The following is a 131569-nucleotide window of genomic DNA, read 5'->3' as shown; positions in this document are numbered from 1 at the left end:
CAACTGTTTTTCGCCCTCTTTTTCAGCCCCTCTATTTCAGCCCGTCTGATTCAGCCACTCTGTTTCTCGCCCTCTGTTTCAGCCCCTCTGGTTCTCACCCTCTGATTCAGCCCCTCTGTTTCTCGCCCTCTGTTTCAGCCCCTCTGTTTCTCGCCCTCTGTTTCAGCCCCTCTGTTTCAGCCCCTCTGATTCTCGCCCTCTGTTTCAGCCCCTCTGATTCAGCCCCTCTGTTTCTCGCCCTCTGTTTCAGCCCCTCTGTTTCTCGCCCTCTGTTTCAGCCCCTCTGTTTCAGCCCCTCTGTTTCTCGCACTCTGTTTCAGCCCCTCTGTTTCAGCCCCTCTGTTTCAGCCCCTCTGTTTCAGCCACTCTGTTTCTCGCCCTCTGTTTCAGCCCCTCTGTTTCAGCCCCTCTGTTTCAGCCCCTCTGTTTCTCGCCCTCTGTTTCAGCCCCTCTGTTTCTCGCCCTCTGTTTCACCCCCTCTGTTTCAGCCCCTCTGTTTCTCGCCCTCTGTTTCAGCCCCTCTGTTTCTCGCCTTCTGTTTCAGTCCCTCTGATTCAGCCCCTCTGTTTCAGCCCCTCTGTTTCAGCCCCTCTGTTTCATCCCCTCTGTTTCTCGCTCTCTGTTTCTCACCCGCTGTTTCTCGCCCTCTGTTTCAGCCCCTCTGTTTTTTGCCCTCTGTTTCAGCCCCTCTGTTTCAGCCCCTCTGTTTCTCGCCCTCTGTTTCTGCCCCACTGTTTCTGGCCCTCTGTTTCAGCCCCTCTGTTTCTCGCCCTCTGTTTCAGCCCCTCTGATTCAGCCCCTCTGTTTCTCGCCCTCTGTTTCTCCCCCTCTGTTCCAGCCCCCCTGTTTCAGCCCCTCTGTTTCAGCCACTCTGTGTCAGCCCCTCTGTTTCAGCCCCTCTGTTTCAGCCCCTCTGTTTCTCGCCCTTTGTTTCAGCCCCTCTGTTTCATGCCCTCTGTTTCAGCCCCACTGTTTCAGCCCCTCTGTTTCAGCCACTCTGTTTCAGCCCCTCTGTTTCTCGCCCTATGTTTCTCACCCTCTGTTTCTCGCCCTCTGTTTCAGCCCCTCTGTTTCTCGCCCTCTGTTTCTGCCCCTCTGTCTGTCGCCCTCTGTTTCAGCCCCTCTGTTTCTCGCACTCCGTTTCAGCCCCTCTGTTTCAGCCCCTCTGTTTCTCGCCCTCTGTTTCTGCCCCTCTGTTTCTCGCCCTCTGTTTCAGCCCCTCTGTTTCTCGCCTTCTATTTCAGCCCCTCTGATTCAGCCCCTCTGTTTCAGCCCCTCTGATTCAGCCCCTCTGTTTCAGCCCCTCTGTTTCAGCCCCTCTGTTTCAGCCCCTCTGTTTCTCGCCCTCTGTTTCTCACCCTCTGTTTCTCGCCCTCTGTTTCAGCCCCTCTGTTTCTCATCCTCTGTTTCAGCCCCTCTGTTTCCGCCACTCTGTTTCTCGCCCTCTGTTTCTGCCCCTCTGTTTCTCGCAATCTGTTTCAGCCCCTCTGTTTCTCGCCCTCTGTTTCAGCCGCGCTGATTCAGCACCTCTGTTTCAGCCCCTCTGAATCAGCCCCTCTGATTCAGCCCCTCTGTTTCAGCCCCTCTGTTTCAGCCGCTCTGTTTCTCGCCCTCTGTTTCAGTCCCACTGTTTCAGCCCCTCTGTTTCAGCCACTCTGTTTCAGCCCCTCTGTTTCTCGCCCTGTGTTTCAGCCACTCTGTTTCTCGCCCTCTGTTTCAGCCCCTCTGATTCAGCCCCTCTGTTTCAGCCCCTCTGATTCAGCCCCTCTGATTCAGCCCCTCTGATTCAGCCCCTCTGTTTCTCGCCCTCTGTTTCAGCCCCTCTGTTTCAGCACCACTGTTTCAGCCCCTCTGTTTCGGACCCTCTGATTCAGCCCCTCTGATTCAGCCCCTCTGTTTCTCGCCCTCTGTTTCAGCCCCTCTGTTTCTCGCCCTCTGTTTCAGCCCCTCTGTTTCTCGCCCTATGTTTCAGCCCCACTGTTTCAGCCCCTCTGTTTCAGCCCCTCTGTTTCAGCCCAACTGTTTCTAGCCCTCTGTTTCAGCCCCTCTGTTTCTCGCCCTCTGTTTCAGCCCCTCTGTTTCAGCCCCTCTGTTTGCGCCCGCTGTTTCTGCGCCTCTGTTTCTCGCCCTCTGTTTCAGCCCCTCAGTTTCTCGCCCTCTGTTTCAGCCCCTCTGATTCAGCCCCTCTGTTTCAGCCCCTCTGATTCAGCCCCTCTGTTTCAGCCCCTCTGTTTCTCGCCCTCTGTTTCAGCCCCTCAGTTTCTCGCCCTCTGTTTCAGCCCTGCTGATTCAGCCCGTCTGTTTCAGCCCCTCTGAATCAGCCCCTCTGATTCAGCCCCTCTGTTTCAGCCCCTCTGTTTCAGCCCCTCTGTTTCAGCCCCTCTGTTTCTCGCCCTCTGTTTCAGCCCCTCTGTTTCAGCACCTCTGTTTCAGCCCCTCTGTTTCTCGCCCTCTGTTTCAGCCCCTCTGATTCAGACCCTCTGATTCAGCCCCACTCATTCAGCCCGTCTGATTCAGCCCCTCTGTTTCCCGCCCCTCAGTTTCAGCCCCTCTGTTTCAGCCCCTCTGTGTCAGCCCCTCTGTTTCTCGCCCTCTGTTTCAGCCCCTCTGTTTCTCGCCCTCGGTTTCAGCCCCTCTGTTTCTCGCCCTCTGTTTCAGCCCCTCTGTTTCAGCCCCTCTGATTCAGCCCCTCTGTTTCAGCCCCTCTGTTTCAGCCACTCTGTTTCTCTCCCTCTGTTTCAGCCCTTCTGTTTCTCGCCATCTGTTTCAGCCCCTCTGATTCAGCCCCTCTGTTTCAGCCCCTCTGTTTCTCCCCCTCTGTTCCAGCCCCTCTGTTTCATCCCCTCTGTTTCAGCCACTCTGTTTCAGCCCCTCTGTTTCAGCTCCTCTGTTTCAGCCCCTCTGTTTCTCGCCCTCTGTTTCAGCCCATCTGTTTTTCGCCCTCTGTTTCAGCCCCTCTGTTTCTCGCCCTCTGTTTCAGCCCCACTGTTTCAGCCCCTCTGTTTCAGCCACTCTGTTTCAGCCCTCTGTTTCTCGCCCTCTGTTTCAGCTCCTCTGTTTCTCGCCCTCTGTTTCAGCCCCTCTGTTTCAGCCCCTCTGTTTCTCGCCCTCTGTTTCTGCCCCTCTGTCTCTCGACCTCTGTTTCAGCCCCTCTGTTTCTCGCCCTCCGTTTCAGCCCCTCTGTTTCAGCCCCTCTGTTTCTCGCCCTCTGTTTCTGCCCCTCTGTTTCTCGCCCTCTGTTTCAGCCCCTCTGTTTCTCGCCTTCTATTTAAGCCCCTCTGATTCAGCCCCTCTGTTTCAGCCCCTCTGAATCAGCCCCTCTGTTTCAGCCCCTCTGTTTCAGCCCCTCTGTTTCAGCCCCTCTGTTTCTCGCCCTCTGTTTCTCACCCTCTGTTTCTCGCCCTCTATTTCAGCCCCTCTGTTTCTCTTCCTCTGTTTCAGCCCCTCTGTTTCCGCCACTCTGTTTCTCGCCCTCTGTTTCTGCCCCTCTGTTTCTCGCCCTCTGTTTCAGCCCCTCTGTTTCTCGCCCTGTTTCAGCCGCGCTGATTCAGCCCCTCTGTTTCAGCCCTTCTGAATCAGCCCCTCTGTTTCAGCCCCTCTGTTTCTCGCCCTCTGTTTCAGCCCCACTGTTTCAGCCCCTCTGTTTCAGCCACTCTGTTTCAGCCCCTCTGTTTCTCGCCCTGTGTTTCAGCCACTCTGTTTCTCGCCCTCTGTTTCAGCCCCTCTGATTCAGCCCCTCTGTTTCAGCCCCTCTGATTCAGCCCCTCTGATTCAGCCCCTCTGATTCAGCCCCTCTGTTTCTCGCCCTCTGTTTCAGCCCCTCTGTTTCAGCCCCACTGTTTCAGCCCCACTGTTTCTCGCCCTCTGTTTCAGCCACTCTGATTCAGCCCCTCTGATTCAGCCCCGCTGATTCAGCCCCTCTGTTTCTCGCCCTCTGTTTCAGCCCCTCTGTTTCTCGCCCTCTGTTTCAGCCCCTCTGTTTCTCGCCCTATGTTTCAGCCCCACTGTTGCAGCCCCTCTGTTTCAGCCCCTCTGTTTCAGCCCCTCTGTTTCTCGCCCTCTGTTTCAGCCGCTCAGTTTCAGCCCCTCTGTTTCTCGCACGCTGTTTCTGCGCCTCTGTTTCTCGCCCTCTGTTTCAGCCCCTCAGTTTCTCGCCCTCTGTTTCAGCCCCTCTGATTCAGCCCCTCTGTTTCAGCCCCTCTGATTCAGCCCCTCTGTTTCAGCCCCTCTGTTTCTCGCCCTCTGTTTCAGCCCCTCAGTTTCTCGCCCTCTGTTTCAGCCCCGCTGATTCAGCCCGTCTGTTTCAGCCCCTCTGCATCAGCCCCTCTGATTCAGCCCCTCTGTTTCAGCCCCTCTGTTTCAGCCCCTCTGTTTCAGCCCCTCTGTTTCTCGCCCTCTGCTTCAGCCCCTCTGTTTCAGCACCTCTGTTTCAGCCCCTCTGTTTCTCGCCCTCTGTTTCAGCCCCTCTGATTCAGACCCTCTGATTCAGCCCCACTCATTCAGCCCGTCTGATTCAGCCCCTCTGTTTCCCGCCACTCTGTTTCAGCCCCTCTGTTTCTCGCCCTCTGTTTCATCCCCTCAGTTTCAGCCCCTCTGTTTCAGCCCCTCTGTGTCAACCCCTCTGTTTCTCGCCCTCTGTTTCAGCCCCTCTGTTTCTCGCCCTCGGTTTCAGCCCCTCTGTTTCTCGCCCTCTGTTTCAGCCCCTCTGTTTCAGCCCCTTGATTCAGCCCCTCTGTTTCAGCCCCTCTGTTTCAGCCACTCTGTTTCTCTCCCTCTGTTTCAGCCCTTCTGTTTCTCGCCATCTGTTTCAGCCCCTCTGATTCAGCCCCTCTGTTTCAGCCCCTCTGTTTCTCCCCCTCTGTTCCAGCACCTCTGTTTCAGCCCCTCTGTTTCAGCCACTCTGTTTCAGCCCCTCTGTTTCAGCCCCTCTGTTTCAGCCCCTCTGTTTCTCGCCCTCTGTTTCAGCCCATCTGTTTTTCGCCCTCTTTTTCAGCCCCTCTGTTTCAGCCCCTCTGTTTCAGCCACTCTGTTTCAGCCCCTCTGTTTCAGCCCCTCTGTTTCAGCCCCTCTGTTTCTCGCCCTCTGTTTCAGCCCATCTGTTTTTCGCCCTCTTTTTCAGCCCCTCTATTTCAGCCCATCTGATTCAGCCACTCTGTTTCTCGCCCTCTGTTTCAGCCCCTCTGTTTCTCACCCTCTGTTTCAGCCCCTCTGATTCAGCCCCTCTGTTTCTCGCCCTCTGTTTCAGCCCCTCTGTTTCTCGCCCTCGGTTTCTGCCCCTCTGTTTCAGCCCCTCTGTTTCTCGCCCTCTGTTTCAGCCCCTCTGATTCAGCCCCTCTGTTTCTCGCCCTCTGTTTCAGCCCCTCTGTTTCTCGCCCTCTGTTTCAGCCCCTCTGTTTCAGCCCCTCTGTTTCTCGCCCTCTGTTCCAGCCCCTCTGTTTCTCGCCCTCTGTTTCAGACCCTCTGTCTCTCGCCCTCTGTTTCAGCCCCTCTGTTTCTCGCCCTCTGTTTCAGCCCCGTTGATTCAGCCCCTCTGTTTCAGCCCCTCTGAATCAGCCCCTCTGATTCAGCCCCTCTGTTTCTCGCCCTCTGTTTCAGCCCCTCTGTTTCTCGCCCTCTGTTTCAGCCAGCTCTGTTTCTCGCCCTCTGTTTAAGCCCCGCTGATTCAGCCCCTCTGTTTCAGCCCCTCCTTTTCAGCCCCTCTGTTTCAGCCCCTCTGTTTCTCGCCCTCTGTTTCAGCCCCTCTGTTTCTCGCCCTCTGTTTCAGCCCCTCTGATTCAGCCCCTCTGTTTCAGCCCCTCTGATTCAGCCCCTCTGATTTAGCCCAACTGATTCAGCCCCTCTGATTCTCGCCCTCTCTTTCAGCCCATTCTTTTCATCCCCTCTGTTTCAGCACCTCTGCTTCTCCCCCACTGTTTCAGCCCCTCTGATTCAGCCCCTCTGATTCAGCCCCAATCATTCAGGTCCTCTGTTTCAGCCCCTCTGTTTTTCGGCCTCTGTTTCAGCCCCTCTGTTTCTCGCCCTCTGTTTCAGCCCCTCTGTTTCATTCCCTCTGTTTCAGTCCCTCTGTTTCTCGCACTCTGTTTCTCGCCCTCTGTTTCAGCCCCACTGTTTCTCGCCCTCTGTTTCAGCCCCAATGTTTCTCGCCCTCTGTTTCAGCGCCTCTGTTTCAGCCCCTCTTTTTCTCGCCCTCTGTTTCAGCCCTTCTGTTTCTCGCCCTCTGTTTCAGCCCCTCTGTTTCTCGCCCTCTGTTTCAGCCCCTCTGTTTCAGTCCCTCTGTTTCTCGCCCTCTGTTTCTCGCCCTCTGTTTCAGCCCCTCTGTTTCAGCCCCTCTGTTTCAGCCCCTCTGTTTCTCTCCCTCTGTTTATGCCCCTCTGTTTCTCGCCCTCTGTTTCCGCCCCTCTGTTTCTCACCCTCTGTTTCAGCCCCGCTGATTCAGCCCCTCTGTTTCAGCCCCTCTGAATCAGCCCCTCTGATTCAGCCCCTCTGTTTCAGATCCTCTGTTTCAGCCCATCTGTTTCTGGCCCTCTGTTTCAGCCCCTCTGTTTCTCGCCCTCTGTTTCAGCCCCTCTGGTTCTCGCCCTCTGTTTCAGCCCCTCTGATTCAGCCCCTCTGTTTCAGCCCCTCTGATTCAGCCCCTCTGATTCAGACCCTCTGTTTCAGCCCCTCTGTTTCAGCCCCTCTGTTTCCGCCCTCTGTTTCAGAACCTATGTTTCTCGCCCTCTGTTTCAGCCCCTCTGATTCAGCCTCTCTGTTTCAGCCCCTCTGATTCAGCCCCTCTGATTTAGCCCCTCTGATTCAGCCCCTCTGTTTCTCGCCCTCTGTTTCAGCCCATCTGTTTCAGCCCCTCTGTTTCAGCCCCTCTGATTCAGCCCCACTCATTCAGCTCCTCTGTTTCAGCCCCTCTGTTTCTCGGCCTCTGTTTCAGCCCCTCTGTTTCTCGCCCTCTGTTTCAGCCCCTCTGTTTCAGTCCCTCTGTTTCAGTCCCTCTGTTTCTCGCCCTCTGTTTCTCGCCCTCTGTTTCAGCCCCTCTGTTTCTCGCCCTCTGTTTCAGCCCCAATGTTTCTCGCCCTCTGTTTCAGCCCCTCTGTTCCAGCCCCTCTGTTTCTCGCCCTCTGTTTCAGACCCTCTGTTTCTCGCCCTCTGTTTCAGCCCCTCTGTTTCTCGCCCTCTGTTTCAGCCTCTCTGTTTCTCGCCCTCTGTTTCAGCCCCTCTGTTTCAGTCCCTCTGTTTCAGTCCCTCTGTTTCTCGCACTCTGTTTCTCGCCCTCTGTTTCAGCCCCTCTGTTTCAGCCCCTCTGTTTCAGCACCTCTGATTCTCGCCCTCTGTTTCAGCCTCTCTGTTTCTCGTACTCTGTTTCAGCCCCTCTGTTTCAGTCCCTCTGTTTCAGTCCCTCTGTTTCTCGCCCTCTGTTTCTCGCCCTCTGTTTCAGCCCCTCTGTTTCAGCCCCTCTGTTTCTCGCCCTCTGTTTCTGCCCCTCTGTTTCTCGCCCTCTGTTTCCGCCCCTCTGTTTCTCGCCCTCTGTTTCAGCCCCGCTGATTCAGCCCCTCTGTTTCAGCCCCTCTGAATCAGCCCCTCTGATTCAGCCCCTCTGTTTCAGATCCTCTGTTTCAGCCCATCTGTTTCTCACCCTCTGTTTCAGCCCCTATGTTTCTCGCCCTCTGTTTCAGCCCCTCTGATTCAGCCCCTCTGTTTCAGCCCCTCTGATTCAGCCCCTCTGACTTAGCCCCTCTGATTCAGCTCCTCTGTTTCTCGCCCTCTGTTTCAGCCCATCTGTTTCAGCCCCTCTGTGTCAGCCCCTCTGATTCAGCCCCACTCATTCAGCTCCTCTGTTCAGCCCCTCTGTTTCTCGGCCTCTGTTTCAGCCCCTCTGTTTCTCGCCCTCTGTTTCAGCCCCTCTGTTTCAGTCCCTCTGTTTCAGTCCCTCTGTTTCTCGCCCTCTGTTTCTCGCCCTCTGTTTCAGCCCCTCTGTTTCTCGCCCTCTGTTTCAGCCCCAATGTTGCTCGCCCTCTGTTTCAGTCCCTCTGTTTCTCGCCCTCTGTTTCTCGCCCTCTGTTTCAGCCCCTCTGTTTCTCGCCCTCTCTTTCAGCCCCAATGTTTCTCGCCCTCTGTTTCAGCGCCTCTGTTTCAGCCCCTCTGTTTCTCGCCCTCTGTTTCAGCCCCTCTGTTTCTCGCCCTCTGTTTCAGCCCCTCTGTTTCTCGCCTTCTGTTTCAGCCCCTATGTTTCTCGCCCTCTGTTTCACCCCCTCTGATTCAGCCCCTCTGTTTCAGCCCCTCTGATTCAGCCGCTCTGATTTAGCCCCTCTGATTCAGCTCCTCTGTTTCTCGCCCTCTGTTTCAGCCCATCTGTTTCAGCCCCTCTGTTTCAGCCCCTCTGATTCAGCCCCACTCATTCAGCTCCTCTGTTCAGCCTCTCTGTTTCTCGGCCTCTGTTCAGCCCCTCTGTTTCTCGCCCTCTGTTTCAGCCCCTCTGTTTCAGTCCCTCTGTTTCTCGCCCTCTGTTTATCGCCCTCTATTGCAGCCCCTCTGTTTCTCGCCCTCTGTTACAGCCCCAATGCTCCTCGCCCTCTGTTTCAGTCCCTCTGTTTCTCGCCCTCTGTTTCTCGCCCTCTCTTTCAGCCCCTTTGTTTCTCGCCCTCTGTTTCAGCCCCAATGTTTCTCGCCCTCTGTTTCAGCGCCTCTGTTTCAGCCCCTCTGTTTCTCGCCCTCTGTTTCAGCCCCTCTGTTTCTCGCCTTCTGTTTCAGCCTCTCTGTTTCTTGCCCTCTGTTTCAGCCCCTCTGTTTCAGTCCCTCTGTTTCAGTCCCTCTGTTTCTCGCCCTCTGTTTCTCGCCCTCTGTTTCAGCCCCTCTGTTTCAGCCCCTCTGTTTCAGCCCCTCTGTTTCAGCCACTCTGTTTCTCTCCCTCTGTTTCAGCCCTTCTGTTTCTCGCCATCTGTTTCAGCCCCTCTGATTCAGCCCCTCTGTTTCAGCCCCTCTGTTTCTCCCCCTCTGTTCCAGCACCTCTGTTTCAGCCCCTCTGTTTCAGCCACTCTGTTTCAGCCCCTCTGTTTCAGCCCCTCTGTTTCAGCCCCTCTGTTTCTCGCCCTCTGTTTCAGCCCATCTGTTTTTCGCCCTCTTTTTCAGCCCCTCTGTTTCAGCCCCTCTGTTTCAGCCACTCTGTTTCAGCCCCTCTGTTTCAGCCCCTCTGTTTCAGCCCCTCTGTTTCTCGCCCTCTGTTTCAGCCCATCTGTTTTTCGCCCTCTTTTTCAGCCCCTCTATTTCAGCCCATCTGATTCAGCCACTCTGTTTCTCGCCCTCTGTTTCAGCCCCTCTGTTTCTCACCCTCTGTTTCAGCCCCTCTGATTCAGCCCCTCTGTTTCTCGCCCTCTGTTTCAGCCCCTCTGTTTCTCGCCCTCGGTTTCTGCCCCTCTGTTTCAGCCCCTCTGTTTCTCGCCCTCTGTTTCAGCCCCTCTGATTCAGCCCCTCTGTTTCTCGCCCTCTGTTTCAGCCCCTCTGTTTCTCGCCCTCTGTTTCAGCCCCTCTGTTTCAGCCCCTCTGTTTCTCGCCCTCTGTTCCAGCCCCTCTGTTTCTCGCCCTCTGTTTCAGACCCTCTGTCTCTCGCCCTCTGTTTCAGCCCCTCTGTTTCTCGCCCTCTGTTTCAGCCCCGTTGATTCAGCCCCTCTGTTTCAGCCCCTCTGAATCAGCCCCTCTGATTCAGCCCCTCTGTTTCTCGCCCTCTGTTTCAGCCCCTCTGTTTCTCGCCCTCTGTTTCAGCCAGCTCTGTTTCTCGCCCTCTGTTTAAGCCCCGCTGATTCAGCCCCTCTGTTTCAGCCCCTCCTTTTCAGCCCCTCTGTTTCAGCCCCTCTGTTTCTCGCCCTCTGTTTCAGCCCCTCTGTTTCTCGCCCTCTGTTTCAGCCCCTCTGATTCAGCCCCTCTGTTTCAGCCCCTCTGATTCAGCCCCTCTGATTTAGCCCAACTGATTCAGCCCCTCTGATTCTCGCCCTCTCTTTCAGCCCATTCTTTTCATCCCCTCTGTTTCAGCACCTCTGCTTCTCCCCCACTGTTTCAGCCCCTCTGATTCAGCCCCTCTGATTCAGCCCCAATCATTCAGGTCCTCTGTTTCAGCCCCTCTGTTTTTCGGCCTCTGTTTCAGCCCCTCTGTTTCTCGCCCTCTGTTTCAGCCCCTCTGTTTCATTCCCTCTGTTTCAGTCCCTCTGTTTCTCGCACTCTGTTTCTCGCCCTCTGTTTCAGCCCCACTGTTTCTCGCCCTCTGTTTCAGCCCCAATGTTTCTCGCCCTCTGTTTCAGCGCCTCTGTTTCAGCCCCTCTTTTTCTCGCCCTCTGTTTCAGCCCTTCTGTTTCTCGCCCTCTGTTTCAGCCCCTCTGTTTCTCGCCCTCTGTTTCAGCCCCTCTGTTTCAGTCCCTCTGTTTCTCGCCCTCTGTTTCTCGCCCTCTGTTTCAGCCCCTCTGTTTCAGCCCCTCTGTTTCAGCCCCTCTGTTTCTCTCCCTCTGTTTATGCCCCTCTGTTTCTCGCCCTCTGTTTCCGCCCCTCTGTTTCTCACCCTCTGTTTCAGCCCCGCTGATTCAGCCCCTCTGTTTCAGCCCCTCTGAATCAGCCCCTCTGATTCAGCCCCTCTGTTTCAGATCCTCTGTTTCAGCCCATCTGTTTCTGGCCCTCTGTTTCAGCCCCTCTGTTTCTCGCCCTCTGTTTCAGCCCCTCTGGTTCTCGCCCTCTGTTTCAGCCCCTCTGATTCAGCCCCTCTGTTTCAGCCCCTCTGATTCAGCCCCTCTGATTCAGACCCTCTGTTTTAGCCCCTCTGTTTCAGCCCCTCTGTTTCCGCCCTCTGTTTCAGAACCTATGTTTCTCGCCCTCTGTTTCAGCCCCTCTGATTCAGCCTCTCTGTTTCAGCCCCTCTGATTCAGCCCCTCTGATTTAGCCCCTCTGATTCAGCCCCTCTGTTTCTCGCCCTCTGTTTCAGCCCATCTGTTTCAGCCCCTCTGTTTCAGCCCCTCTGATTCAGCCCCACTCATTCAGCTCCTCTGTTTCAGCCCCTCTGTTTCTCGGCCTCTGTTTCAGCCCCTCTGTTTCTCGCCCTCTGTTTCAGCCCCTCTGTTTCAGTCCCTCTGTTTCAGTCCCTCTGTTTCTCGCCCTCTGTTTCTCGCCCTCTGTTTCAGCCCCTCTGTTTCTCGCCCTCTGTTTCAGCCCCAATGTTTCTCGCCCTCTGTTTCAGCCCCTCTGTTCCAGCCCCTCTGTTTCTCGCCCTCTGTTTCAGACCCTCTGTTTCTCGCCCTCTGTTTCAGCCCCTCTGTTTCTCGCCCTCTGTTTCAGCCTCTCTGTTTCTCGCCCTCTGTTTCAGCCCCTCTGTTTCAGTCCCTCTGTTTCAGTCCCTCTGTTTCTCGCACTCTGTTTCTCGCCCTCTGTTTCAGCCCCTCTGTTTCAGCCCCTCTGTTTCAGCACCTCTGATTCTCGCCCTCTGTTTCAGCCTCTCTGTTTCTCGTACTCTGTTTCAGCCCCTCTGTTTCAGTCCCTCTGTTTCAGTCCCTCTGTTTCTCGCCCTCTGTTTCTCGCCCTCTGTTTCAGCCCCTCTGTTTCAGCCCCTCTGTTTCTCGCCCTCTGTTTCTGCCCCTCTGTTTCTCGCCCTCTGTTTCCGCCCCTCTGTTTCTCGCCCTCTGTTTCAGCCCATCTGTTTCTCACCCTCTGTTTCAGCCCCTATGTTTCTCGCCCTCTGTTTCAGCCCCTCTGATTCAGCCCCTCTGTTTCAGCCCCTCTGATTCAGCCCCTCTGACTTAGCCCCTCTGATTCAGCTCCTCTGTTTCTCGCCCTCTGTTTCAGCCCATCTGTTTCAGCCCCTCTGTGTCAGCCCCTCTGATTCAGCCCCACTCATTCAGCTCCTCTGTTCAGCCCCTCTGTTTCTCGGCCTCTGTTTCAGCCCCTCTGTTTCTCGCCCTCTGTTTCAGCCCCTCTGATTCAGTCCCTCTGTTTCAGTCCCTCTGTTTCTCGCCCTCTGTTTCTCGCCCTCTGTTTCAGCCCCTCTGTTTCTCGCCCTCTGTTTCAGCCCCAATGTTGCTCGCCCTCTGTTTCAGTCCCTCTGTTTCTCGCCCTCTGTTTCTCGCCCTCTGTTTCAGCCCCTCTGTTTCTCGCCCTCTCTTTCAGCCCCAATGTTTCTCGCCCTCTGTTTCAGCGCCTCTGTTTCAGCCCCTCTGTTTCTCGCCCTCTGTTTCAGCCCCTCTGTTTCTCGCCCTCTGTTTCAGCCCCTCTGTTTCTCGCCTTCTGTTTCAGCCCCTATGTTTCTCGCCCTCTGTTTCACCCCCTCTGATTCAGCCCCTCTGTTTCAGCCCCTCTGATTCAGCCGCTCTGATTTAGCCCCTCTGATTCAGCTCCTCTGTTTCTCGCCCTCTGTTTCAGCCCATCTGTTTCAGCCCCTCTGTTTCAGCCCCTCTGATTCAGCCCCACTCATTCAGCTCCTCTGTTCAGCCTCTCTGTTTCTCGGCCTCTGTTCAGCCCCTCTGTTTCTCGCCCTCTGTTTCAGCCCCTCTGTTTCAGTCCCTCTGTTTCTCGCCCTCTGTTTATCGCCCTCTATTGCAGCCCCTCTGTTTCTCGCCCTCTGTTACAGCCCCAATGCTCCTCGCCCTCTGTTTCAGTCCCTCTGTTTCTCGCCCTCTGTTTCTCGCCCTCTCTTTCAGCCCCTTTGTTTCTCGCCCTCTGTTTCAGCCCCAATGTTTCTCGCCCTCTGTTTCAGCGCCTCTGTTTCAGCCCCTCTGTTTCTCGCCCTCTGTTTCAGCCCCTCTGTTTCTCGCCTTCTGTTTCAGCCTCTCTGTTTCTTGCCCTCTGTTTCAGCCCCTCTGTTTCAGTCCCTCTGTTTCAGTCCCTCTGTTTCTCGCCCTCTGTTTCTCGCCCTCTGTTTCAGCCCCTCTGTTTCAGCCCCTCTGTTTCAGCCCCTCTGTTTCAGCCACTCTGTTTCTCTCCCTCTGTTTCAGCCCTTCTGTTTCTCGCCATCTGTTTCAGCCCCTCTGATTCAGCCCCTCTGTTTCAGCCCCTCTGTTTCTCCCCCTCTGTTCCAGCACCTCTGTTTCAGCCCCTCTGTTTCAGCCACTCTGTTTCAGCCCCTCTGTTTCAGCCCCTCTGTTTCAGCCCCTCTGTTTCTCGCCCTCTGTTTCAGCCCATCTGTTTTTCGCCCTCTTTTTCAGCCCCTCTGTTTCAGCCCCTCTGTTTCAGCCACTCTGTTTCAGCCCCTCTGTTTCAGCCCCTCTGTTTCAGCCCCTCTGTTTCTCGCCCTCTGTTTCAGCCCATCTGTTTTTCGCCCTCTTTTTCAGCCCCTCTATTTCAGCCCATCTGATTCAGCCACTCTGTTTCTCGCCCTCTGTTTCAGCCCCTCTGTTTCTCACCCTCTGTTTCAGCCCCTCTGATTCAGCCCCTCTGTTTCTCGCCCTCTGTTTCAGCCCCTCTGTTTCTCGCCCTCGGTTTCTGCCCCTCTGTTTCAGCCCCTCTGTTTCTCGCCCTCTGTTTCAGCCCCTCTGATTCAGCCCCTCTGTTTCTCGCCCTCTGTTTCAGCCCCTCTGTTTCTCGCCCTCTGTTTCAGCCCCTCTGTTTCAGCCCCTCTGTTTCTCGCCCTCTGTTCCAGCCCCTCTGTTTCTCGCCCTCTGTTTCAGACCCTCTGTCTCTCGCCCTCTGTTTCAGCCCCTCTGTTTCTCGCCCTCTGTTTCAGCCCCGTTGATTCAGCCCCTCTGTTTCAGCCCCTCTGAATCAGCCCCTCTGATTCAGCCCCTCTGTTTCTCGCCCTCTGTTTCAGCCCCTCTGTTTCTCGCCCTCTGTTTCAGCCAGCTCTGTTTCTCGCCCTCTGTTTAAGCCCCGCTGATTCAGCCCCTCTGTTTCAGCCCCTCCTTTTCAGCCCCTCTGTTTCAGCCCCTCTGTTTCTCGCCCTCTGTTTCAGCCCCTCTGTTTCTCGCCCTCTGTTTCAGCCCCTCTGATTCAGCCCCTCTGTTTCAGCCCCTCTGATTCAGCCCCTCTGATTTAGCCCAACTGATTCAGCCCCTCTGATTCTCGCCCTCTCTTTCAGCCCATTCTTTTCATCCCCTCTGTTTCAGCACCTCTGCTTCTCCCCCACTGTTTCAGCCCCTCTGATTCAGCCCCTCTGATTCAGCCCCAATCATTCAGGTCCTCTGTTTCAGCCCCTCTGTTTTTCGGCCTCTGTTTCAGCCCCTCTGTTTCTCGCCCTCTGTTTCAGCCCCTCTGTTTCATTCCCTCTGTTTCAGTCCCTCTGTTTCTCGCACTCTGTTTCTCGCCCTCTGTTTCAGCCCCACTGTTTCTCGCCCTCTGTTTCAGCCCCAATGTTTCTCGCCCTCTGTTTCAGCGCCTCTGTTTCAGCCCCTCTTTTTCTCGCCCTCTGTTTCAGCCCTTCTGTTTCTCGCCCTCTGTTTCAGCCCCTCTGTTTCTCGCCCTCTGTTTCAGCCCCTCTGTTTCAGTCCCTCTGTTTCTCGCCCTCTGTTTCTCGCCCTCTGTTTCAGCCCCTCTGTTTCAGCCCCTCTGTTTCAGCCCCTCTGTTTCTCTCCCTCTGTTTATGCCCCTCTGTTTCTCGCCCTCTGTTTCCGCCCCTCTGTTTCTCACCCTCTGTTTCAGCCCCGCTGATTCAGCCCCTCTGTTTCAGCCCCTCTGAATCAGCCCCTCTGATTCAGCCCCTCTGTTTCAGATCCTCTGTTTCAGCCCATCTGTTTCTGGCCCTCTGTTTCAGCCCCTCTGTTTCTCGCCCTCTGTTTCAGCCCCTCTGGTTCTCGCCCTCTGTTTCAGCCCCTCTGATTCAGCCCCTCTGTTTCAGCCCCTCTGATTCAGCCCCTCTGATTCAGACCCTCTGTTTCAGCCCCTCTGTTTCAGCCCCTCTGTTTCCGCCCTCTGTTTCAGAACCTATGTTTCTCGCCCTCTGTTTCAGCCCCTCTGATTCAGCCTCTCTGTTTCAGCCCCTCTGATTCAGCCCCTCTGATTTAGCCCCTCTGATTCAGCCCCTCTGTTTCTCGCCCTCTGTTTCAGCCCATCTGTTTCAGCCCCTCTGTTTCAGCCCCTCTGATTCAGCCCCACTCATTCAGCTCCTCTGTTTCAGCCCCTCTGTTTCTCGGCCTCTGTTTCAGCCCCTCTGTTTCTCGCCCTCTGTTTCAGCCCCTCTGTTTCAGTCCCTCTGTTTCAGTCCCTCTGTTTCTCGCCCTCTGTTTCTCGCCCTCTGTTTCAGCCCCTCTGTTTCTCGCCCTCTGTTTCAGCCCCAATGTTTCTCGCCCTCTGTTTCAGCCCCTCTGTTCCAGCCCCTCTGTTTCTCGCCCTCTGTTTCAGACCCTCTGTTTCTCGCCCTCTGTTTCAGCCCCTCTGTTTCTCGCCCTCTGTTTCAGCCTCTCTGTTTCTCGCCCTCTGTTTCAGCCCCTCTGTTTCAGTCCCTCTGTTTCAGTCCCTCTGTTTCTCGCACTCTGTTTCTCGCCCTCTGTTTCAGCCCCTCTGTTTCAGCCCCTCTGTTTCAGCACCTCTGATTCTCGCCCTCTGTTTCAGCCTCTCTGTTTCTCGTACTCTGTTTCAGCCCCTCTGTTTCAGTCCCTCTGTTTCAGTCCCTCTGTTTCTCGCCCTCTGTTTCTCGCCCTCTGTTTCAGCCCCTCTGTTTCAGCCCCTCTGTTTCTCGCCCTCTGTTTCTGCCCCTCTGTTTCTCGCCCTCTGTTTCCGCCCCTCTGTTTCTCGCCCTCTGTTTCAGCCCATCTGTTTCTCACCCTCTGTTTCAGCCCCTATGTTTCTCGCCCTCTGTTTCAGCCCCTCTGATTCAGCCCCTCTGTTTCAGCCCCTCTGATTCAGCCCCTCTGACTTAGCCCCTCTGATTCAGCTCCTCTGTTTCTCGCCCTCTGTTTCAGCCCATCTGTTTCAGCCCCTCTGTGTCAGCCCCTCTGATTCAGCCCCACTCATTCAGCTCCTCTGTTCAGCCCCTCTGTTTCTCGGCCTCTGTTTCAGCCCCTCTGTTTCTCGCCCTCTGTTTCAGCCCCTCTGATTCAGTCCCTCTGTTTCAGTCCCTCTGTTTCTCGCCCTCTGTTTCTCGCCCTCTGTTTCAGCCCCTCTGTTTCTCGCCCTCTGTTTCAGCCCCAATGTTGCTCGCCCTCTGTTTCAGTCCCTCTGTTTCTCGCCCTCTGTTTCTCGCCCTCTGTTTCAGCCCCTCTGTTTCTCGCCCTCTCTTTCAGCCCCAATGTTTCTCGCCCTCTGTTTCAGCGCCTCTGTTTCAGCCCCTCTGTTTCTCGCCCTCTGTTTCAGCCCCTCTGTTTCTCGCCCTCTGTTTCAGCCCCTCTGTTTCTCGCCTTCTGTTTCAGCCCCTATGTTTCTCGCCCTCTGTTTCACCCCCTCTGATTCAGCCCCTCTGTTTCAGCCCCTCTGATTCAGCCGCTCTGATTTAGCCCCTCTGATTCAGCTCCTCTGTTTCTCGCCCTCTGTTTCAGCCCATCTGTTTCAGCCCCTCTGTTTCAGCCCCTCTGATTCAGCCCCACTCATTCAGCTCCTCTGTTCAGCCTCTCTGTTTCTCGGCCTCTGTTCAGCCCCTCTGTTTCTCGCCCTCTGTTTCAGCCCCTCTGTTTCAGTCCCTCTGTTTCTCGCCCTCTGTTTATCGCCCTCTATTGCAGCCCCTCTGTTTCTCGCCCTCTGTTACAGCCCCAATGCTCCTCGCCCTCTGTTTCAGTCCCTCTGTTTCTCGCCCTCTGCTTCTCGCCCTCTGTTTCAGCCCCTTTGTTTCTCGCCCTCTGTTTCAGCCCCAATGTTTCTCGCCCTCTGTTTCAGCGCCTCTGTTTCAGCCCCTCTGTTTCTCGCCCTCTGTTTCAGCCCCTCTGTTTCTCGCCTTCTGTTTCAGCCTCTCTGTTTCTTGCCCTCTGTTTCAGCCCCTCTGTTTCAGTCCCTCTGTTTCAGTCCCTCTGTTTCTCGCCCTCTGTTTCTCGCCCTCTGTTTCAGCCCCTCTGTTTCAGCCCCTCTGTTTCAGCACCTCTGATTCTCACCCTCTATTTCAGCCTCTCTGTTTCTCGTCCTCTGTTTCAGCCCCTCTGTTTCAGTCCCTCTGTTTCAGTCCCTCTGTTTCTCGCCCTCTGTTTCTCGCCCTCTGTTTCAGCCACTCTGTTTCAGCCCCTCTGTTTCTCGCCCTCTGTTTCTGCCCCTCTGTTTCTCGCCCTCTGTTTCCGCCCCTCTGTTTCTCGCCCTCTGTTTCAGCCCCGCTGATTCAGCCCCTCTGTTTCAGCCCCTCTGAATCAGCCCCTCTGATTCAGCCCCTCTGTTTCAGATCCTCTGTTTCAGCCCATCTGTTTCTCGCCCTCTGTTTCAGCCCCTCTGTTTCAGCCCCTCTGATTCAGCCCCTCTGTTTCAGCCCCTCTGATTCAGCCCCTCTGATTTAGACCCTCTGATTCAGCTCCTCTGTTTCTCGCCCTCTGTTTCAGCCCATCTGTTTCAGCCCCTCTGTTTCAGCCCCTCTGATTCAGCCCCACTCATTCAGCTCCTCTGTTCAGCCCCTCTGTTTCTCGGCCTCTGTTTCAGCTCCTCTGTTTCTCGGCCTCTGTTTCAGCCCCTCTGTTTCAGTCCCTCTGTTTCAGTCCCTCTGTTTCTCGCCCTCTGTTTATCGCCCTCTGTTTCAGCCCCTCTGTTTCTCGCCCTCTGTTTCAGCCCCAATGTTGCTCGCCCTCTGTTTCAGTCCCTCTGTTTTTCGCCCTCTGTTTCACGCCCTCTGTTTCAGCCCCTCTGTTTCTCGCCCTCTGTTTCAGCCCCTCTGTTTCAGCCCCTCTGTTTCAGCACCTCTGATTCTCACCCTCTGTTTCAGCCTCTCTGTTTCTCGTCCTCTGTTTCAGCCCCTCTGTTTCAGTCCCTCTGTTTCAGTCCCTCTGTTTCTCGCCCTCTGTTTCTCGCCCTCTGTTTCAGCCACTCTGTTTCAGCCCCTCTGTTTCTCGCCCTCTGTTTCTGCCCCTCTGTTTCTCGCCCTCTGTTTCCGCCCCTCTGTTTCTCGCCCTCTGTTTCAGCCCCGCTGATTCAGCCCCTCTGTTTCAGCCCCTCTGAATCAGCCCCTCTGATTCAGCCCCTCTGTTTCAGATCCTCTGTTTCAGCCCATCTGTTTCTCGCCCTCTGTTTCAGCCCCTCTGTTTCAGCCCCTCTGATTCAGCCCCTCTGTTTCAGCCCCTCTGATTCAGCCCCTCTGATTTAGACCCTCTGATTCAGCTCCTCTGTTTCTCGCCCTCTGTTTCAGCCCATCTGTTTCAGCCCCTCTGTTTCAGCCCCTCTGATTCAGCCCCACTCATTCAGCTCCTCTTTTCAGCCCCTCTGTTTCTCGGCCTCTGTTTCAGCTCCTCTGTTTCTCGGCCTCTGTTTCAGCTCCTCTGTTTCTCGCCCTCTGTTTCAGCCCCTCTGTTTCAGCCCCTCTGATTCAGCCCCTCTGTTTCAGCCCCTCTGATTCAGCCCCTCTGATTTAGACCCTCTGATTCAGCTCCTCTGTTTCTCGCCCTCTGTTTCAGCCCATCTGTTTCAGCCCCTCTGTTTCAGCCCCTCTGATTCAGCCCCACTCATTCAGCTCCTCTGTTCAGCCCCTCTGTTTCTCCCCCTCTGTTTCAGCCCCGCTGATTCAGCCCCTCTGTTTCGGCCGCTCTGAATCAGCCCCTCTGATTCAGCCCCTCTGTTTCAGCCCCTATGTTTCAGCCCATCTGTTTCTCGCCCTCTGTTTCAGCCCCTATGTTTCTCGCCCTCTGTTTCAGCCCCTCTGTTTCTCTCCCTCTGTTTCAGCCCCTCGGATTCAGCCCCTCTGTTTCAGCCCCTCTGATTCAGCCCCTCTGATTCAGCCCCTCTGATTCAGCCCCTCTGTTTCTCGCCCTCTGTTTCAGCCCCTCTGTTGCAGCCCCTCTGTTTCAGCTCCTCTGTTTCGCACCCTCTGATTCAGCCGCTCTGATTCAGCCCCTCTGATTCAGCCCCTCTGATTCAGCCCCTCTGTTTCCGGCCCCTCTGTTTCAGCCCCTCTGTTTCTCGCTCTCTGTTTCAGCCCCTCTGTTTCTCGCCCTCTGTTTCAGCCCCTCTGTTTCTCGCCCTATGTTTCAGCCCCAGTGTTTCAGCCCCTCTGTTTCAGCCCCTCTGTTTCAGCCATTCTATTTCTAGCCCTCTGTTTCTGCCCCTCTGATTCTCGCCCTAAGTTTCAGCCCCTCAGTTTCTCGCCCTCTGTTTCAGCCCCTCTGATTCAGCCCCTCTGTTTCAGCCCCTCTGATTCAGCCCCTCTGTTTCAGCCCCTCTGTTTCTCGCTCTCTGTTTCAGCCCCTCATTTCTGCCCTCTGTTTCTGCCCCGCTGATTCAGCCCCTCTGTTTCAGCCCCTCTGAATCAGCCCCTCTGATTCAGCCCCTCTGTTTCAGCCCCTATGTTTCAGCCCCTCTATTTCAGCCCCTCTGTTTCTCACCCTCTGTTTCAGCCCCTCTGTTTCTCGCCCTTTGTTTCAGCCCCTCTGTTTCTCGCCCTGTGTTTCAGCCCCTCTGATTCAGCCCCTCTGTTTCAGACCCTCTGAATCAGCCCCTCTGATTTTGCCCCTCTGATTCAGCCCCTCTGTTTCTCGCCCTCTGTTTCAGCCCCTCTGTTTCAGCACCTCTGTTTCAGCCCCTCTGTTTCTCACCCTCTGTTTCAGCCCCTCTGATTCAGCCCCTCTGATTCAGCCACACTCATTCAGCCCCTCTGATTCAGCCCCTCTGTTTCCCGCCACTCTGTTTCAGCCCCTCTGTTTCTCGCCCTCTGTTTCAGCCCCTCTGTTTCAGCCCCTCTGTTTCAGCCCCTCTGTGTCAGCCCCTCTGTTTCTCGCCCTCTGTTTCAGCCCCTCTGTTTCTCGCCCTCTGTTTCAGCCCCTCTGATTCAGCCCCTCTGATTCAGCCCCTCTGTTTGAGCCCCTCTGTTTCAGCCCCTCTGTTTCTCGCCCTCTGTTTCAGCCCCTCTGTTTCTCGCCCTCTGTTTCAGCCCCTCTCATTCAGCCCCTCTGTTTCAGCCCCTCTGTTTCTCCCCCACTGTTCCAGCCCCTCTGTTTCAGCCACTCTGTTTCAGCCCCTCTGTTTCAGCCCCTCTGTTTCAGCCCCTCTGATTCAGCCCCTGTGATTCAGCCCCTCTGATTCAGCCACTCTGTTTCTCGCCCTCTATTTCAGCCCCTCTGTTTCAGCCCCCCTGTTTCAGCCCCTCTGTTTCGCACACTCTGATTCAGCCGCTCTGATTCAGCCCCTCTGATTCAGCCCCTCTGATTCAGCCCCTTTGTTTCCCACCCCTCTGTTTCAGTCCCACTGTTTCTCGCCCTCTGTTTCAGCCCCTCTGTTTCTCGCCCTCTGTTTCAGCCCCTCGTTTTCTCGCCCTATATTTCAGCCCCACTGTTTCAGCCCCTCTGTTTCAGCCCCTCTGTTTCAGCCCATCTGTTTCTAGACCTCTGTTTCAGCACCTCTGTTTCTCGCCCTCTGTTTCAGCCCCTCTGTTTCAGCCCCTCTGTTTCTCGCCCTCTGTTTCTGCCCCTCTATTTCTCGCCCTATGTTTCAGCCCCTCAGTTTCTCGCCCTCTGTTTCAGCCCCTCTGATTCAGCCCCTCTGTTTCAGCACCTCTGATTCAGCCCCTCTGTTTCAGCCCTTCTGTTTCTCGCCCTCTGTTTCAGCCCCTCAGTTTCTCGCCCTCTGATTCAGCCCCGCTGATTCAGCCCCACTGTTTCAGCCCCTCTGAATAAGCCTCTCTGATTCAGCCCCTCTGTTTCAGCCCCTCTGTTTCAGCCCCTCTGTTTCAGCCCCCTGTTTCTCGCCCTCTGTTTCAACCCCTCTGTTTCTCGCCCTTTGTTTCAGCCCCTCTGTGTCTCGCCCTCTGTTTCAGCCCCTCTGATTCAGCCCCTCTGTTTCAGCCCCTCTGATTCAGCCCCTCTGATTTTGCCCCTCTGATTCAGCCCCTCTGTTTCTTGCCCTCTGTTTCAGCCCCTCTGTTTCAGCACCTCTGTTTCAGCCCCTCTGTTTCTCACCCTCTGTTTCAGCCCCTCTGATTCAGTCCGTCTCATTCAGCCCCTCTGATTCAGCCACTCTGTTTCCCGCCCCTCTGTTTCAGCCCCTCTGTTTCTCGCCCTCTGTTTCAGCCCCTCTGTTTCAGCCCCTCTGTTTCAGCCCCTCTGTGTCAGCCCCTCTGTTTCTCGCCCTCTGTTTCAGCCCCTATGTTTCTCGCCCTCTGTTTCAGCCCCTCTGATTCATCCCCTCTGATTCAGCCCCTCTGTTTCTCACCCTCTGTTTCAGCCCCTCTGTTTCTCGCCCTCTGTTTCAGCCCCTCTGTTTCTCGCCCTCTGTTTCAGCCCCTCCGATTCAGCCCCTCAGTTTCAGCCCCTCTGTTTCTCCTCCTCTGTTACAGCCCCTCTGTTTCAGCCCCTCTGCTTCAGCCACTCTGTTTCAGCCCCTCTGTTTAAGCCCCTCTGTTTCAGCCCCTCTGTTTCTCGCCCTCTGTTTCAGCCCCTCTGTTTTTCGCCCTCTTTTTCAGCCCCTCTGTTTCAGCCCGTCTGTTTCAGCCACTCTGTTTCTCGCCCTCTGTTTCAGCCCCTCTGTTTCTCGCCCTCTGTTTCAGCCCCTCTGTTTCTCGCCCACTGTTTCAGCCCCACTGTTTCAGCCCCTCTGTTTCAGCCCCTCTGTTTCAGCCCCTCTGTTTCTCGCCCTCTGTTTCAGCCCCACTGTTTCAGCCCCTCTGTTTCAGCCCCTCTGTTTCAGCCCCTCTGATTCAGCACCTCTGTTTCTCGCCCTCTGTTTCAGCCCCTCTGTTTCTCGCCCTCTGTTTCAGCCCCTCTGTTTCTCGCCCTCTGTTTCAGCCCCACTGTTTCAGCCCCTCTGTTTCAGCCCCTCTGTTTCAGGCCCTCTGTTTCTCGCCCTCTGTTTCAGCCCCTCTGTTTCTCGCCCTCTGTTTCAGCCCCTCATTTTCAACCCCTCTGTTTCTCGCCCTCTGTTTCTGCCCCTCTGTCTCTCGCTCTCTGTTTCAGCCCCTCTGTTTCTCGCCCTCTGTTTCAGCCCCGCTGATTCAGCCCCTCTGTTTCAGCCCCTCTGAATCAGCCCCTCTGATTCAGCCCCTCTGTTTCAAGCCCTCTGTTTCTGGCCCTCTCTATCTCGCCCTCTGTTTCAGCCCCTCTGTTTCTCGCCCTCTGTTTCAGCCCCGCTGATTCAGCCCCTCTGTTTCAGCCCCTCTGTTCCAGCCCCTCTGTTTCTCGGCCTCTGTTTCAGCCCCTCTGTTTCTCGCCCTCTGTTTCAGCCCCTCTGATTCAGCCCCTCTGTTTCAGCCCCTCTGATTCAGCCCCTCAGATTTAGGCCCTCTGATTCAGCCCCTCTGTTTCTCGCCCTCTGTTTCAGCCCATCTGTTTCAGCCCCTCACTTTCAGCCCCTCTGTTTCTCCCCCACTGTTTCAGCCCCTCTGATTCAGCCCCTCTGATTCAGCCCCACTCATTCAGCTCCTCTGTTTCAGCCCCTCTGTTTCTCGGCCTCTGTTTCAGCCCCTCTGTTTCTCGCCCTCTGTTTCAGCCCCTCTGTTTCAGTCCCTCTGTTTCAGTCGCTCTGTTTCTCGTCCTCTGTTTCTCGCCCACTGTTTCAGCCCCTCTATTTCTCGCCCTCTGTTTCAGCCCCAATGTTTCTCGCCCTCTGTTTCAGCCCCTTTGTTTCAGCCCCTCTGTTTCTCGCCCTCTGTTTCAGCCCCTCTGTTTCTCGCCCTATGTTTCAGCCTCTCTGTTTCTCGCCCTCTGTTTCAACCCCTCTGTTTCAGCTCCTCCGTTTCAGCCCCTCTGTTTCAGCCCCTCTGTTTCTCGCCCTCTGTTTCAGCCCCTCTGTTTCTCGCCCACTGTTTCAGCTCCTCTGTTTCACGCCCTCTGTATCAGCCCCTCTGTTTCAGCTCCTCTGTTTCAGCCCGTTTGTTTCAGACCCTCTGTTTCTCGCCCTCTGTTTCTCGCCCTCTGTTTCAGCCCCTCTGTTTCTCGCCCTCTGTTTCAGCCCCTCTGTTTCAGCCCCTCTGATTCAGCCCCTCTGATTCAGCCCCTCTGTTTCTCGCACTCTGTTTCAGCCCCTCTGTTTCAGCCCCTCTGTTTCTCGCCCTCTGTTTCAGCCCCTCTGTTTCTCGCCCTCTGTTTCAGCCCCTCTGTTTCAGTCCCTCTGTTTCAGTCCCTCTGTTTCTCGCCCTCTGTTTCTCGCCCTCTGTTTCAGCCCCTCTGTTTCTCGCCCTCTGTTTCAGCCCCTCTTTTTATCGCCCTCTGTTTCAGCCCCTCTGTTTCAGCCCCTCTGTTTCTCGCCCTCTGTTTCAGCCCCTCTGTTTCTCGCCCTCTGTTTCAGCCCCTCTGATTCAGCCCCTCTGTTTCTCGCCCTCTGTTTCAGCCGCTCTGTTTCTCGCCCTCTGTTTCAGCCCCTCTGTTTCAGCCCCTCTGTTTCTGCCCCTCTATTTCTCGCCCGCTGTTTCTGCCCCTCTGTTTCTCGCCCTCTGTTGCAGCCCCACTGTTTCTCGCCCTCTGTTTCAGACCCTCTGATTCAGCCCCTCTGTTTCAGCCCCTCTGTTTCTCCCCCTCTGTTCCAGGCCCTCTCTTTCAGGCCCTCTGTTTCAGCCACACTGTGTCAACCGCTCTGTTTCATCCCCTCTGTTTCAGCCCCTCTGTTTCAGCCCCTCTGTTTCTCGGCCTCTGTTTCAGCGCCTCTGTTTTTCGCCCTCTTTTTCAGCCCCTCTGTTTCAGCCCGTCTGTTTCAGCCACTATGTTTCTCGCCCTGTGTTTCAGCCCCTCTGTTTCTCACCCTCTGTTTCAGCCCCTCTGATTCAGCCCCACTGTTTCTCGTCCTCTGTTTCAGCCCCTCTGTTTCTCGCCCTCTGTTTCAGCCCCTCTGTTTCTCGCCCTTTGTTTCAGCCCCACTCTTTCAGCCCCTCTGTTTCAGACCCTCTGTTTCAGCCCTTCTGTTTCATCCCCTCTGTTTCTCGCACTCTGTTTCTCACCCTCTGTTTCTCACCCTCTATTTCAGCCCCTCTGTTTCTTGCCCTCTGTTTCAGCCCCTCTGTTTCAGCCCCTCTGTTTCTCGCCCTCTGTTTCTGCCCCTCTGTTTCTCGCCCTCTGTTTCAGCCCCTCTGTTTCTCGCCCTCTGTTTCAGCCCCTCTGATTCAGCCCCTCAGATTCAGCCCCTCTGATTCAGCCCCTCTGTTGCAGCTGCTCTGTTTCAGCCCCTCTGTTTCAGCCCCCTTGTTTCTCGCCCTCTGTTTCAGCCCCTCTGTTTCTCGCCCTCTGTTTCAGCCCCTCTGATTCAGCCCCTCTGTTTCAGCCCCTCTGTTTCTCCCCCTCTGTTCCAGCCCCTCTGTTTCAGCCCCTCTGTTTCAGCCACTCTGTTTCAGCCCCTCTCTTTCAGCCCCTCTGTTTCAGCCCCTCTGATTCTCGCCCTTTGTTTCAGCCCCTCTGTTTTTCGCCCTCTTTTTCAGCCACTCTGTTTCAGCCCGTCTGTTTCAGCCACTCTGTTTCTCGCCCTCTGTTTCAGCCCCTCTGATTCTCACCCTCTGTTTCAGCCCCTCTGATTCAGCCGCTCTGTTTCTCGCCCTCTGTTTCAGCCCCTCTGTTTCTCTCCCTCTGTTTCAGCCCCTCTGTTTCAGCCCCTCTGATTCAGCCCCTCTGATTCAGCCCCTCTGTTTCTCGCCCTCTGTTTCAGCCCCTCTGTTTCAGCCCTTCTGTTTTAGCCCCTCTGTTTCAGCCCCTCTGTTTCTCGCCCTCTGTTTCAGCCCCTCTGTTTCTCGCCCTCTGTTTCAGCCCCTCTGTTTCAGCCCCTCTGTTTCAGCCCCACCGTTTCAGCCCCTCTGTTTCTCGCCCTCTGTTTCAGCCCCTCTGTTTCACGCCCTCTGTTTCTGCCCCTCTGATTTAGCCCCTCTGTTTCAGCCCCTCTGTTTCAGCCCCTCTGTTTCTCGCCCTCTGTTTCAGCCCCTCTGTTTCAGCCCCACTGTTTCAGCCCCTCTGTTTCAGCCCCTCTGTTTCTCGCCCTCTGTTTCTGCCCCTCTGTTTCTCGCCCTCTGTTCCAGCCCCTCTGTTTCGCGCCCTCTGTTTCAGACCCTCTGATTCAGCCCCTCTGTTTCTGCCCCTCTGTTTCTCCCCCTCTGTTCCAGGCCCTCTCTTTCAGCCCCTCTGTTTCAGCCACACTGTGTCAGCCCCTCTGTTTCAGCACCTCTGTTTCTCGGCCTCTGTTTCAGCCCACTGTTTTTCGCCCTCTTTTTCTGCCCCTCTGTTTCAGCCCGTCTGTTTCAGCGACTTTGTTTCTCACCCTCTGTTTCAGCCCCTCTGTTTCTCACCCTCTGTTTCAGCCCCTCTGATTCAGCCCCTCTGTTTCTCGCCCTCTGTTTCAGCCCCTCTGTTTCTCGCCCTCTGTTTTAGCCCCTCTGTTTCTCGCCCTCTGTTTCAGCCCCACTGTTTCAGCCCCTCTGTTTCAGCCCCTCTGTTTCAGCCCCTCTGTTTCAGCCCCTCTGTTTCAGCCCCTCTGTTTCATCCCCTCTGTTTCTTGCCCTCTGTTTCTCACCCTGTTTCTCGCCCTCTCTTTCAGCCCCTCTGTTTCTCGCCCTCTGTTTCACCCCCTCTGTTTCAGCCCCTCTGTTACTCGCCCTCTGTTTCTGCCCCTCTGTTTCTCGCCCTCTGTTTCAGCACCTCTGTTTCTCGCCCTCTGTTTCAGCCCCGCTGATTCAGCCCCTCTGTTTCTGCCCCTCTGTTTATCACCCTCTGTTTCAGCCCCTCTGATTCAGCCCCTCAGATTCAGCCCCTCTGATTCAGCCCCTCTGTTGCAGCCGCTCTGTTTCAGCCCCTCTGTTTCAGCCCCCCTGTTTCTCGCCCTCTGTTTCAGCCCCTCTGTTTCTCGCCCTCTGTTTCAGCCCCTCTGATTCAGCCCCTCTGTTTCAGCCCCTCTGTTTCCGTCACTCTGTTTCTCGCCCTCTGTTTCTGCCCCTCTGTTTCTCGCCCTCTGTTTCAGCCCCTCTGTTTCTCGCCCTCTGTTTCAGCCCCTCTGATTCAGCCCCTCTGTTTCAGCCCCTCTGTTTCTCCCCCTCTGTTCCAGCCCCTCTGTTTCAGCCCCTCTGTTACAGCCACTCTGTTTCAGCCCCTCTGTTTCAGCCCCTCTGTTTCAGCCCCTCTGTTTCTCGCCCTCTGTTTCAGCCCCTCTGTTTTTCGCCCTCTTTTTCAGCCCCACTGTTTCAGCCCGTCTGTTTCAGCCCCTCTGTTTCTCGCACTCTGTTTCAGCCCCTCTGTTTCTCGCCCTCTGTTTCTGCCCCTCTGTTTCTCGCCCTCTGTTTCAGCCCCTCTGTTTCTCCCCCTCTGTTTCAGCCCCGCTGATTCAGCCCCTCTGTTTCAGCCGCTCTGAATCAGCCCCTCGGATTCAGCCCCTCTGTTTCAGCCCCTCTGTTTCAGCCCATCTGTTTCTCGCCCTCTGTTTCAGCCCCTCTGTTTCTCGCCCTCTGTTTCAGCCCCTCTTTTTCTCTCCCTCTGTTTCAGCCCCTCGGATTCAGCCGCTCTGTTTCAGCCCCTCTGATTCAGCCCCTCTGTTTCTCGCCCTCTGTTTCAGCCCCTCTGTTTCAGCCCCTCTGTTTCAGCTCCTCTGTTTCGCACCCTCTGATTCAGCCGCTCTGATTCAGCCCCTCTGATTCAGCCCCTCTGATTCAGCCCCTCTGTTTCCCACCCCTCTGTTTCAGCCCCTCTGTTTCTCGCTCTCTGTTTCAGCCCCTCTGTTTCTCGCCCTCTGTTTCAGCCCCTCTGTTTCTCGCCCTCTGTTTCAGCCCCTCTGTTTCAGCCATTCTGTTTCTAGCCCTCTGTTTCAGCCCCTCTGTTTCTCGCCCTCTGTTTCAGCCCTTCTGTTTCAGCCCCTCTGTTTCTCGCCCTCTGTTTCTGCCCCTCTGTTTCTCGCCCTAAGTTTCAGCCCCTCAGTTTCTCGCCCTCTGTTTCAGCCCCTCTGATTCAGCCCCTCTGTTTCAGCCCCTCTGATTCAGCCCCTCTGTTTCTCGCTCTCTGTTTCAGCCCCTCATTTCTCGCCCTCTGTTTCTGCCCCGCTGATTCAGCCCCTCTGTTTCAGCCCCTCTGAATCAGCCCCTCTGATTCAGCCCCTCTGTTTCAGCCCCTATGTTTCAGCCCCTCTGTTTCAGCCCCTCTGTTTCTCGCCCTTTGTTTCAGCCCCTCTGATTCAGCCCCTCTGTTTCTCGCCCTCTGTTTCAGCCCCTCTGATTCAGCCCCTCAGATTCAGCCCCTCTGATTCAGCCCCTCTGTTGCAGCTGCTCTGTTTCAGCCCCTCTGTTTCAGCCCCCTTGTTTCTCGCCCTCTGTTTCAGCCCCTCTGTTTCTCGCCCTCTGTTTCAGCCCCTCTGATTCAGCCCCTCTGTTTCAGCCCCTCTGTTTCTCCCCCTCTGTTCCAGCCCCTCTGTTTCAGCCCCTCTGTTTCAGCCACTCTGTTTCAGCCCCTCTCTTTCAGCCCCTCTGTTTCAGCCCCTCTGATTCTCGCCCTTTGTTTCAGTCCCTCTGTTTTTCGCCCTCTTTTTCAGCCACTCTGTTTCAGCCCGTCTGTTTCAGCCACTCTGTTTCTCGCCCTCTGTTTCAGCCCCTCTGATTCTCACCCTCTGTTTCAGCCCCTCTGATTCAGCCGCTCTGTTTCTCGCCCTCTGTTTCAGCCCCTCTGTTTCTCTCCCTCTGTTTCAGCCCCTCTGTTTCAGCCCCTCTGATTCAGCCCCTCTGATTCAGCCCCTCTGTTTCTCGCCCTCTGTTTCAGCCCCTCTGTTTCAGCCCTTCTGTTTTAGCCCCTCTGTTTCAGCCCCTCTGTTTCTCGCCCTCTGTTTCAGCCCCTCTGTTTCTCGCCCTCTGTTTCAGCCCCTCTGTTTCAGCCCCTCTGTTTCAGCCCCACCGTTTCAGCCCCTCTGTTTCTCGCCCTCTGTTTCAGCCCCTCTGTTTCACGCCCTCTGTTTCTGCCCCTCTGATTTAGCCCCTCTGTTTCAGCCCCTCTGTTTCAGCCCCTCTGTTTCTCGCCCTCTGTTTCAGCCCCTCTGTTTCAGCCCCACTGTTTCAGCCCCTCTGTTTCAGCCCCTCTGTTTCTCGCCCTCTGTTTCTGCCCCTCTGTTTCTCGCCCTCTGTTCCAGCCCCTCTGTTTCGCGCCCTCTGTTTCAGACCCTCTGATTCAGCCCCTCTGTTTCTGCCCCTCTGTTTCTCCCCCTCTGTTCCAGGCCCTCTCTTTCAGCCCCTCTGTTTCAGCCACACTGTGTCAGCCCCTCTGTTTCAGCACCTCTGTTTCTCGGCCTCTGTTTCAGCCCACTGTTTTTCGCCCTCTTTTTCTGCCCCTCTGTTTCAGCCCGTCTGTTTCAGCGACTTTGTTTCTCACCCTCTGTTTCAGCCCCTCTGTTTCTCACCCTCTGTTTCAGCCCCTCTGATTCAGCCCCTCTGTTTCTCGCCCAATGTTTCAGCCCCTCTGTTTCAGACCCTCTGTTTCAGCCCCTCTGTTTCATCCCCTCTGTTTCTCGCACTCTGTTTCTCACCCTCTGTTTCTCACCCTCTCTTTCAGCCCCTCTGTTTCTTGCGCTCTGTTTCAGCCCCTCTGTTTCAGCCCCTCTGTTTCTCGCCCTCTGTTTCTGCCCCTCTGTTTCTCGCCCTCTGTTTCAGCCCCTCTGTTTCTCGCCCTCTGTTTCAGCCCCGCTGATTCAGTCCATCTGTTTCAGCCCCTCTGTTTCTCGCCCTCTGTTTCAGCCCCTCTGATTCAGCCCCTCAGATTCAGCCCCTCTGATTCAGCCCCTCTGTTGCAGCTGCTCTGTTTCAGCCCCTCTGTTTCAGCCCCCTTGTTTCTCGCCCTCTGTTTCAGCCCCTCTGTTTCTCGCCCTCTGTTTCAGCCCCTCCGATTCAGCCCCTCTGTTTCAGCCCCTCTGTTTCTCCTCCTCTGTTACAGCCCCTCTGTTTCAGCCCCTCTGCTTCAGCCACTCTGTTTCAGCCCCTCTGTTTCAGCCCCTCTGTTTCAGCCCCTCTGTTTCTCGCCCTCTGTTTCAGCCCCTCTGTTTGTCGCCCTCTTTTTCAGCCCCTCTGTTTCAGCCCGTCTGTTTCAGCCACTCTGTTTCTCGCCCTCTGTTTCAGCCCCTCTGTTTCTCACCCTCTGTTTCAGCCCCTCTGATTCAGCACCTCTGTTTCTCGCCCTCTGTTTCAGCCCCTCTGTTTCTCGCCCTCTGTTTCAGCCCCTCTGTTTCTCGCCCTCTGTTTCAGCCCAAATGTTTCAGCCCCTCTGTTTCAGACCCTCTGTTTCAGCCCCTCTGTTTCATCCCCTCTGTTTCTCGCACTCTGTTTCTCACCCTCTGTTTCTCACCCTCTCTTTCAGCCCCTCTGTTTCTTGCGCTCTGTTTCAGCCCCTCTGTTTCAGCCCCTCTGTTTCTCGCCCTCTGTTTCTGCCCCTCTGTTTCTCGCCCTCTGTTTCAGCCCCTCTGTTTCTCGCCCTCTGTTTCAGCCCCGCTGATTCAGTCCATCTGTTTCAGCCCCTCTGTTTCTCGCCCTCTGTTTCAGCCCCTCTGATTCAGCCCCTCAGATTCAGCCCCTCTGATTCAGCCCCTCTGTTGCAGCTGCTCTGTTTCAGCCCCTCTGTTTCAGCCCCCTTGTTTCTCGCCCTCTGTTTCAGCCCCTCTGTTTCTCGCCCTCTGTTTCAGCCCCTCTGATTCAGCCCCTCTGTTTCAGCCCCTCTGTTTCTCCCCCTCTGTTCCAGCCCCTCTGTTTCAGCCCCTCTGTTTCAGCCACTCTGTTTCAGCCACTCTGTTTCAGCCCCTCTGTTTCAGCCCCTCTGATTCTCGCCCTCTGTTTCAGCCCCTCTGTTTATCGCCCTCTTTTTCAGCCACTCTGTTTCAGCCCGTCTGTTTCAGCCACTCTGTTTCTCGCGCTCTGTTTCAGCCCCTCTGGTTCTCACCCTCTGTTTCAGCCCCTCTGATTCAGCCCCTCTGTTTCTCGCCCTCAGTTTCAGCCCCTCTGTTTCTCTCCCTCTGTTTCTGCCCCTCTGTTTCAGCCCCTCTGATTCAGCCCCTCTGTTTCTCGCCCTCTGTTTCAGCCCCTCTGTTTCAGCCCTTCTGTTTCAGCCCCTCTGTTTCAGCCCCTCTGTTTCTCGCCCTCTGTTTCAGCCCCTCTGTTTCTCGCCCTCTGTTTCAGCCCCTCTGTTTCAGCCCCTCTGTTTCAGCCCCACCGTTTCAGCCCCTCTGTTTCTCGCCCTCTGTTTCAGTCCCTCTGTTTCTCGCCCTCTGTTTCTGCCCCTCTGATTTAGCCCCTCTGTTTCAGCCCCTCTGTTTCAGCCCCTCTGTTTCTCGCCCTCTGTTTCAGCCCCTCTGTTTCAGCCCCACTGTTTCAGCCCCTCTGTTTCAGCCCCTCTGTTTCTGCCCCTCTGTTTCTCGCCCTCTGTTTCAGCCCCTCTGTTTCTCGCCCTCTGTTTCAGCCCCTCTGTTTCAGCCCCTCTGTTTCAGCCCCACCGTTTCAGCCCCTCTGTTTCTCGCCCTCTGTTTCAGTCCCTCTGTTTCTCGCCCTCTGTTTCTGCCCCTCTGATTTAGCCCCTCTGTTTCAGCCCCTCTGTTTCGGCCCCTATGTTTCTCGCCCTCTGTTTCAGCCCCTCTGTTTCAGCCCCACTGTTTCAGCCCCTCTGTTTCAGCCCCTCTGTTTCTCGCCCTCTGTTTCAGCCCCTCTGTTTCAGCCCCACTGTTTCAGCCCCTCTGTTTCAGCCCCTCTGTTTCTGCCCCTCTGTTTCTCGCCCTCTGTTTCAGCCCCTCTGTTTCTCGCCCTCTGTTTCAGACCCTCTGATTCAGCCCCTCTGTTTCAGCCCCTCTGTTTCTCCCCCTCTGTTCCAGGCCCTCTCTTTCAGCCCCTCTGTTTCAGCCACACTGTGTCAGCCCCTCTGTTTCAGCCCCTCTGTTTCTCGGCCTCTGTTTCAATCCGCTGTTTTTCGCCCTCTTTTTCAGCCGCTCTGTTTCTCGCCCTCTGTTTCAGCCCCTCTGTTTCTCTCCCTCTGTTTCAGCCCCTCTGTTTCAGCCCCTCTGATTCAGCCCCTCTGATTCAGCCCCTCTGTTTCTCGCCCTCTGTTTCAGCCCCTCTGTTTCAGCCCTTCTGTTTTAGCCCCTCTGTTTCAGCCCCTCTGTTTCTCGCCCTCTGTTTCAGCCCCTCTGTTTCTCGCCCTCTGTTTCAGCCCCTCTGTTTCAGCCCCTCTGTTTCAGCCCCACCGTTTCAGCCCCTCTGTTTCTCGCCCTCTGTTTCAGCCCCTCTGTTTCACGCCCTCTGTTTCTGCCCCTCTGATTTAGCCCCTCTGTTTCAGCCCCTCTGTTTCAGCCCCTCTGTTTCTCGCCCTCTGTTTCAGCCCCTCTGTTTCAGCCCCACTGTTTCAGCCCCTCTGTTTCAGCCCCTCTGTTTCTCGCCCTCTGTTTCTGCCCCTCTGTTTCTCGCCCTCTGTTCCAGCCCCTCTGTTTCGCGCCCTCTGTTTCAGACCCTCTGATTCAGCCCCTCTGTTTCTGCCCCTCTGTTTCTCCCCCTCTGTTCCAGGCCCTCTCTTTCAGCCCCTCTGTTTCAGCCACACTGTGTCAGCCCCTCTGTTTCAGCACCTCTGTTTCTCGGCCTCTGTTTCAGCCCACTGTTTTTCGCCCTCTTTTTCTGCCCCTCTGTTTCAGCCCGTCTGTTTCAGCGACTTTGTTTCTCACCCTCTGTTTCAGCCCCTCTGTTTCTCACCCTCTGTTTCAGCCCCTCTGATTCAGCCCCTCTGTTTCTCGCCCAATGTTTCAGCCCCTCTGTTTCAGACCCTCTGTTTCAGCCCCTCTGTTTCATCCCCTCTGTTTCTCGCACTCTGTTTCTCACCCTCTGTTTCTCACCCTCTCTTTCAGCCCCTCTGTTTCTTGCGCTCTGTTTCAGCCCCTCTGTTTCAGCCCCTCTGTTTCTCGCCCTCTGTTTCTGCCCCTCTGTTTCTCGCCCTCTGTTTCAGCCCCTCTGTTTCTCGCCCTCTGTTTCAGCCCCGCTGATTCAGTCCATCTGTTTCAGCCCCTCTGTTTCTCGCCCTCTGTTTCAGCCCCTCTGATTCAGCCCCTCAGATTCAGCCCCTCTGATTCAGCCCCTCTGTTGCAGCTGCTCTGTTTCAGCCCCTCTGTTTCAGCCCCCTTGTTTCTCGCCCTCTGTTTCAGCCCCTCCGATTCAGCCCCTCTGTTTCAGCCCCTCTGTTTCTCCTCCTCTGTTACAGCCCCTCTGTTTCAGCCCCTCTGCTTCAGCCACTCTGTTTCAGCCCCTCTGTTTCAGCCCCTCTGTTTCAGCCCCTCTGTTTCTCGCCCTCTGTTTCAGCCCCTCTGTTTGTCGCCCTCTTTTTCAGCCCCTCTGTTTCAGCCCGTCTGTTTCAGCCACTCTGTTTCTCGCCCTCTGTTTCAGCCCCTCTGTTTCTCACCCTCTGTTTCAGCCCCTCTGATTCAGCACCTCTGTTTCTCGCCCTCTGTTTCAGCCCCTCTGTTTCTCGCCCTCTGTTTCAGCCCCTCTGTTTCTCGCCCTCTGTTTCAGCCCAAATGTTTCAGCCCCTCTGTTTCAGACCCTCTGTTTCAGCCCCTCTGTTTCATCCCCTCTGTTTCTCGCACTCTGTTTCTCACCCTCTGTTTCTCACCCTCTCTTTCAGCCCCTCTGTTTCTTGCGCTCTGTTTCAGCCCCTCTGTTTCAGCCCCTCTGTTTCTCGCCCTCTGTTTCTGCCCCTCTGTTTCTCGCCCTCTGTTTCAGCCCCTCTGTTTCTCGCCCTCTGTTTCAGCCCCGCTGATTCAGTCCATCTGTTTCAGCCCCTCTGTTTCTCGCCCTCTGTTTCAGCCCCTCTGATTCAGCCCCTCAGATTCAGCCCCTCTGATTCAGCCCCTCTGTTGCAGCTGCTCTGTTTCAGCCCCTCTGTTTCAGCCCCCTTGTTTCTCGCCCTCTGTTTCAGCCCCTCTGTTTCTCGCCCTCTGTTTCAGCCCCTCTGATTCAGCCCCTCTGTTTCAGCCCCTCTGTTTCTCCCCCTCTGTTCCAGCCCCTCTGTTTCAGCCCCTCTGTTTCAGCCACTCTGTTTCAGCCACTCTGTTTCAGCCCCTCTGTTTCAGCCCCTCTGATTCTCGCCCTCTGTTTCAGCCCCTCTGTTTATCGCCCTCTTTTTCAGCCACTCTGTTTCAGCCCGTCTGTTTCAGCCACTCTGTTTCTCGCGCTCTGTTTCAGCCCCTCTGGTTCTCACCCTCTGTTTCAGCCCCTCTGATTCAGCCCCTCTGTTTCTCGCCCTCTGTTTCAGCCCCTCTGTTTCTCTCCCTCTGTTTCTGCCCCTCTGTTTCAGCCCCTCTGATTCAGCCCCTCTGTTTCTCGCCCTCTGTTTCAGCCCCTCTGTTTCAGCCCTTCTGTTTCAGCCCCTCTGTTTCAGCCCCTCTGTTTCTCGCCCTCTGTTTCAGCCCCTCTGTTTCTCGCCCTCTGTTTCAGCCCCTCTGTTTCAGCCCCTCTGTTTCAGCCCCACCGTTTCAGCCCCTCTGTTTCTCGCCCTCTGTTTCAGTCCCTCTGTTTCTCGCCCTCTGTTTCTGCCCCTCTGATTTAGCCCCTCTGTTTCAGCCCCTCTGTTTCAGCCCCTCTGTTTCTCGCCCTCTGTTTCAGCCCCTCTGTTTCAGCCCCACTGTTTCAGCCCCTCTGTTTCAGCCCCTCTGTTTCTGCCCCTCTGTTTCTCGCCCTCTGTTTCAGCCCCTCTGTTTCTCGCCCTCTGTTTCAGCCCCTCTGTTTCAGCCCCTCTGTTTCAGCCCCACCGTTTCAGCCCCTCTGTTTCTCGCCCTCTGTTTCAGTCCCTCTGTTTCTCGCCCTCTGTTTCTGCCCCTCTGATTTAGCCCCTCTGTTTCAGCCCCTCTGTTTCAGCCCCTATGTTTCTCGCCCTCTGTTTCAGCCCCTCTGTTTCAGCCCCACTGTTTCAGCCCCTCTGTTTCAGCCCCTCTGTTTCTCGCCCTCTGTTTCAGCCCCTCTGTTTCAGCCCCACTGTTTCAGCCCCTCTGTTTCAGCCCCTCTGTTTCTGCCCCTCTGTTTCTCGCCCTCTGTTTCAGCCCCTCTGTTTCTCGCCCTCTGTTTCAGACCCTCTGATTCAGCCCCTCTGTTTCAGCCCCTCTGTTTCTCCCCCTCTGTTCCAGGCCCTCTCTTTCAGCCCCTCTGTTTCAGCCACACTGTGTCAGCCCCTCTGTTTCAGCCCCTCTGTTTCTCGGCCTCTGTTTCAATCCGCTGTTTTTCGCCCTCTTTTTCAGCCCCTCTGTTTCAGCCCGTCTGTTTCAGCGACTCTGTTTCTCACCCTCTGTTTCAGCCCCTCTGTTTCTCACCCTCTGTTTCAGCCCTTCTGATTCTGCCCCTCTGTTTCTCGCCCTCTGTTTCAGCCCCTCTGTTTCTCGCCCTCTGTTTTAGCCCCTCTGTTTCTCGCCCTCTGTTTCAGCCCCACTGTTTCAGCCCCTCTGTTTCAGCCCCTCTGTTTCAGCCCCGCTGTTTCAGCCCCTCTGTTTCTCGCCCTCTGTTTCAGCCCCTCTGTTTCAGCCCCTCTGTTTCTCGCCCTCTGCTTCAGCCTCTCCGTTTCAGCCCCTCTGTTTCTCGCCCTCTGTTTCAGCCCCTCTGTCTCTCGCCTTCTGTTTCAGCCCCTCTGATTCAGCCCCTCTGTTTCAGCCCCTCTGATTCAGACCCTCTGTTTCAGCCCCTCTGTTTCAGCCCTTCTGTTTCAGCCCCTCTGTTTCATCTCCTCTGTTTCTCGCCCGCTGTTTCTCACCCTCTGTTTCTCGCCCTCTCTTTCTGCCCCTCTGTTTCTCGCCCTCTGTTTCAGCCCCTCTGTTTCAGCCCCTCTGTTTCTCACCCTCTGTTTCAGCCTCTCTGATTCAGCCCCTCTGTTTCTCGCCCACTGTTTCAGCCCCTCTGTTTCTCGCCCTGTGTTTCAGCCCCACTGTATCAGCCCCTCTGTTTCAGCCCCTCTGTTTCAGCCCCGCTGTTTCAGCCCCGCTGTTTCTCGCACTCTGTTTCAGCGCCTCTGTCTCTCGACCTCTGTTTCAGCCCCTCTGTTTCTCGCCCTCTGTTTCTGCCCCTCTGTTTCAGCCCCTCTGTTTCTCGCCCTCTGTTTCAGCCCCTCTGTTTCTCGCCTTCTGTTTCAGCCCCTCTGTTTCAGCCCCTCTGTTTCTCGCCCTCTGTTTCAGCCCCTCTGTTTCAGCCCCTGTTTCTCGCCCTCTGATTCAGCCCCGCTGATTCAGCCCCTGTGTTTCAGCCCCTCTGATTCAGCCCCTCTGATTCAGGCCCTCTGTTTCAGCCCCTCTGGTACAGCCCCTCTGTTTCAGCCCCTCTGTTTCCCGCCCCTCTGTTTCAGCCCCTCTGTTTCTCGCCCTCTGTTTCAGCCCCTCTGTTTCTCGCCCTCTGTTTCAGCCACTCTGATTCAGCCCCTCTGTTTAAGTCCCTCTGATTCAGCCACTCTGATTTAGCCCCTCTGATTCAGCCCCTCTGTTTCTCGCCCTCTGTTTCAGCCCATCTGTTTCAGCCCCTCTGTTTCAGCCCATCTGTTTCTCACCCTCTGTTTCAGCCCCTCTGATTCAGCCCCTCTGATTCAGCCCCACTCATTGAGCCCCTCTGTTTCAGCCCCTCTGTTTCTCGCCCTCTGTTACACCCCTCTGTTTCTCGCCCTCTGTTTCAGCCCCTCTGGTTCAGCCCCTCTGTTTCTCGCCCTCTGATTCAGCCCCTCTGTTTCTCGCCCTCTGTTTCAGCCCCTCTGTTTCTCGCCCTCTGTTTCAGCATCTCTGTTTCTCGCCCTCTGTTTCAGCCCCTCTGTTTCAGCCCCTCTGTTTCAGCCCCTCTGTTTCAGCCCCTCTGTTTCTCGCCCTCTGTTTCAGCCCCTCTGTTTCTCGCCCTCTGTTTCAGCCCCTCTGTTTATCGCCCTCTGTTTCAGCCCCTCTGTTTCTCGCCCTCTGTTTCAGCCCCTCTGTTTCAGCCCCTCTGATTCAGCCCCTCTGATTCAGCCCCTCTGTTTCAGCCCCTCTGTTTCAGCCCCTCCGTTTCATCCCCTCTGTTTCTCGCCCTCTATTTCTCACCCTCTGATCTCGCCCTCTCTTTCAGCCCCTCTGTTTCTCGCCCTCTGTTTCTCGCCCTCTGTTTCAGCCCCTCTGTTTCTCGCCCTCTGTTTCAGCCCCGCTGATTCAGCCCCTCTGTTTCTGCCCCTCTGTTTATCGTCCTCTGTTTCAGCCCCTCTGATTCAGCCCCTCAGATTCAGCCCCTCTGATTCAGCCCCTCTGTTGCAGCCGCTCTGTTTCAGCCCCTCTGTTTCAGCCCCCCTGTTTCTCGCCCTCTGTTTCAGCCCCTCTGTTTCTCGCCCTCTGTTTCAGCCCCTCTGATTCAGCCCCTCTCTTTCAGCCCCTCTGTTTCTCCCCTCTGTTCCAGCCCCTCTGTTTCAGCCCCTCTGTTTCAGCCACTCTGTTTCAGCCCCTCTGTTTCTCGCCCTCTGTTTCAGCCCCTCTGTTTTTCGCCCTTTTTTTCAGCCCCTCTGTTTCAGCCTGTCTGTTTCAGCCTCTGTTTCTCGCCCTCTGTTTCAGCCTCTCTGTTTCTCGCCCTCTGTTTCAGCCCCGCTGATTCAGCCCCTCTGTTTCAGCCCCTCTGTTTCTCGCCCTCTGTTTCAGCCCCTCTGTTTCTCGCCCTCTGTTTCAGCCCCAATGTTTCAGCCCCTCTGTTTCAGCCCCTCTGTTTCAGCCCCTCTGTTTCTCGCCCTCTGTTTCAGACCCTCTGTTTCTCGCCCTCTGTTTCAGACCCTCATTTTCAGCCCCTCTGTTTCTCGCCCTCTGTTTCTGCCCCTCTGTCTCTCGCCCTCAGTTTCAGCCCCTGTATCTCGCCCTCTGTTTCAGCCCCGCTGATTCAGCCCCTGTGTTTCAGCCCCTCTGATTCAGCCCCTCTGATTCAGGCCCTCTGTTTCAGCCCCTCTGGTACAGCCCCTCTGTTTCAGCCCATCTGTTTCTCTACTTCTGTTTCAGCCCCTCTGTTTCTCGCCCTCTGTTTCAGCCCCTCTGTTTCTCGCCCTCTGTTTCAGCCACTCTGATTCAGCCCCTCTGTTTAAGCCCCTCTGATTCAGCCCCTCTGATTTAGCCCCTCTGATTCAGCCCCTCTGTTTCTCGCCCTCTGTTTCAGCCCAACTGTTTCAGCCCCTCTGTTTCAGCCCCTCTGTTTCTCACCCTCTGTTTCAGCCCGTCTGATTCAGCCCCTCTGATTCAGCCCCACTCATTCAGCCCCTCTGTTTAAGCCCCTCTGTTTCTCGCCCTCTGTTTCACCCCTCTGTTTCTCGCCCTCTGTTTCAGCCCCTCTGTTTCAGCCCCTCTGTTTCTCTCCCTCTCTTTCAGCCCCTCTGTTTCTCGCCCTCTGTTTCAGCCCCTCTGTTTCTCGCCCTCTGTTTCAGCCTCTCTGTTTCTCGACCTCTGTTTCAGCCCCTCTGTTTCAGCCCCTCTGTTTCAGCCCCTCTGTTTCAGCCCCTCTGTTTCTCGCCCTCTGTTTCAGCACCTCTGTTTCTCGCCCTCTGTTTCAGCCCCTCTGTTTATCGCCCTCTGTTTCAGCCCCTCTGTTTCTCGCCCTCTGTTTCAGCCCCTCTGTTTCAGCCCCTCTGTTTTAGCCCCACTGTTTCAGCCCCTCTGTTTCTCGCCCTCTGTTTCAGCCCCTCTGTTTCTCGCCCTCTGTTTCTGCCCCTCTGATTTAGCCCCTCTGTTTCAGCCCCTCTGTTTCAGCCCCGCTGTTTCTCGCCCTCTGTTTCAGCCCCTCTGTTTCAGCCCCACTGTTTCAGCCCCTCTGTTTCAGCCCCTCTGTTTCTCGCCCTCTGTTTCTGCCCCTCTTTTCTCGCCCTCTGTTTCAGCCCCTATGTTTCTCGCCCTCTGTTTCTCACCCTCTGTTTCTCACCCTCTCTTTCAGCCCCTCTGTTTCTCGCCCTCTGTTTCAGCCAAACTGTTTCAGCCACTCTGTTTCTCGCCCTCTGTTTCTGCCCCTCTGTTTCTCGCCCTCTGTTTCAGCCCCTCTGTTTCTCGCCCTCTGTTTCAGCCCCGCTGATTCAGCCCCTCTGTTTCAGCCCCTCTGTTTATCGCCCTCTGTTTCAGCCCCTCTGATTCAGCCCCTCAGATTCAGCCCCTCTGATTCAGCCCCTCTGTTGCAGCCCCTCTGTTTCTCGCCCTCTGTGTCAGCCCCTCTGTTTCTCGCCTTCTGTTTCAGCCCCTCTGATTCAGCCCCTCTGTTTCAGCCCCTCTGATTCAGCCCCTCTGTTTCAGCCCCTCTGTTTCAGCCCCTCTGTTTCAGCCCCTCTGTTTCATCCCCTCTGTTTCTCGCCCTCTGTTTCTCACCCTCTGTTTCTCGCCCTCTCTTTCAGCCCCTCTGTTTCTCTCCCTCTGTTTCAGCCCCTCTGTTTCATCCACTCTGTTTCTCGCCCTCTGTTTCAGCCCCTCTGTTTCTCGCCCTCTGTTTCAGCATCTCTGTTTCTCGCCCTCTGTTTCAGCCCCTCTGTTTCAGCCCCTCTGTTTCAGCCCCTCTGTTTCAGCCCCTCTGTTTCTCGCCCTCTGTTTCAGCCCCTCTGTTTCTCGCCCTCTGTTTCAGCCCCTCTGTTTATCGCCCTCTGTTTCAGCCCCTCTGTTTCTCGCCCTCTGTTTCAGCCCCTCTGTTTCAGCCCCTCTGATTCAGCCCCTCTGATTCAGCCCCTCTGTTTCAGCCCCTCTGTTTCAGCCCCTCCGTTTCATCCCCTCTGTTTCTCGCCCTCTATTTCTCACCCTCTGATCTCGCCCTCTCTTTCAGCCCCTCTGTTTCTCGCCCTCTGTTTCTCGCCCTCTGTTTCAGCCCCTCTGTTTCTCGCCCTCTGTTTCAGCCCCGCTGATTCAGCCCCTCTGTTTCTGCCCCTCTGTTTATCGTCCTCTGTTTCAGCCCCTCTGATTCAGCCCCTCAGATTCAGCCCCTCTGATTCAGCCCCTCTGTTGCAGCCGCTCTGTTTCAGCCCCTCTGTTTCAGCCCCCCTGTTTCTCGCCCTCTGTTTCAGCCCCTCTGTTTCTCGCCCTCTGTTTCAGCCCCTCTGATTCAGCCCCTCTCTTTCAGCCCCTCTGTTTCTCCCCTCTGTTCCAGCCCCTCTGTTTCAGCCCCTCTGTTTCAGCCACTCTGTTTCAGCCCCTCTGTTTCTCGCCCTCTGTTTCAGCCCCTCTGTTTTTCGCCCTTTTTTTCAGCCCCTCTGTTTCAGCCTGTCTGTTTCAGCCTCTGTTTCTCGCCCTCTGTTTCAGCCTCTCTGTTTCTCGCCCTCTGTTTCAGCCCCGCTGATTCAGCCCCTCTGTTTCAGCCCCTCTGTTTCTCGCCCTCTGTTTCAGCCCCTCTGTTTCTCGCCCTCTGTTTCAGCCCCAATGTTTCAGCCCCTCTGTTTCAGCCCCTCTGTTTCAGCCCCTCTGTTTCTCGCCCTCTGTTTCAGACCCTCTGTTTCTCGCCCTCTGTTTCAGACCCTCATTTTCAGCCCCTCTGTTTCTCGCCCTCTGTTTCTGCCCCTCTGTCTCTCGCCCTCAGTTTCAGCCCCTGTATCTCGCCCTCTGTTTCAGCCCCGCTGATTCAGCCCCTGTGTTTCAGCCCCTCTGATTCAGCCCCTCTGATTCAGGCCCTCTGTTTCAGCCCCTCTGGTACAGCCCCTCTGTTTCAGCCCATCTGTTTCTCTACTTCTGTTTCAGCCCCTCTGTTTCTCGCCCTCTGTTTCAGCCCCTCTGTTTCTCGCCCTCTGTTTCAGCCACTCTGATTCAGCCCCTCTGTTTAAGCCCCTCTGATTCAGCCCCTCTGATTTAGCCCCTCTGATTCAGCCCCTCTGTTTCTCGCCCTCTGTTTCAGCCCAACTGTTTCAGCCCCTCTGTTTCAGCCCCTCTGTTTCTCACCCTCTGTTTCAGCCCGTCTGATTCAGCCCCTCTGATTCAGCCCCACTCATTCAGCCCCTCTGTTTAAGCCCCTCTGTTTCTCGCCCTCTGTTTCACCCCTCTGTTTCTCGCCCTCTGTTTCAGCCCCTCTGTTTCAGCCCCTCTGTTTCTCTCCCTCTCTTTCAGCCCCTCTGTTTCTCGCCCTCTGTTTCAGCCCCTCTGTTTCTCGCCCTCTGTTTCAGCCTCTCTGTTTCTCGACCTCTGTTTCAGCCCCTCTGTTTCAGCCCCTCTGTTTCAGCCCCTCTGTTTCAGCCCCTCTGTTTCTCGCCCTCTGTTTCAGCACCTCTGTTTCTCGCCCTCTGTTTCAGCCCCTCTGTTTATCGCCCTCTGTTTCAGCCCCTCTGTTTCTCGCCCTCTGTTTCAGCCCCTCTGTTTCAGCCCCTCTGTTTTAGCCCCACTGTTTCAGCCCCTCTGTTTCTCGCCCTCTGTTTCAGCCCCTCTGTTTCTCGCCCTCTGTTTCTGCCCCTCTGATTTAGCCCCTCTGTTTCAGCCCCTCTGTTTCAGCCCCGCTGTTTCTCGCCCTCTGTTTCAGCCCCTCTGTTTCAGCCCCACTGTTTCAGCCCCTCTGTTTCAGCCCCTCTGTTTCTCGCCCTCTGTTTCTGCCCCTCTTTTCTCGCCCTCTGTTTCAGCCCCTATGTTTCTCGCCCTCTGTTTCTCACCCTCTGTTTCTCACCCTCTCTTTCAGCCCCTCTGTTTCTCGCCCTCTGTTTCAGCCAAACTGTTTCAGCCACTCTGTTTCTCGCCCTCTGTTTCTGCCCCTCTGTTTCTCGCCCTCTGTTTCAGCCCCTCTGTTTCTCGCCCTCTGTTTCAGCCCCGCTGATTCAGCCCCTCTGTTTCAGCCCCTCTGTTTATCGCCCTCTGTTTCAGCCCCTCTGATTCAGCCCCTCAGATTCAGCCCCTCTGATTCAGCCCCTCTGTTGCAGCCCCTCTGTTTCTCGCCCTCTGTGTCAGCCCCTCTGTTTCTCGCCTTCTGTTTCAGCCCCTCTGATTCAGCCCCTCTGTTTCAGCCCCTCTGATTCAGCCCCTCTGTTTCAGCCCCTCTGTTTCAGCCCCTCTGTTTCAGCCCCTCTGTTTCATCCCCTCTGTTTCTCGCCCTCTGTTTCTCACCCTCTGTTTCTCGCCCTCTCTTTCAGCCCCTCTGTTTCTCTCCCTCTGTTTCAGCCCCTCTGTTTCATCCACTCTGTTTCTCGCCCTCTGTTTCTGCCCCTCTGTTTCTCGCCCTCTGTTTCAGCCCCTCTGTTTCTCGCCCTCTGTTTCAGCCCCGCTGATTCAGCCCCTCTGTTTCAGCCCCTCTGTTTATCGCCCTCTGTTTCAGCCCCTCTGATTGAGCCCCTCAGATTCAGCCCCTCTGATTCAGCCCCTCTGTTGCAGCCGCTCTGTTTCAGCCCCTGTGGTTCAGCCCCCCTCTTTCTCGCCCTCTGTTTCAGCCCCTCTGTTTCTCGCCCTCTGTTTCAGCCCCTCTGATTCAGCCCCTCTGTTTCAGCCCCTCTGTTTCTCCCCCTCTGTTCCAGCCCCTCTGTTTCAGCCCCTCTGTTTCAGCCCCTCTGGTACAGCCCCTCTGTTTCAGCCCATCTGTTTCTCTACTTCTGTTTCAGCCCCTCTGTTTCTCGCCCTCTGTTTCAGCCCCTCTGTTTCTCGCCCTCTGTTTTAGCCACTCTGATTCAGCCCCTCTGTTTAAGCCCCTCTGATTCAGCCCCTCTGATTTAGCCCCTCTGATTCAGCCCCTCTGTTTCTCGCCCTCTGTTTCAGCCCAACTGTTTCAGCCCCTCTGTTTCAGCCCCTCTGTTTCTCACCCTCTGTTTCAGCCCGTCTGATTCAGCCCCTCTGATTCAGCCCCACTCATTCAGCCCCTCTGTTTAAGCCCCTCTGTTTCTTGCCCTCTGTTTCACCCCTCTGTTTCTCGCCCTCTGTTTCAGCCCCTCTGTTTCAGCCCCTCTGTTTCTCGCCCTCTGTTTCAGCCCCTCTGTTTCTCGCCCTCTGTTTCAGCCCCTCTGTTTCTCGCCCTCTGTTTCAGCCTCTCTGTTTCTCGCCCTCTGTTTCAGCCCCTCTGTTTCAGCCCCTCTGTTTCAGCCCCTCTGTTTCAGCCCCTCTGTTTCTCGCCCTCTGTTTCAGCCCCTCTGTTTCTCGCCCTCTGTTTCAGCCCCTCTGTTTATCGCCCTCTGTTTCAGCCCCTCTGTGTCTCGCCCTCTGTTTCAGCCCCTCTGTTTCAGCCCCTCTGTTTTAGCCCCACTGTTTCAGCCCCTCTGTTTCTCGCCCTCTGTTTCAGCCCCTCTGTTTCTCGCCCTCTGTTTCTGCCCCTCTGATTTAGCCCCTATGTTTCAGCCCCTCTGTTTCAGCCCCGCTGTTTCTCGCCCTCTGTTTCAGCCCCTCTGTTTCAGCCCCACTGTTTCAGCCCCTCTGTTTCAGCCCCTCTGTTTCTCGCCCTCTGTTTCTGCCCCTCTTTTCTCGCCCTCTGTTTCAGCCCCTATGTTTCTCGCCCTCTGTTTCTCACCCTCTGTTTCTCACCCTCTCTTTCAGCCCCTCTGTTTCTCGCCCTCTGTTTCAGCCAAACTGTTTCAGCCACTCTGTTTCTCGCCCTCTGTTTCTGCCCCTCTGTTTCTCGCCCTCTGTTTCAGCCCCTCTGTTTCTCGCCCTCTGTTTCAGCCCCGCTGATTCAGCCCCTCTGTTTCAGCCCCTCTGTTTATCGCCCTCTGTTTCAGCCCCTCTGATTCAGCCCCTCAGATTCAGCCCCTCTGATTCAGCCCCTCTGTTGCAGCCCCTCTGTTTCTCGCCCTCTGTGTCAGCCCCTCTGTTTCTCGCCTTCTGTTTCAGCCCCTCTGATTCAGCCCCTCTGTTTCAGCCCCTCTGATTCAGCCCCTCTGTTTCAGCCCCTCTGTTTCAGCCCCTCTGTTTCAGCCCCTCTGTTTCATCCCCTCTGTTTCTCGCCCTCTGTTTCTCACCCTCTGTTTCTCGCCCTCTCTTTCAGCCCCTCTGTTTCTCGCCCTCTGTTTCAGCCCCTCTGTTTCATCCACTCTGTTTCTCGCCCTCTGTTTCTGCCCCTCTGTTTCTCGCCCTCTGTTTCAGCCCCTCAGTTTCTCGCCCTCTGTTTCAGCCCCGCTGATTCAGCCCCTCTGTTTCAGCCCCTCTGTTTATCGCCCTCTGTTTCAGCCCCTCTGATTGAGCCCCTCAGATTCAGCCCCTCTGATTCAGCCCCTCTGTTGCAGCCGCTCTGTTTCAGCCCCTGTGTTTCAGCCCCCCTCTTTCTCGCCCTCTGTTTCAGCCCCTCTGTTTCTCGCCCTCTGTTTCAGCCCCTCTGATTCAGCCCCTCTGTTTCAGCCCCTCTGTTTCTCCACCTCTGTTCCAGCCCCTCTGTTTCAGCCCCTCTGTTTCAGCCACTCTGTTTCAGCCCCTCTGTTTCAGCCCCTCTGTTTCAGCCCCTCTGTTTCTCGCCCTCTGTTTCAGCCCCTCTGTTTTTCGCCCTCTTTTTCAGCCCCTGTGTTTCAGCCCGTCTGTTTCAGCCACTCTGTCTCTCGCCCTCTGTTTCAGCCCCTCTGTTTCTCACCGTCTGTTTCAGCCCCTCTGATTCAGCACCTCTGTTTCTCGCCATCTGTTTCAGCCCCTCTGTTTCTCGCCCTCTGTTTCAGCCCCTCTGTTTCAGCCCCTCTGTTTCATCCCCTCTGTTTCAGCCCCTCTGTTTCAGCCCCTCTGTTTCAGCCCCTCTGTTTTTCGCCCTCTGTTTCAGCCCCTCTGTTTCTCGCCCTCTGTTTCAGCCCCTCTGTTTCAGCCCCTCTGTTTCTCGCCCTATGTTTCTGCCCCTCTGTTTCTCGCCCTCTGTTTCAGCCCCGCTGATTCAGCCCCTCTGTTTCAGCCCCTCTGAATCAGCCCCTCTGATGCAGCCCCTCTGTTTCAGCCCCTCTGTTTCAGCCCCTCTGTTTCTCGCCCTCTGTTTCAGCCCCTCTGTTTCTCGCCCTCTGTTTCAGCCCCTCTGATTGAGCCCCTCTGTTTCAGCCCCTCTGATTCAGCCCCTCTGATTCAGCCCCTCTGTTTCTCGCCCTCTGTTTCAGCCCCACTGTTTCAGCCCCTCTGTTTCAGCCCCTCTGTTTCGCACCCTCTGATTCAGCCCCTCTGTTTCAGCCCCTCTGATTCAGCCCCTCTGATTCAGCCCCTCTGTTTCCCGCCCCTCTGTTTCAGTCCCTCTGTTTCTCGCCCTCTGTTTCAGCCCCTCTGTTTCTCGCCCTCTGTTTCAGCCCCTCTGATTCAGCACCTCTGTTTCAGCCACTCTGATTCAGCCACTCTGATTTAGCCCCTCTGATTCAGCCCCTCTGTTTCTCGCCCTTTGTTTCAGCCCACCTGTTTCAGCCCCTCTGTTTCAGCCCCTCTGTTTCTCACCCTCTGTTTCAGCCCCTCTGATTCAGCCCCTCTGATTCAGCCCCACTCATTCAGCCCCTCTGTTTCAGCCCCTCTGTTTCTCGCCCTCTGTTTCAGCCACTCTGTTTCTCACCCTCTGTTTCAGCCCCTCTGTTTCTCACCCTCTGTTTCAGCCCCTCTGTTTCTCGCCCTCTGTTTCAGCCTCTCTGTTTCTCGCCCTCTGTTTCAGCCCCTCTTTTTCTCGCCCTCTGTTTCTGCCCCTCTGTTTCAGCCCCTCTGTTTCAGCCCCTCTGTTTCAGACCCTCTGTTTCAGCCCCACTGTTTCAGCCCCTCTGTTTCTCGCCCTCTGTTTCTGCCCCTCTGTTTCTCGCCCTCTGTTTCAGCCCCTCTGTTTCTCGCCCTCTGTTTCAGACCCTCTGATTCAGCCCCTCTGTTTCAGCCCCTCTGTTTCTCCCCCTCTGTTCCAGGCCCTCTGTTTCAGCCCCTCTGTTTCAGCAACAATGTGTCAGCCCCTCTGTTTCAGCCCCTCTGTTTCAGCCCCTCTGTTTCAGCCCCTCTGTTTCTCGGCCTCTGTTTCAGCCACTCTCTTTTTCGCCCTCTTTTTCAGCCCCTCTGTTTCAGCCTGTCTGTTTCAGCCACTCTGTTTCTCGCCCTCTGTTTCAGCCCCTCTGTTTCTCACCCTCTGTTTCAGCCCCTCTGATTCAGCCCCTCTGTTTCTCGCCCTCTGTTTCAGCCCCTCTGTTTCTCGCCCTCTGTTTCAGCCCCTCTGTTTCTCGCCCTCTGTTTCAGCCCCTCATTTTCAGCCCCTCTGTCTCTCGCCCTCTGTTTCAGACCCTCTGATTCAGCCCTTCTGTTTCAGACCCTCTGTTTCTCCCCCTCTGTTCCAGGCCCTCTGTTTCAGCCCCTCTGTTTCAGCCACTCTGTTTCTCGCCCTCTGTTTCAGCCACTCTGTTTCTCACCCTCTGTTTCAGCCCCTCTGTTTCTCGCCCTCTGTTTCAGCCCCTCTGTTTCTCGCCCTCTGTTTCAGCCTCTCTGTTTCTCGCCCTCTGTTTCAGCCCCTCTGTTTCAGCCCCTCTGTTTCAGCCCCTCTGTTTCAGCCCCTCTGTTTCTCGCCCTCTGTTTCAGCCCCTCTGTTTATCGCCCTCTGTACAGCCCCTCTGTTTCTCGCCCTCTGTTTCAGCCCCTCTGTTTCAGCCCCTCTGTTTTAGCCCCACTGTTTCAGCCCCTCTGTTTCTCGCCCTCTGTTTCAGGCCCTCTGTTTCTCGCCCTCTGTTTCTGCCCCTCTGATTTAGCCCCTCTGTTTCAGCCCCTCTGTTTCAGCCCCGCTGTTTCTCGCACTCTGTTTCAGCCCCTCTGTTTCAGCCCCACTGTTTCAGCCCCTCTGTTTCAGCCCCTCTGTTTCTCGCCCTCTGTTTCTGCCCCTCTTTTCTCGCCCTCTGTTTCAGCCCCTCTGTTTCTCGCCCTCTGTTTCTCACCCTCTGTTTCTCACCCTCTCTTTCAGCCCCTCTGTTTCTCGCCCTCTGTTTCAGCCCCACTGTTTCAGCCCCTCTGTTTCTCGCCCTCTGTTTCTGCCCCTCTGTTTCTCGCGCTCTGTTTCAGCCCCTCTGTTTCTCGCCCTCTGTTTCAGCCCCGCTGATTCAGCCCCTGTGTTTCAGCCCCTCTGTTTATCGCCCTCTGTTTCAGCCCCTCTGATTCAGCCCCTCAGATTCAGCCCCTCTGATTCAGCCCCTCTGTTGCAGCCCCTCTGTTTATCGCCCTCTGTTTCAGCCCCTCTGTTTCTCGCCTTCTGTTTCAGCCCCTCTGATTCAGCCCCTCTGTTTCAGCCCCTCTGATTCAGCCCCTCTGTTTCTCGGCCTCTGTTTCAGCCCCTCTCTTTTTCGCCCTCTTTTTCAGCCCCTCTGTTTCAGCCTGTCTGTTTCAGCCACTCTGTTTCTCGCCCTCTGTTTCAGCCCCTCTGTTTCTCACCCTCTGTTTCAGCCCCTCTGATTCAGCCCCTCTGTTTCTCGCCCTCTGTTTCAGCCCCTCTGTTTCTCGCCCTCTGTTTCAGCCCCTCTGTTTCTCGCCCTCTGTTTCAGCCCCTCATTTTCAGCCCCTCTGTCTCTCGCCCTCTGTTTCAGACCCTCTGATTCAGACCTTCTGTTTCAGACCCTCTGTTTCTCCCCCTCTGTTCCAGGCCCTCTGTTTCAGCCATTCTGTTTCAGCCCCTCTGTTTCAACCCCTCTGTTTCAGCCCCTCTGTTTCTCGGCCTCTGTTTCAGCCCCTCTCTTTTTCGCCCTCTTTTTAAGCCCCTCTGTTTCAGCCTGTCAGTTTCAGCCTCTCTGTTTCTCGCCCTCTATTTCAGCCCCTCTGTTTCTCACCCTCTGTTTCAGCCCCTCTGATTCAGCCCCTCTGTTTCTCGCCCTCTGTTTCAGCCCCTCTGTTTCTCGCCCTCTGTTTCAGCCCCTCTGTTTCAGCCCCTCTGTTTCAGCCCCTCTGTTTCTCGCCCTCTGTTTCAGACCCTCTGTTTCTCGCCCTCTGTTTCAGACCCTCATTTTCAGCCCCTCTGTTTCTCGCCCTCTGTTTCTGCCCCTCTGTCTCTCGCCCTCAGTTTCAGCCCCTGTATCTCGCCCTCTGTTTCAGCCCCGCTGATTCAGCCCCTGTGTTTCAGCCCCTCTGATTCAGCCCCTCTGATTCAGGCCCTCTGTTTCAGCCCCTCTGGTACAGCCCCTCTGTTTCAGCCCATCTGTTTCTCTACTTCTGTTTCAGCCCCTCTGTTTCTCGCCCTCTGTTTCAGCCCCTCTGTTTCTCGCCCTCTGTTTCAGCCACTCTGATTCAGCCCCTCTGTTTAAGCCCCTCTGATTCAGCCCCTCTGATTTAGCCCCTCTGATTCAGCCCCTCTGTTTCTCGCCCTCTGTTTCAGCCCAACTGTTTCAGCCCCTCTGTTTCAGCCCCTCTGTTTCTCACCCTCTGTTTCAGCCCGTCTGATTCAGCCCCTCTGATTCAGCCCCACTCATTCAGCCCCTCTGTTTAAGCCCCTCTGTTTCTCGCCCTCTGTTTCACCCCTCTGTTTCTCGCCCTCTGTTTCAGCCCCTCTGTTTCAGCCCCTCTGTTTCTCGCCCTCTCTTTCAGCCCCTCTGTTTCTCGCCCTCTGTTTCAGCCCCTCTGTTTCTCGCCCTCTGTTTCAGCCTCTCTGTTTCTCGACCTCTGTTTCAGCCCCTCTGTTTCAGCCCCTCTGTTTCTCGCCCTCTGTTTCAGCACCTCTGTTTCTCGCCCTCTGTTTCAGCCCCTCTGTTTATCGCCCTCTGTTTCAGCCCCTCTGTTTCTCGCCCTCTGTTTCAGCCCCTCTGTTTCAGCCCCTCTGTTTTAGCCCCACTGTTTCAGCCCCTCTGTTTCTCGCCCTCTGTTTCAGCCCCTCTGTTTCTCGCCCTCTGTTTCTGCCCCTCTGATTTAGCCCCTCTGTTTCAGCCCCTCTGTTTCAGCCCCGCTGTTTCTCGCCCTCTGTTTCAGCCCCTCTGTTTCAGCCCCACTGTTTCAGCCCCTCTGTTTCAGCCCCTCTGTTTCTCGCCCTCTGTTTCTGCCCCTCTTTTCTCGCCCTCTGTTTCAGCCCCTATGTTTCTCGCCCTCTGTTTCTCACCCTCTGTTTCTCACCCTCTCTTTCAGCCCCTCTGTTTCTCGCCCTCTGTTTCAGCCAAACTGTTTCAGCCACTCTGTTTCTCGCCCTCTGTTTCTGCCCCTCTGTTTCTCGCCCTCTGTTTCAGCCCCTCTGTTTCTCGCCCTCTGTTTCAGCCCCGCTGATTCAGCCCCTCTGTTTCAGCCCCTCTGTTTATCGCCCTCTGTTTCAGCCCCTCTGATTCAGCCCCTCAGATTCAGCCCCTCTGATTCAGCCCCTCTGTTGCAGCCCCTCTGTTTCTCGCCCTCTGTGTCAGCCCCTCTGTTTCTCGCCTTCTGTTTCAGCCCCTCTGATTCAGCCCCTCTGTTTCAGCCCCTCTGATTCAGCCCCTCTGTTTCAGCCCCTCTGTTTCAGCCCCTCTGTTTCAGCCCCTCTGTTTCATCCCCTCTGTTTCTCGCCCTCTGTTTCTCACCCTCTGTTTCTCGCCCTCTCTTTCAGCCCCTCTGTTTCTCTCCCTCTGTTTCAGCCCCTCTGTTTCATCCACTCTGTTTCTCGCCCTCTGTTTCTGCCCCTCTGTTTCTCGCCCTCTGTTTCAGCCCCTCTGTTTCTCGCCCTCTGTTTCAGCCCCGCTGATTCAGCCCCTCTGTTTCAGCCCCTCTGTTTATCGCCCTCTGTTTCAGCCCCTCTGATTGAGCCCCTCAGATTCAGCCCCTCTGATTCAGCCCCTCTGTTGCAGCCGCTCTGTTTCAGCCCCTGTGTTTCAGCCCCCCTCTTTCTCGCCCTCTGTTTCAGCCCCTCTGTTTCTCGCCCTCTGTTTCAGCCCCTCTGATTCAGCCCCTCTGTTTCAGCCCCTCTGTTTCTCCCCCTCTGTTCCAGCCCCTCTGTTTCAGCCCCTCTGTTTCAGCCCCTCTGGTACAGCCCCTCTGTTTCAGCCCATCTGTTTCTCTACTTCTGTTTCAGCCCCTCTGTTTCTCGCCCTCTGTTTCAGCCCCTCTGTTTCTCGCCCTCTGTTTTAGCCACTCTGATTCAGCCCCTCTGTTTAAGCCCCTCTGATTCAGCACCTCTGATTTAGCCCCTCTGATTCAGCCCCTCTGTTTCTCGCCCTCTGTTTCAGCCCAACTGTTTCAGCCCCTCTGTTTCAGCCCCTCTGTTTCTCACCCTCTGTTTCAGCCCGTCTGATTCAGCCCCTCTGATTCAGCCCCACTCATTCAGCCCCTCTGTTTAAGCCCCTCTGTTTCTTGCCCTCTGTTTCACCCCTCTGTTTCTCGCCCTCTGTTTCAGCCCCTCTGTTTCAGCCCCTCTGTTTCTCGCCCTCTGTTTCAGCCCCTCTGTTTCTCGCCCTCTGTTTCAGCCCCTCTGTTTCTCGCCCTCTGTTTCAGCCTCTCTGTTTCTCGCCCTCTGTTTCAGCCCCTCTGTTTCAGCCCCTCTGTTTCAGCCCCTCTGTTTCAGCCCCTCTGTTTCTTGCCCTCTGTTTCAGCCCCTCTGTTTCTCGCCCTCTGTTTCAGCCCCTCTGTTTATCGCCCTCTGTTTCAGCCCCTCTGTGTCTCGCCCTCTGTTTCAGCCCCTCTGTTTCAGCCCCTCTGTTTTAGCCCCACTGTTTCAGCCCCTCTGTTTCTCGCCCTCTGTTTCAGCCCCTCTGTTTCTCGCCCTCTGTTTCTGCCCCTCTGATTTAGCCCCTATGTTTCAGCCCCTCTGTTTCAGCCCCGCTGTTTCTCGCCCTCTGTTTCAGCCCCTCTGTTTCAGCCCCTCTGTTTCTCACCCTCTGTTTCAGCCTCTCTGATTCAGCCCCTCTGTTTCTCGCCCACTGTTTCAGCCCCTCTGTTTCTCGCCCTGTGTTTCAGCCCCACTGTATCAGCCCCTCTGTTTCAGCCCCTCTGTTTCAGCCCCGCTGTTTCAGCCCCGCTGTTTCTCGCCCTCTGTTTCAGCGCCTCTGTCTCTCGACCTCTGTTTCAGCCCCTCTGTTTCTCGCCCTCTGTTTCTGCCCCTCTGTTTCAGCCCCTCTGTTTCTCGCCCTCTGTTTCAGCCCCTCTGTTTCTCGCCTTCTGTTTCAGCCCCTCTGTTTCAGCCCCTCTGTTTCTCGCCCTCTGTTTCAGCCCCTCTGTTTCAGCCCTTGTTTCTCGCCCTCTGATTCAGCCCCGCTGATTCAGCCCCTGTGTTTCAGCCCCTCTGATTCAGCCCCTCTGATTCAGGCCCTCTGTTTCAGCCCCTCTGGTACAGCCCCTCTGTTTCAGCCCCTCTGTTTCCCGCCCCTCTGTTTCAGCCCCTCTGTTTCTCGCCCTCTGTTTCAGCCCCTCTGTTTCTCGCCCTCTGTTTCAGCCACTCTGATTCAGCCCCTCTGTTTAAGTCCCTCTGATTCAGCCACTCTGATTTAGCCCCTCTGATTCAGCCCCTCTGTTTCTCGCCCTCTGTTTCAGCCCATCTGTTTCAGCCCCTCTGTTTCAGCCCATCTGTTTCTCACCCTCTGTTTCAGCCCCTCTGATTCAGCCCCTCTGATTCAGCCCCACTCATTCAGCCCCTCTGTTTCAGCCCCTCTGTTTCTCGCCCTCTGTTACACCCCTCTGTTTCTCGCCCTCTGTTTCAGCCCCTCTGGTTCAGCCCCTCTGTTTCTCGCCCTCTGATTCAGCCCCTCTGTTTCTCGCCCTCTGTTTCAGCCCCTCTGTTTCTCGCCCTCTGTTTCAGCATCTCTGTTTCTCGCCCTCTGTTTCAGCCCCTCTGTTTCAGCCCCTCTGTTTCAGCCCCTCTGTTTCAGCCCCTCTGTTTCTCGCCCTCTGTTTCAGCCCCTCTGTTTCTCGCCCTCTGTTTCAGCCCCTCTGTTTATCGCCCTCTGTTTCAGCCCCTCTGTTTCTCGCCCTCTGTTTCAGCCCCTCTGTTTCAGCCCCTCTGATTCAGCCCCTCTGATTCAGCCCCTCTGTTTCAGCCCCTCTGTTTCAGCCCCTCTGTTTCATCCCCTCTGTTTCTCGCCCTCTATTTCTCACCCTCTGATCTCGCCCTCTCTTTCAGCCCCTCTGTTTCTCGCCCTCTGTTTCTCGCCCTCTGTTTCAGCCCCTCTGTTTCTCGCCCTCTGTTTCAGCCCCGCTGATTCAGCCCCTCTGTTTCTGCCCCTCTGTTTATCGTCCTCTGTTTCAGCCCCTCTGATTGAGCCCCTCAGATTCAGCCCCTCTGATTCAGCCCCTCTGTTGCAGCCGCTCTGTTTCAGCCCCTCTGTTTCAGCCCCCCTGTTTCTCGCCCTCTGTTTCAGCCCCTCTGTTTCTCGCCCTCTGTTTCAGCCCCTCTGATTCAGCCCCTCACTTTCAGCCCCTCTGTTTCTCCCCTCTGTTCCAGCCCCTCTGTTTCAGCCCCTCTGTTTCAGCCACTCTGTTTCAGCCCCTCTGTTTCTCGCCCTCTGTTTCAGCCCCTCTGTTTTTCGCCCTTTTTTTCAGCCCCTCTGTTTCAGCCTGTCTGTTTCAGCCTCTGTTTCTCGCCCTCTGTTTCAGCCTCTCTGTTTCTCACCGTCTGTTTCAGCCCCTCTGATTCAGCACCTCTGTTTCTCGCCCTCTGTTTCAGCCCCTCTGTTTCTCGCCCTCTGTTTCAGCCCCTCTGTTTCTCGCCCTCTGTTTCAGCCCCAATGTTTCAGCCCCTCTGTTTCAGCCCCTCTGTTTCAGCCCCTCTGTTTCTCGCCCTCTGTTTCAGACCCTCTGTTTCTCGCCCTCTGTTTCAGACCCTCATTTTCAGCCCCTCTGTTTCTCGCCCTCTGTTTCTGCCCCTCTGTCTCTCGCCCTCAGTTTCAGCCCCTGTATCTCGCCCTCTGTTTCAGCCCCGCTGATTCAGCCCCTGTGTTTCAGCCCCTCTGATTCAGCCCCTCTGATTCAGGCCCTCTGTTTCAGCCCCTCTGGTACAGCCCCTCTGTTTCAGCCCATCTGTTTCTCTACTTCTGTTTCAGCCCCTCTGTTTCTCGCCCTCTGTTTCAGCCCCTCTGTTTCTCGCCCTCTGTTTCAGCCACTCTGATTCAGCCCCTCTGTTTAAGCCCCTCTGATTCAGCCCCTCTGATTTAGCCCCTCTGATTCAGCCCCTCTGTTTCTCGCCCTCTGTTTCAGCCCAACTGTTTCAGCCCCTCTGTTTCAGCCCCTCTGTTTCTCACCCTCTGTTTCAGCCCGTCTGATTCAGCCCCTCTGATTCAGCCCCACTCATTCAGCCCCTCTGTTTAAGCCCCTCTGTTTCTCGCCCTCTGTTTCACCCCTCTGTTTCTCGCCCTCTGTTTCAGCCCCTCTGTTTCAGCCCCTCTGTTTCTCTCCCTCTCTTTCAGCCCCTCTGTTTCTCGCCCTCTGTTTCAGCCCCTCTGTTTCTCGCCCTCTGTTTCAGCCTCTCTGTTTCTCGACCTCTGTTTCAGCCCCTCTGTTTCAGCCCCTCTGTTTCAGCCCCTCTGTTTCAGCCCCTCTGTTTCTCGCCCTCTGTTTCAGCACCTCTGTTTCTCGCCCTCTGTTTCAGCCCCTCTGTTTATCGCCCTCTGTTTCAGCCCCTCTGTTTCTCGCCCTCTGTTTCAGCCCCTCTGTTTCAGCCCCTCTGTTTTAGCCCCACTGTTTCAGCCCCTCTGTTTCTCGCCCTCTGTTTCAGCCCCTCTGTTTCTCGCCCTCTGTTTCTGCCCCTCTGATTTAGCCCCTCTGTTTCAGCCCCTCTGTTTCAGCCCCGCTGTTTCTCGCCCTCTGTTTCAGCCCCACTGTTTCAGCCCCTCTGTTTCAGCCCCTCTGTTTCTCGCCCTCTGTTTCTGCCCCTCTTTTCTCGCCCTCTGTTTCAGCCCCTATGTTTCTCGCCCTCTGTTTCTCACCCTCTGTTTCTCACCCTCTCTTTCAGCCCCTCTGTTTCTCGCCCTCTGTTTCAGCCAAACTGTTTCAGCCACTCTGTTTCTCGCCCTCTGTTTCTGCCCCTCTGTTTCTCGCCCTCTGTTTCAGCCCCTCTGTTTCTCGCCCTCTGTTTCAGCCCCGCTGATTCAGCCCCTCTGTTTCAGCCCCTCTGTTTATCGCCCTCTGTTTCAGCCCCTCTGATTCAGCCCCTCAGATTCAGCCCCTCTGATTCAGCCCCTCTGTTGCAGCCCCTCTGTTTCTCGCCCTCTGTGTCAGCCCCTCTGTTTCTCGCCTTCTGTTTCAGCCCCTCTGATTCAGCCCCTCTGTTTCAGCCCCTCTGATTCAGCCCCTCTGTTTCAGCCCCTCTGTTTCAGCCCCTCTGTTTCAGCCCCTCTGTTTCATCCCCTCTGTTTCTCGCCCTCTGTTTCTCACCCACTGTTTCTCGCCCTCTCTTTCAGCCCCTCTGTTTCTCTCCCTCTGTTTCAGCCCCTCTGTTTCATCCACTCTGTTTCTCGCCCTCTGTTTCTGCCCCTCTGTTTCTCGCCCTCTGTTTCAGCCCCTCTGTTTCTCGCCCTCTGTTTCAGCCCCGCTGATTCAGCCCCTCTGTTTCAGCCCCTCTGTTTATCGCCCTCTGTTTCAGCCCCTCTGATTGAGCCCCTCAGATTCAGCCCCTCTGATTCAGCCCCTCTGTTGCAGCCGCTCTGTTTCAGCCCCTGTGGTTCAGCCCCCCTCTTTCTCGCCCTCTGTTTCAGCCCCTCTGTTTCTCGCCCTCTGTTTCAGCCCCTCTGATTCAGCCCCTCTGTTTCAGCCCCTCTGTTTCTCCCCCTCTGTTCCAGCCCCTCTGTTTCAGCCCCTCTGTTTCAGCCCCTCTGGTACAGCCCCTCTGTTTCAGCCCATCTGTTTCTCTACTTCTGTTTCAGCCCCTCTGTTTCTCGCCCTCTGTTTCAGCCCCTCTGTTTCTCGCCCTCTGTTTTAGCCACTCTGATTCAGCCCCTCTGTTTAAGCCCCTCTGATTCAGCCCCTCTGATTTAGCCCCTCTGATTCAGCCCCTCTGTTTCTCGCCCTCTGTTTCAGCCCAACTGTTTCAGCCCCTCTGTTTCAGCCCCTCTGTTTCTCACCCTCTGTTTCAGCCCGTCTGATTCAGCCCCTCTGATTCAGCCCCACTCATTCAGCCCCTCTGTTTAAGCCCCTCTGTTTCTTGCCCTCTGTTTCACCCCTCTGTTTCTCGCCCTCTGTTTCAGCCCCTCTGTTTCAGCCCCTCTGTTTCTCGCCCTCTGTTTCAGCCCCTCTGTTTCTCGCCCTCTGTTTCAGCCCCTCTGTTTCTCGCCCTCTGTTTCAGCCTCTCTGTTTCTCGCCCTTTGTTTCAGCCCCTCTGTTTCAGCCCCTCTGTTTCAGCCCCTCTGTTTCAGCCCCTCTGTTTCTCGCCCTCTGTTTCAGCCCCTCTGTTTCTCGCCCTCTGTTTCAGCCCCTCTGTTTATCGCCCTCTGTTTCAGCCCCTCTGTGTCTCGCCCTCTGTTTCAGCCCCTCTGTTTCAGCCCCTCTGTTTTAGCCCCACTGTTTCAGCCCCTCTGTTTCTCGCCCTCTGTTTCAGCCCCTCTGTTTCTCGCCCTCTGTTTCTGCCCCTCTGATTTAGCCCCTATGTTTCAGCCCCTCTGTTTCAGCCCCGCTGTTTCTCGCCCTCTGTTTCAGCCCCTCTGTTTCAGCCCCACTGTTTCAGCCCCTCTGTTTCAGCCCCTCTGTTTCTCGCCCTCTGTTTCTGCCCCTCTTTTCTCGCCCTCTGTTTCAGCCCCTATGTTTCTCGCCCTCTGTTTCTCACCCTCTGTTTCTCACCCTCTCTTTCAGCCCCTCTGTTTCTCGCCCTCTGTTTCAGCCAAACTGTTTCAGCCACTCTGTTTCTCGCCCTCTGTTTCTGCCCCTCTGTTTCTCGCCCTCTGTTTCAGCCCCTCTGTTTCTCGCCCTCTGTTTCAGCCCCGCTGATTCAGCCCCTCTGTTTCAGCCCCTCTGTTTATCGCCCTCTGTTTCAGCCCCTCTGATTCAGCCCCTCAGATTCAGCCCCTCTGATTCAGCCCCTCTGTTGCAGCCCCTCTGTTTCTCGCCCTCTGTGTCAGCCCCTCTGTTTCTCGCCTTCTGTTTCAGCCCCTCTGATTCAGCCCCTCTGTTTCAGCCCCTCTGATTCAGCCCCTCTGTTTCAGCCCCTCTGTTTCAGCCCCTCTGTTTCAGCCCCTCTGTTTCATCCCCTCTGTTTCTCGCCCTCTGTTTCTCACCCTCTGTTTCTCGCCCTCTCTTTCAGCCCCTCTGTTTCTCGCCCTCTGTTTCAGCCCCTCTGTTTCATCCACTCTGTTTCTCGCCCTCTGTTTCTGCCCCTCTGTTTCTCGCCCTCTGTTTCAGCCCCTCTGTTTCTCGCCCTCTGTTTCAGCCCCGCTGATTCAGCCCCTCTGTTTCAGCCCCTCTGTTTATCGCCCTCTGTTTCAGCCCCTCTGATTGAGCCCCTCAGATTCAGCCCCTCTGATTCAGCCCCTCTGTTGCAGCCGCTCTGTTTCAGCCCCTGTGTTTCAGCCCCCCTCTTTCTCGCCCTCTGTTTCAGCCCCTCTGTTTCTCGCCCTCTGTTTCAGCCCCTCTGATTCAGCCCCTCTGTTTCAGCCCCTCTGTTTCTCCACCTCTGTTCCAGCCCCTCTGTTTCAGCCCCTCTGTTTCAGCCACTCTGTTTCAGCCCCTCTGTTTCAGCCCCTCTGTTTCAGCCCCTCTGTTTCTTGCCCTCTGTTTCAGCCCCTCTGTTTTTCGCCCTCTTTTTCAGCCCCTGTGTTTCAGCCCGTCTGTTTCAGCCACTCTGTCTCTCGCCCTCTGTTTCAGCCCCTCTGTTTCTCACCGTCTGTTTCAGCCCCTCTGATTCAGCACCTCTGTTTCTCGCCATCTGTTTCAGCCCCTCTGTTTCTCGCCCTCTGTTTCAGCCCCTCTGTTTCAGCCCCTCTGTTTCATCCCCTCTGTTTCAGCCCCTCTGTTTCAGCCCCTCTGTTTCAGCCCCTCTGTTTTTCGCCCTCTGTTTCAGCCCCTCTGTTTCTCGCCCTCTGTTTCAGCCCCTCTGTTTCAGCCCCTCTGTTTCTCGCCCTATGTTTCTGCCCCTCTGTTTCTCGCCCTCTGTTTCAGCCCCGCTGATTCAGCCCCTCTGTTTCAGCCCCTCTGAATCAGCCCCTCTGATGCAGCCCCTCTGTTTCAGCCCCTCTGTTTCAGCCCCTCTGTTTCTCGCCCTCTGTTTCAGCCCCTCTGTTTCTCGCCCTCTGTTTCAGCCCCTCTGATTGAGCCCCTCTGTTTCAGCCCCTCTGATTCAGCCCCTCTGATTCAGCCCCTCTGTTTCTCGCCCTCTGTTTCAGCCCCACTGTTTCAGCCCCTCTGTTTCAGCCCCTCTGTTTCGCACCCTCTGATTCAGCCCCTCTGTTTCAGCCCCTCTGATTCAGCCCCTCTGATTCAGCCCCTCTGTTTCCCGCCCCTCTGTTTCAGTCCCTCTGTTTCTCGCCCTCTGTTTCAGCCCCTCTGTTTCTCGCCCTCTGTTTCAGCCCCTCTGATTCAGCACCTCTGTTTCAGCCACTCTGATTCAGCCACTCTGATTTAGCCCCTCTGATTCAGCCCCTCTGTTTCTCGCCCTTTGTTTCAGCCCACCTGTTTCAGCCCCTCTGTTTCAGCCCCTCTGTTTCTCACCCTCTGTTTCAGCCCCTCTGATTCAGCCCCTCTGATTCAGCCCCACTCATTCAGCCCCTCTGTTTCAGCCCCTCTGTTTCTCGCCCTCTGTTTCAGCCACTCTGTTTCTCACCCTCTGTTTCAGCCCCTCTGTTTCTCACCCTCTGTTTCAGCCCCTCTGTTTCTCGCCCTCTGTTTCAGCCTCTCTGTTTCTCGCCCTCTGTTTCAGCCCCTCTTTTTCTCGCCCTCTGTTTCTGCCCCTCTGTTTCAGCCCCTCTGTTTCAGCCCCTCTGTTTCAGACCCTCTGTTTCAGCCCCACTGTTTCAGCCCCTCTGTTTCTCGCCCTCTGTTTCTGCCCCTCTGTTTCTCGCCCTCTGTTTCAGCCCCTCTGTTTCTCGCCCTCTGTTTCAGACCCTCTGATTCAGCCCCTCTGTTTCAGCCCCTCTGTTTCTCCCCCTCTGTTCCAGGCCCTCTGTTTCAGCCCCTCTGTTTCAGCAACAATGTGTCAGCCCCTCTGTTTCAGCCCCTCTGTTTCAGCCCCTCTGTTTCAGCCCCTCTGTTTCTCGGCCTCTGTTTCAGCCACTCTCTTTTTCGCCCTCTTTTTCAGCCCCTCTGTTTCAGCCTGTCTGTTTCAGCCACTCTGTTTCTCGCCCTCTGTTTCAGCCCCTCTGTTTCTCACCCTCTGTTTCAGCCCCTCTGATTCAGCCCCTCTGTTTCTCGCCCTCTGTTTCAGCCCCTCTGTTTCTCGCCCTCTGTTTCAGCCCCTCTGTTTCTCGCCCTCTGTTTCAGCCCCTCATTTTCAGCCCCTCTGTCTCTCGCCCTCTGTTTCAGACCCTCTGATTCAGCCCTTCTGTTTCAGACCCTCTGTTTCTCCCCCTCTGTTCCAGGCCCTCTGTTTCAGCCCCTCTGTTTCAGCCACTCTGTTTCTCGCCCTCTGTTTCAGCCACTCTGTTTCTCACCCTCTGTTTCAGCCCCTCTGTTTCTCGCCCTCTGTTTCAGCCCCTCTGTTTCTCGCCCTCTGTTTCAGCCTCTCTGTTTCTCGCCCTCTGTTTCAGCCCCTCTGTTTCAGCCCCTCTGTTTCAGCCCCTCTGTTTCAGCCCCTCTGTTTCTCGCCCTCTGTTTCAGCCCCTCTGTTTATCGCCCTCTGTACAGCCCCTCTGTTTCTCGCCCTCTGTTTCAGCCCCTCTGTTTCAGCCCCTCTGTTTTAGCCCCACTGTTTCAGCCCCTCTGTTTCTCGCCCTCTGTTTCAGGCCCTCTGTTTCTCGCCCTCTGTTTCTGCCCCTCTGATTTAGCCCCTCTGTTTCAGCCCCTCTGTTTCAGCCCCGCTGTTTCTCGCACTCTGTTTCAGCCCCTCTGTTTCAGCCCCACTGTTTCAGCCCCTCTGTTTCAGCCCCTCTGTTTCTCGCCCTCTGTTTCTGCCCCTCTTTTCTCGCCCTCTGTTTCAGCCCCTCTGTTTCTCGCCCTCTGTTTCTCACCCTCTGTTTCTCACCCTCTCTTTCAGCCCCTCTGTTTCTCGCCCTCTGTTTCAGCCCCACTGTTTCAGCCCCTCTGTTTCTCGCCCTCTGTTTCTGCCCCTCTGTTTCTCGCGCTCTGTTTCAGCCCCTCTGTTTCTCGCCCTCTGTTTCAGCCCCGCTGATTCAGCCCCTGTGTTTCAGCCCCTCTGTTTATCGCCCTCTGTTTCAGCCCCTCTGATTCAGCCCCTCAGATTCAGCCCCTCTGATTCAGCCCCTCTGTTGCAGCCCCTCTGTTTCTCGCCCTCTGTTTCAGCCCCTCTGTTTCTCGCCTTCTGTTTCAGCCCCTCTGATTCAGCCCCTCTGTTTCAGCCCCTCTGATTCAGCCCCTCTGTTTCTCGGCCTCTGTTTCAGCCCCTCTCTTTTTCGCCCTCTTTTTCAGCCCCTCTGTTTCAGCCTGTCTGTTTCAGCCACTCTGTTTCTCGCCCTCTGTTTCAGCCCCTCTGTTTCTCACCCTCTGTTTCAGCCCCTCTGATTCAGCCCCTCTGTTTCTCGCCCTCTGTTTCAGCCCCTCTGTTTCTCGCCCTCTGTTTCAGCCCCTCTGTTTCTCGCCCTCTGTTTCAGCCCCTCATTTTCAGCCCCTCTGTCTCTCGCCCTCTGTTTCAGACCCTCTGATTCAGCCCTTCTGTTTCAGACCCTCTGTTTCTCCCCCTCTGTTCCAGGCCCTCTGTTTCAGCCATTCTGTTTCAGCCCCTCTGTTTCAACCCCTCTGTTTCAGCCCCTCTGTTTCTCGGCCTCTGTTTCAGCCCCTCTGTTTTTCGCCCTCTTTTTAAGCCCCTCTGTTTCAGCCTGTCAGTTTCAGCCTCTCTGTTTCTCGCCCTCTATTTCAGCCCCTCTGTTTCTCACCCTCTGTTTCAGCCCCTCTGATTCAGCCCCTCTGTTTCTCGCCCTCTGTTTCAGCCCCTCTGTTTCTCGCCCTCTGTTTCAGCCCCTCTGTTTCAGCCCCTCTGTTTCAGCCCCTCTGTTTCTCGCCCTCTGTTTCAGACCCTCTGTTTCTCGCCCTCTGTTTCAGACCCTCATTTTCAGCCCCTCTGTTTCTCGCCCTCTGTTTCTGCCCCTCTGTCTCTCGCCCTCAGTTTCAGCCCCTGTATCTCGCCCTCTGTTTCAGCCCCGCTGATTCAGCCCCTGTGTTTCAGCCCCTCTGATTCAGCCCCTCTGATTCAGGCCCTCTGTTTCAGCCCCTCTGGTACAGCCCCTCTGTTTCAGCCCATCTGTTTCTCTACTTCTGTTTCAGCCCCTCTGTTTCTCGCCCTCTGTTTCAGCCCCTCTGTTTCTCGCCCTCTGTTTCAGCCACTCTGATTCAGCCCCTCTGTTTAAGCCCCTCTGATTCAGCCCCTCTGATTTAGCCCCTCTGATTCAGCCCCTCTGTTTCTCGCCCTCTGTTTCAGCCCAACTGTTTCAGCCCCTCTGTTTCAGCCCCTCTGTTTCTCACCCTCTGTTTCAGCCCGTCTGATTCAGCCCCTCTGATTCAGCCCCACTCATTCAGCCCCTCTGTTTAAGCCCCTCTGTTTCTCGCCCTCTGTTTCACCCCTCTGTTTCTCGCCCTCTGTTTCAGCCCCTCTGTTTCAGCCCCTCTGTTTCTCGCCCTCTCTTTCAGCCCCTCTGTTTCTCGCCCTCTGTTTCAGCCCCTCTGTTTCTCGCCCTCTGTTTCAGCCTCTCTGTTTCTCGACCTCTGTTTCAGCCCCTCTGTTTCAGCCCCTCTGTTTCTCGCCCTCTGTTTCAGCACCTCTGTTTCTCGCCCTCTGTTTCAGCCCCTCTGTTTATCGCCCTCTGTTTCAGCCCCTCTGTTTCTCGCCCTCTGTTTCAGCCCCTCTGTTTCAGCCCCTCTGTTTTAGCCCCACTGTTTCAGCCCCTCTGTTTCTCGCCCTCTGTTTCAGCCCCTCTGTTTCTCGCCCTCTGTTTCTGCCCCTCTGATTTAGCCCCTCTGTTTCAGCCCCTCTGTTTCAGCCCCGCTGTTTCTCGCCCTCTGTTTCAGCCCCTCTGTTTCAGCCCCACTGTTTCAGCCCCTCTGTTTCAGCCCCTCTGTTTCTCGCCCTCTGTTTCTGCCCCTCTTTTCTCGCCCTCTGTTTCAGCCCCTATGTTTCTCGCCCTCTGTTTCTCACCCTCTGTTTCTCACCCTCTCTTTCAGCCCCTCTGTTTCTCGCCCTCTGTTTCAGCCAAACTGTTTCAGCCACTCTGTTTCTCGCCCTCTGTTTCTGCCCCTCTGTTTCTCGCCCTCTGTTTCAGCCCCTCTGTTTCTCGCCCTCTGTTTCAGCCCCGCTGATCCAGCCCCTCTGTTTCAGCCCCTCTGTTTATCGCCCTCTGTTTCAGCCCCTCTGATTCAGCCCCTCAGATTCAGCCCCTCTGATTCAGCCCCTCTGTTGCAGCCCCTCTGTTTCTCGCCCTCTGTGTCAGCCCCTCTGTTTCTCGCCTTCTGTTTCAGCCCCTCTGATTCAGCCCCTCTGTTTCAGCCCCTCTGATTCAGCCCCTCTGTTTCAGCCCCTCTGTTTCAGCCCCTCTGTTTCAGCCCCTCTGTTTCATCCCCTCTGTTTCTCGCCCTCTGTTTCTCACCCTCTGTTTCTCGCCCTCTCTTTCAGCCCCTCTGTTTCTCTCCCTCTGTTTCAGCCCCTCTGTTTCATCCACTCTGTTTCTCGCCCTCTGTTTCTGCCCCTCTGTTTCTCGCCCTCTGTTTCAGCCCCTCTGTTTCTCGCCCTCTGTTTCAGCCCCGCTGATTCAGCCCCTCTGTTTCAGCCCCTCTGTTTATCGCCCTCTGTTTCAGCCCCTCTGATTGAGCCCCTCAGATTCAGCCCCTCTGATTCAGCCCCTCTGTTGCAGCCGCTCTGTTTCAGCCCCTGTGTTTCAGCCCCCCTCTTTCTCGCCCTCTGTTTCAGCCCCTCTGTTTCTCGCCCTCTGTTTCAGCCCCTCTGATTCAGCCCCTCTGTTTCAGCCCCTCTGTTTCTCCCCCTCTGTTCCAGCCCCTCTGTTTCAGCCCCTCTGTTTCAGCCCCTCTGGTACAGCCCCTCTGTTTCAGCCCATCTGTTTCTCTACTTCTGTTTCAGCCCCTCTGTTTCTCGCCCTCTGTTTCAGCCCCTCTGTTTCTCGCCCTCTGTTTTAGCCACTCTGATTCAGCCCCTCTGTTTAAGCCCCTCTGATTCAGCACCTCTGATTTAGCCCCTCTGATTCAGCCCCTCTGTTTCTCGCCCTCTGTTTCAGCCCAACTGTTTCAGCCCCTCTGTTTCAGCCCCTCTGTTTCTCACCCTCTGTTTCAGCCCGTCTGATTCAGCCCCTCTGATTCAGCCCCACTCATTCAGCCCCTCTGTTTAAGCCCCTCTGTTTCTTGCCCTCTGTTTCACCCCTCTGTTTCTCGCCCTCTGTTTCAGCCCCTCTGTTTCAGCCCCTCTGTTTCTCGCCCTCTGTTTCAGCCCCTCTGTTTCTCGCCCTCTGTTTCAGCCCCTCTGTTTCTCGCCCTCTGTTTCAGCCTCTCTGTTTCTCGCCCTCTGTTTCAGCCCCTCTGTTTCAGCCCCTCTGTTTCAGCCCCTCTGTTTCAGCCCCTCTGTTTCTTGCCCTCTGTTTCAGCCCCTCTGTTTCTCGCCCTCTGTTTCAGCCCCTCTGTTTATCGCCCTCTGTTTCAGCCCCTCTGTGTCTCGCCCTCTGTTTCAGCCCCTCTGTTTCAGCCCCTCTGTTTTAGCCCCACTGTTTCAGCCCCTCTGTTTCTCGCCCTCTGTTTCAGCCCCTCTGTTTCTCGCCCTCTGTTTCTGCCCCTCTGATTTAGCCCCTATGTTTCAGCCCCTCTGTTTCAGCCCCGCTGTTTCTCGCCCTCTGTTTCAGCCCCTCTGTTTCAGCCCCACTGTTTCAGCCCCTCTGTTTCAGCCCCTCTGTTTCTCGCCCTCTGTTTCTGCCCCTCTTTTCTCGCCCTCTGTTTCAGCCCCTCTGTTTCTCGCCCTCTGTTTCTCACCCTCTGTTTCTCACCCTCTCTTTCAGCCCCTCTGTTTCTCGCCCTCTGTTTCAGCCAAACTGTTTCAGCCACTCTGTTTCTCGCCCTCTGTTTCTGCCCCTCTGTTTCTCGCCCTCTGTTTCAGCCCCTCTGTTTCTCGCCCTCTGTTTCAGCCCCGCTGATTCAGCCCCTCTGTTTCAGCCCCTCTGTTTATCGCCCTCTGTTTCAGCCCCTCTGATTCAGCCCCTCAGATTCAGCCCCTCTGATTCAGCCCCTCTGTTGCAGCCCCTCTGTTTCTCGCCCTCTGTGTCAGCCCCTCTGTTTCTCGCCTTCTGTTTCAGCCCCTCTGATTCAGCCCCTCTGTTTCAGCCCCTCTGATTCAGCCCCTCTGTTTCAGCCCCTCTGTTCCAGCCCCTCTGTTTCAGCCCCTCTGTTTCATCCCCTCTGTTTCTCGCCCTCTGTTTCTCACCCTCTGTTTCTCGCCCTCTCTTTCAGCCCCTCTGTTTCTCGCCCTCTGTTTCAGCCCCTCTGTTTCATCCACTCTGTTTCTCGCCCTCTGTTTCTGCCCCTCTGTTTCTCGCCCTCTGTTTCAGCCCCTCTGTTTCTCGCCCTCTGTTTCAGCCCCGCTGATTCAGCCCCTCTGTTTCAGCCCCTCTGTTTATCGCCCTCTGTTTCAGCCCCTCTGATTGAGCCCCTCAGATTCAGCCCCTCTGATTCAGCCCCTCTGTTGCAGCCGCTCTGTTTCAGCCCCTGTGTTTCAGCCCCCCTCTTTCTCGCCCTCTGTTTCAGCCCCTCTGTTTCTCGCCCTCTGTTTCAGCCCCTCTGATTCAGCCCCTCTGTTTCAGCCCCTCTGTTTCTCCACCTCTGTTCCAGCCCCTCTGTTTCAGCCCCTCTGTTTCAGCCACTCTGTTTCAGCCCCTCTGTTTCAGCCCCTCTGTTTCAGCCCCTCTGTTTCTCGCCCTCTGTTTCAGCCCCTCTGTTTTTCGCCCTCTTTTTCAGCCCCTGTGTTTCAGCCCGTCTGTTTCAGCCACTCTGTCTCTCGCCCTCTGTTTCAGCCCCTCTGTTTCTCACCGTCTGTTTCAGCCCCTCTGATTCAGCACCTCTGTTTCTCGCCATCTGTTTCAGCCCCTCTGTTTCTCGCCCTCTGTTTCAGCCCCTCTGTTTCAGCCCCTCTGTTTCATCCCCTCTGTTTCAGCCCCTCTGTTTCAGCCCCTCTGTTTCAGCCCCTCTGTTTTTCGCCCTCTGTTTCAGCCCCTCTGTTTCTCGCCCTCTGTTTCAGCCCCTCTGTTTCAGCCCCTCTGTTTCTCGCCCTATGTTTCTGCCCCTCTGTTTCTCGCCCTCTGTTTCAGCCCCGCTGATTCAGCCCCTCTGTTTCAGCCCCTCTGAATCAGCCCCTCTGATGCAGCCCCTCTGTTTCAGCCCCTCTGTTTCAGCCCCTCTGTTTCTCGCCCTCTGTTTCAGCCCCTCTGTTTCTCGCCCTCTGTTTCAGCCCCTCTGATTGAGCCCCTCTGTTTCAGCCCCTCTGATTCAGCCCCTCTGATTCAGCCCCTCTGTTTCTCGCCCTCTGTTTCAGCCCCACTGTTTCAGCCCCTCTGTTTCAGCCCCTCTGTTTCGCACCCTCTGATTCAGCCCCTCTGTTTCAGCCCCTCTGATTCAGCCCCTCTGATTCAGCCCCTCTGTTTCCCGCCCCTCTGTTTCAGTCCCTCTGTTTCTCGCCCTCTGTTTCAGCCCCTCTGTTTCTCGCCCTCTGTTTCAGCCCCTCTGATTCAGCACCTCTGTTTCAGCCACTCTGATTCAGCCACTCTGATTTAGCCCCTCTGATTCAGCCCCTCTGTTTCTCGCCCTTTGTTTCAGCCCACCTGTTTCAGCCCCTCTGTTTCAGCCCCTCTGTTTCTCACCCTCTGTTTCAGCCCCTCTGATTCAGCCCCTCTGATTCAGCCCCACTCATTCAGCCCCTCTGTTTCAGCCCCTCTGTTTCTCGCCCTCTGTTTCAGCCACTCTGTTTCTCACCCTCTCTTTCAGCCCCTCTGTTTCTCACCCTCTGTTTCAGCCCCTCTGTTTCTCGCCCTCTGTTTCAGCCTCTCTGTTTCTCGCCCTCTGTTTCAGCCCCTCTTTTTCTCGCCCTCTGTTTCTGCCCCTCTGTTTCAGCCCCTCTGTTTCAGCCCCTCTGTTTCAGACCCTCTGTTTCAGCCCCACTGTTTCAGCCCCTCTGTTTCTCGCCCTCTGTTTCTGCCCCTCTGTTTCTCGCCCTCTGTTTCAGCCCCTCTGTTTCTCGCCCTCTGTTTCAGACCCTCTGATTCAGCCCCTCTGTTTCAGCCCCTCTGTTTCTCCCCCTCTGTTCCAGGCCCTCTGTTTCAGCCCCTCTGTTTCAGCAACAATGTGTCAGCCCCTCTGTTTCAGCCCCTCTGTTTCAGCCCCTCTGTTTCTCGGCCTCTGTTTCAGCCACTCTCTTTTTCGCCCTCTTTTTCAGCCCCTCTGTTTCAGCCTGTCTGTTTCAGCCACTCTGTTTCTCGCCCTCTGTTTCAGCCCCTCTGTTTCTCACCCTCTGTTTCAGCCCCTCTGATTCAGCCCCTCTGTTTCTCGCCCTCTGTTTCAGCCCCTCTGTTTCTCGCCCTCTGTTTCAGCCCCTCTGTTTCTCGCCCTCTGTTTCAGCCCCTCATTTTCAGCCCCTCTGTCTCTCGCCCTCTGTTTCAGACCCTCTGATTCAGCCCTTCTGTTTCAGACCCTCTGTTTCTCCCCCTCTGTTCCAGGCCCTCTGTTTCAGCCCCTCTGTTTCAGCCACTCTGTTTCTCGCCCTCTGTTTCAGCCACTCTGTTTCTCACCCTCTGTTTCAGCCCCTCTGTTTCTCGCCCTCTGTTTCAGCCCCTCTGTTTCTCGCCCTCTGTTTCAGCCTCTCTGTTTCTCGCCCTCTGTTTCAGCCCCTCTGTTTCAGCCCCTCTGTTTCAGCCCCTCTGTTTCAGCCCCTCTGTTTCTCGCCCTCTGTTTCAGCCCCCCTGTTTATCGCCCTCTGTACAGCCCCTCTGTTTCTCGCCCTCTGTTTCAGCCCCTCTGTTTCAGCCCCTCTGTTTTAGCCCCACTGTTTCAGCCCCTCTGTTTCTCGCCCTCTGTTTCAGGCCCTCTGTTTCTCGCCCTCTGTTTCTGCCCCTCTGATTTAGCCCCTCTGTTTCAGCCCCTCTGTTTCAGCCCCGCTGTTTCTCGCACTCTGTTTCAGCCCCTCTGTTTCAGCCCCACTGTTTCAGCCCCTCTGTTTCAGCCCCTCTGTTTCTCGCCCTCTGTTTCTGCCCCTCTTTTCTCGCCCTCTGTTTCAGCCCCTCTGTTTCTCGCCCTCTGTTTCTCACCCTCTGTTTCTCACCCTCTCTTTCAGCCCCTCTGTTTCTCGCCCTCTGTTTCAGCCCCACTGTTTCAGCCCCTCTGTTTCTCGCCCTCTGTTTCTGCCCCTCTGTTTCTCGCGCTCTGTTTCAGCCCCTCTGTTTCTCGCCCTCTGTTTCAGCCCCGCTGATTCAGCCCCTGTGTTTCAGCCCCTCTGTTTATCGCCCTCTGTTTCAGCCCCTCTGATTCAGCCCCTCAGATTCAGCCCCTCTGATTCAGCCCCTCTGTTGCAGCCCCTCTGTTTCTCGCCCTCTGTTTCAGCCCCTCTGTTTCTCGCCTTCTGTTTCAGCCCCTCTGATTCAGCCCCTCTGTTTCAGCCCCTCTGATTCAGCCCCTCTGTTTCTCGGCCTCTGTTTCAGCCCCTCTCTTTTTCGCCCTCTTTTTCAGCCCCTCTGTTTCAGCCTGTCTGTTTCAGCCACTCTGTTTCTCGCCCTCTGTTTCAGCCCCTCTGTTTCTCACCCTCTGTTTCAGCCCCTCTGATTCAGCCCCTCTGTTTCTCGCCCTCTGTTTCAGCCCCTCTGTTTCTCGCCCTCTGTTTCAGCCCCTCTGTTTCTCGCCCTCTGTTTCAGCCCCTCATTTTCAGCCCCTCTGTCTCTCGCCCTCTGTTTCAGACCCTCTGATTCAGCCCTTCTGTTTCAGACCCTCTGTTTCTCCCCCTCTGTTCCAGGCCCTCTGTTTCAGCCCCTCTGTTTCAGCCCCTCTGTTTCAACCCCTCTGTTTCAGCCCCTCTGTTTCTCGGCCTCTGTTTCAGCCCCTCTGTTTTTCGCCCTCTTTTTAAGCCCCTCTGTTTCAGCCTGTCAGTTTCAGCCTCTCTGTTTCTCGCCCTCTATTTCAGCCCCTCTGTTTCTCACCCTCTGTTTCAGCCCCTCTGATTCAGCCCCTCTGTTTCTCGCCCTCTGTTTCAGCCCCTCTGTTTCTCGCCCTCTGTTTCAGCTCCTCTGTTTCTCACCCTCTGTTTCAGCCCCTCATTTTCAGCCCCTCTGTTTCTCGCCCTCTGTTTCTGCCCCTCTGTCTCTCGCCCTCTGTTTCAGCCCCTCTGTTTCTCGTCCCCTGTTTCAGCCCCGCTGATTCAGCCCCTCTGTTTCAGCCCATCTGTTTCAGCCCCTCTGTTTCAGCCCATCTGTTTCTCGCCCTCTGTTTCAGCCCCTCTGTTTCTCGCACTCTGTTTCAGCCCCTCTGTTTCTCGCACTCTGTTTCAGCCCCTCCGATTCATTCCCGCTGATTTAGCCCCTCTGTTTCAGCCCCTCTGAATCAGCCCCTCTAATTAAGCCCCTCCGTTTTAAACCCCTCTGTTTCAGCCCCTCTGTTTCAGCCCCTCTGTTTCAGCCACTCTGTTTCAGCCCCTCTGTATCAGCCCCTCTGTTTCAGCCCCTCTGTTTCTCGCCCTCTGTTTCAGCCCCTCTGTTTTTCGCCCTCTTTTTCAGCCCCTCTGTTTCTCGCCCTCTGTTTCAGACCCTCTGATTCAGCCCCTCTGTTTCAGCCCCTCTGTTTCTCCCCCTCTGTTCCAGGCCCTCTGTTTCAGCCCCTCTGTTTCAGCAACAATGTGTCAGCCCCTCTGTTTCTCGCCCTCAGTTTCAGCCCCTGTTTCTCGCACTCTGTTTCAGCCCTGCTGATTCAGCCCCTGTGTTTCAGCCCCTCTGATTCAGCCCCTCTGATTCAGGCCCTCTGTTTCAGCCCCTCTGGTACAGCCCCTCTGTTTCAGCCCATCTGTTTCTCTACTTCTGTTTCAGCCCCTCCGTTTGTCGCCCTCTGTTTCAGCCCCTCTGTTTCTCGCCCTCTGTTTAAGCCCCTCTGATTCAGCCCCTCTGATTTAGCCCCTCTGAATCAGCCCCTCTGTTTCTCGCCCTCTGTTTCAGCCCATCTGTTTCAGCCCCTCTGTTTCAGCCCCTCTGTTTCAGCCCCTCTGTTTCTCACCCTCTGTTTCAGCCCCTCTGATTCAGCCCCTCTGATTCAGTCGCACTCATTCAGCCCCTCTGTTTAAGCCCCTCTGTTTCTCGCTCTCGGTTTCACCCCTCTGTTTCTCGCCCTCTGTTTCAGCCCCTCTGTTTCAGCCCCTCTGTTTCTCGCCCTCTGTTTCAGCCCCTCTGTTTCTCGCCGTCTGTTTCAGCCCCTCTGTTTCTCGCCCTCTGTTTCAGCCTCTCTGTTTATCGCCCTCTGTTTCAGCCCCTCTGTTTCAGCCCCTCTGTTTCAGCCCCTTTGTTTCAGCCCCTCTGTTTCTCCCCCTATGTTTCAGCCCCTCTGTTTCTCGCCCTCTGTTTCAGCCCCTCTGTTTATTGCCCTCTGTTTCAGCCCCTCTGTTTCTCGCCCTCTGTTTCAGCCCCTCTGTTTCAGACCCTCTGTTTTAGCCCCACTGTTTCAGCCCCTCTGTTTCTCGCCCTTTGTTTCAGCCCCTCTGTTTCTCGCCCTCTGTTTCTACCCCTCTGATTTAGCCCCTCTGTTTCAGCCCCTCTGTTTCAGCCCCGCTGTTTCTCGCCCTCTGTTTCAGCCCCTCTGTTTCAGCCCCACTGTTTCAGCCCCTCTGTTTCAGCCCCTCTGTTTCTCGCCCTCTGTTTCTGCCCCTCTTTTCTCGCCCTCTGTTTCAGCCCCTCTGTTTCTCGCCCTCTCTTTCAGCCCCTCTGTTTCTGGCCCTCTGTTTCAGCCCCTCTGTTTCAGCCCCTCTGTTTCTCGCCCTCTGTTTCTGCCCCTCTGTTTCTCGCCCTCTGTTTCAGCCCCTCTGTTTCTCGCCCTCTGTTTCAGCCCCGCTGATTCAGCCCCTCTGTTTCAGCCCCTCTGTTTATCGCCCTCTGTTTCAGCCCCTCTGATTCAGCCCCTCAGATTCAGCCCCTCTGATTCAGCCCCTCTGTTACAGCCGCTCTGTTTCAACCCCTCTGTTTCAGCCCCCCTGTTTCTCGCCCTCTGTTTCAGCCCCTCTGTTTCTCGGCCTCTGTTTCAGCCCCTCTGTTTCTCGCCTTCTGTTTCAGCCCCTCTGTTTCAGCCCCTCTGTTTCAGCCCCTCTGTTTCAGCCCCTCTGTTTCATCACCTCTGTTTCTCGCCCTCTGTTTCTCACCCTCTGTTTCTCGCCCTCTCTTTCAGCCCCTCTGTTTCTCGCCCTCTGTTTCAGCCCCTCTGTTTCATCCCCTCTGTTTCTCGCCCTCTGTTTCTGCCCCTCTGTTTCTCGCCCTCTGTTTCAGACCCTCTGTTTCTCGCCCTCTGTTTCAGCCCCGCTGATTCAGCCCCTCTGTTTCAGCCCCTCTGTTTCTCGCCCTCTGTTTCAGCCCCGCTGATTCAGCCCCTCTGTTTCAGCCCCTCTGTTTATTGCCCTCTGTTTCAGCCCCTCTGATTCAGCCCCACAGATTCAGCACCTCTGATTCAGCCCCTCTGTTGCAGCCGCTCTGTTTCAGCCCCTCTGTTTCAGCCCCCCTGTTTCTCGCCCTCTGTTTCAGCCCCTCTGTTTCTCGCCCTCTGTTTCAGCCCCTTTGATTCAGCCCCTCTGTTTCAGCCCCTCTGTTTCTCCCCCTCTGTTCCAGCCCTTCTGTATCAGCCCCTCTGTTTCAGCCACTCTGTTTCAGCCCCTCTGTTTCAGCCCCTCTGTTTCAGCCCCTCTGTTTCTCGCTCTCTGTTTCAGCCCCTCTGTTTTTCGCCCTCTTTTTCAGCCCCTCTGTTTCAGCCCGTCTGTTTCAGCCACTCTGTTTCTCGCCCTCTGTTTCAGCCCCTCTGTTTCTCACCGTCTGTTTCAGCCCCTCTGATTCAGCACCTCTGTTTCTCGCCCTCTGTTTCAGCCCCTCTGTTTCTCGCCCTCTGTTTCAGCCCCTCTGTTTCTCGCCCTCTGTTTCAGCCCCTCTGTTTCTCGACCTCTGTTTCAGCCCCAATGTTTCAGCCCCTCTGTTTCAGCCCCTCTGTTTCAGCCCCTCTGTTTCTCGCCCTCTGTTTCAGCCCCTCTGTTTCTCGCCCTCTGTTTCAGACCCTCATTTTCAGCCCCTCTATTTCTCGCCCTCTGTTTCTGCCACTCTGTCTCTCGCCCTCAGTTTCAGCCCCTGTTTCTCGCCCTCTGTTTCAGCCCCGCTGATTCAGCCCCTCTGTTTCAGCCCCTCTGATTCAGCCCCTCTGTTTCAGCCCATCTGTTTCTCGCCATCTGTTTCAGCCCCTCTGTTTCTCGCCCTCTGTTTCAGCCCCTCTGTTTCTCGCCCTCTGTTTCAGCCACTCGGATTCAGCCCCTCTGTTTAAGCCCCTCTGATTCAGCCCCTCTGATTTAGCCCCTCTGATTCAGCCCCTCTGTTTCTCGCCCTCTGTTTCAGCCCATCTGTTTCAGCCCCTCTGTTTCAGCCCCTCTGTTTCTCACCCTCTGTTTGAGCCCCTCTGATTCAGCCCCTCTGTTTCTCGCCCTCTGTTTCAGCCCCTCTGTTTCTCGCCCTCTGTTTCAGCCCCTCTGTTTCTCGCCCTCTGTTTCAGCCTCTCTGTTTCTCGCCCTCTGTTTCAGCCCCACTCATTCAGCCCCTCTGTTTCAGCCCCTCTGTTTCTCGCCCTCTGTTTCACCCCTCTGTTTCTCGCCCTCTGTTTCAGCCCCTCTGTTTCAGCCCCTCTGTTTCTCGCCCTCTGTTTCAGCCCCTCAGTTTCTCGCCCTCTGTTTCAGCCCCTCTGTTTCTCGCCCTCTGTTTCAGCCTCTCTGTTTCTCGCCCTCTGTTTCAGCCCCTCTGTTTCAGCCCCTCTGTTTCAGCCCCTCTGTTTCAGCCACTCTTTTTCTCGCCCTCTGTTTCAGCCCCTCTGTTTCTCGCCCTCTGTATCAGCCCCTCTGTTTCAGCCCCACTGTTTCAGCCCCTCTGTTTCAGCCCCTCTGTTTCTCGCCCTCTGTTTCTCGCCCTCTGTTTCAGCCCCTCTGTTTCTCACCCTCTGTTTCAGCCTCTCTGTTTCAGCCCCTCTGTTTCTCGCCCTCTGTTTCAGCCCCTCTGTTTCTCGCCCTCTGTTTCAGCCCCTCTGTTTCAGCCCCTCTGTTTCAGCCCCTCTGTTTCAGCCGCTCTGTTTCTCGCACTCTGTTTCAGCCCCTCTGTTTCTCGCCCTCTGTTTCAGCCCCTCTGTTTCAGCCCCTCTGTTTCAGCCCCTCTGTTTCAGCCCCTCTGTTTCTCGCCCTCTGTTTCAGCCCCTCTGTTTCTCGCGCTGTGATTCTGCCCCTCTGATTTAGCCCTCTGTTTCTCGCCCTCTGTTTCAGACCCTCTGATTCAGCCCCTCTGTTTCAGCCCCTCTGTTTCTCCCCCTCTGTTCCAGGCCCTCTGTTTCAGCCCCTCTGTTTCAGCCACACTGTGTCAGCCCCTCTGTTTCAGCCCCTCTGTTTCTCGGCCTCTGTTTCAGCCCCTCTGTGATTCGCCCTCTTTTTCAGCCCCTCTGTTTCAGCCCGTCTGCTTCAGCCACTCTGTTTCTCGCCCTCTGTTTCAGCCCCTCTGTTTCTCACCCTCTGTTTCAGACCCTCTGATTCAGCCCCCCTGTTTCTCGCCCTCTGTTTCAGCCCCTCTGTTTCTCGCGCTCTGTTTCAGCCCCTCTGTTTCTCGCCCTCTGTTTCAGCCCCTCTCTTTCAGCCCCTCTGTTTCTCGCCCTCTGTTTCTGCCCCTCTGTCTCTCGCCCTCTGTTTCAGCCCCTCTGTTTCTCGCCCTCTGTTTCAGCCCCTCTGTTTCAGCCCCTCTGTTTCTCGCCCTCTGTTTCTGCCCCTCTGTTTCTCGCCCTCTGGTCCAGCCCCTCTGTTTCTCGCCTTCTGTTTCAGCCCCTCTGAATCAGCCCCTCTGTTTCAGCCCCTCTGATTCAGCCCCTCTGTTTCAGCCCCTCTGTTTCATCCCCTCTGTTTCAGCCCCTCTGTTTCAGCCCCTCTGTTTCAGCCCCTCTGTTTCTCGCCCTCTGTTTCAGCCCCTCTGTTTCTCGCCCTCTGTTTCAGCCCCTCTGTTTCAGCCCCTCTGTTTCTCGCCCTATGTTTCTGCCCCTCTGTTTCTCGCCCTCTTTTTCAGCCCCTCTGTTTCTCGCCCTCTGTTTCAGCCCCGCTGATTCAGCCCCTCTGTTTCAGCCCCTCTGTTTCAGCCCCTCTGTTTCTCGCCCTCTGTTTCAGCCCCTCTGTTTCTCGCCCTCTGTTTCAGCCCCTCTGCTTCTCGCCCTCTGTTTCGCACCCTCTGATTCAGCCCCTCTGTTTCAGCCCCTCTGATTCAGCCCCTCTGATTCAGCCCCTCTGTTTCCCGCCCCTCTGTTTCAGCCCCTCTGTTTCAGCCCCTCTGATTCAGCACCTCTGTTTCAGCCACTCTGATTTAGCCCCTCTGATTCAGCCCCTCTGTTTCTCGCCCTTTGTTTCAGCCCATCTGTTTCAGCCCCTCTGTTTCAGACCCCTCTGTTTCTCACCCTCTGTTTCAGCCCCTCTGATTCAGCCCCTCTGATTCAGCCCCACTCATTCAGCCCCTCTGTTTCAGCCACTCTGTTTCTCACCCTCTGTTTCAGCCCCTCTGTTTCTCACCATCTGTTTCAGCCCCTCTGTTTCTCGCCCTCTGTTTCAGCCCCTCTGTTTCTCGCCCTCTGTTTCTGCCCCTCTGTTTCAGCCCCTCTGTTTCTGCCCCTCTGTTTCAGCCCCTCTGTTTCTCGCCCTCTGTTTCAGCCCCTCTGTTTCTCGCCCTCTGTTTCTGCCCCTCTGTTTCAGCCCCTCTGTTTCTCGCCCTCTGTTTCAGCCCCTCTTTTTCTCGCCCTCTGTTTCTGCCCCTCTGTTTCAGCCCCTCTGTTTCAGCCCCTCTGTTTCAGACCCTCTGTTTCAGCCCCTCTGTTTCAGCCCCCTCTGTTTCTCGCCCTCTGTTTCTGCCCCTCTGTTTCTCGCCCTCTGTTTCAGCCCCTCTGTTTCTCGCCCTCTGTTTCAGCCTGTCTGTTTCAGCCACTCTGTTTCTCGCCCTCTGTTTCAGCCCCTCTGTTTCTCACCCTCTGTTTCAGCCCCTCTGATTCAGCCACTCTGTTTCTCGCCCTCTGTTTCAGCCCCTCATTTTCAGCCCCTCTGACTCTCGCCCTCTGTTTCAGACCCTCTGATTCAGCCCTTCTGTTTCAGACCCTCTGTTTCTCCCCCTCTGTTCCAGGCCCTCTGTTTCAGCCCCTCTGTTTCTCGGCCTCTGTTTCAGCCCCTCTGTTTTTCGCCCTCTTTTTAAGCCCCTCTGTTTCAGCCTGTCCGTTTCAGCATCTCTGTTTCTCGCCCTGTATTTCAGCCCCTCTGTTTCTCACCCCCTGTTTCAGCCCCTCTGATTCAGCCCCTCTGTTTCTCGCCCTCTGTTTCAGCCCCTCTGTTTCTCGCCCTCTGTTTCAGCCCCTCTGTTTCTCACCCTCTGTTTCAGCCCCTCATTTTCAGCCCCTCTGTTTCTCGCCCTCTGTTTCTGCCCCTCTGTCTCTCGCCCTCTGTTTCAGCCCCTCTGTTTCTCGCCCCCTGTTTCAGCCCCGCTGATTCAGCCCCTCTGTTTCAGCCCCTCTGTTTCAGCCCCTCTGTTTCAGCCCATCTGTTTCTCGCCCTCTGTTTCAGCCCCTCTGTTTCTCGCACTCTGTTTCAGCCCCTCTGTTTCTCGCCCTCTGTTTCAGCCCCTCTGATTCATTCCCGCTGATTTAGCCCCGCTGTTTCAGCCCCTCTGAATCAGCCCCTCTAATTAAGCCCCTCTGTTTCAGCCCCTCTGTTTCAGCCCCTCTGTTTCAGCCCCTCTGTTTCTCGCCCTCTGTTTGTGCCCCTCTGTTTCTCCCCCTCTGTTCCAGCCCCTCTGTTTCAGCCCCTCTGTTTCAGCCAATCTGTTTCAGCCCCTCTGTATCAGCCCCTCTGTTTCAGCCCCTCTGTTTCTCGCCCTCTGTTTCAGCCCCTCTGTTTTTCGCCCTCTTTTTCAGCCCCTCTGTTTCTCGCCCTCTGTTTCAGACCCTCTGATTCAGCCCCTCTGTTTCAGCCCCTCTGTTTCTCCCCCTCTGTTCCAGGCCCTCTGTTTCAGCCCCTCTGTTTCAGCAACAATGTGTCAGCCCCTCTGTTTCAGCTCCTCTGTTTCAGCCCCTCTGTTTCAGCCCCTCTGTTTCTCGGCCTCTGTTTCAGCCCCTCTGTTTTTCGCCCTCTTTTTCAGCCCCTCTGTTTCAGCCTGTCTGTTTCAGCCACTCTGTTTCTCGCCCTCTGTTTCAGCCCCTCTGTTTCTCACCCTCTGTTTCAGCCTGTCTGTTTCAGCCCCTCTGTTTCTCGCCCTCTGTTTCAGCCCCTCTGTTTCTCGCCCTCTGTTTCAGCCCCTCTGTTTCTCGCCCTCTGTTTCAGCCCCTCATTTTCAGCCCCACTGCTTCTTGCCCTCTGTTTCTGCCCCTCTGTCTCTCGCCCTCTGTTTCAGCCCCTCTGTTTCTCGCCCTCTGTTTCAGCCCCGCTGATTCAGCCCCTCTGTTTCAGCCCCTCTGTTTCAGCCCCTCTGTTTCAGCCCATCTGTTTCTCGCCCTCTGTTTCAGCCCCTCTGTTTCTCGCACTCTGTTTCAGCCCCTCTGTTTCTCGCCCTCTGTTTCAGCCCCTCTGATTCAGACCCGCTACTTCTGCCCCTCTGTTTCAGCCCCTCTGAATCAGCCCCTCTGATTCAGCCCCTCTGTTTCAGCCCCTCTGTTTCAGCCCCTCTGTTTCAGCCCCTCTGTTTCTCGCCCTCTGTTTCTGCCCCAATGTTTCTCCCCCTCTGATCCAGCCCCTCTGTTTCAGCCCCTCTGTTTCAGCCACTCTGTTTCAGCCCCTCTGTTTCAGCCCCTCTGTTTCTCGCCCTCTGTTTCAGCCCCTCTGTTTCTCGCCCTCTGTTTAACCCCGCTGATTCAGCCCCTCTGTTTCAGCCCCTCTGAATCAGTCCCTCTGATTCAGCCCCTCTGTTTCAGCCCCTCTGCTTCAGCCCCTCTGTTTCTCCCCCCCGTTTCAGCCCCTCTGTTTCTCGCCCTCTGTTTCAGACCCTCTGATTGAGCCCCTCTGTTTCAGCCCCTCTGATTCAGCCCCTCTGATTCAGCCCCTCTGTTTCTCGCCCTCTGTTTCAGCCCCACTGTTTCAGCCCCTCTGTTTCAGCCCCTCTGTTTCGCACCCTCTGATTCAGCCCCTCTGTTTCAGCCCCTCTGATTCAGCCCCTCTGATTCAGCCCCTCTGTTTCCCGCCCCTCTGTTTCAGCCCCTCTGTTTCTCGCCCTCTGTTTCAGCCCCTCTGATTCAGCACCTCTGTTTCAGCCCCTCTGTTTCTCACCCTCTGTTTCAGCCCCTCTGATTCAGCCCCTCTGATTCAGCCCCACTCATTCAGCCCCTCTGTTTCAGCCCCTCTGTTTCTCGCCCTCTGTTTCAGCCCCTCTGTTTCTCGCCCTCTGTTTCAGCCCCTCTGTTTCTCACCCTCTGTTTCAGCCCCTCATTTTCAGCCCCTCTGTTTCTCGCCCTCTGTTTCTGCCCCTCTGTCTCTCGCCCTCTGTTTCAGCCCCTCTGTTTCTCGCCCCCTGTTTCAGCCCCGCTGATTCAGCCCCTCTGTTTCAGCCCCTCTGTTTCAGCCCCTCTGTTTCAGCCCATCTGTTTCTCGCCCTCTGTTTCAGCCCCTCTGTTTCTCGCCCTCTGTTTCAGCCCCTCTGTTTCTCGCCCTCTGTTTCAGCCCCTCTGATTCATTCCCGCTGATTTAGCCCCGCTGTTTCAGCCCCCCTGAATCAGCCCCTCTAATTAAGCCCCTCTGTTTCAGCCCCTCTGTTTTAGCCCCTCTGTTTCAGCCCCTCTGTTTCTCGCACTCTGTTTGTGCCCCTCTGTTTCTCCCCCTCTGTTCCAGCCCCTCTGTTTCAGCCCCTCTGTTTCAGCCAATCTGTTTCAGCCCCTCTGTATCAGCCCCTCTGTTTCAGCCCCTCTGTTTCTCGCCCTCTGTTTCAGCCCCTCTGTTTTTCGCCCTCTTTTTCAGCCCCTCTGTTTCTCGCCCTCTGTTTCAGACCGTCTGATTCAGCCCCTCTGTTTCAGCCCCTCTGTTTCTCCCCCTCTGTTCCAGGCCCTCTGTTTCAGCCCCTCTGTTTCAGCAACAATGTGTCAGCCCCTCTGTTTCAGCTCCTCTGTTTCAGCCCCCCTGTTTCAGCCCCTCTGTTTCTCGGCCTCTGTTTCAGCCCCTCTGTTTTTCGCCCTCTTTTTCAGCCCCTCTGTTTCAGCCTGTCTGTTTCAGCCACTCTGTTTCTCGCCCTCTGTTTCAGCCCCTCTGTTTCTCACCCTCTGTTTCAGCCTGTCTGTTTCAGCCCCTCTGTTTCTCGCCCTCTGTTTCAGCCCCTCTGTTTCTCGCCCTCTGTTTCAGCCCCTCTGTTTCTCGCCCTCTGTTTCAGCCCCTCATTTTCAGCCCCACTGCTTCTCGCCCTCTGTTTCTGCCCCTCTGTCTCTCGCCCTCTGTTTCAGCCCCTCTGTTTCTCGCCCTCTGTTTCAGCCCCGCTGATTCAGCCCCTCTGTTTCAGCCCCTCTGTTTCAGCCCCTCTGTTTCAGCCCATCTGTTTCTCGCCCTCTGTTTCAGCCCCTCTGTTTCTCGCACTCTGTTTCAGCCCCTCTGTTTCTCGCCCTCTGTTTCAGCCCCTCTGATTCAGCCCCGCTGATTCTGCCCCTCTGTTTCAGCCCCTCTGAATCAGCCCCTCTGATTCAGCCCCTCTGTTTCAGCCCCTCTGTTTCAGCCCCTCTGTTTCAGCCCCTCTGTTTCTCGCCCTCTGTTTCTGCCCCAATGTTTCTCCCCCTCTGATCCAGCCCCTCTGTTTCAGCCCCTCTGTTTCAGCCCCTCTGTTTCTCGCCCTCTGTTTCAGCCCCTCTGTTTCTCGCCCTCTGTTTAACCCCGCTGATTCAGCCCCTCTGTTTCAGCCCCTCTGAATCAGCCCCTCTGATTCAGCCCCTCTGTTTCAGCCCCTCTGCTTCAGCCCCTCTGTTTCTCCCCCCTGTTTCAGCCCCTCTGTTTCTCGCCCTCTGTTTCAGCCCCTCTGATTGAGCCCCTCTGTTTCAGCCCCTCTGATTCAGCCCCTCTGATTCAGCCCCTCTGTTTCTCGCCCTCTGTTTCAGCCCCACTGTTTCAGCCCCTCTGTTTCAGCCCCTCTGTTTCGCACCCTCTGATTCAGCCCCTCTGTTTCAGCCCCTCTGATTCAGCCCCTCTGATTCAGCCCCTCTGTTTCCCGCCCCTCTGTTTCAGCCCCTCTGTTTCTCGCCCTCTGTTTCAGCCCCTCTGATTCAGCACCTCTGTTTCAGCCCCTCTGTTTCTCACCCACTGTTTCAGCCCCTCTGATTCAGCCCCTCTGATTCAGCCCCACTCATTCAGCCCCTCTGTTTCAGCCCCTCTGTTTCTCGCCCTCTGTTTCAGCCACTCTGTTTCTCACCCTCTGTTTCAGCCCCTCTGTTTCTTGCCCTCTGTTTCAGCCTCTCTGTTTCTCGCCCTCTGTTTCAGCCCCTATGTTTCAGCCCCTCTGTTTCAGCCCCTCTGTTTCAGCCCCTCTGTTTCTCGCCCTCTGTTTCAGCCCCTCTGTTTCTCGCCCTCTGTTTCAGCCCTTCTGTTTCACTCCCTCTATATCAGCCCCTCTGTTTCAGCCCCTGTGTTTCAGCCCCTCTGTTTCAGCCCCTCTGTTTCAGCCCCTCTGTTTCAGCCACTCTGTTTTTCGCCCTCTTTTTATGCCCCTCTGTTTCAGCCTGTCAGTTTCAGCCTCTCTGTTTCTCGCCCTCTATTTCAGCCCCTCTGTTTCTCACCCTCTGTTTCAGCCCCTCTGATTCAGCCCCTCTGTTTCTCGCCCTCTGTTTCAGCCCCTCTGTTTCTCGCCCTCTGTTTCAGCCCCTCTGTTTCTCACCCTCTGTTTCAGCCCCTCATTTTCAGCCCCTCTGTTTCTCGCCCTCTGTTTCTGCCCCTCTGTCTCTCGCCCTCTGTTTCAGCCCCTCTGTTTCTCGCCCCCTGTTTCAGCCCCGCTGATTCAGCCCCTCTGTTTCAGCCCCTCTGTTTCAGCCCCTCTGTTTCAGCCCATCTGTTTCTCGCCCTCTGTTTCAGCCCCTCTGTTTCTCGCACTCTGTTTCAGCCACTCTGTTTCTCGCCCTCTGTTTCAGCCCCTCTGATTCATTCCCGCTGATTCTGCCCCTCTGTTTCAGCCCCTCTGAATCAGCCCCTCTAATTAAGCCCCTCTGTTTCAGCCCCTCTGTTTCAGCCCCTCTGTTCCAGGCCCTCTGTTTCAGCCCCTCTGTTTCAGCAACAATGTGTCAGCCCCTCTGTTTCAGCTCCTCTGTTTCAGCCCCTCTGTTTCAGCCCCTCTGTTTCTCGGCCTCTGTTTCAGCCCCTCTGTTTTTCGCCCTCTTTTTCAGCCCCTCTGTTTCAGCCTGTCTGTTTCAGCCACTCTGTTTCTCGCCCTCTGTTTCAGCCCCTCTGTTTCTCACCCTCTGTTTCAGCCTGTCTGTTTCAGCCCCTCTGTTTCTCGCCCTCTGTTTCAGCCCCTCTGTTTCTCGCCCTCTGTTTCAGCCCCTAATTTTCAGCCCCACTGCTTCTCGCCCTCTGTTTCTGCCCCTCTGTTTCTCGCCCTCTGTTTCAGACCCTCTGTTTCAGCCCCTCTGTTTCTCGCCCTCTGTTTCAGCCCCTCTGTTTCTCGCCCTCTGTTTCAGCCCCTCATTTTCAGCCCCACTGCTTCTCGCCCTCTGTTTCTGCCCCTCTGTCTCTCGCCCTCTGTTTCAGCCCCTCTGTTTCTCGCCCTCTGTTTCAGCCCCGCTGATTCAGCCCCTCTGTTTCAGCCCCTCTGTTTCAGCCCCTCTGTTTCAGCCCATCTGTTTCTCGCCCTCTGTTTCAGCCCCTCTGTTTCTCGCACTCTGTTTCAACCCCTCTGTTTCTCGCCCTCTGTTTCAGCCCCTCTGATTCAGCCCCGCTGATTCTGCCCCTCTGTTTCAGCCCCTCTGAATCAGCCCCTCTGATTCAGCCCCTCTGTTTCAGCCCCTCTGTTTCAGCCCCTCTGTTTCAGCCCCTCTGTTTCTCGCCCTCTGTTTCTGCCCCAATGTTTCTCCCCCTCTGATCCAGCCCCTCTGTTTCAGCCCCTCTGTTTCAGCCACTCTGTTTCAGCCCCTCTGTTTCAGCCCCTCTGTTTCTCGCCCTCTGTTTCAGCCCCTCTGTTTCTCACCCTCTGTTTAACCCCGCTGATTCAGCCCCTCTGTTTCAGCCCCTCTGAATCAGCCCCTCTGATTCAGCCCCTCTGTTTCAGCCCCTCTGCTTCAGCCCCTCTGTTTCTCCCCCCTGTTTCAGCCCCTCTGTTTCTCGCCCTCTGTTTCAGACCCTCTGATTGAGCCCCTCTGTTTCAGCCCCTCTGATTCAGCCCCTCTGATTCAGCCCCTCTGTTTCTCGCCCTCTGTTTCAGCCCCACTGTTTCAGCCCCTCTGTTTCAGCCCCTCTGTTTCGCACCCTCTGATTCAGCCCCTCTGTTTCAGCCCCTCTGATTCAGCCCCTCTGATTCAGCCCCTCTGTTTCCCGCCCCTCTGTTTCAGCCCCTCTGTTTCTCGCCCTCTGTTTCAGCCCCTCTGATTCAGCACCTCTGTTTCAGCCCCTCTGATTCAGCCACTCTGATTTAGCCCTTCTGATTCAGCCCCTCTGTTTCTCGCCCTTTGTTTCAGCCCATCTGTTTCAGCCCCTCTGTTTCAGCCCCTCTGTTTCTCACCCTCTGTTTCAGCCCCTCTGATTCAGCCCCTCTGATTCAGCCCCACTCATTCAGCCCCTCTGTTTCAGCCCCTCTGTTTCTCGCCCTCTGTTTCAGCCACTCTGTTTCTCACCCTCTGTTTCAGCCCCTCTGTTTCTCGCCCTCTGTTTCAGCCCCGCTGTTTCTCGCCCTCTGTTTCAGCCTCTCTGTTTCTCGCCCTCTGTTTCAGCCCCTATGTTTCAGCCCCTCTGTTTCAGCCCCTCTGTTTCAGCCCCTCTGTTTCTCGCCCTCTGTTTCAGCCCCTCTGTTTCTCGCCCTCTGTTTCAGCCCTTCTGTTTCACTCCCTCTATATCAGCCCCTCTGTTTCAGCCCCTGTGTTTCAGCCCCTCTGTTTCAGCCCCTCTGTTCCTCGGCCTCTGTTTCAGCCCCTCTGTTTTTCGCCCTCTTTTTAAGCCCCTCAGTTTCAGCCTGTCAGTTTCAGCCTCTCTGTTTCTCGCCCTCTATTTCAGCCCCTCTGTTTCTCACCCTCTGTTTCAGCCCCTCTGATTCAGCCCCTCTGTTTCTCGCCCTCTGTTTCAGCCCCTCTGTTTCTCGCCCTCTGTTTCAGCCCCTCTGTTTCTCACCCTCTGTTTCAGCCCCTCATTTTCAGCCCCTCTGTTTCTCGCCCTCTGTTTCTGCCCCTCTGTCTCTCGCCCTCTGTTTCAGCCCCTCTGTTTCTCGCCCCCTGTTTCAGCCCCGCTGATTCAGCCCCTCTGTTTCAGCCCCTCTGTTTCAGCCCCTCTGTTTCAGCCCATCTGTTTCTCGCCCTCTGTTTCAGCCCCTCTGTTTCTCGCACTCTGTTTCAGCCACTCTGTTTCTCGCCCTCTGTTTCAGCCCCTCTGATTCATTCCCGCTGATTCTGCCCCTCTGTTTCAGCCCCTCTGAATCAGCCCCTCTAATTAAGCCCCTCTGTTTCAGCCCCTCTGTTTCAGCCCCTCTGTTTCAGCCCCTCTGTTTCTCGCCCTCTGTTTGTGCCCCTCTGTTTCTCCCCCTCTGTTCCAGCCCCTCTGTTTCAGCCCCTCTGTTTCAGCCACTCTGTTTCAGCCCCTCTGTATCAGCCCCTCTGTTTCAGCCCCTCTGTTTCTCGCCCTCTGTTTCAGCCCCTCTGTTTTTCGCCCTCTTTTTCAGCCCCTCTGTTTCTCGCCCTCTGTTTCAGACCCTCTGATTCAGCCCCTCTGTTTCAGCCCCTCTGTTTCTCCCCCTCTGTTCCAGGCCCTCTGTTTCAGCCCCTCTGTTTCAGCAACAATGTGTCAGCCCCTCTGTTTCAGCTCCTCTGTTTCAGCCCCTCTGTTTCAGCCCCTCTGTTTCTCGGCCTCTGTTTCAGCCCCTCTGTTTTTCGCCCTCTTTTTCAGCCCCTCTGTTTCAGCCTGTCTGTTTCAGCCACTCTGTTTCTCGCCCTCTGTTTCAGCCCCTCTGTTTCTCGCCCTCTGTTTCAGCCCCTCTGTTTCTCGCCCTCTGTTTCAGCCCCTCATTTTCAGCCCCACTGCTTCTCGCCCTCTGTTTCTGCCCCTCTGTCTCTCGCCCTCTGTTTCAGCCCCTCTGTTTCTCGCCCTCTGTTTCAGCCCCGCTGATTCCGCCCCTCTGTTTTAGCCCCTCTGTTTCAGCCCCTCTGTTTCAGCCCATCTGTTTCTCGACCTCTGTTTCAGCCCCTCTGTTTCTCGCACTCTGTTTCAGCCCCTCTGTTTCTCGCCCTCTGTTTCAGCCCCTCTGATTCAGCCCCGCTGATTCTGCCCCTCTGTTTCAGCCCCTCTGAATCAGCCCCTCTGATTCAGCCCCTCTGTTTCAGCCCCTCTGTTTCAGCCCCTCTGTTTCAGCCCCTCTGTTTCTCGCCCTCTGTTTCTGCCCCAATGTTTCTCCCCCTCTGATCCAGCCCCTCTGTTTCAGCCCCTCTGTTTCAGCCACTCTGTTTCAGCCCCTCTGTTTCAGCCCCTCTGTTTCTCGCCCTCTGTTTCAGCCCCTCTGTTTCTCGCCCTCTGTTTAACCCCGCTGATTCAGCCCCTCTGTTTCAGCCCCTCTGAATCAGCCCCTCTGATTCAGCCCCTCTGTTTCAGCCCCTCTGCTTCAGCCCCTCTGTTTCTCCCCCCTGTTTCAGCCCCTCTGTTTCTCGCCCTCTGTTTCAGCCCCTCTGATTGAGCCCCTCTGTTTCAGCCCCTCTGATTCAGCCCCTCTGATTCAGCCCCTCTGTTTCTCGCCCTCTGTTTCAGCCCCACTGTTTCAGCCCCTCTGTTTCAGCCCCTCTGTTTCGCACCCTCTGATTCAGCCCCTCTGTTTCAGCCCCTCTGATTCAGCCCCTCTGATTCAGCCCCTCTGTTTCCCGCCCCTCTGTTTCAGCCCCTCTGTTTCTCGCCCTCTGTTTCAGCCCCTCTGTTTCTCGCCCTCTGTTTCAGCCCCTCTGATTCAGCATCTCTGTTTCAGCCCCTCTGATTCAGCCACTCTGATTTAGCCCTTCTGATTCAGCCCCTCTGTTTCTCGCCCTTTGTTTCAGCCCATCTGTTTCAGCCCCTCTGTTTCAGCCCCTCTGTTTCTCACCCTCTGTTTCAGCCCCTCTGATTCAGCCCCTCTGATTCAGCCCCACTCATTCAGCCCCTCTGTTTCAGCCCCTCTGTTTCTCGCCCTCTGTTTCAGCCACTCTGTTTCTCACCCTCTGTTTCAGCCCCTCTGTTTCTCGCCCTCTGTTTCAGCCCCTCTGTTTCAGCCCCTCTGAATCAGCCCCTCTGATTCAGCCCCTCTGTTTCAGCCCCTCTGCTTCAGCCCCTCTGTTTCTCCCCCCTGTTTCAGCCCCTCTGTTTCTCGCCCTCTGTTTCAGACCCTCTGATTGAGCCCCTCTGTTTCAGCCCCTCTGATTCAGCCCCTCTGATTCAGCCCCTCTGTTTCTCGCCCTCTGTTTCAGCCCCACTGTTTCAGCCCCTCTGTTTCAGCCCCTCTGTTTCGCACCCTCTGATTCAGCCCCTCTGTTTCAGCCCCTCTGATTCAGCCCCTCTGATTCAGCCCCTCTGTTTCCCGCCCCTCTGTTTCAGCCCCTCTGTTTCTCGCCCTCTGTTTCAGCCCCTCTGTTTCTCGCCCTCTGTTTCAGCCCCTCTGATTCAGCACCTCTGTTTCAGCCCCTCTGATTCAGCCACTCTGATTTAGCCCTTCTGATTCAGCCCCTCTGTTTCTCGCCCTTTGTTTCAGCCCATCTGTTTCAGCCCCTCTGTTTCAGCCCCTCTGTTTCTCACCCTCTGTTTCAGCCCCTCTGATTCAGCCCCTCTGATTCAGCCCCACTCATTCAGCCCCTCTGTTTCAGCCCCTCTGTTTCTCGCCCTCTGTTTCAGCCACTCTGTTTCTCACCCTCTGTTTCAGCCCCTCTGTTTCTCGCCCTCTGTTTCAGCCCCTCTGTTTCTCGCCCTCTGTTTCAGCCCCTATGTTTCAGTCCCTCTGTTTCAGCCCCTCTGTTTCAGCCCCTCTGTTTCTCGCCCTCTGTTTCAGCCCCTCTGTTTCACGCCCTCTGTTTCAGCCCTTCTGTTTCACTCCCTCTATATCAGCCCCTCTGTTTCAGCCCCTTTGTTTCAGCCCCTCTGTTTCAGCCCCTCTGTTTCTCGCCCTCTGATTCTCGCCCTCTGTTTCAGCCCCTCTGTTTATCGCCCTCTGTTTCAGCCCCTCTGTTTCAGCCCCTCTGTTTCTCGCCCTCTGTTTCAGCCCCTCTGTTTCTCGCCCTCTGTTTCAGCCCCTCTGTTTCAGCCCCTCTGTTTCAGCCCCTCAATTTCTGGCCCTCTGTTTCAGCCCCTCTGTTTCTCGCCCTCTGTTTCTGCCCCTCTGATTTAGCCCCTCTGTTTCAGACCCTCTGATTCAGCCCCTCTGTTTCAGCTCCCCTGTTTCAGCCCGTCTGTTTCAGCCCCTCTGTTTCTCGCCCTCTGTTTCTGCCCCTCTGTTTCTCGCCCTCTGTTTCAGCCCCTCTGTTTCTCGCCCTCTGTTTCAGACCCTCTGATTCAGCCCCTCTGTTTCAGCCCCTCTGTTTCTCCCCCTCTGTTTCAGCCCCTCTGTTTCAGCAACAATGTGTCAGCCCCTCAGTTTCAGCCCCTCTGTTCCAGCCCCTCTGTTTCTCGGCCTCTGTTTCAGCCCCTCTGTTTCAGCCCGTCTGTTTCAGCCACTCTGTTTCTTGCCCTCTGTTTCAGCCCCTCTGTTTCTCACCCTCTGTTTCAGCCCCTCTGATTCAGCCCCTCTGTTTCTCGCCCTCTGTTTCAGCCACTTTGTTTCTCGCCCTCTGTTTCAGCCCCTCATTTTCAGCCCCTCTGTTTCTCGCCCTCTGTTTCTGCCCCTCTGTCTCTCGCCCTCTGTTTCAGCCACTCTGTTTCTCGCCCCCTGTTTCAGCCCTGCTGATTCAGCCCCTCTGTTTCAGCCCCTCTGAATCAGCCCCTCTGATACAGCCCCTCTGTTTCTCGCCCTCTGTTTCTGCCCCTCTGTCTCTCGCCCTCTGTTTCAGCCCCTCTGTTTCTCGCCCTCTGTTTCAGCCCCGCTGATTCAGCCCCTCTGTTTCAGCCCCTCTGTTTCAGCCCATCTGTTTCTCGCCCTCTGTTTCAGCCCCTCTGTTTCTCGCCCTCTGTTTCAGCCCCTCTGTTTCAGCCCCTCTGTTTCTCGCCCTCTGTTTCAGCCCCTCTGTTTCTCGCCCTCTGTTTCAGCCCCTCTGTTTCAGCCCCTCTGTTTCAGCCCCTCTGTTTCTCGCCCTCTGTTTCAGCCCCTCTTTTTCTCGCCCTCTGTTTCTGCCCCTCTGATTTAGCCCCTCTGTTTCAGCCCCTCTGTTTCAGCCCCTCTGTTTCTCGCCCTCTGTTTCAGCCCCTCTGTTTCAGCCCCTCTGTTTCAGCCCCTCTGTTTCAGCCCCTCTGTTTCTCGCCCTCTGTTTCTGCCCCTCTGTTTCTCGCACTGTGTTTCAGCCCCTCTGTTTCTGCCCCTCTGATTCAGCCCCTCTGTTTCAGCCCCTCTGTTTCTCCCTCTCTGTTCCAGGCCCTCTGTTTCAGCCCCTCTGTTTCAGCAACAATGTGTCAGCCCCTCTGTTTCAGCCCCTCTGTTTCAGCCCCTCTGTTTCTCGGCCTCTGTTTCAGCCCCTCTGTTTTTCGCCCTCTTTTTCAGCCCCTCTGTTTCAGCCTGTTTGTTTCAGCCACTCTGTTTCTCGCCCTCTGTTTCAGCCCCTCTGTTTCTCACCCTCTGTTTCAGCCCCTCTGATTCAGCCCCTCTGTTTCTCGCCCTCTGTTTCAGCCCCTCTGTTTCTCGCCCTCTGTTTCAGCCCCTCTGTTTCTCGCCCTCTGTTTCAGCCCCTCATTTACAGCCCCTCTGTTTCTCGCCCTCTGTTTCTGCCCCTCTGTTTCTCGCACTCTGTTTCAGCCCCTCTGTTTCTCGCCCTCTGTTTCAGACCCTCTGATTCAGCCCCTCTGTTTCAGCCCCTCTGTTTCTCCCTCTCTGTTCCAGGCCCTCTGTTTCAGCCCCTCTGTTTCAGCAACAATGTGTCAGCCCCTCTGTTTCAGCCCCTCTGTTTCAGCCCCTCTGTTTCAGCCCCTCTGTTTCTCGGCCTCTGTTTCAGCCCCTCTGTTTTTCGCCCTCTTTTTCAGCCCCTCTGTTTCAGCCTGTTTGTTTCAGCCACTCTGTTTCTCGCCCTCTGTTTCAGCCCCTCTGTTTCTCACCCTCTGTTTCAGCCCCTCTGATTCAGCCCCTCTGTTTCTCGCCCTCTGTTTCAGCCCCTCTGTTTCTCGCCCTCTGTTTCAGCCCCTCTGTTTCTCGCCCTCTGTTTCAGCCCCTCTGTTTCTCGCCCTCTGTTTCAGCCCCTCTGTTTCTCACCCTCTGTTTCAGCCCCTCTGATTCAGCCCCTCTGATTCAGCCCCACTCATTCAGCCCCACTGTTTCAGCCCCTCTGTTTCTCGCCCTCTGTTTCAGCCACTCTGTTTCTCACCCTCTGTTTCAGCCCCTCTGTTTCTCACCCTCTGTTTCAGCCCCTCTGTTTCTCGCCCTCTGTTTCAGCCTCTCTGTTTCTCGCCCTCTGTTTCAGCCCCTCTTTTTCTCGCCCTCTGTTTCTGCCCCTCTGTTTCAGCCCCTCTGTTTCAGCCCCTCTGTTTCAGACCCTCTGTTTCAGCCCCTCTGTTTCAGCCCCTCTGTTTCTCGCCCTCTGTTTCTGCCCCTCTGTTTCTCGCCCTCTGTTTCAGCCCCTCTGTTTCTCGCCCTCTGTTTCAGACCCTCTGATTCAGCCCCTCTGTTTCAGCCCCTCTGTTTCTCCCCCTCTGTTCCAGGCCCTCTGTTTCAGCCCCTCTGTTTCAGCAACAATGTGTCAGCCCCTCTGTTTCAGCCCCTCTGTTTCAGCCCCCCTGTTTCAGCCCCTCTGTTTCTCGGCCTCTGTTTCAGCCCCTCTCTTTTTCGCCCTCTTTTTCAGCCCCTCTGTTTCAGCCTGTCTGTTTCAGCCACTCTGTTTCTCGCCCTCTGTTTCAGCCCCTCTGTTTCTCACCCTCTGTTTCAGCCCCTCTGATTCAGCCCCTCTGTTTCTCGCCCTCTGTTTCAGCCCCTCTGTTTCTCGCCCTCTGTTTCTGCCCCTCTGTTTCTCGCCGTCTGTTTCAGCCCCTCATTTTCAGCCCCTCTGTCTCTCGCCCTTTGTTTCAGACCCTCTAATTCAGCCCTTCTGTTTCAGACCCTCTGTTTCTCCCCCTCTGTTCCAGGCCCTCTGTTTCAGCCCCTGTGTTTCAGCCCCTCTGTTTCAGCCCCTCTGTTTCTCGGCCTCTGTTTCAGCCCCTCTGTTTTTCGCCCTCTTTTTAAGCCCCTCTGTTTCAGCCTGTCAGTTTCAGCCTCTCTGTTTCTCGCCCTCTATTTCAGCCCCTCTGTTTCTCACCCTCTGTTTCAGCCCCTCTGATTCAGCCCCTCTGTTTCTCGCCCTCTGTTTCAGCCCCTCTGTTTCTCGCCCTCTGTTTCAGCCCCTCTGTTTCTCACCCTCTGTTTCAGCCCCTCATTTTCAGCCCCTCTGTTTCTCGCCCTCTGTTTCTGCCCCTCTGTCTCTCGCCCTCTGTTTCAGCCCCTCTGTTTCTCGCCCCCTGTTTCAGCCCCGCTGATTCAGCCCCTCTGTTTCAGCCCCTCTGTTTCAGCCCCTCTGTTTCAGCCCATCTGTTTCTCGCCCTCTGTTTCAGCCCCTCTGTTTCTCGCACTCTGTTTCAGCCCCTCTGTTTCTCGCCCTCTGTTTCAGCCCCTCTGATTCATTCCCGCTGATTTAGCCCCTCTGTTTCAGCCCCTCTGAATCAGCCCCTCTAATTAAGCCCCTCTGTTTCAGCCCCTCTGTTTCAGCCCCTCTGTTTCAGCCCCTCTGTTTCTCGCCCTCTGTTTGTGCCCCTCTGTTTCTCCCCCTCTGTTCCAGCCCCTCTGTTTCAGCCCCTCTGTTTCAGCCACTCTGTTTCAGCCCCTCTGTATCAGCCCCTCTGTTTCAGCCCCTCTGTTTCTCGCCCTCTGTTTCAGCCCCTCTGTTTTTCGCCCTCTTTTTCAGCCCCTCTGTTTCTCGCCCTCTGTTTCAGACCCTCTGATTCAGCCCCTCTGTTTCAGCCCCTCTGTTTCTCCCCCTCTGTTCCAGGCCCTCTGTTTCAGCCCCTCTGTTTCAGCAACAATGTGTCAGCCCCTCTGTTTCAGCTCCTCTGTTTCAGCCCCTCTGTTTCAGCCCCTCTGTTTCTCGGCCTCTGTTTCAGTCCCTCTGTTTTTCGCCCTCTTTTTCAGCCCCTCTGTTTCAGCCTGTCTGTTTCAGCCACTCTGTTTCTCGCCCTCTGTTTCAGCCCCTCTGTTTCTCACCCTCTGTTTCAGCCACTATGATTCAGCCCCTCTGTTTCTCGCCCTCTGTTTCAGCCCCTCTGTTTCTCGCCCTCTGTTTCAGCCCCTCTGTTTCTCGCCCTCTGTTTCAGCCCCTCATTTTCAGCCCCACTGCTTCTCGCCCTCTGTTTCTGCCCCTCTGTCTCTCGCCTTCTGTTTCAGCCCCTCTGTTTCTCACCCTCTGTTTCAGCCCCGCTGATTCAGCCCCTCTGTTTCAGCCCCTCTGTTTCAGCCCCTCTGTTTCAGCCCATCTGTTTCTCGCCCTCTGTTTCAGCCCCTCTGTTTCTCGCACTCTGTTTCAGCCCCTCTGTTTCTCGCCCTCTGTTTCAGCCCCTCTGATTCAGCCCCGCTGATTCTGCCCCTCTGTTTCAGCCCCTCTGAATCAGCCCCTCTGATTCAGCCCCTCTGTTTCAGCCCCACTGTTTCAGACCCTCTGTTTCTCGCCCTCTGTTTCTGCCCCAATGTTTCTCCCCCTCTGATCCAGCCCCTCTGTTTCAGCCCCTCTGTTTCAGCCCCTCTGTTTCTGGCCCTCTGTTTCAGCCCCTCTGTTTCTCGCCCTCTGTTTAACCCCGCTGATTCAGCCCCTCTGTTTCAGCCCCTCTGAATCAGCCCCTCTGATTCAGCCCCTCTGTTTCAGCCCCTCTGCTTCAGCCCCTCTGTTTCTCCCCCCTGTTTCAGCCCCTCTGTTTCTCGCCCTCTGTTTCAGCCCCTCTGATTGAGCCCCTCTGTTTCAGCCCCTCTGATTCAGCCCCTCTGATTCAGCCCCTCTGTTTCTCGCCCTCTGTTTCAGCCCCACTGTTTCAGCCCCTCTGTTTCAGCCCCTCTGTTTCGCACCCTCTGATTCAGCCCCTCTGTTTCAGCCCCTCTGATTCAGCCCCTCTGATTCAGCCCCTCTGTTTCCCGCCCCTCTGTTTCAGCCCCTCTGTTTCTCGCCCTCTGTTTCAGCCCCTCTGTTTCTCGCCCTCTGTTTCAGCCCCTCTGATTCAGCACCTCTGTTTCAACCCCTCTGATTCAGCCACTCTGATTTAGCCCTTCTGATTCAGCCCCTCTGTTTCTCGCCCTTTGTTTCAGCCCATCTGTTTCAGCCCCTCTGTTTCAGCCCCTCTGTTTCTCACCCTCTGTTTCAGCCCCTCTGATTCAGCCCCTCTGATTCAGCCCCACTCATTCAGCCCCTCTGTTTCAGCCCCTCTGTTTCTCGCCCTCTGTTTCAGCCACTCTGTTTCTCACCCTCTGTTTCAGCCCCTCTGTTTCTCGCCCTCTGTTTCAGCCCCTCTGTTTCTCGCCCTCTGTTTCAGCCTCTCTGTTTCTCGCCCTCTGTTTCAGCCCCTATGTTTCAGCCCCTCTGTTTCAGCCCCTCTGTTTCAGCCCCTCTGTTTCTCGCCCTCTGTTTCAGCCCCTCTGTTTCTCGCCCTCTGTTTCAGCCCTTCTGTTTCACTCCCTCTATATCAGCCCCTCTGTTTCAGCCCCTGTGTTTCAGCCCCTCTGTTTCAGCCCCTCTGTTTCAGCCCCTCTGTTTCTCGGCCTCTGTTTCAGCCCCTCTGTTTTTCGCCCTCTTTTTAAGCCCCTCTGTTTCAGCCTGTCAGTTTCAGCCTCTCTGTTTCTCGCCCTCTATTTCAGCCCCTCTGTTTCTCACCCTCTGTTTCAGCCCCTCTGATTCAACCCCTCTGTTTCTCGCCCTCTGTTTCAGCCCCACTGTTTCTCGCCCTCTGTTTCAGCCCCTCTGTTTCTCACCCTCTGTTTCAGCCCCTCATTTTCAGCCCCTCTGTTTCTCGCCCTCTGTTTCTGCCCCTCTGTCTCTCGCCCTCTGTTTCAGCCCCTCTTATTCTCGCCCCCTGTTTCAGCCCCGCTGATTCAGCCCCTCTGTTTCAGCCCCTCTGTTTCAGCCCATCTGTTTCTCGCCCTCTGTTTCAGCCCCTCTGTTTCTCGCACTCTGTTTCAGCCCCTCTGTTTCTCGCCTTCTGTTTCAGCCCATCTGATTCATTCCCGCTGATTTAGCCCCTCTGTTTCAGCCCCTCTGAATCAGCCCCTCTAATTAAGCCCCTCTGGTTCAGCCCCTCTGTTTCAGCCCCTCTGTTTCAGCCCCTCTGTTTCTCGCCCTCTGTTTGTGCCCCTCTGTTTCTGCCCCTCTGTTCCAGCCCCTCTGTTTCAGCCCCTCTGTTTCAGCCACTCTGTTTCAGCCCCTCTGTATCAGCCCCTCTGTTTCAGCCCCTCTGTTTTTCGCCCTCTGTTTCAGCCCCTCTGTTTTTTGCCCTCTTTTTCAGCCCCTCTGTTTCTCGCCCTCTGTTTCAGACCCTCTGATTCAGCCCCTCTGTTTCAGCCCCTCTGTTTCTCCCCCTCTGTTCCAGGCCCTCTGTTTCAGCCCCTCTGTTTCAGCAACAATGTGTCAGCCCCTCTGTTTCAGCTCCTCTGTTTCAGCCCCTCTGTTTCAGCCCCTCTGTTTCTCGGCCTCTGTTTCAGCCCCTCTGTTTTTCGCCCTCTTTTTCAGCCCCTCTGTTTCAGCCTGTCTGTTTCAACCACTCTGTTTCTCGCCCTCTGTTTCAGCCCCTCTGTTTCTCACCCTCTGTTTCAGCCACTATGATTCAGCCCCTCTGTTTCTCGCCCTCTGTTTCAGCCCCTCTGTTTCTCGCCCTCTGTTTCAGCCCCTCTGTTTCTCGCCCTCTGTTTCAGCCCCTCATTTTCAGCCCCACTGCTTCTCGCCCTCTGTTTCTGCCCCTCTGTCTCTCGCCCTCTGTTTCAGCCCCTCTGTTTCTCGCCCTCTGTTTCAGCCCCGCTGATTCAGCCCCTCTGTTTCAGCCCCTCTGTTTCAGCCCCTCTGTTTCAGCCCATCTGTTTCTCGCCCTCTGTTTCAGCCCCTCTGTTTCTCGCACTCTGTTTCAGCCCCTCTGTTTCTCGCCCTCTGTTTCAGCCCCTCTGATTCAGCCCCGCTGATTCTGCCCCTCTGTTTCAGCCCCTCTGAATCAGCCCCTCTGTTTCAGCCCCTCTGTTTCTCGCCCTCTATTTCAGCCCCTCTGTTTCTCACCCTCTGTTTCAGCCCCTCTGATTCAGCCCCTCTGTTTCTCGCCCTCTGTTTCAGCCCCTCTGTTTCTCGCCCTCTGTTTCAGCCCCTCTGTTTCTCGCCCTCTGTTTCTGCCCCTCTGTCTCTCGCCCTCTGTTTCAGCCCCTCTGTTTCTCGCCCCCTGTTTCAGCCCCGCTGATTCAGCCCCTCTGTTTCAGCCCCTCTGTTTCAGCCCCTCTGTTTCAGCCCATCTGTTTCTCGCCCTCTGTTTCAGCCCCTCTGTTTCTCGCACTATGTTTCAGCCCCTCTGTTTCTCGCCCTCTGTTTCAGCCCCTCTGATTCATTCCCGCTGATTTAGCCCCTCTGTTTCAGCCCCTCTGAATCAGCCCCTCTAATTAAGCCCCTCTGTTTCAGCCCCTCTGTTTCAGCCCCTCTGTTTCTCGCCCTCTGTTTGTGCCCCTCTGTTTCTCCCCCTCTGTTTCAGCCCCTCTGTTTCAGCCCCTCTGTTTCAGCCACTCTGTTTCAGCCCCTCTGTATCAGCCCCTCTGTTTCAGCCCCTCTGTTTCTCGCCCTCTGTTTCAGCCCCTCTGTTTTTCGCCCTCTTTTTCAGCCCCTCTGTTTCTCGCCCTCTGTTTCAGACCCTCTGATTCAGCCCCTCTGTTTCAGCCCCTCTGTTTCTCCCCCTCTGTTCCAGGCCCTCTGTTTCAGCAACAATGTGTCAGCCCCTCTGTTTCAGCTCCTCTGTTTCAGCCCCTCTGTTTCAGCCCCTCTGTTTCTCGGCCTCTGTTTCAGCCCCTCTGTTTTTCGCCCTCTTTTTCAGCCCCTCTGTTTCAGCCTGTCTGTTTCAGCCACTCTGTTTCTCGCCCTCTGTTTCAGCCCCTCTGTTTCTCACCCTCTGTTTCAGCCACTATGATTCAGCCCCTCTGTTTCTCGCCCTCTGTTTCAGCCCCTCTGTTTCTCGCCCTCTGTTTCAGCCCCTCTGTTTCTCGCCCTCTGTTTCAGCCCCTCATTTTCAGCCCCACTGCTTCTCGCCCTCTGTTTCTGCCCCTCTGTCTCTCGCCTTCTGTTTCAGCCCCTCTGTTTCTCGCCCTCTGTTTCAGCCCCGCTGATTCAGCCCCTCTGTTTCAGCCCCTCTGTTTCAGCCCCTCTGTTTCAGCCCATCTGTTTCTCGCCCTCTGTTTCAGACCCTCTGTTTCTCGCCCTCTGTTTCTGCCCCAATGTTTCTCCCCCTCTGATCCAGCCCCTCTGTTTCAGCCCCTCTGTTTCAGCCCCTCTGTTTCTGGACCTCTGTTTCAGCCCCTCTGTTTCTCGCCCTCTGTTTAACCCCGCTGATTCAGCCCCTCTGTTTCAGCCCCTCTGAATCAGCCCCTCTGATTCAGCCCCTCTGTTTCAGCCCCTCTGCTTCAGCCCCTCTGTTTCTCCCCCCTGTTTCAGCCCCTCTGTTTCTCGCCCTCTGTTTCAGCCCCTCTGATTGAGCCCCTCTGTTTCAGCCCCTCTGATTCAGCCCCTCTGATTCAGCCCCTCTGTTTCTCGCCCTCTGTTTCAGCCCCACTGTTTCAGCCCCTCTGTTTCAGCCCCTCTGTTTCGCACCCTCTGATTCAGCCCCTCTGTTTCAGCCCCTCTGATTCAGCCCCTCTGATTCAGCCCCTCTGTTTCCCGCCCCTCTGTTTCAGCCCCTCTGTTTCTCGCCCTCTGTTTCAGCCCCTCTGTTTCTCGCCCTCTGTTTCAGCCCCTCTGATTCAGCACCTCTGTTTCAACCCCTCTGATTCAGCCACTCTGATTTAGCCCTTCTGATTCAGCCCCTCTGTTTCTCGCCCTTTGTTTCAGCCCATCTGTTTCAGCCCCTCTGTTTCAGCCCCTCTGTTTCTCACCCTCTGTTTCAGCCCCTCTGATTCAGCCCCTCTGATTCAGCCCCACTCATTCAGCCCCTCTGTTTCAGCCCCTCTGTTTCTCGCCCTCTGTTTCAGCCACTCTGTTTCTCACCCTCTGTTTCAGCCCCTCTGTTTCTCGCCCTCTGTTTCAGCCCCTCTGTTTCTCGCCCTCTGTTTCAGCCTCTCTGTTTCTCGCCCTCTGTTTCAGCCCCTATGTTTCAGCCCCTCTGTTTCAGCCCCTCTGTTTCAGCCCCTCTGTTTCTCGCCCTCTGTTTCAGCCCCTCTGTTTCTCGCCCTCTGTTTCAGCCCTTCTGTTTCACTCCCTCTATATCAGCCCCTCTGTTTCAGCCCCTGTGTTTCAGCCCCTCTGTTTCAGCCCCTCTGTTTCAGCCCCTCTGTTTCTCGGCCTCTGTTTCAGCCCCTCTGTTTTTCGCCCTCTTTTTAAGCCCCTCTGTTTCAGCCTGTCAGTTTCAGCCTCTCTGTTTCTCGCCCTCTATTTCAGCCCCTCTGTTTCTCACCCTCTGTTTCAGCCCCTCTGATTCAGCCCCTCTGTTTCTCGCCCTCTGTTTCAGCCCCACTGTTTCTCGAGCTCTGTTTCAGCCCCTCTGTTTCTCACCCTCTGTTTCAGCCCCTCATTTTCAGCCCCTCTGTTTCTCGCCCTCTGTTTCTGCCCCTCTGTCTCTCGCCCTCTGTTTCAGCCCCTCTTATTCTCGCCCCCTGTTTCAGCCCCGCTGATTCAGCCCCTCTGTTTCAGCCCCTCTGTTTCAGCCCATCTGTTTCTCGCCCTCTGTTTCAGCCCCTCTGTTTCTCGCACTCTGTTTCAGCCCCTCTGTTTCTCGCCTTCTGTTTCAGCCCATCTGATTCATTCCCGCTGATTTAGCCCCTCTGTTTCAGCCCCTCTGAATCAGCCCCTCTAATTAAGCCCCTCTGGTTCAGCCCCTCTGGTTCAGCCCCTCTGTTTCAGCCCCTCTGTTTCAGCCCCTCTGTTTCTCGCCCTCTGTTTGTGCCCCTCTGTTTCTGCCCCTCTGTTCCAGCCCCTCTGTTTCAGCCCCTCTGTTTCAGCCACTCTGTTTCAGCCCCTCTGTATCAGCCCCTCTGTTTCAGCCCCTCTGTTTTTCGCCCTCTGTTTCAGCCCCTCTGTTTTTCGCCCTCTTTTTCAGCCCCTCTGTTTCTCGCCCTCTGTTTCAGACCCTCTGATTCAGCCCCTCTGTTTCAGCCCCTCTGTTTCTCCCCCTCTGTTCCAGGCCCTCTGTTTCAGCCCCTCTGTTTCAGCAACAATGTGTCAGCCCCTCTGTTTCAGCTCCTCTGTTTCAGCCCCTCTGTTTCAGCCCCTCTGTTTCTCGGCCTCTGTTTCAGCCCCTCTGTTTTTCGCCCTCTTTTTCAGACCCTCTGTTTCAGCCTGTCTGTTTCAGCCACTCTGTTTCTCGCCCTCTGTTTCAGCCCCTCTGTTTCTCACCCTCTGTTTCAGCCACTATGATTCAGCCCCTCTGTTTCTCGCCCTCTGTTTCAGCCCCTCTGTTTCTCGCCCTCTGTTTCAGCCCCTCTGTTTCTCGCCCTCTGTTTCAGCCCCTCATTTTCAGCCCCACTGCTTCTCGCCCTCTGTTTCTGCCCCTCTGTCTCTCGCCCTCTGTTTCAGCCCCTCTGTTTCTCGCCCTCTGTTTCAGCCCCGCTGATTCAGCCCCTCTGTTTCAGCCCCTCTGTTTCAGCCCCTCTGTTTCAGCCCATCTGTTTCTCGCCCTCTGTTTCAGCCCCTCTGTTTCTCGCACTCTGTTTCAGCCCCTCTGTTTCTCGCCCTCTGTTTCAGCCCCTCTGATTCAGCCCCGCTGATTCTGCCCCTCTGTTTCAGCTCCTCTGAATCAGCCCCTCTGATTCAGCCCCTCTGTTTCAGCCCCTCTGTTTCAGCCCCTCTGTTTCAGCCCCTCTGTTTCTCGCCCTCTGTTTCTGCCCCAATGTTTCTCCCCCTCTGATCCAGCCCCTCTGTTTCAGCCCCTCTGTTTCAGCCACTCTGTTTCAGCCCCTCTGTTTCAGCCCCTCTGTTTCTCGCCCTCTGTTTCAGCCCCTCTGTTTCTCGCCCTCTGTTTAACCCCGCTGATTCAGCCCCTCTGTTTCAGCCCCTCTGAATCAGCCCCTCTGATTCAGCCCCTCTGTTTCAGCCCCTCTGCTTCAGCCCCTCTGTTTCTCCCCCCTGTTTCAGCCCCTCTGTTTCTCGCCCTCTGTTTCAGCCCCTCTGATTGAGCCCCTCTGTTTCAGCCCCTCTGATTCAGCCCCTCTGATTCAGCCCCTCTGTTTCTCGCCCTCTGTTTCAGCCCCACTGTTTCAGCCCCTCTGTTTCAGCCCCTCTGTTTCGCACCCTCTGATTCAGCCCCTCTGTTTCAGCCCCTCTGATTCAGCCCCTCAGATTCAGCCCCTCTGTTTCCCGCCCCTCTGTTTCAGCCCCTCTGTTTCTCGCCCTCTGTTTCAGCCCCTCTGTTTCTCGCCCTCTGTTTCAGCCCCTCTGATTCAGCACCTCTGTTTCAGCCCCTCTGATTCAGCCACTCTGATTTAGCCCTTCTGATTCAGCCCCTCTGTTTCTCGCCCTTTGTTTCAGCCTATCTGTTTCAGCCCCTCTGTTTCAGCCCCTCTGTTTCTCACCCTCTGTTTCAGCCCCTCTGATTCAGCCCCTCTGATTCAGCCCCACTCATTCAGCCCCTCTGTTTCAGAACCTCTGTTTCTCGCCCTCTGTTTCAGCCACTATGTTTCTCACCCTCTGTTTCAGCCCCTCTGTTTCTCGCCCTCTGTTTCAGCCCCTCTGTTTCTCGCCCTCTGTTTCAGCCTCTCTGTTTCTCGCCCTCTGTTTCAGCCCCTATGTTTCAGCCCCTCTGTTTCAGCCCCTCTGTTTCAGCCCCTCTGTTTCTCGCCCTCTGTTTCAGCCCCTCTGTTTCTCGCCCTCTGTTTCAGCCGCTCTGTTTCTCGCCCTCTGTTTCAGCCCCTCTGTTTCAGCCCCTCTGTTTCAGCCCCTCTGTTTCAGCCCCTCTGTTTCTCGTCCTCTGTTTCTCGCCCTCTGTTTCAGCCCCTCTGTTTATCGCCCTCTGTTTCAGCCCCTCTGTTTCAGCCCCTCTGTTTCTCGCCCTCTGTTTCAGCCCCTCTGTTTCTCGCCCCCTGTTTCAGCCCCTCTGTTTCTCGCCCTCTGTTTCAGACCCTCTGATTCAGCCCCTCTGTTTCAGCCCCTCTGTTTCTCCCCCTCTGTTTCAGCCCCTCTGTTTCAGCAACAATGTGTCAGCCCCTCTGTTTCAGCCCCTCTGTTCCAGCCCCTCTGTTTCTCGGCCTCTGTTTCAGCCCCTCTGTTTTTCACCCTCTTATTCAGCCCCTCTGTTTCAGCCCGTCTGTTTCAGCCACTCTGTTTCTCGCCCTCTGTTTCAGCCCCTCTGTTTCTCACCCTCTGTTTCAGCCCCTCTGATTCAGCCCCTCTGTTTCTCGCCCTCGGTTTCAGCCACTTTGTTTCTCGCCCTCTGTTTCAGCCCCTCATTTTCAGCCCCTCTGTTTCTCGCCCTCTGTTTCTGCCCCTCTGTCTCTCGCCCTCTGTTTCAGCCACTCTGTTTCTCGCCCCCTGTTTCAGCCCCGCTGATTCAGCCCCTCTGTTTCAGCCCCTCTGAATCAGCCCCTCTGATTCAGCCCCTCTGTTTCTCGCCCTCTGTTTCTGCCCCTCTGTCTCTCGCCCTCTGTTTCAGCCCCTCTGTTTCTCGCCCTCTGTTTCAGCCCCGCTGATTCAGCCCCTCTGTTTCAGCCCCTCTGTTTCAGCCCATCTGTTTCTCGCCCTCTGTTTCAGCCCCTCTGTTTCTCGCCCTCTGTTTCAGCCCCTCTGTTTCAGCCCCTCTGTTTCTCGCCCTCTGTTTCAGCCACTCTGTTTCTCGCCCTCTGTTTCAGCCCCTCTGTTTCAGCCCCTCTGTTTCAGCCCCTCTGTTTCAGCCCCTCTGTTTCTCGCCCTCTGTTTCAGCCCCTCTGTTTCAGCCCCTCTGTTTCAGCCCCTCTGTTTCAGCCCCTCTGTTTCTCGCCCTCTGTTTCTGCCCCTCTGTTTCTCGCTCTGTGTTTCAGCCCCTCTGTTTCTGCCCCTCTGATTCAGCCCCTCTGTTTCAGCCCCTCTGTTTCTCCCTCTCTGTTCCAGGCCCTCTGTTTCAGCCCCTCTGTTTCAGCAACAATGTGTCAGCCCCTCTGTTTCAGCCCCTCTGTTTCAGCCCCTCTGTTTCTCGGCCTCTGTTTCAGCCCCTCTCTTTTTCGCCCTCTTTTTCAGCCCCTCTGTTTCAGCCTGTTTGTTTCAGCCACTCTGTTTCTCGCCCTCTGTTTCAGCCCCTCTGTTTCTCACCCTCTGTTTCAGCCCCTCTGATTCAGCCCCTCTGTTTCTCGCCCTCTGTTTCAGCCCCTCTGTTTCTCGCCCTCTGTTTCAGCCCCTCATTTACAGCCCCTCTGTTTCTCGCCCTCTGTTTCTGCCCCTCTGTTTCTCGCACTCTGTTTCAGCCCCTCTGTTTCTCGCCCTCTGTTTCAGACCCTCTGATTCAGCCCCTCTGTTTCAGCCCCTCTGTTTCTCCCTCTCTGTTCCAGGCCCTCTGTTTCAGCCCCTCTGTTTCAGCAACAATGTGTCAGCCCCTCTGTTTCAGCCCCTCTGTTTCAGCCCCTCTGTTTCAGCCCATCTGTTTCTCGCCCTCTGTTTCAGCCCCTCTGTTTCTCGCACTCTGTTTCAGCCCCTCTGTTTCTCGCCCTCTGTTTCAGTCCCTCTGATTCAGCCCCGCTGATTCTGCCCCTCTGTTTCAGCCCCTCTGAATCAGCCCCTCTGATTCAGCCCCTCTGTTTCAGCCCCTCTGTTTCAGCCCCTCTGTTTCAGCCCCTCAGTTTCTCGCCCTCTGTTTCTGCCCCAATGTTTCTCCCCCTCTGATCCAGCCCCTCTGTTTCAGCCCCTCTGTTTCAGCCACTCTGTTTCAGCCCCTCTGTTTCAGCCCCTCTGTTTCTGGCCCTCTGTTTCAGCCCCTCTGTTTCTCGCCCTCTGTTTAACCCCGCTGATTCAGCCCCTCTGTTTCAGCCCCTCTGAATCAGCCCCTCTGATTCAGCCCCTCTGTTTCAGCCCCTCTGCTTCAGCCCCTCTGTTTCTCCCCCCTGTTTCAGCCCCTCTGTTTCTCGCCCTCTGTTTCAGACCCTCTGATTGAGCCCCTCTGTTTCAGCCCCTCTGATTCAGCCCCTCTGATTCAGCCCCTCTGTTTCTCGCCCTCTGTTTCAGCCCCACTGTTTCAGCCCCTCTGTTTCAGCCCCTCTGTTTCGCACCCTCTGATTCAGCCCCTCTGTTTCAGCCCCTCTGATTCAGCCCCTCTGATTCAGCCCCTCTGTTTCCCGCCCCTCTGTTTCAGCCCCTCTGTTTCTCGCCCTCTGTTTCAGCCCCTCTGATTCAGCACCTCTGTTTCAGCCCCTCTGTTTCTCACCCTCTGTTTCAGCCCCTCTGATTCAGCCCCTCTGATTCAGCCCCACTCATTCAGCCCCTCTGTTTCAGCCCCTCTGTTTCTCGCCCTCTGTTTCAGCCACTCTGTTTCTCACCCTCTGTTTCAGCCCCTCTGTTTCTCGCCCTCTGTTTCAGCCCCTCTGATTCTCGCCCTCTGTTTCAGCCTCTCTGTTTCTCGCCCTCTGTTTCAGCCCCTATGTTTCAGCCCCTCTGTTTCAGCCCCTCTGTTTCAGCCCCTCTGTTTCTCGCCCTCTGTTTCAGCCCCTCTGTTTCTCGCCCTCTGTTTCAGCCCTTCTGTTTCACTCCCTCTATATCAGCCCCTCTGTTTCAGCCCCTGTGTTTCAGCCCCTCTGTTTCAGCCCCTCTGTTTCTCGGCCTCTCTTTCAGCCCCTCTGTTTTTCGCCCTCTTTTTAAGCCCCTCTGTTTCAGCCTGTCAGTTTCAGCCTCTCTGTTTCTCGCCCTCTATTTCAGCCCCTCTGTTTCTCACCCTCTGTTTCAGCCCCTCTGATTCAGCCCCTCTGTTTCTCGCCCTCTGTTTCAGCCCCTCTGTTTCTCGCCCTCTGTTCCAGCCCCTCTGTTTCTCACCCTCTGTTTCAGCCCCTCATTTTCAGCCCCTCTGTTTCTCGCCCTCTGTTTCTGCCCCTCTGTCTCTCGCCCTCTGTTTCAGCCCCTCTGTTTCTCGCCCCCTGTTTCAGCCCCGCTGATTCAGCCCCTCTGTTTCAGCCCCTCTGTTTCAGCCCCTCTGTTTCAGCCAATCTGTTTCTCGCCCTCTGTTTCAGCCCCTCTGTTTCTCGCACTCTGTTTCAGCCACTCTGTTTCTCGCCCTCTGTTTCAGCCCCTCTGATTCATTCCCGCTGATTCTGCCCCTCTGTTTCAGCCCCTCTGAATCAGCCCCTCTAATTAAGCCCCTCTGTTTCAGCCCCTCTGTTTCAGCAACAATGTGTCAGCCCCTCTGTTTCAGCTCCTCTGTTTCAGCCCCTCTGTTTCAGCCCCTCTGTTTCTCGGCCTCTGTTTCAGCCCCTCTGTTTTTCGCCCTCTTTTTCAGCCCCTCTGTTTCAGCCTGTCTGTTTCAGCCACTCTGTTTCTCGCCCTCTGTTTCAGCCCCTCTGTTTCTCACCCTCTGTTTCAGCCTGTCTGTTTCAGCCCCTCTGTTTCTCGCCCTCTGTTTCAGCCCCTCTGTTTCTCGCCCTCTGTTTCAGCCCCTCTGTTTCTCGCCCTCTGTTTCAGCCACTCATTTTCAGGCCCACTGCTTCTCGCCCTCTGTTTCTGCCCCTCTGTCTCTCGCCCTCTGTTTCAGCCCCTCTGTTTCTCGCCCTCTGTTTCAGCCCCGCTGATTCAGCCCCTCTGTTTCAGCCCCTCTTTTTCAGCCCCTCTGTTTCAGCCTGTCTGTTTCAGCCACTCTGTTTCTCGCCCTCTGTTTCAGCCCCTCTGTTTCTCACCCTCTGTTTCAGCCTGTCTGTTTCAGCCCCTCTGTTTCTCGCACTCTGTTTCAGCCCCTCTGTTTCTCGCCCTCTGTTTCAGACCCTCTGATTCAGCCCCTCTGTTTCAGCCCCTCTGTTTCTCCCCCTCTGTTTCAGCCCCTCTGTTTCAGCAACAATGTGTCAGCCCCTCTGTTTCAGCCCCTCTGTTCCAGCCCCTCTGTTTCTCGGCCTCTGTTTCAGCCCCTCGGTTTTTCGCCCTCTTTTTCAGCCCCTCTGTTTCAGCCCGTCTGTTTCAGCCACTCTGTTTCTCGCCCTCTGTTTCAGCCCCTCTGTTTCTCACCCTCTGTTTCAGCCCCTCTGATTCAGCCCCTCTGTTTCTCGCCCTCGGTTTCAGCCACTTTGTTTCTCGCCCTCTGTTTCAGCCCCTCATTTTCAGCCCCTCTGTTTCTCGCCCTCTGTTTCTGCCCCTCTGTCTCTCGCCCTCTGTTTCAGCCACTCTGTTTCTCGCCCCCTGTTTCAGCCCCGCTGATTCAGCCCCTCTGTTTCAGCCCCTCTGAATCAGCCCCTCTGATTCAGCCCCTCTGTTTCTCGCCCTCTGTTTCTGCCCCTCTGTCTCTCGCCCTCTGTTTCAGCCCCTCTGTTTCTCGCCCTCTGTTTCAGCCCCGCTGATTCAGCCCCTCTGTTTCAGCCCCTCTGTTTCAGCCCATCTGTTTCTCGCCCTCTGTTTCAGCCCCTCTGTTTCTCGCCCTCTGTTTCAGCCCCTCTGTTTCAGCCCCTCTGTTTCTCGCCCTCTGTTTCAGCCCCTCTGTTTCTCGCCCTCTGTTTCAGCCCCTCTGTTTCAGCCCCTCTGTTTCAGCCCCTCTGTTTCAGCCCCTCTGTTTCTCGCCCTCTGTTTCAGCCCCTCTGTTTCAGCCCCTCTGTTTCAGCCCCTCTGTTTCTCGCCCTCTGTTTCTGCCCCTCTGTTTCTCGCACTCTGTTTCAGCCCCTCTGTTTCTGCCCCTCTGATTCAGCCCCTCTGTTTCAGCCCCTCTGTTTCTCCCTCTCTGTTCCAGGCCCTCTGTTTCAGCCCCTCTGTTTCAGCAACAATGTGTCAGCCCCTCTGTTTCAGCCCCTCTGTTTCAGCCCCTCTGTTTCTCGGCCTCTGTTTCAGCCCCTCTGTTTTTCGCCCTCTTTTTCAGCCCCTCTGTTTCAGCCTGTTTGTTTCAGCCACTCTGTTTCTCGCCCTCTGTTTCAGCCCCTCTGTTTCTCACCCTCTGTTTCAGCCCCTCTGATTCAGCCCCTCTGTTTCTCGCCCTCTGTTTCAGCCCCTCTGTTTCTCGCCCTCTGTTTCAGCCCCTCATTTACAGCCCCTCTGTTTCTCGCCCTCTGTTTCTGCCCCTCTGTTTCTCGCACTCTGTTTCAGCCCCTCTGTTTCTCGCCCTCTGTTTCAGACCCTCTGATTCAGCCCCTCTGTTTCAGCCCCTCTGTTTCTCCCTCTCTGTTCCAGGCCCTCTGTTTCAGCCCCTCTGTTTCAGCAACAATGTGTCAGCCCCTCTGTTTCAGCCCCTCTGTTTCAGCCCCTCTGTTTCTCGGCCTCTGTTTCAGCCCCTCTGTTTTTCGCCCTCTTTTTCAGCCCCTCTGTTTCAGCCTGTTTGTTTCAGCCACTCTGTTTCTCGCCCTCTGTTTCAGCCCCTCTGTTTCTCACCCTCTGTTTCAGCCCCTCTGATTCAGCCCCTCTTTTTCTCGCCCTCTGTATAAGCCCCTCTGTTTCTCGCCCTCTGTTTCAGCCCCTCTGTTTCTCGCCCTCTGTTTCAGCCCCTCATTTCCAGCCCCTCTGTTTCTCGCCCTCTGTTTCTGCCCCTCTGTCTCTCGCCCTCTGTTTCAGCCCCTCTGTTTCTCGCCCTCTGTTTCAGCCCCGCTGATTCAGCCCCTCTGTTTCAGCCCCTCTGTTTCAGCCCCTCTGTTTCAGCCCATCTGTTTCTCGCCCTCTGTTTTAGCCCCTCTGTTTCAGCCACTCTGTTTCAGCCCCTCTGTTTCAGCCCCCCTGTTTCAGCCCCTCTGTTTCTCGCCCTCTGTTTAAGCCCCTCTGTTTTTCGCCCTCTTTTTCAGCCCCTCTGTTTCTCGCACTCTGTTTCAGACCCTCTGATTCAGCCCCTCTGTTTCAGCCCCTCTGTTTCTCCCCGTCTGTTCCAGGCCCTCTGCTTCAGCCCCTCTGTTTCAGCAACAATGTGTCAGCCCCTCTGTTTCAGCTCCTCTGTTTCAGCCCCTCTGTTTCACCCCCTCTGCTTCTCGGCCTCTGTTTCAGCCCGTCTGTTTTTCGCCCTCTTTTTCAGCCCCTCTGATTTAGCCCCTCTGTTTCAGACCCTCTGATTCAGCCCCTCTGTTTCAGCCACTCTGTTTCAGCCCCTCTGTTTCAGCCCCTCTATTTCTCGCTCTCTGTTTCTGCCCCTCTGTTTCTCGCCCTCTGTTTCAGCCCCTCTGTTTCTCGCCCTCTGTTTCAGACCCTCTGATTCAGCCCCACAGTTTCAGCCCCTCTGTTTCTCCCCCTCTGTTCCAGGCCCTCTGTTTCAGCCCCTCTGTTTCAGCAACAATGTGTCAGCCCCTCTGTTTCAGCCCCTCTGTTTCAGCCCCTCTGTTTCTCGGCCTCTGTTTCAGCCCCTCTGTTTTTCGCCCTCTTTTTCAGCCCCTCTGTTTCAGCCCGTCTGATTCAGCCACTCTGTTTCTCGCCCTCTGTTTCAACCCCTCTGTTTCTCACCCTCTGTTTCAGCCCCTCTGATTCAGCCCCTCTGTTTCTCGCCCTCTGTTTCAGCCCCTCTGTTTCTCGCCCTCTGTTTCAGCCCCTCATTTTCAGCCCCACTGCTTCTCGCCCTCTGTTTCTGCCCCTCTGTCTCTCGCCCTCTGTTTCAGCCCCTCTGTTTCTCGCCCTCTGTTTCAGCCCCGCTGATTCTGCCCCTCTGTTTCAGCCCCTCTGAATCAGCCCCTCTGATTCAGCCCCTCTGTTTCAGCCCCTCTGTTTCAGCCCCTCTGTTTCAGCCCCTCTGTTTCTCGCCCTCTGTTTCTGCCCCAATGTTTCTCCCCCTCTGATCCAGCCCCTCTGTTTCAGCCCCTCTGTTTCAGCCACTCTGTTTCAGCCCCTCTGTTTCAGCCCCTCTGTTTCTGGCCCTCTGTTTCAGCCCCTCTGTTTCTCGCCCTCTGTTTAACCCCGCTGATTCAGCCCCTCTGTTTCAGCCCCTCTGAATCAGCCCCTCTGATTCAGCCCCTCTGTTTCAGCCCCTCTGCTTCAGCCCCTCTGTTTCTCCCCCCTGTTTCAGCCCCTCTGTTTCTCGCCCTCTGTTTCAGCCCCTCTGATTGAGCCCCTCTGTTTCAGCCCCTCTGATTCAGCCCCTCTGATTCAGCCCCTCTGTTTCTCGCCCTCTGTTTCAGCCCCACTGTTTCAGCCCCTCTGTTTCAGCCCCTCTGTTTCGCACCCTCTGATTCAGCCCCTCTGTTTCAGCCCCTCTGATTCAGCCCCTCTGATTCAGCCCCTCTGTTTCCCGCCCCTCTGTTTCAGCCCCTCTGTTTCTCGCCCTCTGTTTCAGCCCCTCTGATTCAGCACCTCTGTTTCAGCCCCTCTGTTTCTCACCCTCTGTTTCAGCCCCTCTGATTCAGCCCCTCTGATTCAGCCCCACTCATTCAGCCCCTCTGTTTCAGCCCCTCTGTTTCTCGCCCTCTGTTTCAGCCACTCTGTTTCTCACCCTCTGTTTCAGCCCCTCTGTTTCTCGCCCTCTGTTTCAGCCCCTCTGTTTCTCGCCCTCTGTTTCAGCCTCTCTGTTTCTCGCCCTCTGTTTCAGCCCCTATGTTTCAGCCCCTCTGTTTCAGCCCCTCTGTTTCAGCCCCTCTGTTTCTCGCCCTCTGTTTCAGCCCCTCTGTTTCTCGCCCTCTGTTTCAGCCCTTCTGTTTCACTCCCTCTATATCAGCCCCTCTGTTTCAGCCCCTGTGTTTCAGCCCCTCTGTTTCAGCCCCTCTGTTTCTCGGCCTCTCTTTCAGCCCCTCTGTTTTTCGCCCTCTTTTTAAGCCCCTCTGTTTCAGCCTGTCAGTTTCAGCCTCTCTGTTTCTCGCCCTCTATTTCAGCCCCTCTGTTTCTCACCCTCTGTTTCAGCCCCTCTGATTCAGCCCCTCTGTTTCTCGCCCTCTGTTTCAGCCCCTCTGTTTCTCGCCCTCTGTTTCAGCCCCTCTGTTTCTCACCCTCTGTTTCAGCCCCTCATTTTCAGCCCCTCTGTTTCTCGCCCTCTGTTTCTGCCCCTCTGTCTCTCGCCCTCTGTTTCAGCCCCTCTGTTTCTCGCCCCCTGTTTCAGCCCCGCTGATTCAGCCCCTCTGTTTCAGCCCCTCTGTTTCAGCCCCTCTGTTTCAGCCAATCTGTTTCTCACCCTCTGTTTCAGCCCCTCTGTTTCTCGCACTCTGTTTCAGCCACTCTGTTTCTCGCCCTCTGTTTCAGCCCCTCTGATTCATTCCCGCTGATTCTGCCCCTCTGTTTCAGCCCCTCTGAATCAGCCCCTCTAATTAAGCCCCTCTGTTTCAGCCCCTCTGTTTCAGCCCCTCTGTTCCAGGCCCTCTGTTTCAGCCCCTCTGTTTCAGCAACAATGTGTCAGCCCCTCTGTTTCAGCTCCTCTGTTTCAGCCCCTCTGTTTCAGCCCCTCTGTTTCTCGGCCTCTGTTTCAGCCCCTCTGTTTTTCGCCCTCTTTTTCAGCCCCTCTGTTTCAGCCTGTCTGTTTCAGCCACTCTGTTTCTCGCCCTCTGTTTCAGCCCCTCTGTTTCTCACCCTCTGTTTCAGCCTGTCTGTTTCAGCCCCTCTGTTTCTCGCCCTCTGTTTCAGCCCCTCTGTTTCTCGCCCTCTGTTTCAGCCCCTCTGTTTCTCGCCCTCTGTTTCAGCCCCTCATTTTCAGCCCCACTGCTTCTCGCCCTCTGTTTCTGCCCCTCTGTCTCTCGCCCTCTGTTTCAGCCCCTCTGTTTCTCGCCCTCTGTTTCAGCCCCGCTGATTCAGCCCCTCTGTTTCAGCCCCTCTTTTTCAGCCCCTCTGTTTCAGCCTGTCTGTTTCAGCCACTCTGTTTCTCGCCCTCTGTTTCAGCCCCTCTGTTTCTCACCCTCTGTTTCAGCCTGTCTGTTTCAGCCCCTCTGTTTCTCGCACTCTGTTTCAGCCCCTCTGTTTCTCGCCCTCTGTTTCAGCCCCTATGTTTCTCCCCCTCTGATCCAGCCCCTCTGTTTCAGCCCCTCTGTTTCAGCCACTCTGTTTCAGCCCCTCTGTTTCAGCCCCTCTGTTTCTCGCCCTCTGTTTCAGCCCCTCTGTTTCTCGCCCTCTGATTCAGCCCCGCTGATTCTGCCCCTCTGTTTCAGCCCCTCTGAATCAGCCCCTCTGATTCAGCCCCTCTGTTTCAGCCCCTCTGTTTCAGCCCCTCTGTTTCTCGCCCTCTGTTTCTGCCCCAATGTTTCTCCCCCTCTGATCCAGCCCCTCTGTTTCAGCCCCTCTGTTTCAGCCACTCTGTTTCAGCCCCTCTGTTTCAGCCCCTCTGTTTCTCGCCCTCTGTTTCAGCCCCTCTGTTTCTCGCCCTCTGTTTAACCCCGCTGATTCAGCCCCTCTGTTTCAGCCCCTCTGAATCAGCCCCTCTGATTCAGCCCCTCTGTTTCAGCCCCTCTGCTTCAGCCCCTCTGTTTCTCCCCCCTGTTTCAGCCCCTCTGTTTCTCGCCCTCTGTTTCAGACCCTCTGATTGAGCCCCTCTGTTTCAGCCCCTCTGATTCAGCCCCTCTGATTCAGCCCCTCTGTTACTCGCCCTCTGTTTCAGCCCCACTGTTTCAGCCCCTCTGTTTCAGCCCCTCTGTTTCGCACCCTCTGATTCAGCCCCTCTGTTTCAGCCCCTCTGATTCAGCCCCTCTGATTCAGCCCCTCTGTTTCCCGCCCCTCTGTTTCAGCCCCTCTGTTTCTCGCCCTCTGTTTCAGCCCCTCTGTTTCTCGCCCTCTGTTTCAGCCCTTCTGTTTCACTCCCTCTATATCAGCCCCTCTGTTTCAGCCCCTGTGTTTCAGCCCCTCTGTTTCAGCCCCTCTGTTTCTCGGCCTCTCTTTCAGCCCCTCTGTTTTTCGCCCTCTTTTTAAGCCCCTCTGTTTCAGCCTGTCAGTTTCAGCCTCTCTGTTTCTCGCCCTCTATTTCAGCCCCTCTGTTTCTCACCCTCTGTTTCAGCCCCTCTGATTCAGCCCCTCTGTTTCTCGCCCTCTGTTTCAGCCCCTCTGTTTCTCGCCCTCTGTTCCAGCCCCTCTGTTTCTCACCCTCTGTTTCAGCCCCTCATTTTCAGCCCCTCTGTTTCTCGCCCTCTGTTTCTGCCCCTCTGTCTCTCGCCCTCTGTTTCAGCCCCTCTGTTTCTCGCCCCCTGTTTCAGCCCCGCTGATTCAGCCCCTCTGTTTCAGCCCCTCTGTTTCAGCCCCTCTGTTTCAGCCAATCTGTTTCTCGCCCTCTGTTTCAGCCCCTCTGTTTCTCGCACTCTGTTTCAGCCACTCTGTTTCTCGCCCTCTGTTTCAGCCCCTCTGATTCATTCCCGCTGATTCTGCCCCTCTGTTTCAGCCCCTCTGAATCAGCCCCTCTAATTAAGCCCCTCTGTTTCAGCCCCTCTGTTTCAGCAACAATGTGTCAGCCCCTCTGTTTCAGCTCCTCTGTTTCAGCCCCTCTGTTTCAGCCCCTCTGTTTCTCGGCCTCTGTTTCAGCCCCTCTGTTTTTCGCCCTCTTTTTCAGCCCCTCTGTTTCAGCCTGTCTGTTTCAGCCACTCTGTTTCTCGCCCTCTGTTTCAGCCCCTCTGTTTCTCACCCTCTGTTTCAGCCTGTCTGTTTCAGCCCCTCTGTTTCTCGCCCTCTGTTTCAGCCCCTCTGTTTCTCGCCCTCTGTTTCAGCCCCTCTGTTTCTCGCCCTCTGTTTCAGCCACTCATTTTCAGGCCCACTGCTTCTCGCCCTCTGTTTCTGCCCCTCTGTCTCTCGCCCTCTGTTTCAGCCCCTCTGTTTCTCGCCCTCTGTTTCAGCCCCGCTGATTCAGCCCCTCTGTTTCAGCCCCTCTTTTTCAGCCCCTCTGTTTCAGCCTGTCTGTTTCAGCCACTCTGTTTCTCGCCCTCTGTTTCAGCCCCTCTGTTTCTCACCCTCTGTTTCAGCCTGTCTGTTTCAGCCCCTCTGTTTCTCGCACTCTGTTTCAGCCCCTCTGTTTCTCGCCCTCTGTTTCAGACCCTCTGATTCAGCCCCTCTGTTTCAGCCCCTCTGTTTCTCCCCCTCTGTTTCAGCCCCTCTGTTTCAGCAACAATGTGTCAGCCCCTCTGTTTCAGCCCCTCTGTTCCAGCCCCTCTGTTTCTCGGCCTCTGTTTCAGCCCCTCGGTTTTTCGCCCTCTTTTTCAGCCCCTCTGTTTCAGCCCGTCTGTTTCAGCCACTCTGTTTCTCGCCCTCTGTTTCAGCCCCTCTGTTTCTCACCCTCTGTTTCAGCCCCTCTGATTCAGCCCCTCTGTTTCTCGCCCTCGGTTTCAGCCACTTTGTTTCTCGCCCTCTGTTTCAGCCCCTCATTTTCAGCCCCTCTGTTTCTCGCCCTCTGTTTCTGCCCCTCTGTCTCTCGCCCTCTGTTTCAGCCACTCTGTTTCTCGCCCCCTGTTTCAGCCCCGCTGATTCAGCCCCTCTGTTTCAGCCCCTCTGAATCAGCCCCTCTGATTCAGCCCCTCTGTTTCTCGCCCTCTGTTTCTGCCCCTCTGTCTCTCGCCCTCTGTTTCAGCCCCTCTGTTTCTCGCCCTCTGTTTCAGCCCCGCTGATTCAGCCCCTCTGTTTCAGCCCCTCTGTTTCAGCCCATCTGTTTCTCGCCCTCTGTTTCAGCCCCTCTGTTTCTCGCCCTCTGTTTCAGCCCCTCTGTTTCAGCCCCTCTGTTTCTCGCCCTCTGTTTCAGCCCCTCTGTTTCTCGCCCTCTGTTTCAGCCCCTCTGTTTCAGCCCCTCTGTTTCAGCCCCTCTGTTTCAGCCCCTCTGTTTCTCGCCCTCTGTTTCAGCCCCTCTGTTTCAGCCCCTCTGTTTCAGCCCCTCTGTTTCTCGCCCTCTGTTTCTGCCCCTCTGTTTCTCGCACTCTGTTTCAGCCCCTCTGTTTCTGCCCCTCTGATTCAGCCCCTCTGTTTCAGCCCCTCTGTTTCTCCCTCTCTGTTCCAGGCCCTCTGTTTCAGCCCCTCTGTTTCAGCAACAATGTGTCAGCCCCTCTGTTTCAGCCCCTCTGTTTCAGCCCCTCTGTTTCTCGGCCTCTGTTTCAGCCCCTCTGTTTTTCGCCCTCTTTTTCAGCCCCTCTGTTTCAGCCTGTTTGTTTCAGCCACTCTGTTTCTCGCCCTCTGTTTCAGCCCCTCTGTTTCTCACCCTCTGTTTCAGCCCCTCTGATTCAGCCCCTCTGTTTCTCGCCCTCTGTTTCAGCCCCTCTGTTTCTCGCCCTCTGTTTCAGCCCCTCATTTACAGCCCCTCTGTTTCTCGCCCTCTGTTTCTGCCCCTCTGTTTCTCGCACTCTGTTTCAGCCCCTCTGTTTCTCGCCCTCTGTTTCAGACCCTCTGATTCAGCCCCTCTGTTTCAGCCCCTCTGTTTCTCCCTCTCTGTTCCAGGCCCTCTGTTTCAGCCCCTCTGTTTCAGCAACAATGTGTCAGCCCCTCTGTTTCAGCCCCTCTGTTTCAGCCCCTCTGTTTCTCGGCCTCTGTTTCAGCCCCTCTGTTTTTCGCCCTCTTTTTCAGCCCCTCTGTTTCAGCCTGTTTGTTTCAGCCACTCTGTTTCTCGCCCTCTGTTTCAGCCCCTCTGTTTCTCACCCTCTGTTTCAGCCCCTCTGATTCAGCCCCTCTTTTTCTCGCCCTCTGTATAAGCCCCTCTGTTTCTCGCCCTCTGTTTCAGCCCCTCTGTTTCTCGCCCTCTGTTTCAGCCCCTCATTTACTGCCCCTCTGTTTCTCGCCCTCTGTTTCTGCCCCTCTGTCTCTCGCCCTCTGTTTCAGCCCCTCTGTTTCTCGCCCTCTGTTTCAGCCCCGCTGATTCAGCCCCTCTGTTTCAGCCCCTCTGTTTCAGCCCCTCTGTTTCAGCCCATCTGTTTCTCGCCCTCTGTTTTAGCCCCTCTGTTTCAGCCACTCTGTTTCAGCCCCTCTGTTTCAGCCCCCCTGTTTCAGCCCCTCTGTTTCTCGCCCTCTGTTTAAGCCCCTCTGTTTTTCGCCCTCTTTTTCAGCCCCTCTGTTTCTCGCACTCTGTTTCAGACCCTCTGATTCAGCCCCTCTGTTTCAGCCCCTCTGTTTCTCCCCGTCTGTTCCAGGCCCTCTGCTTCAGCCCCTCTGTTTCAGCAACAATGTGTCAGCCCCTCTGTTTCAGCTCCTCTGTTTCAGCCCCTCTGTTTCACCCCCTCTGCTTCTCGGCCTCTGTTTCAGCCCGTCTGTTTTTCGCCCTCTTTTTCAGCCCCTCTGATTTAGCCCCTCTGTTTCAGACCCTCTGATTCAGCCCCTCTGTTTCAGCCACTCTGTTTCAGCCCCTCTGTTTCAGCCCCTCTATTTCTCGCTCTCTGTTTCTGCCCCTCTGTTTCTCGCCCTCTGTTTCAGCCCCTCTGTTTCTCGCCCTCTGTTTCAGACCCTCTGATTCAGCCCCACAGTTTCAGCCCCTCTGTTTCTCCCCCTCTGTTCCAGGCCCTCTGTTTCAGCCCCTCTGTTTCAGCAACAATGTGTCAGCCCCTCTGTTTCAGCCCCTCTGTTTCTCGGCCTCTGTTTCAGCCCCTCTGTTTTTCGCCCTCTTTTTCAGCCCCTCTGTTTCAGCCCGTCTGATTCAGCCACTCTGTTTCTCGCCCTCTGTTTCAACCCCTCTGTTTCTCACCCTCTGTTTCAGCCCCTCTGATTCAGCCCCTCTGTTTCTCGCCCTCTGTTTCAGCCCCTCTGTTTCTCGCCCTCTGTTTCAGCCCCTCATTTTCAGCCCCACTGCTTCTCGCCCTCTGTTTCTGCCCCTCTGTCTCTCGCCCTCTGTTTCAGCCCCTCTGTTTCTCGCCCTCTGTTTCAGCCCCGCTGATTCTGCCCCTCTGTTTCAGCCCCTCTGAATCAGCCCCTCTGATTCAGCCCCTCTGTTTCAGCCCCTCTGTTTCAGCCCCTCTGTTTCAGCCCCTCTGTTTCTCGCCCTCTGTTTCTGCCCCAATGTTTCTCCCCCTCTGATCCAGCCCCTCTGTTTCAGCCCCTCTGTTTCAGCCACTCTGTTTCAGCCCCTCTGTTTCAGCCCCTCTGTTTCTGGCCCTCTGTTTCAGCCCCTCTGTTTCTCGCCCTCTGTTTAACCCCGCTGATTCAGCCCCTCTGTTTCAGCCCCTCTGAATCAGCCCCTCTGATTCAGCCCCTCTGTTTCAGCCCCTCTGCTTCAGCCCCTCTGTTTCTCCCCCCTGTTTCAGCCCCTCTGTTTCTCGCCCTCTGTTTCAGACCCTCTGATTGAGCCCCTCTGTTTCAGCCCCTCTGATTCAGCCCCTCTGATTCAGCCCCTCTGTTTCTCGCCCTCTGTTTCAGCCCCACTGTTTCAGCCCCTCTGTTTCAGCCCCTCTGTTTCGCACCCTCTGATTCAGCCCCTCTGTTTCAGCCCCTCTGATTCAGCCCCTCTGATTCAGCCCCTCTGTTTCCCGCCCCTCTGTTTCAGCCCCTCTGTTTCTCGCCCTCTGTTTCAGCCCCTCTGATTCAGCACCTCTGTTTCAGCCCCTCTGTTTCTCACCCTCTGTTTCAGCCCCTCTGATTCAGCCCCTCTGATTCAGCCCCACTCATTCAGCCCCTCTGTTTCAGCCCCTCTGTTTCTCGCCCTCTGTTTCAGCCACTCTGTTTCTCACCCTCTGTTTCAGCCCCTCTGTTTCTCGCCCTCTGTTTCAGCCCCTCTGTTTCTCGCCCTCTGTTTCAGCCTCTCTGTTTCTCGCCCTCTGTTTCAGCCCCTATGTTTCAGCCCCTCTGTTTCAGCCCCTCTGTTTCAGCCCCTCTGTTTCTCGCCCTCTGTTTCAGCCCCTCTGTTTCTCGCCCTCTGTTTCAGCCCTTCTGTTTCACTCCCTCTATATCAGCCCCTCTGTTTCAGCCCCTGTGTTTCAGCCCCTCTGTTTCAGCCCCTCTGTTTCTCGGCCTCTCTTTCAGCCCCTCTGTTTTTCGCCCTCTTTTTAAGCCCCTCTGTTTCAGCCTGTCAGTTTCAGCCTCTCTGTTTCTCGCCCTCTATTTCAGCCCCTCTGTTTCTCACCCTCTGTTTCAGCCCCTCTGATTCAGCCCCTCTGTTTCTCGCCCTCTGTTTCAGCCCCTCTGTTTCTCGCCCTCTGTTTCAGCCCCTCTGTTTCTCACCCTCTGTTTCAGCCCCTCATTTTCAGCCCCTCTGTTTCTCGCCCTCTGTTTCTGCCCCTCTGTCTCTCGCCCTCTGTTTCAGCCCCTCTGTTTCTCGCCCCCTGTTTCAGCCCCGCTGATTCAGCCCCTCTGTTTCAGCCCCTCTGTTTCAGCCCCTCTGTTTCAGCCAATCTGTTTCTCACCCTCTGTTTCAGCCCCTCTGTTTCTCGCACTCTGTTTCAGCCACTCTGTTTCTCGCCCTCTGTTTCAGCCCCTCTGATTCATTCCCGCTGATTCTGCCCCTCTGTTTCAGCCCCTCTGAATCAGCCCCTCTAATTAAGCCCCTCTGTTTCAGCCCCTCTGTTTCAGCCCCTCTGTTCCAGGCCCTCTGTTTCAGCCCCTCTGTTTCAGCAACAATGTGTCAGCCCCTCTGTTTCAGCTCCTCTGTTTCAGCCCCTCTGTTTCAGCCCCTCTGTTTCTCGGCCTCTGTTTCAGCCCCTCTGTTTTTCGCCCTCTTTTTCAGCCCCTCTGTTTCAGCCTGTCTGTTTCAGCCACTCTGTTTCTCGCCCTCTGTTTCAGCCCCTCTGTTTCTCACCCTCTGTTTCAGCCTGTCTGTTTCAGCCCCTCTGTTTCTCGCCCTCTGTTTCAGCCCCTCTGTTTCTCGCCCTCTGTTTCAGCCCCTCTGTTTCTCGCCCTCTGTTTCAGCCCCTCATTTTCAGCCCCACTGCTTCTCGCCCTCTGTTTCTGCCCCTCTGTCTCTCGCCCTCTGTTTCAGCCCCTCTGTTTCTCGCCCTCTGTTTCAGCCCCGCTGATTCAGCCCCTCTGTTTCAGCCCCTCTTTTTCAGCCCCTCTGTTTCAGCCTGTCTGTTTCAGCCACTCTGTTTCTCGCCCTCTGTTTCAGCCCCTCTGTTTCTCACCCTCTGTTTCAGCCTGTCTGTTTCAGCCCCTCTGTTTCTCGCACTCTGTTTCAGCCCCTCTGTTTCTCGCCCTCTGTTTCAGCCCCTATGTTTCTCCCCCTCTGATCCAGCCCCTCTGTTTCAGCCCCTCTGTTTCAGCCACTCTGTTTCAGCCCCTCTGTTTCAGCCCCTCTGTTTCTCGCCCTCTGTTTCAGCCCCTCTGTTTCTCGCCCTCTGATTCAGCCCCGCTGATTCTGCCCCTCTGTTTCAGCCCCTCTGAATCAGCCCCTCTGATTCAGCCCCTCTGTTTCAGCCCCTCTGTTTCAGCCCCTCTGTTTCTCGCCCTCTGTTTCTGCCCCAATGTTTCTCCCCCTCTGATCCAGCCCCTCTGTTTCAGCCCCTCTGTTTCAGCCACTCTGTTTCAGCCCCTCTGTTTCAGCCCCTCTGTTTCTCGCCCTCTGTTTCAGCCCCTCTGTTTCTCGCCCTCTGTTTAACCCCGCTGATTCAGCCCCTCTGTTTCAGCCCCTCTGAATCAGCCCCTCTGATTCAGCCCCTCTGTTTCAGCCCCTCTGCTTCAGCCCCTCTGTTTCTCCCCCCTGTTTCAGCCCCTCTGTTTCTCGCCCTCTGTTTCAGACCCTCTGATTGAGCCCCTCTGTTTCAGCCCCTCTGATTCAGCCCCTCTGATTCAGCCCCTCTGTTACTCGCCCTCTGTTTCAGCCCCACTGTTTCAGCCCCTCTGTTTCAGCCCCTCTGTTTCGCACCCTCTGATTCAGCCCCTCTGTTTCAGCCCCTCTGATTCAGCCCCTCTGATTCAGCCCCTCTGTTTCCCGCCCCTCTGTTTCAGCCCCTCTGTTTCTCGCCCTCTGTTTCAGCCCCTCTGATTCAGCACCTCTGTTTCAGCCCCTCTGATTCAGCCACTCTGATTTAGCCCTTCTGATTCAGCCCCTCTGTTTCTCGCCCTTTGTTTCAGCCCATCTGTTTCAGCCCCTCTGTTTCAGCCCCTCTGTTTCTCACCCTCTGTTTCAGCCCCTCTGATTCCGCCCCTCTGATTCAGCCCCACTCATTCAGCCCCTCTGTTTCAGCCCCTCTGTTTCTCGCCCTCTGTTTCAGCCACTCTGTTTCTCACCCTCTGTTTCAGCCCCTCTGTTTCTCGCCCTCTGTTTCAGCCCCTCTGTTTCTCGCCCTCTGTTTCAGCCTCTCTGTTTCTCGCCCTCTGTTTCAGCCCCTATGTTTCAGCCCCTCTGTTTCAGCCCCTCTGTTTCAGCCCCTCTGTTTCTCGCCCTCTGTTTCAGCCCCTCTGTTTCTCGCCCTCTGTTTCAGCCCTTCTGTTTCACTCCCTCTATATCAGCCCCTCTGTTTCAGCCCCTGTGTTTCAGCCCCTCTGTTTCAGCCCCTCTGTTTCTCGGCCTCTGTTTCAGCCCCTCTGTTTTTCGCCCTCTTTTTAAGCCCCTCAGTTTCAGCCTGTCAGTTTCAGCCTCTCTGTTTCTCGCCCTCTATTTCAGCCCCTCTGTTTCTCACCCTCTGTTTCAGCCCCTCTGATTCAGCCCCTCTGTTTCTCGCCCTCTGTTTCAGCCCTTCTGTTTCTCGCCCTCTATTTCAGCCCCTCTGTTTCTCACCCTCTGTTTCAGCCCCTCTGATTCAGCCCCTCTGTTTCTCGCCCTCTGTTTCAGCCCCTCTGTTTCTCGCCCCCTGTTTCAGCCCCGCTGATTCAGCCCCTCTGTTTCAGCCCCTCTGTTTCAGCCCCTCTGTTTCAGCCAATCTGTTTCTCACCCTCTGTTTCAGCCCCTCTGTTTCTCGCACTCTGTTTCAGCCACTCTGTTTCTCGCCCTCTGTTTCAGCCCCTCTGATTCATTCCCGCTGATTCTGCCCCTCTGTTTCAGCCCCTCTGAATCAGCCCCTCTAATTAAGCCCCTCTGTTTCAGCCCCTCTGTTTCAGCCCCTCTGTTCCAGGCCCTCTGTTTCAGCCCCTCTGTTTCAGCAACAATGTGTCAGCCCCTCTGTTTCAGCTCCTCTGTTTCAGCCCCTCTGTTTCAGCCCCTCTGTTTCTCGGCCTCTGTTTCAGCCCCTCTGTTTTTCGCCCTCTTTTTCAGCCCCTCTGTTTCAGCCTGTCTGTTTCAGCCACTCTGTTTCTCGCCCTCTGTTTCAGCCCCTCTGTTTCTCACCCTCTGTTTCAGCCTGTCTGTTTCAGCCCCTCTGTTTCTCGCCCTCTGTTTCAGCCCCTCTGTTTCTCGCCCTCTGTTTCAGCCCCTCTGTTTCTCGCCCTCTGTTTCAGCCCCTCATTTTCAGCCCCACTGCTTCTCGCCCTCTGTTTCTGCCCCTCTGTCTCTCGCCCTCTGTTTCAGCCCCTCTGTTTCTCGCCCTCTGTTTCAGCCCCGCTGATTCAGCCCCTCTGTTTCAGCCCCTCTTTTTCAGCCCCTCTGTTTCAGCCTGTCTGTTTCAGCCACTCTGTTTCTCGCCCTCTGTTTCAGCCCCTCTGTTTCTCACCCTCTGTTTCAGCCTGTCTGTTTCAGCCCCTCTGTTTCTCGCACTCTGTTTCAGCCCCTCTGTTTCTCGCCCTCTGTTTCAGCCCCTATGTTTCTCCCCCTCTGATCCAGCCCCTCTGTTTCAGCCCCTCTGTTTCAGCCACTCTGTTTCAGCCCCTCTGTTTCAGCCCCTCTGTTTCTCGCCCTCTGTTTCAGCCCCTCTGTTTCTCGCCCTCTGATTCAGCCCCGCTGATTCTGCCCCTCTGTTTCAGCCCCTCTGAATCAGCCCCTCTGATTCAGCCCCTCTGTTTCAGCCCCTCTGTTTCAGCCCCTCTGTTTCTCGCCCTCTGTTTCTGCCCCAATGTTTCTCCCCCTCTGATCCAGCCCCTCTGTTTCAGCCCCTCTGTTTCAGCCACTCTGTTTCAGCCCCTCTGTTTCAGCCCCTCTGTTTCTCGCCCTCTGTTTCAGCCCCTCTGTTTCTCGCCCTCTGTTTAACCCCGCTGATTCAGCCCCTCTGTTTCAGCCCCTCTGAATCAGCCCCTCTGATTCAGCCCCTCTGTTTCAGCCCCTCTGCTTCAGCCCCTCTGTTTCTCCCCCCTGTTTCAGCCCCTCTGTTTCTCGCCCTCTGTTTCAGACCCTCTGATTGAGCCCCTCTGTTTCAGCCCCTCTGATTCAGCCCCTCTGATTCAGCCCCTCTGTTACTCGCCCTCTGTTTCAGCCCCACTGTTTCAGCCCCTCTGTTTCAGCCCCTCTGTTTCGCACCCTCTGATTCAGCCCCTCTGTTTCAGCCCCTCTGATTCAGCCCCTCTGATTCAGCCCCTCTGTTTCCCGCCCCTCTGTTTCAGCCCCTCTGTTTCTCGCCCTCTGTTTCAGCCCCTCTGATTCAGCACCTCTGTTTCAGCCCCTCTGATTCAGCCACTCTGATTTAGCCCTTCTGATTCAGCCCCTCTGTTTCTCGCCCTTTGTTTCAGCCCATCTGTTTCAGCCCCTCTGTTTCAGCCCCTCTGTTTCTCACCCTCTGTTTCAGCCCCTCTGATTCAGCCCCTCTGATTCAGCCCCACTCATTCAGCCCCTCTGTTTCAGCCCCTCTGTTTCTCGCCCTCTGTTTCAGCCACTCTGTTTCTCACCCTCTGTTTCAGCCCCTCTGTTTCTCGCCCTCTGTTTCAGCCCCTCTGTTTCTCGCCCTCTGTTTCAGCCTCTCTGTTTCTCGCCCTCTGTTTCAGCCCCTATGTTTCAGCCCCTCTGTTTCAGCCCCTCTGTTTCAGCCCCTCTGTTTCTCGCCCTCTGTTTCAGCCCCTCTGTTTCTCGCCCTCTGTTTCAGCCCTTCTGTTTCACTCCCTCTATATCAGCCCCTCTGTTTCAGCCCCTGTGTTTCAGCCCCTCTGTTTCAGCCCCTCTGTTTCTCGGCCTCTCTTTCAGCCCCTCTGTTTTTCGCCCTCTTTTTAAGCCCCTCAGTTTCAGCCTGTCAGTTTCAGCCTCTCTGTTTCTCGCCCTCTATTTCAGCCCCTCTGTTTCTCACCCTCTGTTTCAGCCCCTCTGATTCAGCCCCTCTGTTTCTCGCCCTCTGTTTCAGCCCCTCTGTTTCTCACCCTCTGTTTCAGCCCCTCTGTTTCTCACCCTCTGTTTCAGCCCCTCATTTTCAGCCCCTCTGTTTCTCGCCCTCTGTTTCTGCCCCTCTGTCTCTCGCCCTCTGTTTCAGCCCCTCTGTTTCTCGCCCCCTGTTTCAGCCCCGCTGATTCAGCCCCTCTGTTTCAGCCCCTCTGTTTCAGCCCCTCTGTTTCAGCCCATCTGTTTCTCGCCCTCTGTTTCAGCCCCTCTGTTTCTCGCACTCTGTTTCAGCCACTCTGTTTCTCGCCCTCTGTTTCAGCCCCTCTGATTCATTCCCGCTGATTCTGCCCCTCTGTTTCAGCCCCTCTGAATCAGCCCCTCTAATTAAGCCCCTCTGTTTCAGCCCCTCTGTTTCAGCCCCTCTGTTTCAGCCCCTCTGTTTCTCGCCCTCTGTTTGTGCCCCTCTGTTTCTCCCCCTCTGTTCCAGCCCCTCTGTTTCAGCCCCTCTGTTTCAGCCACTCTGTTTCAGCCCCTCTGTATCAGCCCCTCTGTTTCAGCCCCTCTGTTTCTCGCCCTCTGTTTCAGCCCCTCTGTTTTTCGCCCTCTTTTTCAGCCCCTCTGTTTCTCGCCCTCTGTTTCAGACCCTCTGATTCAGCCCCTCTGTTTCAGCCCCTCTGTTTCTCCCCCTCTGTTCCAGGCCCTCTGTTTCAGCCCCTCTGTTTCAGCAACAATGTGTCAGCCCCTCTGTTTCAGCTCCTCTGTTTCAGCCCCTCTGTTTCAGCCCCTCTGTTTCTCGGCCTCTGTTTCAGCCCCTCTGTTTTTCGCCCTCTTTTTCAGCCCCTCTGTTTCAGCCTGTCTGTTTCAGCCCCTCTGTTTCTCGCCCTCTGTTTCAGCCCCTCTGTTTCTCGCCCTCTGTTTCAGACCCTCTGATTGAGCCCCTCTGTTTCAGCCCCTCTGATTCAGCCCCTCTGATTCAGCCCCTCTGTTTCTCGCCCTCTGTTTCAGCCCCACTGTTTCAGCCCCTCTGTTTCAGCCCCTCTGTTTCGCACCCTCTGATTCAGCCCCTCTGTTTCAGCCCCTCTGATTCAGCCCCTCTGATTCAGCCCCTCTGTTTCCCGCCCCTCTGTTTCAGCCCCTCTGTTTCTCGCCCTCTGTTTCAGCCCCTCTGTTTCTCGCCCTCTGTTTCAGCCCCTCTGATTCAGCACCTCTGTTTCAGCCCCTCTGATTCAGCCACTCTGATTTAGCCCTTCTGATTCAGCCCCTCTGTTTCTCGCCCTTTGTTTCAGCCCATCTGTTTCAGCCCCTCTGTTTCAGCCCATCTGTTTCTCACCCTCTGTTTCAGCCCCTCTGATTCAGCCCCTCTGATTCAGCCCCACTCATTCAGCCCCTCTGTTTCAGCCCCTCTGTTTCTCGCCCTCTGTTTCAGCCACTCTGTTTCTCACCCTCTGTTTCAGCCCCTCTGTTTCTCGCCCTCTGTTTCAGCCCCTCTGTTTCTCGCCCTCTGTTTCAGCCTCTCTGTTTCTCGCCCTCTGTTTCAGCCCCTATGTTTCAGTCCCTCTGTTTCAGCCCCTCTGTTTCAGCCCCTCTGTTTCTCGCCCTCTGTTTCAGACCCTCTGTTTCTCGCCCTCTGTTTCAGCCCTTCTGTTTCACTCCCTCTATATCAGCCCCTCTGTTTCAGCCCCTTTGTTTCAGCCCCTCTGTTTCAGCCCCTCTGTTTCTCGCCCTCTGTTTCTCGCCCTCTGTTTCAGCCCCTCTGTTTATCGCCCTCTGTTTCAGCCCCTCTGTTTCAGCCCCTCTGTTTCTCGGCCTCTGTTTCAGCCCCTCTGTTTCTCGCCCTCTGTTTCAGCCCCTCTGTTTCAGCCCCTCAATTTCTGGCCCTCTGTTTCAGCCCCTCTGTTTCTCGCCCTCTGTTTCTGCCCCTCTGATTTAGCCCCTCTGTTTCAGACCCTCTGATTCAGCCCCTCTGTTTCAGCCCCCCTGTTTCAGCCCCTCTGTTTCAGCCCCTCTGTTTCTCGCCCTCTGTTTCTGCCCCTCTGTTTCTCGCCCTCTGTTTCAGCCCCTCTGTTTCTCGCCCTCTGTTTCAGACCCTCTGATTCAGCCCCTCTGTTTCAGCCCCTCTGTTTCTCCCCCTCTGTTTCAGCCCCTCTGTTTCAGCAACAATGTGTCAGCCCCTCAGTTTCAGCCCCTCTGCTCCAGCCCCTCTGTTTCTCGGCCTCTGTTTCAGCCCCTTTGTTTTTCGCCCTCTTTTTCAGCCCCTCTGTTTCAGCCCGTCTGTTTCAGCCACTCTGTTTCTTGCCCTGTTTCAGCCCCTCTGTTTCTCACCCTCTGTTTCAGCCCCTCTGATTCAGCCCCTCTGTTTCTCGCCCTCTGTTTCAGCCACTTTGTTTCTCGCCCTCTGTTTCAGCCCCTCATTTTCAGCCCCTCTGTTTCTCGCCCTCTGTTTCTGCCCCTCTGTCTCTCGCCCTCTGTTTCAGCCACTCTGTTTCTCGCCCCCTGTTTCAGCCCTGCTGATTCAGCCCCTCTGTTTCAGCCCCTCTGAATCAGCCCCTCTGATACAGCCCCTCTGTTTCTCGCCCTCTGTTTCTGCCCCTCTGTCTCTCGCCCTCTGTTTCAGCCCCTCTGTTTCTCGCCCTCTGTTTCAGCCCCGCTGATTCAGCCCCTCTGTTTCAGCCCCTCTGTTTCAGCCCATCTGTTTCTCGCCCTCTGTTTCAGCCCCTCTGTTTCTCGCCCTCTGTTTCAGCCCCTCTGTTTCAGCCCCTCTGTTTCTCGCCCTCTGTTTCAGCCCCTCTGTTTCTCGCCCTCTGTTTCAGCCCCTCTGTTTCAGCCCCTCTGTTTCTCGCCCTCTGTTTCAGCCCCTCTGTTTCAGCCCCTCTGTTTCAGCCCCTCTGTTTCAGCCCCTCTGTTTCTCGCCCTCTGTTTCTGCCCCTCTGTTTCTCGCACTGTGTTTCAGCCCCTCTGTTTCTGCCCCTCTGATTCAGCCCCTCTGTTTCTCCCTCTCTGTTCCAGGCCCTCTGTTTCAGCCCCTCTGTTTCAGCAACAATGTGTCAGCCCCTCTGTTTCAGCCCCTCTGTTTCAGCCCCTCTGTTTCTCGGCCTCTGTTTCAGCCCCTCTGTTTTTCGCCCTCTTTTTCAGCCCCTCTGTTTCAGCCTGTTTGTTTCAGCCACTCTGTTTCTCGCCCTCTGTTTCAGCCCCTCTGTTTCTCACCCTCTGTTTCAGCCCCTCTGATTCAGCCCATCTGTTTCTCGCCCTCTGTTTCAGCCCCTCTGTTTCTCGCCCTCTGTTTCAGCCCCTCTGTTTCTCGCCCTCTGTTTCAGCCCCTCATTTACAGCCCCTCTGTTTCTCGCCCTCTGTTTCTGCCCCTCTGTTTCTCGCACTCTGTTTCAGCCCCTCTGTTTCTCGCCCTCTGTTTCAGACCCTCTGATTCAGCCCCTCTGTTTCAGCCCCTCTGTTTCTCCCTCTCTGTTCCAGGCCCTCTGTTTCAGCCCCTCTGTTTCAGCAACAATGTGTCAGCCCCTCTGTTTCAGCCCCTCTGTTTCAGCCCCTCTGTTTCAGCCCCTCTGTTTCTCGGCCTCTGTTTCAGCCCCTCTGTTTTTCGCCCTCTTTTTCAGCCCCTCTGTTTCAGCCTGTTTGTTTCAGCCACTCTGTTTCTCGCCCTCTGTTTCAGCCCCTCTGTTTCTCACCCTCTGTTTCAGCCCCTCTGATTCAGCCCCTCTGTTTCTCGCCCTCTGTTTCAGCCCCTCTGTTTCTCGCCCTCTGTTTCAGCCCCTCTGTTTCTCGCCCTCTGTTTCAGCCCCTCTGTTTCTCACCCTCTGTTTCAGCCCCTCTGATTCAGCCCCTCTGATTCAGCCCCACTCATTCTGCCCCACTGTTTCAGCCCCTCTGTTTCTCGCCCTCTGTTTCAGCCACTCTGTTTCTCACCCTCTGTTTCAGCCCCTCTGTTTCTCACCCTCTGTTTCAGCCCCTCTGTTTCTCGCCCTCTGTTTCAGCCTCTCTGTTTCTCGCCCTCTGTTTCAGCCCCTCTTTTTCTCGCCCTCTGTTTCTGCCCCTCTGTTTCAGCCCCTCTGTTTCAGACCCTCTGTTTCAGCCCCTCTGTTTCAGCCCCTCTGTTTCTCGCCCTCTGTTTCTGCCCCTCTGTTTCTCGCCCTCTGTTTCAGCCCCTCTGTTTCTCGCCCTCTGTTTCAGACCCTCTGATTCAGCCCCTCTGTTTCAGCCCCTCTGTTTCTCCCCCTCTGTTCCAGGCCCTCTGTTTCAGCCCCTCTGTTTCAGCAACAATGTGTCAGCCACTCTGTTTCAGCCCCTCTGTTTCAGCCCCCCTGTTTCAGCCCTTCTGTTTCTCGGCCTCTGTTTCAGCCCCTCTCTTTTTCGCCCTCTTTTTCAGCCCCTCTGTTTCAGCCTGTCTGTTTCAGCCACTCTGTTTCTCGCCCTCTGTTTCAGCCCCTCTGTTTCTCACCCTCTGTTTCAGCCCCTCTGATTCAGCCCCTCTGTTTCTCGCCCTCTGTTTCAGCCCCTCTGTTTCTCGCCCTCTGTTTCTGCCCCTCTGTTTCTCGCCGTCTGTTTCAGCCCCTCATTTTCAGCCCCTCTGTCTCTCGCCCTCTGTTTCAGACCCTCTGTTTCTCCCCCTCTGTTCCAGGCCCTCTGTTTCAGCCCCTGTGTTTCAGCCCCTCTGTTTCAGCCCCTCTGTTTCTCGCCCTCTGTTTCAGACCCTCTGTTTCTCCCCCTCTGTTCCAGGCCCTCTGTTTCAGCCCCTGTGTTTCAGCCCCTCTGTTTCAGCCCCTCTGTTTCTCGGCCTCTGTTTCAGCCCCTCTGTTTTTCGCCCTCTTTTTAAGCCCCTCTGTTTCAGCCTGTCAGTTTCAGCCTCTCTGTTTCTCGCCCTCTATTTCAGCCCCTCTGTTTCTCACCCTCTGTTTCAGCCCCTCTGATTCAGCCCCTCTGTTTCTCGCCCTCTGTTTCAGCCCCTCTGTTTCTCGCCCTCTGTTTCAGCCCCTCTGTTTCTCACCCTCTGTTTCAGCCCCTCATTTTCAGCCCCTCTGTTTCTCGCCCTCTGTTTCTGCCCCTCTGTCTCTCGCCCTCTGTTTCAGCCCCTCTGTTTCTCGCCCCCTGTTTCAGCCCCGCTGATTCAGCCCCTCTGTTTCAGCCCCTCTGTTTCAGCCCCTCTGTTTCAGCCCATCTGTTTCTCGCCCTCTGTTTCAGCCCCTCTGTTTCTCGCACTCTGTTTCAGCCCCTCTGTTTCTCGCCCTCTGTTTCAGCCCCTCTGATTCATTCCCGCTGATTTAGCCCCTCTGTTTCAGCCCCTCTGAATCAGCCCCTCTAATTAAGCCCCTCTGTTTCAGCCCCTCTGTTTCAGCCCCTCTGTTTCAGCCCCTCTGTTTCTCGCCCTCTGTTTGTGCCCCTCTGTTTCTCCCCCTCTGTTCCAGCCCCTCTGTTTCAGCCCCTCTGTTTCAGCCACTCTGTTTCAGCCCCTCTGTATCAGCCCCTCTGTTTCAGCCCCTCTGTTTCTCGCCCTCTGTTTCAGCCCCTCTGTTTTTCGCCCTCTTTTTCAGCCCCTCTGTTTCTCGCCCTCTGTTTCAGCCCCTCTGGTTCAGCCCCGCTGATTCTGCCCCTCTGTTTCAGCCCCTCTGAATCAGGCCCTCTGATTCAGCCCCTCTGTTTCAGCCCCTCTGTTTCAGCCCCTCTGTTTCAGCCCCTCTGTTTCTCGCCCTCTGTTTCTGCCCCAATGTTTCTCCCCCTCTGATCCAGCCCCTCTGTTTCAGCCCCTCTGTTTCAGCCACTCTGTTTCAGCCCCTCTGTTTCAGCCCCTCTGTTTCTCGCCCTCTGTTTCAGCCCCTCTGTTTCTCGCCCTCTGTTTAACCCCGCTGATTCAGCCCCTCTGTTTCAGCCCCTCTGAATCAGCCCCTCTGATTCAGCCCCTCTGTTTCAGCCCCTCTGCTTCAGCCCCTCTGTTTCTCCCCCCTGTTTCAGCCCCTCTGTTTCTCGCCCTCTGTTTCAGCCCCTCTGATTGAGCCCCTCTGTTTCAGCCCCTCTGATTCAGCCCCTCTGATTCAGCCCCTCTGTTTCTCGCCCTCTGTTTCAGCCCCACTGTTTCAGCCCCTCCGTTTCAGCCCCTCTGTTTCGCACCCTCTGATTCAGCCCCTCTGTTTCAGCCCCTCTGATTCAGCCCCTCAGATTCAGCCCCTCTGTTTCCCGCCCCTCTGTTTCAGCCCCTCTGTTTCTCGCCCTCTGTTTCAGCCCCTCTGTTTCTCGCCCTCTGTTTCAGCCCCTCTGATTCAGCACCTCTGTTTCAGCCCCTCTGATTCAGCCACTCTGATTTAGCCCTTCTGATTCAGCCCCTCTGTTTCTCGCCCTTTGTTTCAGCCCATCTGTTTCAGCCCCTCTGTTTCAGCCCCTCTGTTTCTCACCCTCTGTTTCAGCCCCTCTGATTCAGCCCCTCTGATTCAGCCCCACTCATTCAGCCCCTCTGTTTCAGCCCCTCTGTTTCTCGCCCTCTGTTTCAGCCACTCTGTTTCTCACCCTCTGTTTCAGCCCCTCTGTTTCTCGCCCTCTGTTTCAGCCCCTCTGTTTCTCGCCCTCTGTTTCAGCCTCTCTGTTTCTCGCCATCTGTTTCAGCCCCTATGTTTCAGCCCCTCTGTTTCAGCCCCTCTGTTTCAGCCCCTCTGTTTCTCGCCCTCTGTTTCAGCCCCTCTGTTTCTCGCCCTCTGTTTCAGCCCTTCTGTTTCACTCCCTCTATATCAGCCCCTCTGTTTCAGCCCCTCTGTTTCAGCCCCTCTGTTTCAGCCCCTCTGTTTCAGCCCCTCTGTTTCTCGGCCTCTGTTTCAGCCCCTCTGTTTTTCGCCCTCTTTTTAAGCCCCTCTGTTTCAGCCTGTCAGTTTCAGCCTCTCTGTTTCTCGCCCTCTATTTCAGCCCCTCTGTTTCTCACCCTCTGTTTCAGCCCCTCTGATTCAGCCCCTCTGTTTCTCGCCCTCTGTTTCAGCCCCTCTGTTTCTCGCCCTCTGTTTCAGCCCCTCTGTTTCTCACCCTCTGTTTCAGCCCCTCATTTTCAGCCCCTCTGTTTCTCGCCCTCTGTTTCTGCCCCTCTGTCTCTCGCCCTCTGTTTCAGCCCCTCTGTTTCTCGCCCCCTGTTTCAGCCCCGCTGATTCAGCCCCTCTGTTTCAGCCCCTCTGTTTCAGCCCCTCTGTTTCAGCCCATCTGTTTCTCGCACTATGTTTCAGCCCCTCTGTTTCTCGCCCTCTGTTTCAGCCCCTCTGATTCATTCCCGCTGATTTAGCCCCTCTGTTTCAGCCCCTCTGAATCAGCCCCTCTAATTAAGCCCCTCTGTTTCAGCCCCTCTGTTTCAGCCCCTCTGTTTCAGCCCCTCTGTTTCTCGCCCTCTGTTTGTGCACCTCTGTTTCTCCCCCTCTGTTTCAGCCCCTCTGTTTCAGCCCCTCTGTATCAGCCCCTCTGTTTCAGCCCCTCTGTTTCTCGCCCTCTGTTTCAGCCCCTCTGTTTTTCGCCCTCTTTTTCAGCCCCTCTGTTTCTCGCCCTCTGTTTCAGACCCTCTGATTCAGCCCCTCTGTTTCAGCCCCTCTGTTTCTCCCCCTCTGTTCCAGGCCCTCTGTTTCAGCCCCTCTGTTTCAGCAACAATGTGTCAGCCCCTCTGTTTCAGCTCCTCTGTTTCAGCCCCTCTGTTTCAGCCCCTCTGTTTCTCGGCCTCTGTTTCAGCCCCTCTGTTTTTCGCCCTCTTTTTCAGCCCCTCTGTTTCAGCCTGTCTGTTTCAGCCACTCTGTTTCTCGCCCTCTGTTTCAGCCCCTCTGTTTCTCACCCTCTGTTTCAGCCACTATGATTCAGCCCCTCTGTTTCTCGCCCTCTGTTTCAGCCCCTCTGTTTCTCGCCCTCTGTTTCAGCCCCTCTGTTTCTCGCCCTCTGTTTCAGCCCCTCATTTTCAGCCCCACTGCTTCTCGCCCTCTGTTTCTGCCCCTCTGTCTCTCGCCCTCTGTTTCAGCCCCTCTGTTTCTCGCCCTCTGTTTCAGCCCCGCTGATTCAGCCCCTCTGTTTCAGCCCCTCTTTTTCAGCCCCTCTGTTTCAGCCCATCTGTTTCTCGCCCTCTGTTTCAGCCCCTCTGTTTCTCGCACTCTGTTTCAGCCCCTCTGTTTCTCGCTCTCTGTTTCAGCCCCTCTGATTCAGCCCCGCTGATTCTGCCCCTCTGTTTCAGCCCCTCTGAATCAGCCCCTCTGATTCAGCCCCTCTGTTTCAGCCCCTCTGAATCAGCCCCTCTGATTCAGCCCCTCTGTTTCAGCCCCTCTGTTTCAGCCCCTCTGTTTCAGCCCCTCTGTTTCTCGCCCTCTGTTTCTGCCCCAATGTTTCTCCCCCTCTGATCCAGCCCCTCTGTTTCAGCCCCTCTGTTTCAGCCACTCTGTTTCAGCCCCTCTGTTTCAGCCCCTCTGTTTCTCGCCCTCTGTTTCAGCCCCTCTGTTTCTCGCCCTCTGTTTAACCCCGCTGATTCAGCCCCTCTGTTTCAGCCCCTCTGAATCAGCCCCTCTGATTCAGCCCCTCTGTTTCAGCCCCTCTGCTTCAGCCCCTCTGTTTCTCCCCCCTGTTTCAGCCCCTCTGTTTCTCGCCCTCTGTTTCAGCCCCTCTGATTGAGCCCCTCTGTTTCAGCCCCTCTGATTCAGCCCCTCTGATTCAGCCCCTCTGTTTCTCGCCCTCTGTTTCAGCCCCACTGTTTCAGCCCCTCTGTTTCAGCCCCTCTGTTTCGCACCCTCTGATTCAGCCCCTCTGTTTCAGCCCCTCTGATTCAGCCCCTCTGATTCAGCCCCTCTGTTTCCCGCCCCTCTGTTTCAGCGCCTCTGTTTCTCGCCCTCTGTTTCAGCCCCTCTGTTTCTCGCCCTCTGTTTCAGCCCCTCTGATTCAGCACCTCTGTTTCAGCCCCTCTGATTCAGCCACTCTGATTTAGCCCTTCTGATTCAGCCCCTCTGTTTCTCGCCCTTTGTTTCAGCCCATCTGTTTCAGCCCCTCTGTTTCAGCCCCTCTGTTTCTCACCCTCTGTTTCAGCCCCTCTGATTCAGCCCCTCTGATTCAGCCCCACTCATTCAGCCCCTCTGTTTCAGCCCCTCTGTTTCTCGCCCTCTGTTTCAGCCACTCTGTTTCTCACCCTCTGTTTCAGCCCCTCTGTTTCTCGCCCTCTGTTTCAGCCCCTCTGTTTCTCGCCCTCTGTTTCAGCCTCTCTGTTTCTCGCCCTCTGTTTCAGCCCCTATGTTTCAGCCCCTCTGTTTCAGCCCCTCTGTTTCAGCCCCTCTGTTTCTCGCCCTCTGTTTCAGCCCCTCTGTTTCTCGCCCTCTGTTTCAGCCCTTCTGTTTCACTCCCTCTATATCAGCCCCTCTGTTTCAGCCCCTGTGTTTCAGCCCCTCTGTTTCAGCCCCTCTGTTTCAGCCCCTCTGTTTCTCGGCCTCTGTTTCAGCCCCTCTGTTTTTCGCCCTCTTTTTAAGCCCCTCTGTTTCAGCCTGTCAGTTTCTGCCTCTCTGTTTCTCGCCCTCTATTTCAGCCCCTCTGTTTCTCACCCTCTGTTTCAGCCCCTCTGATTCAGCCCCTCTGTTTCTCGCCCTCTGTTTCAGCCCCTCTGTTTCTCGCCCTCTGTTTCAGCCCCTCTGTTTCTCACCCTCTGTTTCAGCCCCTCATTTTCAGCCCCTCTGTTTCTCGCCCTCTGTTTCAGCCCCTCTGTTTCTCGCCCTCTGTTTCAGCCCCTCTGTTTCTCACCCTCTGTTTCAGCCCCTCATTTTCAGCCCCTCTGTTTCTCGCCCTCTGTTTCTGCCCCTCTGTCTCTCGCCCTCTGTTTCAGCCCCTCTGTTTCAGCCCATCTGTTTCTCGCCCTCTGTTTCAGCCCCTCTGTTTCTCGCACTCTGTTTCAGCCCCTCTGTTTCTCGCCTTCTGTTTCAGCCCATCTGATTCATTCCCGCTGATTTAGCCCCTCTGTTTCAGCCCCTCTGAATCAGCCCCTCTAATTAAGCCCCTCTGGTTCAGCCCCTCTGTTTCAGCCCCTGTGTTTCAGCCCCTCTGTTTCTCGACCTCTGTTTGTGCCCCTCTGTTTGTGCCCCTCTGTTCCAGCCCCTCTGTTTCAGCCCCTCTGTTTCAGCCACTCTGTTTCAGCCCCTCTGTATCAGCCCCTCTGTTTCAGCCCCTCTGTTTTTCGCCCTCTGTTTCAGCCCCTCTGTTTTTCGCCCTCTTTTTCAGCCCCTCTGTTTCTCGCCCTCTGTTTCAGACCCTCTGATTCAGCCCCTCTGTTTCAGCCCCTCTGTTTCTCCCCCTCTGTTCCAGGCCCTCTGTATCAGCCCCTCTGTTTCAGCCCCTCTGTTTTTCGCCCTCTGTTTCAGCCCCTCTGTTTTTCGCCCTCTTTTTCAGCCCCTCTGTTTCTCGCCCTCTGTTTCAGACCCTCTGATTCAGCCCCTCTGTTTCAGCCCCTCTGTTTCTCCCCCTCTGTTCCAGGCCCTCTGTTTCAGCCCCTCTGTTTCAGCAACAATGTGTCAGCCCCTCTGTTTCAGCTCCTCTGTTTCAGCCCCTCTGTTTCAGCCCCTCTGTTTCTCGGCCTCTGTTTCAGCCCCTCTGTTTTTCGCCCTCTTTTTCAGCCCCTCTGTTTCAGCCTGTCTGTTTCAGCCACTCTGTTTCTCGCCCTCTGTTTCAGCCCCTCTGTTTCTCACCCTCTGTTTCAGCCACTATGATTCAGCCCCTCTGTTTCTCGCCCTCTGTTTCAGCCCCTCTGTTTCTCGCCCTCTGTTTCAGCCCCTCTGTTTCTCGCCCTCTGTTTCAGCCCCTCATTTTCAGCCCCACTGCTTCTCGCCCTCTGTTTCTGCCCCTCTGTCTCTCGCCCTCTGTTTCAGCCCCACTGTTTCTCGCCCTCTGTTTCAGCCCCGCTGATTCAGCCCCTCTGTTTCAGCCCCTCTGTTTCAGCCCCTCTGTTTCAGCCCCTCTGTTTCAGCCCCTCTGTTTCTCGCCCTCTGTTTGTGCCCCTCTGTTTCTCCCCCTCTGTTCCAGCCCCTCTGTTTCAGCCCCTCTGTTTCAGCCACTCTGTTTCAGCCCCTCTGTATCAGCCCCTCTGTTTCAGCCCCTCTGTTTCTCGCCCTCTGTTTCAGCCCCTCTGTTTTTCGCCCTCTTTTTCAGCCCCTCTGTTTCTCGCCCTCTGTTTCAGACCCTCTGATTCAGCCCCTCTGTTTCAGCCCCTTTTCTTTCTCCCCCTCTGTTCCAGGCCCTCTGTTTCAGCCCCTCTGTTTCAGCAACAATGTGTCAGCCCCTCTGTTTCAGCTCCTCTGTTTCAGCCCCTCTGTTTCAGCCCCTCTGTTTCTCGGCCTCTGTTTCAGCCCCTCTGTTTTTCGCCCTCTTTTTCAGCCCCTCTGTTTCAGCCTGTCTGTTTCAGCCACTCTGTTTCTCGCCCTCTGTTTCAGCCCCTCTGTTTCTCACCCTCTGTTTCAGCCTGTCTGTTTCAGCCCCTCTGTTTCTCGCCCTCTGTTTCAGCCCCTCTGTTTCTCGCCCTCTGTTTCAGCCCCTCTGTTTCTCGCCCTCTGTTTCAGCCCCTCATTTTCAGCCCCACTGCTTCTCGCCCTCTGTTTCTGCCCCTCTGTCTCTCGCCCTCTGTTTCAGCCCCTCTGTTTCTCGCCCTCTGTTTCAGCCCCGCTGATTCAGCCCCTCTGTTTCAGCCCCTCTGTTTCAGCCCCTCTGTTTCAGCCCATCTGTTTCTCGCCCTCTGTTTCAGCCCCTCTGTTTCTCGCACTCTGTTTCAGCCCCTCTGTTTCTCGCCCTCTGTTTCAGCCCCTCTGGTTCAGCCCCGCTGATTCTGCCCCTCTGTTTCAGCCCCTCTGAATCAGGCCCTCTGATTCAGCCCCTCTGTTTCAGCCCCTCTGTTTCAGCCCCTCTGTTTCAGCCCCTCTGTTTCTCGCCCTCTGTTTCTGCCCCAATGTTTCTCCCCCTCTGATCCAGCCCCTCTGTTTCAGCCCCTCTGTTTCAGCCACTCTGTTTCAGCCCCTCTGTTTCAGCCCCTCTGTTTCTCGCCCTCTGTTTCAGCCCCTCTGTTTCTCGCCCTCTGTTTAACCCCGCTGATTCAGCCCCTCTGTTTCAGCCCCTCTGAATCAGCCCCTCTGATTCAGCCCCTCTGTTTCAGCCCCTCTGCTTCAGCCCCTCTGTTTCTCCCCCCTGTTTCAGCCCCTCTGTTTCTCGCCCTCTGTTTCAGCCCCTCTGATTGAGCCCCTCTGTTTCAGCCCCTCTGATTCAGCCCCTCTGATTCAGCCCCTCTGTTTCTCGCCCTCTGTTTCAGCCCCACTGTTTCAGCCCCTCCGTTTCAGCCCCTCTGTTTCGCACCCTCTGATTCAGCCCCTCTGTTTCAGCCCCTCTGATTCAGCCCCTCAGATTCAGCCCCTCTGTTTCCCGCCCCTCTGTTTCAGCCCCTCTGTTTCTCGCCCTCTGTTTCAGCCCCTCTGTTTCTCGCCCTCTGTTTCAGCCCCTCTGATTCAGCACCTCTGTTTCAGCCCCTCTGATTCAGCCACTCTGATTTAGCCCTTCTGATTCAGCCCCTCTGTTTCTCGCCCTTTGTTTCAGCCCATCTGTTTCAGCCCCTCTGTTTCAGCCCCTCTGTTTCTCACCCTCTGTTTCAGCCCCTCTGATTCAGCCCCTCTGATTCAGCCCCACTCATTCAGCCCCTCTGTTTCAGCCCCTCTGTTTCTCGCCCTCTGTTTCAGCCACTCTGTTTCTCACCCTCTGTTTCAGCCCCTCTGTTTCTCGCCCTCTGTTTCAGCCCCTCTGTTTCTCGCCCTCTGTTTCAGCCTCTCTGTTTCTCGCCCTCTGTTTCAGCCCCTATGTTTCAGCCCCTCTGTTTCAGCCCCTCTGTTTCAGCCCCTCTGTTTCTCGCCCTCTGTTTCAGCCCCTCTGTTTCTCGCCCTCTGTTTCAGCCCTTCTGTTTCACTCCCTCTATATCAGCCCCTCTGTTTCAGCCCCTCTGTTTCAGCCCCTCTGTTTCAGCCCCTCTGTTTCAGCCCCTCTGTTTCTCGGCCTCTGTTTCAGCCCCTCTGTTTTTCGCCCTCTTTTTAAGCCCCTCTGTTTCAGCCTGTCAGTTTCAGCCTCTCTGTTTCTCGCCCTCTATTTCAGCCCCTCTGTTTCTCACCCTCTGTTTCAGCCCCTCTGATTCAGCCCCTCTGTTTCTCGCCCTCTGTTTCAGCCCCTCTGTTTCTCGCCCTCTGTTTCAGCCCCTCTGTTTCTCACCCTCTGTTTCAGCCCCTCATTTTCAGCCCCTCTGTTTCTCGCCCTCTGTTTCTGCCCGTCTGTCTCTCGCCCTCTGTTTCAGCCCCTCTGTTTCTCGCCCCCTGTTTCAGCCCCGCTGATTCAGCCCCTCTGTTTCAGCCCCTCTGTTTCAGCCCCTCTGTTTCAGCCCATCTGTTTCTCGCACTATGTTTCAGCCCCTCTGTTTCTCGCCCTCTGTTTCAGCCCCTCTGATTCATTCCCGCTGATTTAGCCCCTCTGTTTCAGCCCCTCTGAATCAGACCCTCTAATTAAGCCCCTCTGTTTCAGCCCCTCTGTTTCAGCCCCTCTGTTTCAGCCCCTCTGTTTCTCGCCCTCTGTTTGTGCACCTCTGTTTCTCCCCCTCTGTTTCAGCCCCTCTGTTTCAGCCCCTCTGTATCAGCCCCTCTGTTTCAGCCCCTCTGTTTCTCGCCCTCTGTTTCAGCCCCTCTGTTTTTCGCCCTCTTTTTCAGCCCCTCTGTTTCTCGCCCTCTGTTTCAGACCCTCTGATTCAGCCCCTCTGTTTCAGCCCCTCTGTTTCTCCCCCTCTGTTCCAGGCCCTCTGTTTCAGCCCCTCTGTTTCAGCAACAATGTGTCAGCCCCTCTGTTTCAGCTCCTCTGTTTCAGCCCCTCTGTTTCAGCCCCTCTGTTTCTCGGCCTCTGTTTCAGCCCCTCTGTTTTTCGCCCTCTTTTTCAGCCCCTCTGTTTCAGCCTGTCTGTTTCAGCCACTCTGTTTCTCGCCCTCTGTTTCAGCCCCTCTGTTTCTCACCCTCTGTTTCAGCCACTATGATTCAGCCCCTCTGTTTCTCGCCCTCTGTTTCAGCCCCTCTGTTTCTCGCCCTCTGTTTCAGCCCCTCTGTTTCTCGCCCTCTGTTTCAGCCCCTCATTTTCAGCCCCACTGCTTCTCGCCCTCTGTTTCTGCCCCTCTGTCTCTCGCCCTCTGTTTCAGCCCCTCTGTTTCTCGCCCTCTGTTTCAGCCCCGCTGATTCAGCCCCTCTGTTTCAGCCCCTCTTTTTCAGCCCCTCTGTTTCAGCCCATCTGTTTCTCGCCCTCTGTTTCAGCCCCTCTGTTTCTCGCACTCTGTTTCAGCCCCTCTGTTTCTCGCTCTCTGTTTCAGCCCCTCTGATTCAGCCCCGCTGATTCTGCCCCTCTGTTTCAGCCCCTCTGAATCAGCCCCTCTGATTCAGCCCCTCTGTTTCAGCCCCTCTGAATCAGCCCCTCTGATTCAGCCCCTCTGTTTCAGCCCCTCTGTTTCAGCCCCTCTGTTTCAGCCCCTCTGTTTCTCGCCCTCTGTTTCTGCCCCAATGTTTCTCCCCCTCTGATCCAGCCCCTCTGTTTCAGCCCCTCTGTTTCAGCCACTCTGTTTCAGCCCCTCTGTTTCAGCCCCTCTGTTTCTCGCCCTCTGTTTCAGCCCCTCTGTTTCTCGCCCTCTGTTTAACCCCGCTGATTCAGCCCCTCTGTTTCAGCCCCTCTGAATCAGCCCCTCTGATTCAGCCCCTCTGTTTCAGCCCCTCTGCTTCAGCCCCTCTGTTTCTCCCCCCTGTTTCAGCCCCTCTGTTTCTCGCCCTCTGTTTCAGACCCTCTGATTGAGCCCCTCTGTTTCAGCCCCTCTGATTCAGCCCCTCTGATTCAGCCCCTCTGTTTCTCGCCCTCTGTTTCAGCCCCACTGTTTCAGCCCCTCTGTTTCAGCCCCTCTGTTTCGCACCCTCTGATTCAGCCCCTCTGTTTCAGCCCCTCTGATTCAGCCCCTCTGATTCAGCCCCTCTGTTTCCCGCCCCTCTGTTTCAGCGCCTCTGTTTCTCGCCCTCTGTTTCAGCCCCTCTGTTTCTCGCCCTCTGTTTCAGCCCCTCTGATTCAGCACCTCTGTTTCAGCCCCTCTGATTCAGCCACTCTGATTTAGCCCTTCTGATTCAGCCCCTCTGTTTCTCGCCCTTTGTTTCAGCCCATCTGTTTCAGCCCCTCTGTTTCAGCCCCTCTGTTTCTCACCCTCTGTTTCAGCCCCTCTGATTCAGCCCCTCTGATTCAGCCCCACTCATTCAGCCCCTCTGTTTCAGCCCCTCTGTTTCTCGCCCTCTGTTTCAGCCACTCTGTTTCTCACCCTCTGTTTCAGCCCCTCTGTTTCTCGCCCTCTGTTTCAGCCCCTCTGTTTCTCGCCCTCTGTTTCAGCCTCTCTGTTTCTCGCCCTCTGTTTCAGCCCCTATGTTTCAGCCCCTCTGTTTCAGCCCCTCTGTTTCAGCCCCTCTGTTTCTCGCCCTCTGTTTCAGCCCCTCTGTTTCTCGCCCTCTGTTTCAGCCCTTCTGTTTCACTCCCTCTATATCAGCCCCTCTGTTTCAGCCCCTGTGTTTCAGCCCCTCTGTTTCAGCCCCTCTGTTTCAGCCCCTCTGTTTCTCGGCCTCTGTTTCAGCCCCTCTGTTTTTCGCCCTCTTTTTAAGCCCCTCTGTTTCAGCCTGTCAGTTTCAGCCTCTCTGTTTCTCGCCCTCTATTTCAGCCCCTCTGTTTCTCACCCTCTGTTTCAGCCCCTCTGATTCAGCCCCTCTGTTTCTCGCCCTCTGTTTCAGCCCCTCTGTTTCTCGCCCTCTGTTTCAGCCCCTCTGTTTCTCACCCTCTGTTTCAGCCCCTCATTTTCAGCCCCTCTGTTTCTCGCCCTCTGTTTCAGCCCCTCTGTTTCTCGCCCTCTGTTTCAGCCCCTCTGTTTCTCACCCTCTGTTTCAGCCCCTCATTTTCAGCCCCTCTGTTTCTCGCCCTCTGTTTCTGCCCCTCTGTCTCTCGCCCTCTGTTTCAGCCCCTCTGTTTCAGCCCATCTGTTTCTCGCCCTCTGTTTCAGCCCCTCTGTTTCTCGCACTCTGTTTCAGCCCCTCTGTTTCTCGCCTTCTGTTTCAGCCCATCTGATTCATTCCCGCTGATTTAGCCCCTCTGTTTCAGCCCCTCTGAATCAGCCCCTCTAATTAAGCCCCTCTGGTTCAGCCCCTCTGTTTCAGCCCCTGTGTTTCAGCCCCTCTGTTTCTCGACCTCTGTTTGTGCCCCTCTGTTTGTGCCCCTCTGTTCCAGCCCCTCTGTTTCAGCCCCTCTGTTTCAGCCACTCTGTTTCAGCCCCTCTGTATCAGCCCCTCTGTTTCAGCCCCTCTGTTTTTCGCCCTCTGTTTCAGCCCCTCTGTTTTTCGCCCTCTTTTTCAGCCCCTCTGTTTCTCGCCCTCTGTTTCAGACCCTCTGATTCAGCCCCTCTGTTTCAGCCCCTCTGTTTCTCCCCCTCTGTTCCAGGCCCTCTGTATCAGCCCCTCTGTTTCAGCCCCTCTGTTTTTCGCCCTCTGTTTCAGCCCCTCTGTTTTTCGCCCTCTTTTTCAGCCCCTCTGTTTCTCGCCCTCTGTTTCAGACCCTCTGATTCAGCCCCTCTGTTTCAGCCCCTCTGTTTCTCCCCCTCTGTTCCAGGCCCTCTGTTTCAGCCCCTCTGTTTCAGCAACAATGTGTCAGCCCCTCTGTTTCAGCTCCTCTGTTTCAGCCCCTCTGTTTCAGCCCCTCTGTTTCTCGGCCTCTGTTTCAGCCCCTCTGTTTTTCGCCCTCTTTTTCAGCCCCTCTGTTTCAGCCTGTCTGTTTCAGCCACTCTGTTTATCGCCCTCTGTTTCAGCCCCTCTGTTTCTCACCCTCTGTTTCAGCCACTATGATTCAGCCCCTCTGTTTCTCGCCCTCTGTTTCAGCCCCTCTGTTTCTCGCCCTCTGTTTCAGCCCCTCTGTTTCTCGCCCTCTGTTTCAGCCCCTCATTTTCAGCCCCACTGCTTCTCGCCCTCTGTTTCTGCCCCTCTGTCTCTCGCCCTCTGTTTCAGCCCCACTGTTTCTCGCCCTCTGTTTCAGCCCCGCTGATTCAGCCCCTCTGTTTCAGCCCCTCTGTTTCAGCCCCTCTGTTTCAGCCCATCTGTTTCTCGCCCTCTGTTTCAGCCC

The sequence above is a fragment of the Chiloscyllium punctatum genome, chromosome 21, assembly GCF_047496795.1.
Source record: "Chiloscyllium punctatum isolate Juve2018m chromosome 21, sChiPun1.3, whole genome shotgun sequence".
In the NCBI taxonomy this organism is placed as follows: domain Eukaryota; kingdom Metazoa; phylum Chordata; class Chondrichthyes; order Orectolobiformes; family Hemiscylliidae; genus Chiloscyllium; species Chiloscyllium punctatum.
The sequence above is the reverse complement of the archived record's forward strand: the minus strand, read 5'-3'. Positions refer to the sequence as shown.